Genomic DNA, 144179 nt, shown 5'->3' on the forward strand with positions numbered 1-144179 from the left:
CCTACTCATAAGCTCATACATGATGTCCCAACAAGGTGGAACGCCACTTATGATATGTTGGAGTGGCCGGCAGCTATATACTCTGCATTGACCCACAGGACCCTGAAGACAAATGTCAAATACATCATCACCCTGTCTGATGATGATGTGAGTGACAGAGGAGGTCTTCTCTGCTGAGCACTGAAACTTCACCATCTGTGTCAATGATTCTGCCACTGAAGTGTGGAAGGAAGAACCATCACTCGAGATGTCAAGATTGCCATTAGAGAGGACCTGAATCCCAGATACACTTCACCCCCGACTCTACAAGACTACTTTCCCAGATCTACTGCCCTCCCCACTGAGATTGTGAGCAGTCAGGGCACTGAAGACTGTGATGAGGTAAATAAAAATAATATTATTTAAAAATGATATAGCTAAATCTGGCAGCACGTTGGCAGAGGGGTTAGAGCGTCTGCCTCACAATACGCAGGTCCTGGGTTCAATCCTGTGCTCGGGATTTTTCTGTGTGGAGTGTGCATGTTCTCTGCGTGGGTTCCATCTTTTCGTTTGACTAAATAAGCGTTTATCACTTGCAACTTTTCAAAACAGTGCTTTTGTAATGAGAAACAGTTAAATAATTCCCATCACATTTAATAAATAGATGGCAATGTGTCAAAAACTGGAACATAAGTGCCCTATAATAAAGGAGGTGGTCGGATCTCTGGGTGAGGTGGCTCGCTGCAGTCAGCCAAATTTTAGAAACGGTCTGCATTAGTTTATTACAATAAATAAATCGATTATCGATTATTGATGTTTACTAATTGATTTTATAATTTTTCCTTGTCCGAAGTGCGATGCATCTAAACATTGATTATTTACCCCAACTATAGTGTATATACTAGTGATAGTATGGGTTTAATGGGCACAGGAACAATAAGTAAATAGATTAGAAATGGGTGGGGTCTTTGAAAGACTCTTCACTTATGAGCTCGGGTCATCAACGAGACAGCACAAGATGACGGTTGACAAGGTTCTGTATGGATTACTATTTTACAGTGTGTGTGTATGTAGTGGCACAAGGTGTGTGTGATGCCCCTGTGCTGTAGTCCTTAGAGATGCGCGGTTTGCGATCACAACCGCGGAGTCCGCGGATAAACCGCGGGTCGGGCGGGTGACATGACGAAAATATAGATTTTAAATAGATTCGTGCGGGTGGCGGTTGAACCAATTCGGAAATATATATTGTAATAATTCCAGGAATGTAGGCTCATAAAACTTCTTTGTTTGTCTTGTCTTCATGGCACAAGCTGTAATACAACCACACAACAGCTCTCATGTCTCTAACACTTTCCCGGGACAACGCAAACTCTCACTTCCTGTCGATAACGTCACTTCCCTATCGCTCCCGGAAGTCCCGCCCCCCAGCCAAAGTCATTGGCTAACACCCCGTAGCCAGCCGCTACATTATACATCGTTAAATGTTATGTCAAAGAGGTTCATTTAGCCTATGGACGTGTATTTATAAATGGTTGATTTATATAGGGCTTCACGGTGGCAGAGGGGTTAGTGCGTCTGCCTCACAATACGAAGGTCCTGCAGTCCTGGGTTCAAATCCAGGCTCGGGATCTTTCTGTGTGGAGTTTGCATGTTCTCCCCGTGAATGCGTGGGTTCCCTCCGGGTACTCCGGCTTCCTCCCACTTCCAAAGACATGCACCTGTGGATAGGTTGATTGGCAACACTAAATTGGCCCTAGTGTGTGAATGTGAGTGTGAATGTTGTCCGTCTATCTGTGTTGGCCCTGCGATGAGGTGGCGACTTGTCCAGGGTGTACCCCGCCTTCCGCCCGATTGTAGCTGAGATAGGCGCCAGCGCCCCCCACGACCCCGAAAGGGAATAAGCGGTAGAAAATGGATGGATGGATGATTTATATAGGCTAGTAGGTAAAGTGTTGTACCTGACAACTCTTGATGGTACAAGCCATAAAACACGTCACAGACAACGTCACGCTAACATCACGTGACACCTCTGATGAAGGCTGCAGAAACAAGGTAGCCCAAACTTGTCAGGTACAACACTTTACCTTACTAGCCTATAGAAATCAACCATTTATAAATAGTTAAATGTTGTTACCCACATACGAAAAACGAGCAGCACTCTTTGAAACAGTATGTGGGCATACTTTTATTTTGAAGTGTCTCGTTTGGTCTGTCGACGAATGTAAGGAAGCTGCTTCCGAGTGTGGCCAACGAGGTATTTGTCATTTGTTGGTATTTTACTTGGTAAAATGTTTGATCCACATGCTGTACATGTTATTATTTTTACGTTTGTAACCTGGTTTATTTATTACAGTTTTCACGGTGAATTTGAAGGGAAAGTAAGCCTTCAAATAAATCAGTTCAAGAAAGCCATTGTGTCTGTGCTATTTGGAGGGAGTTACACTTTCTAACCTCACTAATGCCTTGCATCGTCTATATTAGATATATAACAACGGGCGGGTGGCGGGTTGGTGTGGCTTTGATGAAATGTTGGTTCGGGTGGGTGGCGGGTGGATGACGACTTGTGATGCGGTTTCGGGTGATACAATTGCCTATCCGCGCATCTCTAGTAGTCCTACAATTTGAACATGGTTGCTTGCTACATTCTTCTTCTGCTTGCTACACTCTGGTTTAAACCGTTCTTGTAGCGGTAAAAAAGACCAGCAAAGTGCTTATGTCTCCTCCTGCTGGTACATAGCCTCCACACTACAACGGACTCCTGCAGTCCCTCCTCATAGCCACACAAGAAAACTGGAATCTTAACATTCCAAACTGCAAAGGATCTCGGAGCAGCAGGGGGCCCCAGAAGTGAGGCGTGCAGGACCACTGCACGTCAGCTAACCACTGCCCCATCTATGGGTTAATTAGAACAACTCGCCCCCGCTTTCTTGTGGGTATCCTTTAGACTGGAAAAGGCTGAGGGAGCAAAACCCTGGCAAGGACTCCATTAGGCAGTCCAATGGGACTAACATACTTCTGGAAACTCCTGCAGTTGAACTGACACCAAATGTATTGGTTCTCCATTATTTTGGATCATCCCAGGGAGGAAGAGAGGGAAGCCTTGTTGCCTGGGTAACACAGGGTTTCCATAGACACTGCCCAGGCTTCTTGTGCCTTGGAGAGGAAACTCCAGCTATGCTGTGCAGGTGAAGACACAAAATGGGAGGTCAACAGTTACCGTTTCTACGCCCTTTCTCGATTGGCATGGTTGGCACGAGGGGTTGCTTCTGACAATGCTTCTACTCATTGGACATCTACAACCCTTGTAGGGGTTTGAAATTAAGATGCGGTTTATGTAAAAAAAGTAAAAAATATTGAATTTGCAAGTGTTTTCAAATGAGAAGGAAATAGATCATCTAGTGTAGGGTAAAAGATTACCGATTTAGGAGCAAAATTTCCAAAAAATAGTTGAGAGTTAAAATGTATTAGGATTTTCAAAGTGAAAATGTGTAAATCTGGTCCACTGGTCTGTGATCGATTGCTTTTGTTTCCGCCCACATACTAAAGAGAATGCTTGGTTTACTCATTCCACTGAAGCTCTCCGTGAGGAAACACATCACTTTTGTGGTTATTGCTCCCCATTTTAGGGGCCTAACACTTTGGCGCCAAAGCTGAGATTACTGTTCAAATGTACCTTACCAGCAAAATCCCCACACTCCAACCCAGGTACACTGCGGTAAGGAAGGTGTTGCTTTTCGAGTAAAGCTGGAAGCTAGTGGTCGCGTCACCCGAAGCCACTCAGAGATCATCAATGACTGTGAAGATCATCCACTATAGTTGACTTCTGCATAGTAAATGTTCCTCCTCGTACTGCTGCTAAGACGACATTGCTGGAAGAACTACAGGAAGAGGTGGTAGAAGGGTTATACACATATGAGAATTTATTGAAAATATGCAAACTCTTTAAAAAAATCAAGTGAACAATGGAAACATGTTAAAGGGAAAACTTGCATGTCACTGTTGACCCATATTTTGAAATACCTTGAGAGGTATGAGGTGGCAGAATTAAGAAACAATGGTGTATCATATTTCTTACTGCTCACAAAAACTGTGACAGACATGACAAAAAAAACACTGCTAAGTGAACATCGTAAAAGCACATAGAGCAGGGGCCGGCAACCCAAAATGTTGAAAGAGCCATATTGGACCAAAAATACAAAAACAAATTAGTTTGGAGCCGCAAAAAGTGATATAAATTGTATTATGAGGACTTAAAGGAAACTAAATGAGCTCAAATATAGCTACAAATGAGGAATAATGATGCAATATGTACATATAGCTAGCCTAAATAGCATGTTAGCATCCATTAGCTTGCAGTCATGCAGTGACCGAATATGTCTGATTAGCACTCCACACAAGTCAATAACATCAACAAAGCTCACCTTTGTGCATTCATGCACAACGTTAAAAGTTCGGTGGACAAAGTGAGACAGAAAAAGAAGTGGCATAAAACACGTCTTAGAAAGTCGGAGAAAGTTATACATGTGAACAATCTAGGGTGAGTTTACCAACCGCACAATTAGTCGGACAAAACGGCCCTTGCCAAATACTCGAATCAGTGAAGCATGTTTAATATAAACAGTGTGCTTTATAACAATTATGGAGGTTTGTGTCATTTTTGTCCTCCTACTGAAACCATATACAAACAAAAAATATGTTTTTTCCCCTCATCTTTTTCCATTTTTCATATATTTTTGAAAAAGCTCCAGAAAGCCACAAGGGCGCCGCTAAAGAGCCGCATGCGGCTCCAGAACCGCGGGTTGCCGACCCCCGACATAGAGATACAGAGGAAGAGGGACGTGAAAACCCCAAATGTCAAATAGAGCAGGTTGCTAAGACTTGCTCTACTGTTTATGATACTTTGCACCAGTGTTAATTTTGACAGCAAAATTTGATTTAGTTTTAGTCATAGTCTTTTGACTAAAATGTAATTTAGTTTTAGTCATAATTTAGTTATTTAAATTGTTTTAGTTTTAGTCTAGTTTTAGTTGACGAAATATCATAAGATCGGGTCCGGTCCGATGACCATGGATGAAGTACTGGCTGTCCAGAGTCGAGACCCAGGATGGACCGCTCGTCGGGACCCAGGATGGACCGCTTGCCTGTGTATCGGTTGGGGACATCTCTACGCTGCTTATCCGCCTCCGCTTGGGATGGTTTCCTGTGGACGGAACTCTCGCTGCTGTCTTGGATCCGCTTTGAACTGAACTCTCGCGGCTGCGTTGGAGCCACGATGGATTGAACTTTCACAGTATCATGTTAGACCCGCTCGACATCCATTGCTTTCGGTCCCCTAGAGGGGGGGGTTGCCCACATTTGAGGTCCTCTCCAAGGTTTCTCATAGTCAGCATTGTCACTGGTGTCCCACTGAATGTGAATTCTCCCTGCCCACTGGGTGTAAGTTTTCCTTGCCCAGTTGTGGGTTCTTCCGAGGATGTCGTAGTCGTAAAGGTTTGTTCAGTCCTTTGAGACATTTGTGATTTAGGGCTGTATAAATAAACATTGATTGATTGATTGATTGAAGATTATAGTCGACAAAAACTACAGTAGATTTAGTCGACTAAAGGGTAATATGTAAACTTTCCCTTCAATTTCTGAAAGTCAAAGCAAAAGAGCGGAAAAATCACCGATACAAGTCGTATTTTGATGAAAATCATGTCTCAAATTTAGTTTTTCACGAGTAAGCCGTGTAATAAACGGGATAACGTTGAGTGAGTTGTATGTTGTGGAAAATGCTTACCTGTGTGTGGATTTCGGGGTGATTCGACTGTAAATTTCGCTTCAAGTTTGTTGTGCTTTTCCCCGTAATCCTCGCGCTGCATTTCTTACACTGCGTCTTGTTATCTTTGACGTCAAATATAATATTTCCCCATATGTCCTCTCTCCTCTTCCTCCCCGGCGTTGACATGTTGTCTTCTGCGTAACTTCCTTACCACGTCGCTCTGATTGGTTCTCTTCCCAACTCCTCCCGCCTCTTTCTAACGAAATGAGTTCCGATTGGATCTCGCCTCTGGCAGACATTTTCGTCTCGTTTTTATCCGTTGACGAATATGTCAATACACCTCGTCATCGTCTTAGTCCACATAAATTATTTTTTATATAGTTATTGTTTCGTTTTAGTCAGAAAATAAAGGTCGTTGACGATAACTATGACGAACATTTTTCGTCAACAAAATTAACACTGCTTTGCACCACCCACAAAAGTTGTTAGTCCTAAAAATACCATGCAGCCATAACCAAGCCCATACTGACGCAAATCTCTCTAAATTTCTGGCGAAATAGGCGAACAAGGCCAAAAAGAAAAACTGAAACTCTCCAGTTTAGCTCATCAAATTGAGAGTGGAAGAAACAGAATTTATCCTAAAATCGAAAATGTAGACGTTGTAATCAGGGCAAGAGTCATAGTCAGGGCTTAAGTATGACCCCACCGTAGTACAGTGTATGTGTTTCTACACCATACTTACATGCAGCCTCTCTTGTGTGACACTGAGACCTCAGATGAGCTTCTGTTAGAGATTAAAGGTTGCTAGTGGTAATGAGGTAGAAGGGGAAAAACAAAAAGAGGTTTGGTGCGCCACCACAAGCTGCAAATGTCAGTGTAATTCAATTTGAAGAAGTGTAATAGGAAAGAAGCAAAAATACAGGGACTCCCTGAGTTGTTACCAGAGTTAGCTGAACTTAAAACAGGGGTTGCTTCTCTTAAAGGCTTACTGAAATCCACTACTACCGACCACGCAGTCTGATAGTTTATATATCAATGATGAAATATTAACATTGCAACACATGCCAATACGGCCGGTTTAGTTTACTAAATTGCAATTTTAAATTTCCCGCGGAGTTTCTTGTTGAAAACGTCGCGGAATGATGACGCCTGAAGTCACAGACTGTCAGGAAATATTAGCGCAGCGCTATTTGCGGCTAAAAGTCGTCTTTTTTCATCGCGCAATTAAACACTATTCTGGACATCCGTGTTGCTGAATCTTTTGCAATTTGTTCAATTAATAATGGAAGAGTCAAAGTAGAAAGATGGAGTTGGGAAGCTTTAGCCTTTAGCCACACAAACACACAGTGATTCCTTGTTTAAAATTCCCCGGAGGTGAAACTTTATTATGGATCAGAGCGGTCAAGCGAACATGGATCACGACTACATGTCAACCGGCAGGTTTCGGTGAGAAAATTGTGTTGAAAAGTCGCCGCTTACCGAAGATCTGTGAAGTTTGCGTCATCCTTGTATCTGCCGTCGACTTCCCTCAGACACTGGCCTCGAGACACCCGTGGACACACCCCTCCGACTATCAGGTACTATTTAATCTCACTAAAACACTAGCAACACAATAGAAAGATAAGGGATTTCCCAGAATTATCCTAGTAAATGTGTCTAAAAACATCTGAATCAGTCCCAATGCAATCGCCTTTTTTTTCTTTAAACTACATTTTTTTTTCTTTTTTTTTCTAGTCCTTCGCTATCAATATCAACATCCACAAATCTTTCATCCTCGCTCAAATTAATGGGGAAATTGTCGTTTTCTCGGTCCGAATAGCTCTTGCTGCTGGAGGTTCCCATTATAAAAAATGTGAGGACGTGAGGAGCCCTCACACGGGTGACGTCATCGTCTGCGACTTCCGGTAAAGACAAGGCTTTTTTTATCAGCACCAAAAGTTGCAAACTTTATCGTTGATGTTCTCTACTAAATCCTTTCAGCAAAAATATGGCAATATCGCGAAATGATCAAATATGACACATAGAATGGACCTGCTATCCCCGTTTAAATAAGAACATCTCATTTCAGTAGGCCTTTAAAGGTCTCAGTGCAGATAAGGAAGGCACTACAACGACCTATGTTTCACCCTCAGCCTTATGCCTCAGTTCTGGGTAGGATGTCAGATAAGGACTCCAATTCCACTGTCGCACCACAGCAGTACTGTAACCACTATAGTCAGATCCAAGTACCTACCCTCGTACAGTACCCGTATTCTAACCACCCTGGTCCGGTCCTGAGGAAATGTTTTGCTTGCCAAGAAGCAGAAGCAAATGAAGGCGGTATGCACTGCTATAGATGTGGAAGCAAAACACAGAGGACTAAAATCATTAAGAGAGGCTCCGTTAATCATGAAGTGGTTACCACAGAGGGTAGAATGTTAACCATGAGCAGGAAATGTGGAAATTGTGGCTGGACAGGTTCACTGAAGAAAAAAAAATGATGCTCATCTTGTTAAGAGAATGCGAGATACAACTTTGGGCTGAACATCACTGCATAAGTGTAACAGCAGTGTCACAATTGTCACAATCTTCAAGCCTTATGGGACACAGGCGGTCAAGTCTCAGTCATTGGTGAACCCCGGAAAGACGGTTATCTACCAATTGCAACCCTGTTTCAGAAATCTTAAACTCTGCTGGTTTAAGATTGACTGCGGCAAATGTCACTGACATGCCGTACATTGAAAGCATTGAAACAACATTGTGCTGACATTTACCAAAAAGAAGAACTGTTATACATGTGACTTTTGCAACATTTCTGCCGTGTACGATTTGAGTGAGCGCATCCAGATTTCATGAGTGTGGAATACAATTGTGTGTATCAGAGGTGTGCCCACATTCAACCAGCCACGGAACACACCACGCAATTTAAACCAATTCAGAAACAACGTACAGCTGAGGTTCGTGAAAGAGAGACGCCAAGACCCGCCTTACGTTGTTTATGATTGGTTCAAAAGGGAACATAATCACAATTTCAGAAGGGTTAAAACCAATAAAAATCAGTTTCCAGTGGCTTTTTTTATTTTTTGAAAGTTTTTTTTTAAATTTTACTCATCACGCAATACCCCGAAAAACTGCTTCAAAGTGCCTGATTTTCATCATCGTTATATCCACCCGTCCACTTTCCTGTGACGTCACTACGTGATGTCAATACAAACAAACATGGCGGATAGCACGGAAAGATATAGCGACATTAGCTCGGATTCAGACTCGGATTTCAGTGGATTAAGCAATTCACAGATTACGCATGTATTAAAACGGATGGTTGGAGTGTGGAGGCAGATGGCGAAAACGAAATTGAAGAAGAAACTGAAGCTATTGAGCCATATTGCGACAGACAGTGGCAACGAGGACGAATTCGGCGATCGCCTTCTAACCAACGATTGCATCTTTTGACGACTGGTGCAACTTAAACCAGTCGATTGGTAAGTGTTTGTTTGGCATCAAATGTGGGTGGAGGGAAAGGCTGGATGAAAATATAAATAAATAAATAAATGGGTTGTACTTGTATAGCGCTTTTCTACCTTCAAGGTACTCAAAGCGCTTTGACACTACTTCCACATTTACCCATTCACACACACATGGAGGGAGCTGCCATGCAAGGCGCCAACCAGCACCCATCAGGAGCAAGGGTGAAGTGTCTTGCTCAGGACACAACGGACGTGACGAGGTTGGTACTAGATGGGATTTGAACCAGGGACCCTCGGGTTGCGCACGGCCACTCTCCCACTGTGCCACGCCGTCCCCTACAAATAAGGCATAATGATGCAATATGTACATACAGCTAGCCTAAATAGCATGTTAGCATTGATTAGCTTGCAGTCCTGCCGTGCGCAAATATGTTAGATTAGCACATAAGTCAATAACATCAACAAAACTCACCTTTGGAATTTCGTTGACTTTATCGTTGGAAATGCATCTGCTTTGAGTGTCGCAGGATATCAACACATCTCTGTCGTAGCATCGCTATCGTCGGTAGCGATGCTACGACAGAACAGAACAAACGAGGGACTTTCGCGTCTTTCGACCTCTGGTGCAACTTGAATCCGTCGATTGGTATGTGTTTGTTGGGCATTAAATGTGGGTGGAGGGAAAGGCTGGATGCAAATATAGCTACAAATGAGGCATAATGATGCAATATGTACATACAGCTATCTTAAATAGCATGTTAGCATCGATTAGCCGGGTGCGGCACCGCTGCGGCCCACTGCACTCCTCACCTCCCAGGGGGCGATCAAAGGTGATGGGTCAAATGCAGAGGACACATTTCACCACACCTAGTGTGTGTGTGACAATCATTGGTACTTTAACTTTAACAAGGGGGGAAGAGCAAAGCCAGGGATTTTTGGAGATTAGCAAAAGACTGATTTTCATGGGAACCAAGTTGATGGATAAACACTTTATCGCAAATAAACCAATAAAGAGGTAGATCCTGACAGACTAACTGACTGGACAGCAAAGCCCAAAGTTGTAAAACTCCCCTCAAATTGCTATAAGAACTAAGAGATTATGACTATCTGGGTTCTTGTCTCTCACACAATCCAACATTAATGCCTGATGAATTGTTTTGACAACAACCCAGAGAGCCTCTGTAAGTATACGTCTACGTGTTAATGCCAATAAATGTGACAGATAGAATATGGAATAGAGTGTCTGACAACTTTCTTCTCCCTCTGATCAAAAACCAACGCGCGGCGAGTTGAAGGAGTCCGGTCAAACAGGCGCTGCAAAGAGGAATGGGGAAAACTGCCTAAAGATATAACTCATAATTTACAACAACACTGATTTTGATACATTATTATTTTTGGAACAATAACAGTTTTTTCCTCCCAAAACCATCATTATCGCTCCTCGCCGAAAAATTAACAAACTCAGAAAGCTGATTTTTTTAATTCATTTTATTCTACTTTAAATGCTTCAAATCCTTCAAGAGCTCCAGACCTATCCATTGATAATAAGTTTTTTGTATGTTTTAGTCTATTTTTTTATGTTTGAGTCTCATTTTGTTAAAAATAATAATTATTTTATTACGAGAAAACACAAAATATGCAATATTTTCCAAAAATGTTCAAAGTGCTATATTTAAGATTAGATTTCTGCATAAAGCAACACGGTAAGACAACTCCTGGGCTCGGGGTATTTCTGTGCTGAGTTGGCATGTTCTCCTTAGGACTGCTTGGATTTTCTCGGGTTTCTCCGGCTTCCTCCCACCACCAAAGACACACACTTGGGAATAGGCTGATGGCCAACACCAAATTGTCCGTAGTGTGTGAATGTGAGTGTGAATGTTGTCTATCTAGGTTGGCCATGCCATGAGGTGGGGACTTGTCCAGGGTGTACCCCGCCTTGCGCCCGAGTGCAGCTGGGACCCCAAGAGGGACAAGCGGTAGAAAATGGACGAACGCATGGAAGTTATCAGCACCTATTTTTGCTGAAACTAAATGTTTGTTTTAACGTAAACAACATTGCAGACTCCATGCATTTCACCATATAACCTGTTATGATTGTAAATAATGTAAATAATTCAATGTATATACTCTGATGATTAACTTGTGTGATGACTGTATTATGCTGATAGTATATATTTGTATCATGAATTGATTAACGTGGACCCCAAATTAATGAGAAACATTATCACCAGACCTATGTAAGCGTCAATATATACCTTGATGTTGCAGAAAAAAGACCATATATTTTTTAACCGATTTCCGAACTCTATATGGGTGAATTTTGGCGAATTAAACGCCTTTCTATTATTTGCTCTCGGAGGAATGACATCAAAACGTGACGTCACCTAAGTAGTCAACGCCATTTTCTCAAACACATTACACACACAAGTCAAATCAGCTCTGTTATTTTCCACTTTTTTCTACTGTTTTCCGTACCTTGGAGACATCATGCCTCGTCGGTGTGTTGTCGGAGGGTGTAACAACACGATCAGGGACAGATTCAAGCTGATTTACGTAGAATGTGCATCGATTAGCACGGCATGCTAATGGATGCTAACATATTATTTAGGCTAGCTGTATGTACATATTGCATCGTTATGCCTCATTTCTAGCTATATTTGCATCTAGCCTTTCCCTCCATCCACATTTAATGCCAAACAAACACCAATCGACGGATTTAAGTTGCTCCAGTGTCAAGAGATGCGAAAGTCCCTCGTTTGGTCGGCACATTTCACCGGCGATGCTACGACAGACATGGCACACAGATGAATGGATACCCTGCTACACTCAAAGCAGATGCAATTCCAACCAACGATAAAGTCAACGAAATCACAAAGGTGAGTTTTGTTGATGTTATTGACTTATGTGCTAATCAGACATATTAGGTCACGGCATGACTGCCAGCTAATCGATGCTAACATGTTATTTAGGCTAGCTGTATGTACATTTGTAGCTGTATTTGCATCTAGCCTTTCCCTCCACCCACATTTAATGCCAAACAAACACTTACCAATCGACTGATTTAAGTTGCTCCAGTGTCAGTGCGAAAGTCCCGATCGTTTGGTCTGCACATTTTACCGGCGATGCTAGGGCAGATATGGCCGAATAGCGTCAATAGCTATTCGCTCAATAGCTTCAGTTTCTTCTTTAATTTCGTTTTCGCTATCTGCCTCCATACTCCAACCATCCGTTTCAATACATGCGCAATCTGTTGAATTGCTTAAGCCGCTGAAATCCGAATCTGAATCCGAGCGAATGTCCTTATATCTTGCTGTGGTATCCGCCATGTTTTTTGTATTGGCATCACTGGATGACGTCAAGGGAAATGGATGGTGGCTTCGCAGATTGCGAAAATCAGGCACTTTAAAGCCTTTTTTCGGGATATTCCGGGACGGGTAAAATTTTGAAAAAAACTTTGAAAAATAAAATAAGCCACTGGGAACTGATTTTTATTGGTTTTAACCCTTTTGAAATTGTGATAATGTTCCCCTTTAAACAAGTTGAAAAACGTATTCAGGTGTTACCATTTAGTGGTCGATTGTACGGAATATGTACTGTACTGTGCAATCTACTAGTAAAAGTTTCAATCAATCAATCAAGTAACCTATGGGTTTAGTGGTGCCATTGCACACATATACACTGACAATGGACACAAAATGTATTCAAAACCACATTTACAAACCATGATCATTGTTCATTGGATTTAAGTCGTTTTTTGGAAGATTTTTCAATTTGAATGAGCAACGACGCAAAAACACTAAATAAACTAATAATATTTCTCTCGCATTAATTAGTGGTTGAGAAGTGTAATTACGCCCACAATGATGTTTCCTTGTATTTCGAAGGGCGAGGCTTAGATCCATTCAGTATATGCATTATATAACATGTCAGATTTACAGTATGTTGAAAAATATGTGGTAGTCAATGGGCGCCCAAAATGGGCAAACGTGTTAAGTGTACAGCAAATGAATATCCCCTATTTGGAATCACTTTGCAAAACGTGCCATGAATCTATTTCAAAGATATACTTGTTTAAAACTATGTGGCCAAATGTCAGCCCTCTATTCTGTAAATTTAACTGATTTGTCAAATATGGGACAAAAATGCAGAAAATGTCTGTTTCTGGTAAAGGGTGACTCAAGGGCTGATGTTGTCAGACATGTCTGAAGTAAATAAACCTTACTGTCAGTTATACAGTAGGTTCTTCTCACATTTGTACCAATTCCTCTTACCTGAGAATTTAACTCGGTACTCAACATTACCAATTTATGGTATTTTTGTTTGTGTTTATGTATTAATAAATGTTAATTTGTTCAATAATAAAATCCCATATTTAAATCTAACATTTAGCTGAGCTGATAATGGGCCCTTTTCCACCACAGGAACTTTTCCTGGTAAATAATGTTCCCTCTGCGTTTGCACCAAAAACTAGCCGGGTAGATTTAGTTCTCCAAGAAATATTTTGAGTTCTTGTGTTCCTGTGCTGTCGAGCACTGACTGATTGAACACAGTTTTGGAAGTTCCTAGTGAAGTGAAGTGAATTATATTTATATAGCGCTTTTCTCTAGTGACTCAAAGCGCTTTACGTAGTGAAACCCAATATCTAAGTTACATTTAAACCAGTGTGGGTGGCATTGGGAGCAGGTGGGTAAAGTGTCTTGCCCAAGGACACAACAGCAGTGACTAAGATGGCGGAAGCGGGAATTGAACCTGCAACCCTCAAGTTGCTGGCACAGCCGCTCTACCAACCAAAGGTGTTGTTTTCAAACACAATGACCGCTTTTTTTTGCTTAAACAAGACAACTTGTTTATCTAAATTGTTGTGTATTTATATTTCAACAAACAACGGAGGGAAAGAAGAACGGAAGAAACTTTCAACTTGCAGGAACTTTTGTGGGCCATCTGTGTGCTGAACGCTGATAAATGATAAATGGGTTGTACTTGTATAGCGCTTTTCTACCTTCAAGGTACTCAAAGCGCTTTGACATTACTTCCACATTTACCCATTCACACACACATTCACACACTGATGGAGGGGCTGATGCCTTGCTATGCTGTTCATTTTGTCCACGTAAGTTTTTGTCATTCATGCCATAGCACAGGTGTTTTGTTTCATGTTTATAGTTTATAGCCTTTGTGCTAGTCTTTTGTTTCATAGCCCAAGTTTTGTACCTCCATTGTGAGCGCTTTTTGTTTGTTCCTGTTTTTAGTTTTTGATTAAGTGGGGAGAGTGGCCGTGCGCAACCAGAGGGTCACTGGTTCAAATCCCACCTAGAACCAACCTCGTCACGTCCGTTGTGTCCTGAGCAAGACACTTCACCCTTGCTCCTGATGGGTGCTGATTGGCGCCTTGCATCGCAGCTCCCTCAATGGAACTATCTTGCAGTGTTTTTACTCAGTTGTAGTCTTTAAAACAGTTTGAACTGCAGTTTAATGCTCTTTATTATTTTTCACAAACTTAATTTTAATACGCAGAACTATGAGAAGTGGACGGACTCTTTCCTGACTTAAACAAGTTGAAAAACGTATTCAGGTTATACCATTTAGTGGTCAATTGTATGGAATATGTACTGTACAATCTACTAATAAAAGTTTCAATCAATCAATCAATTCAATCGGACTTTCAAGCGTCAAGGCAAACTGTTCAATCTGGGACACTGACCACGTTGTTTAAGGATAAATGTGACAGAGGAGGCAGTAAACGATTGAAATAAAAAAGTAAATCACATCAAATATTAACAATTTACTTTGGTACATGTTGTAAAAGTAGTCAATGACATGCCATCCGTGTAATTATTGGCCTCAACCCGTGTGAACCAAATGCTAATGCTAACATGCTAACACTAAATCCGTTCTCAGGGAATTCAATCGATCGCAACTGGACTGTTTGGTTTGTCTTAGATATTTCGCCTCTCACCCAAGTAGGCTTCATCAGTTCATGCTCCTAGACTTAGATTGGTCAGATTTGGTGCCAAAACCTCAAATATTTATACTCCCTTACCAGCAAGGTGTGCCTGGGCAAGGATGGTTTCGCCATACTGGACAGGGAGGACGGATGGTACGAAAGAGGAGTGAGGAAAGCCAACTATGTCAAGGTTAAAAAAACCCTCGCTGAACAGAGGTCTGCGACACCACCTGTATCCCACATACAACACTGTCCTTTTGACCATTCCTGTAAATTATTGTTTTATTTACTTACACTTTGGTAAAATGAATATGACCTATTGTTATCTCTTTGTTTCACATGGTATCACAAGGTAACCTACTCAGTGGCCTAGTGGTTAGAGTGTCCGCCCTGAGATCGGTAGGTTTTGAGTTCAAATTCTGGCCGAGTCATACCAAAGACTATAAAAACACTTGGAATTGGGGGTTAAATCACCAAAAATTATTACCGGGCGTGGCACCGCTGCTGCCCGCTGCTCCCCTCACCTCCCAGGGGGTGATCAAGGGTGATGGGTCAAATGCAGGGAATAATTTCACCACACCAAGAGTGTGTGTGACAATCATTGGTACTTTAACTTATCAGTGAAACAACATACTTACTGTAGAACTCATTAATACGTCATCAGCCTGATTTGTATAAACTACCCTGAACTGTGAAATGCAGCGGAAACCCAAACAACACACTTCTACTTTTCCAGAAACTGCACTGTTTTTGAGGGGAATTTTGCTTGTATTTCACAAATCTTTCGAGAGTCAAAACACAAGTCTTGTTAATGCTTTCTTTGTCACAAGGTGTTGGTGATGAACTCCAAGATGCAGCGAAGGCAGGCTTGGTGGAGGAAAATATAATTTAATGTCCAAAACTGTAAGGCAAAACACAAACCAAGAACCAGGAAAACAGGAGACAGTAAACAGAAACAAGAATGGGGAACCAGGGAAAAAGCTCACAAGCGACGAGGAACCAGGGAGACAGGTAGCAGCGACAATGACAAGTCGTAATGACAATACTCCAGCACAGACTGGATGGCAAGGCAGGTTTGAATAGCAGCTGGCTGATTGGAACCAGGTGTGGCCAGGTGCCAATAAAGCCGCAGCTGAGGGGATACAGCACTCAGGGAGACAAGCAGGAAACAACCAAAATAAAAGCGCTGACATGAAAAAACACAGAGGAAAAACTAAAACATAACCAAACTGTCAGTGACAAACCTGACATTTTTACTTGTAAATAAACATAAATCGAAGTCAATTTACAATAGAGTAAATGGAACCATGACGAAATTCCGTCTTTAGCATTTATTCCGACGGTCATGAGGGCAGTTCTCCAGCTTTTGTCTCCCTCTCAAACGCCGGCCGAGTCATACCAAAGACCATAAAAATGGGACCTGTTACCTCCCTGCTTGGCACTCAGCATTAAGGGTTGGAATTGGGGGTTAAATCATCAAAAAATTATTCCCGGGCGCAGCACCGCTGCTGCTCACTGCTCCCCTCACCTCCCAGGGTGTGATCAAAGGTGATGGGTCAAATGCAGAGAATAATTTCGCCACATCTAGTATGTGTGTGACAATCATTGGTACTTTAACTTTAACTTTAACTCTCGTGTCTGTAAGTCTCCTACCCCGTCGTTAGTTCCAGGTGTGCTGCCAGTCGTCCAAGCCCACCTGTTGCTAATCAACCACCAGATTTAAACCCTGGATCTCCACTCAGCCGGTGCCAGTTTTATTTCGTTGCCTGCGGTAAAACCCAGCCTGAGCTCACTTACTCTGACCTTTGCCCTGAACGCTGTGTAATTCCATCCATCCATCCATCCATCCATTCCCTACCGCTTTGTCCCTTTCGGGGTCACGGGGAGTGCTGGTGCCTATCTCACCTGCATTTCGGGCGGAAGGTGGTGTACACCCTGGACGAGTCGCCACCTCGTCACAGGGCCAACACAGAAAGACAGACAACATTCACACTCACATTCACACAATAGGGACAATTTAGTGTTGCCAATCAACCTATCCCCAGGTGCAAGTTTTTGAAGGTGGGAGGAAGCCGGAGTACCAGGTGGGAACCCACGCAATCACGGGGAGAACATGCAAACTCTACATAGAAAGATCCCGAGCCCGGGATTGAACTAAGGACATTCGTATTGTGAGGCACATACACTAACCCCTGGTCCACCGTGCTGCCCCCTTTGTAATTCCTGTTTTTTTTATTTCCTCAGGTGGAGGACAGACTTTTGACCCGTTTTTTCCTGCAACTGATCTTTCGTTACTATTGATTTATTTTGTCCAGTGATTTTTGGTTATTAAATAGAGATTTTTTTACTGATCTGCATTTGGATTCTTTTTTTTTGAGGCCACAACACCGACCTTAGCTGCTGACGGAAGCATCATTTATATTTGATGTATAATTTCATAGCTGATGAGAATACATAAATATAAGTTAATACTGTACACATAATGTGATTAAAAAGGTATTTATTTGGGTTAATTCATGCAAGTTTATGTTAACTTTATTTTTTGTGCAGACCCATGTACCGTATTTTTCGGGGTGTATAAGTCGCTCCGTAGTATAAGTCGCAACTGCCGAAAATGCATAATAAAGAAGGGAAAAAACATATATAAGTCACACTGGAGTATAGGTCACATTTTTGGGGGGAAATTTATTTGATAAAACCCAACACCAAGAATAGACACTTGAAAGGCAATTTAAAATAAATAAAGAATAGTGAACAACAGGCTGAATAAGTGTACGTTATATGACGCATAAATAACCAACTGAGAAGGTGCCTGGTATGTTAACGTAACATATTATGGGAAGAGTCATTCAAATAACTATAACATTTAGAACATGCTACACGTTTACCAAACAATCTGTCACTCCTAATTGCTAAATCCTATGAAATCTTATACGTCTAGTCTCTTACGTGAATGAGCTAAATAATATTATTTGATATTTTACGGTAATGTGGTAATGATTTCACACAGAAGTCGCTCCTGAGTATAAGTCGCACCCCCGGCCAAACAATGAAAAAAACTGCGAAAAATACGGTAAATTGAGAGGGGAATATATTTTTTGTTCCGGTTTGGTCACTTCGTTAGGGGGACAATTACTTATTAATAACGTGACGGCATAAGGAAGCAACATGAGACGACAAGTGTTTGATGTGGAAGACGTTAAAGGAGTCTCCGATTGTATATAAACTTTATTCACTTGGAATTTATGAGGCCAATAATTATTTCTGATATGTATGTGGAATCAGTGTTTTTTTTGGGATGTCAGACTAATTGTAAGCTCTGTTTGTTTATTTTATTAGTTCTGATGGCATTATATTTGAGATCGTTAATAACTTGAAGAAGAACTGGCTGTAATACTGTAACTGTCTGAGAGAAAAACGAATGACTTGAGCCTCCATTAAGACCTTGGCAGGAGTAACACCGACCATAAAACCCAATACATAATCATCCCAAAAACACCAAAAATATACATTTTGTGGCTGACTCATACTTTTATCATACGCGCTAACACAAAGGACCTACATTTAGTTTCACATTGACCACAGAGAGGCGACTTCCTTATGCTGCTGTGGTGAGCTGTTTTCTCGCCTCGGACCTTGTCAAAGTTAATTCTAGATTATAAATAATACCTCTCACTTTTTAACAGTAAAATTATGTGGACTTAAACCGAGAAGGTGGTAAACTATATATATATATATATATATATATATATATATATATATATATATATATATATATATATATATATATATATATATATATATATATACATGTACATGTATATGTACATACATATACACCATCTATATCAAGGGTCTCAAACACGCGGCCCGCGGGCCAATTACGGCTCGCGAGACGTTATTTTGCGGCCCGCACCTTAATGTGAAAATTTAATGTTGGTGCGGCCCGCGAGTTTTATGTGAATGCCGCTTTACAGCGTCATATTTGTATACCCTCGATTTTTCCGGGAGATTTACAATTTTCCGTGCCCCTCCAGGGCACTGATAATATACCACTGCCCCCTATTGTAGCCCAGAAGAGTTAGGGCTGCAATGGATTCTGGGTATGTGTTCTGTAATGTTTATGTTGTGTTACGGTGCGGATGTTCTCCCAAAATGTGTTTGTCAATCTTGTTTGGTGTGGGTTCACAGTGTGGCGCATATTTGTAACAGTGTTAAAGTTGTTTATACGGCCAACCTCAGTGTGACCGGTATGGCTGTTGACCAAGTATGTCTTGCAGTCACTTCGGTGGATCTGCAGAAGCCTCATAAAATATGTGACTGGGCCGGCACACTGTTTGTATGGTGGAAAAGCGGACCAGACGGCAGATTGTAGAGGACGCTAAAGGCAGTGCCATCACGACACGCCCTTAATATTGTTTTCCGGGTGAGAACCGGGAGAATGATTGCCCCGGGAGATTGTCGGGAGAGGCACAGATTTTCGAGTGTTTCCTGGAAAAATCGCGAGAGTTGGCAAGTATGTTGTTAAGGCGGGAAAGCCATTCAAAGAAGGGGAATTCATTAAAAAGTGCATGTTAGATTTTTTTCAGAAATGTTTTCTTGCGGCCCAGCCTCACCCAGTTTCTGCATCCAGTGGCCACCAGGTCAACTGAGTTTGAGACCCCTGGTCTATATAAAACGTTGATAGAAGTGTTACGATGTTTTTCAAACGCTTTATAGGCAGAATAGAGAGACTTTTGCTGGCATTTTATTTACTAGTTAGAATGCATAAAAAACAGAAAAAACATATGTGTGCTTGTTTTACATAAGGATTAAGCTGCTCACACGGTCACTAAGGTGGGCACTATGTTGGACACATCAACTTAATGTGTATTATATTTATCCATGACAATATTTTTGTTGTAAATTGTGAGGTGTGTGTGTTACAATCATGGTTGTTTTTACAAATGATGACAAATGTGAACGGGCTTCACGGTGGCAGAGGGGTTAGTGCGTCTGCCTCACAATACGAAGTTCCTGCAGTCCTGGGTTCAAATCCAGGCTCGGGATCTTTCTGTGTGGAGTTTGCATGTTCTCCCCGTGAATGCGTGGGTTCCCTGCGGGTACTCCGGCTTCCTCCCACTTCCAAAGACATGCACCTGGGGATAGGTTGATTGGCAACACTAAATCGACCCTAGTGTGTGAATGTGAGTGTGAATGTTGTCTGTCTATCTGTGTTGGCCCTGCGATGAGGTGGCGACTTGTCCAGGGTGTACCCCGCCTTCCGCCCGATTGTAGCTGAGATAGGCGCCAGCGCCCCCCGCGACCCCAAAAAGGGAATAAGCGGTAGAAAATGGATGGATGGATGGATGGACAAATGTGAACAAGCGCATGTATTGTCTTTGTGTGATGATGTAAATGAGGTGTGGTTGTATTGTATATTAAGTATGTGTCCATGAAAGGGCATTTTATTTTAATTTGATTACATGATACGGTATGATTTTATTGTCATAATTTTATTGCATGATTTTTGATCTGCTTCCTGAGGGGGGGGGGGCAGTGCTAGTAGCGTGTCAGCGGGACAAGCAGACCTCCTTCCACTGAGATTGCTGCCTGCCTTGCTGCTGGCTCCGCCCACGCCAACAGACGAGCCGTCTGCCTTGCCGCTGGCTCCTCCCACGCCGACAGATGAGCCACCTGCACCACGGCTAGCTGCACCACAGGTTGCTCTTGTAGTTAGTCACAGCCAGTCATAGTCTTGGTTATAGTCATTGTCATAGTCCCAGTTCTGGTCCAAGTGATAGTCATAGTCATAGTCCTAGCCCTAGTCCTAGTCCAAGTCCTAGTCGTAGTCACAGTCCAAGTCATAGTCTTAGTCTTGGTCCTAGTCTTAGTCTTAGTCCTAGTCACTGTCCAAGTCCAAGTCCAAGTCCAAGTCCTAGTCTTAGTCTTAGTCTTAGTCTTAATCTTAGTCCTAGTCACAGTCTTAGTCCTAATCATAGTTTGAGTCCAAGTGTTAGTCCAAGTCTGTGTCATAGTCCTAGACCAGGTCTGGATCCCACTCCAGCACCTGCTCCTCGGCTGACACCAGCTTCCACTCCAAGTTTGGAGCCCACACTGGCACCTGCTCCAAGTCTGGAGCCAACCCTGGCACCTGCTCCAGGGCTGGAGCCCACACCGGCACCTGCTCCAAGGCTGGAGCCCACGCGGGCACCTGCTCCAAGGCTGGGGCCCACACCAGCAGCTGCTTCCACGGCGCCGACGTGCCCACCTCCTCGCGTTCGGCGGGCTGCACAACGGTGCCCAGGTCTTCCTCCTCGCCGGGCGCTTCCTCCTCCACGTTTGCCATGGGTGTGGCCTGTACAAGGTCTCCCCCCAAGACTTTTGCGGCAGCGGCGTTCCATCTCCCGCCGCCACCTGACTTGTCCTCGGTGGATTCGGGGACACGCGACCGGGCGACCCTCCACCATGTCCTCCCTCCGCCCTCCCTTCGTGTCTTTCTTGTTGTGTGGGTGGGGTTCAAGCTACAGTTTTGTGGGACATCTGGGTTCTGTCCCTTAGAGGGGGGGTACTGTTTTGTTGATCGTTTTGTACTCTTCCTGTTCTTAGTTTTTGCACTTCCTGTTTTATCTTGTTTCCGTGGTTTTTCATTTGTCACACCTGCTACTTGTTTTCCTACGCACACCTGTTGGTAATTGTTTTCTTCTGTATTTAAGCCTGCCTTCTCCTTTTGTTTGGTCTTGGTCCGTTGTTTGCTACTCGCAAAAGTCACGTTTGTTTTTTTCACTCTGTGCTAAGTTTGTCGATGTATATACTATTGCTAAATCCCGTCTTAGCTTCGCGTGCGCTCGGCACGTTACTGTTGGACTTCTGGACTCCCTGCTAAGTTAGCATTAGCTTCCCGTGCGTAGGCACGCGCTTTATTTTGTCTTTTGTATCAGTGTTCTTTTTATTTTTATATATTTTATATATTAAATTAATTCTTAACTGCTACTCCTGCTTGTCTGGTCCTCATGCATCCGGGGGTGACACAACACGCGCACACGATGCGTTCCAGACGTGACCCTTTGTTGACATAGACAACCGCCACATTACCCAGAGGTAGTCCCAGGTCTCAGCTGAATGCGGCGTCATGTGCAAATAAGGTAGTGAAATATCGCAATTTCTGATTTTTAGTGAATCGATACATGGTTGTACGTACGGAATTATGTCAGTGCTTATAAAAGTACCGAAGTAACCAAAATACCGTACAATGAAGTATTCTTATAAGGGACATGAATTCGTAAAAGTATTTGAAATTGTGGTTAATTTTTATCATACATCGGTGTCCTTATTTATGAACTTTATGAACTTAACCAATTATTCTATAGTAATATTAACTTTAGCATGTTGCCATCCAGTTTTACACCACTGAAAAGTGATTCCACAAAAATACACATATTGTTAAAATAATATATACATTCATCTGGAGGATTATTATTGTTTTTTTGCAAATGTACAATAAGTTTTTTTTTTATGGATTTCAGTAGTATTAAAACACCCTAAGAAAAAGTAACGCAAAAAAATATTGTCACGTTTACAAGGAAAAGTCCAAATATCAAAGGAATAACATTGGGGGAGAACATCATTTTACAGTAATTAAGTCGTTATATTGCTACATGATGCTATAATGTAGAAAGTAGAGAATGAAGTCATCATTTTTAAAGTGCAAAAGAATGCAAATGTTTTAAAAAAGAAATTAAGTAAAAAAAAAAAAAATCCTGATACAGTAAAATAGTATTTTTTTTACTATAAAGTTATATTAATATTGAATAAAAAATACAGTATGGCCTTATTCCAAAAGAAGTAAGTGTAGTGTTGGGAGAAAATATGTCATAATTTTACAAGACTAAAACCAAATTATTGCTCCAAAAAATATTAAGATTACAAAAACAAAGATGTAATTTTATGTGAACATTTTTTGTAATTTTACTAACAGTTTTGCTGCATAAAAACTCTTGTGTAAGGGGACTTCTTTTCAAACAAGATTGTTTGCTTTACAAGAATCCAATATTGCTTAAGTATGACTTATGATACATTACAACACAAAACAAACAAACATAACTTGTATAGATAAGATTTAAAGCCAAACATTCCCTATTTGGGTGGGTGCAGTAAGAAAAAGAAAGAAAAAGAAAAGGCACAGTCAAAATGAAAGTTATGCAGGATGCCCACCACAGGAAGCAGGTGAAAAGCATTTACAGTAACGGAGCATCTATTATTTTATTTAGTAGTGATCACTGTACAATATGTAGTTGATCCAGATTTATTGCATTTGAAAATATAGATTGGTTATTATCACTGTGTCAAAAAGAAAGGTTATAGCATCTTAAAAAAAAAGTCGAGCATCTTAGATATTTATTTTTGGAACACTGAGCACAACTCTTACATAAAACGAAAAAAAAAAAAGTAAATGCCATCCTTTAAACAGGTGTTGGCATCAGAAGGAAAGAGAAATTAAAAGTTTCTATTTCCACTTTCAGTATGTGTGGATCAATGAAGTTAGATGAGGTTCATTGCTCATGAGGCGCTGACACACAAACCCAAAACCATTGAAGTTGGCCCGATGTGTAATTTGTAATGAAAAAGAGAATACAATGATTTACAGAACCTTTTCAACTTATATTCAATTGAATAGACTGCAAAGACAGGATATTTAATGTTCAAACTGAGAAACTTTTTTTTTTTTGTTGCAAATAATCATTAATTTACAATTTAATGGCAGCAACACATTGCAAAAAAGTTGGCGCAGTGGTACTACTGGCTTGTACGGCGTCCAATGGCTGCTAAAAATTGTGAGTTCAAATATTTTATTTCTTGAATTTTTCTCCTTTAATATGTTTTTAGCTATTTTAATTTTGACAGTACTTTATAAGATATGTTTTAACTGCTGATGCGGGTTTATTGACTTTTAAATGCGCTAGAAAATAACCCGTTTTGTACACTGTTCAATAGACAATTCATTGAAGATTGGCAAAAGAGATCATCTCAGGCTTTGTAGCTTGTAGTTTGGAAATTTACTCTTCGAACTTAAAGCTGTGAAGGAAGATGGGTATCCGCGTGAATTATAATACTTGGTTACAGCAAAAGGAATAAACCCTATTGTGGAGAAGTTGCCCTTCCATTCATAGGAAAAATGGATGATATTTGAGTCAAAATACAAGGAACCACCAACATGTATGGTTTCCATCATTCTCAGTCCTCTTTTCAGTTTGTCATCAGAAAGGGCAAAGCAAGAAATTATTTTAGCTTTAACGTGTTCAGTTCCACTGTGTTAACGCCACAAAGGGAAAGGACTGGGAACTTCAGCGACAGAAACCCAGTTTCAGTCTACAAAACTAATGTGTTAGAGAGACTGGTAGTGCGGAGATCCAAGCAGAAGACATGAACACACACTACGTCCAATATATAAGAAAACAAACCCACTTAAACGCTGTGGAGAGCCGTGCATTTCTCACCCAGGCCTTCTGTGATGTCCTACTTAGTCCGACTTCCCCTCTCAAAATACCGTAATTTATGTCACCACATGGACAAAGCTGGAGATACTATACAGAAACACACGTGTGTCACAGTCCCTGCAGTGTCTTGTGTGTCTATGTGTTGTCTGTCTGGGTGTAGTTGAATCTCTCTTGTCTGCTTTTGGGTCCGCCAGCTTGTTAAATCGTGACAGAACAATCTGGCCAGAAGGGACACAGCAGACTTGGAAAGGGTCAAGGAGGTCATCAAAAACCAAAGTCAGCGTCTGGGAGATCACCAACAACTCTTTCAGACCCATGTGAAAGACGTATCCAAGATTACCACTAAACTTGAGACCCTCTGTGCTGCTCCAAGACAGGCTCCACCAGCAGAACCACTTCGAGCCGATGGCACCGCCACTCCCCCAACACCAGTTGTCCCAGCAGTTGAGACTCATCTTCCACCTCCTGCAAAATATTCTGGCAACCCCAACACCTGCCGTGAGTTCCTCACCCAAGTTCATCTCACCTTTAAAGCTCAGCCAACCTGCTTTGTCCATGAGGCAGCCAAGATAGCTTTCATTGCCAGCCTTCTTGAGGGGCCTCCACTCAGTTACTTCAACACCCTGCATGAGCAGTATTCCCCCACAGCTCAGTCCTTTGCTCTCTTCGCTGCTGAGCTCAAGCGGATTTATGATCACCCCATTCATGGACAACAGGCCGGTCAGCAGCTGTTGAGACTATGCCAAGGTCGGCGTTCTGTGGGAGAGTTCGCCAGCGAGTTTCATTCCTCGGTCGTGGAGTCTGGTTGGAATGACCAGGTGCTGCTCACCGCCTTCCAGAGTGGGCTCAACCGGACCATTGTCAGGGAGATCGCTGTTAGGCAGGAGCTTGATTCCTTACATGAGGCTATTAACACCGCCATCAAGATTGTGGACTAAATAGCCCAGTGGCAAGGCGAGATTGTTCCCTCCGTGTCGACTGCCCCTTTTTCTGACCGTGATTTTCTGCCACATTAACCCAGACTACGGTGGCAGAGGGGTTAGTGCGTCTGCCTCACAATACGAAGGTCCTGCAGTCCTGGGTTCAAATCCAGGCTCGGGATCTTTCTGTGTGGAGTTTGCATGTTCTCCCCGTGAATGCGTGGGTTCCCTCCGGGTACTCCGGCTTCCTCCCACCTCCAAAGACATGCACCTGGGGATAGGTTGATTGGCAACACTAATTGGCCCTAGTGTGTGAATGTGAGTGTGAATGTTGTCTGTCTATCTGTGTTGGCCCTGCGATGAGGTGGCGACTTGTCCAGGGTGTACCCCGCCTTCCGCCCGATTGTAGCTGAGATAGGCGCCAGCGCCCCCCGCGACCCCGAAAGGGAATAAGCGGTAGAAAATGGATGGATGGATTAACCCAGACGTCCTGTTCCCTTAGCCCTGCCTTCCGAGTCCCCAGGGGAGGAGCCCATGCAATTAGGGCAGACCCGTCTCTCCCACACGAGCGCCTCCGGCGGTTTAGGTCAGGAGTGTGCTTCTACTGTGGACAACCCGGTCATCTTCGTGCCTCCTGCCCCATTCGACCAAAAGAGGAGGCTCGCCAGTAGAAGTAGGGGTTCTGGTGAGCCAAACAGTCTCTTCCCCTGAATCCCGGGATCGCATGCAATTCTCCGCCACTCTTCAGTGGTACTCTCATTCCGTGCCGTTGCTCGCCCTGGTTGACTCAGAGGCAGATGAGAATTTCATCGACTGTTGTTTCCCAGGCAGGCATCTCTCCTCTGAAAGTCAACGCCCTCCATGGTAGCCTTCTCGCTCGAGTATCCCATCGCACCGTGCTAGTTCCCCTCATTGTGTGTGGTAATCATCATGAGCACATCCAATTCCACGTCATATCCTCACCTCTTGCACCCATCGTCCTTGGACAACCTTGGCTATGGCTCCACAACCCACATATTGACTGGACTGCAGGTAAGGAGGTGAGCGGGAGCTCCTACTGCCTCTCTACATGCCTGCGCTCTGCTCGTTCTCCGTCAGAGGCCGCCAGTTCCCCTGTCATTTTCGAGCCTCCTGATCTCTCGAGAGTTCCTGCTGTTTACCGTGATCTCGGGGAGGTATTCAGCAAACAGCGTGCTCTGTCACTTCAACTGCACCGGCCCAATGATTGTGCTGTCAACCTGATTTCTGGGGCGCCGTTGCCGGCTAGTCGACTATACAACCTGTAACGTCCTGAGAGAGAGAGCATGGAGAGGTATATTCAGGAATCCCTGGCAGCTGGCATTACCTGTCCCTCCTCCTCCCCGTTGGGTGCGGGATTCTTCTTTGCCGGTAAGAAGGATGGATCACTCTGCCCCTGCATTGATTATCGAGGATTAAAGGACATTACTATCAAGAACAAATATCAATTTCCGTTGATTGCATCTCCTTTTGAGCCCCTTTAGGGAGCTACTATTTTCTCCAAGCTAGATCTACGAAATGCATATCAATTGATCCGTATCAGAGTCGGATGAGTGTAAAACTGCATTTAAGACCCCACTGGGACATTTTGAGTATCTTGTCATGCCCTTTGGGTTAACTAATTCACCAGCGGTATTTCAAGCTCTTGTTAACCGCTGTGTTTGTTTACTTAGATGACATCCTAATCTTCTCTCGCAACAAGGAGGCGCATGTTGAGCATGTCAGGCAGGCGTTTCAATGTCTCCTGGAGAACAGGCTCTACTGCAAAGCTGAAAAGTGTGAGTTCCTTGTCACCGCTACATCATTACTAGGGCTGATAATTGGAATTGGCCAGGTGAAAGCATACCCTGCGAAGCTGCGCGCAGTGGAGGAATGGCCTCAGACTACTACTTTGAAAGAGCTGCAGCTATTTCTGGGTTTCGCCAACTTTTGCCGCAGTTTCATCAGAAATTACAGCCAGGTAACTGCACCCCTCACCAAGCTGACTTCCACATCCATTCATCCATGGGGCGGCATGGCGCAATTGGGAGAGTGTCCGTGCGCAACCCGAGGGTCACTGGTTCAATCCCCACCTAGTACAAACCTCGTCACGTCCGTTGTGTCCTGAGCAAGACCTTTCACCCTTGCTCCTGATGGGTGCATTTTAGCGCCTTGCATGGTAGCTCCCTCCATCAGTGTGTGAATGTGTGTGTGAATGGGTGAATGCGGAAGTAGTGTCAAAGTGCTTTGAGTACCTTGCAGGTAGAAAAGTGCTATACAAGTACAACCCATTTACCATTTACCATTCACTTAGTTTGGACTGCAGAGGCTGGAGCTGCTTTCAGAGAATTGAAGAAATGTTTCATCACGACCCCGGTCTTCATTCATCCAGATCCTTCTCGACAGTTTATTGTGGAGGATGACGCCTCAGACTCCGGGGTGGTGGCCGTCCTGTTCCAGCGCTCAGCCGATGACCAAAAACGTAATCCCTGTGCTTTCTTCTCCTACCGCCAAGAACCTGCTGAGTGGACTTATGACGTGGGAAATCGGGAACTGCTCGCTGTCAAGCTCGCCCTGGAGGAGTGGAGGCACTGGCTGGAGGGGCAGAACACCCGTTCATCGTATGGACAGATCACAAGAACCTTGCCTACATTCAATCGGCCAAGCGCCTCAACTCCCGTGAAGCCCAGTGGGCGCTGTTCTTTGGTAGGTTCCGGTTCACCTTACCGTACCATCCAGGTTCTTGAAACAATAAACCAGATGCCCTCTCACGCCAGTACTCTCCTGAAATGTATTTCAGTCCTGGCCCTATCTTTCCCTCTTCCTGTGTGGTGGCTGGGGTGACATGGGAGATCGAATCGCTGGTTCGTAGTGCTCAGCAGACTCAAGCAGACCAAGGTAATGTCCCAGCTAACAGACTTTTTGTACCTGATTCTGTCCGCTTTGATGTCCTTCTTTGGGCCCACACATCTCACTTTGCATGCCACCCCGGAATCAACCGCAGCCTGTCCCTCCTTAAGCGGCACTTCTGGTGGCCTACCATTAACGCAGACACTCGGGCCTTTGTATCGGCCTGCACTGTGTGCGCGCATGCAAAATCTTGTCACCATCCGCCAGCAGGTCTCCTCCTTCCCTTGCCGGTTCCTGGGCGCCCATGGTCCCACATTGCTTTGGACTTGGTGACGGGGCTCACTGAGTCTCAAGGCAATACAGTAATACTCACCATCGTGGACAGATTTTCCAAAGCAGTGCATTTTGTGGCTCTCCCTAAACTACCCTGAGCCCTTGAAACTGCTGACCTCATGGTGAACCATGTGTTCCGGCTCCATGGCATACCTCTGGACATCGTTTCGGACTGGGGACCCCAATTCATCTCCCAGGTATGGAAGGCTTTCTGTCATGCCCTTGGAGACACCATAAGCTTGTCATCTGGTTACCATCCACAGACTAACGGGCAAACCTGAAAGCTGCCCTCAGGTGTGTTGCTGCTAAGAATCCCTCCACCTTGAGCACCCACCTTGCGTGGTTCGAATATTCCCACAATTCCCTGTCCTTCGCTGCCACGGATGTGTCACCGTTTAAAAGTTCTCTGGGTTACCAACCACCACTGTTTCCAGCTAAAGAGGCCGACATCGCTGTTCTGTCTGTCCAGAGTCACCTGCGGCGTTATCGGAAGGTGTGGGGGGATGCGCATGATGCCCTGCTCAGCTCAGTGGACAGAAACCTGTGTTGTTACACAGTAGTGCACTACTGTGTAACAACAACCACAGGCACTTCAATAACATCCCCTGAAGAGCAGGAAAAACTGTGAAACAGGCTGGTAGGGATGAAATAGCCTCTGTGTTTTTTCTTGACCTACAGAAACGCATATTCTGCTCTACCCCGGTATAACGGATAAATCCCAGAAAATATATATATATATATATATATATGAAATAAACAATACAACATTTTTAGAAATATGCCATCATAGAGGGTTCAATGATTACATGTGTACAAGTTCTGTCATCATCAGATGTTCTTTACAGCAGGGTGGGTCCGGTGGTACTGCATGTTATCACTTTCTTTTTCAGTGCTTGCTTATTGAGTCAGGCACCCTACCTTTAATAAATGTAAAAGTATTGCTGTGTATGGTTAAACATTAGGTGAACTCTAAACACAGGATATTCTACAATAGGAGTTCTTCTTAACCTCAGGGACCAACTTTTCCCAGTAAAATATTAACACTAAATTAGTCATCTTACAGTCGACTTTAAATGTATTCAATAATTACATCTAACATACTCATAGTTTAACATAATAAATATTGTCAGATGATATAAAAGCATGTGTTAATCACATAGATCAAGGATTAAGTCAGGCTGATTAAAAAAATATATATTTATCAAATATACTGCGAAAGAAGAAACTCTTAAAAACTGATGATAAACTAATTTGCATAAAAGTGTGTTTTGCTAAAATAAACACATTCTAAATAAATTGATAATGAGTATGTTTCTTAAATATACTGTCAAAAAAATGAAAGTGAAAATGAAAATAAGGTTTCCCTACTTAAGTTGTAATTTTTGTACCTCAGAAATTTTTCTATGACTATATTTCCAATGGGAAAGCACAGTGGAACATGGGTTGTTACGTGTGACTCACAATACGAAGGTCCTGGGTTCGATCCTGGGCTCGGAATCTTTTTGTGTGGAGTGTGCATGTTCCCCCCGTAACTGTGTGGGTTCCCTCTGGGTACTCCGGCTTCCTCCCACTTCCAAAGACATGCACCTGGGGATAGGTTGATTGGCAACACTAAATTGGCCCTAGTGTGTGAATGTGAGTGTGAATGTTGTCTGTCTATCTGTGTTGGCCCTGCGATGAGGTGGCGACTTGTCCAGGGTGTACCCCGCCTTCCGCCCGAATGCAGCTGGGTTAGACTCTAGCACCCGCCACCCCCCCATAAGGGACAAGCGGTAGAGAATGGATACATGGATGGATGTGTACAATGCAGGCCAAAGTGGCCCAAGTAAAAAAAAAAAATACATCGTATTTTTTCCCGCTGACTGCAAGTCAAATGTGATTTTCATACCAATGATGTCGCTTGCATGCGCAGTGCGATAAAGTGAAAACAAAGGAAGTGGCCAGCGGGAGAAAGTTGCTCCTACTACAAAATAAAATATAAGTTGCCACACCTTAAAGATGAGTGTTTATTTGTATTTATTTTGAAGATGAGTGTTTTTTGTGTTTTTTTGTGAAAATAAATGAAAGAAACATATATTATGAATATAGTGTAATATATTTGGGAGGGTTCTAATCTTTTAATGGCTGTTAAGTAGAGGAGACACGGACATCAGCGTGGATCTACGGGAACTTTATTTTCTAACTCACATGTAAGCAAATGGACCTCCGCGTCAAATCCAGTCCTTCAACAATCGCTGTTTCTTTGGCATCAAAATACGTGTTATTATATTTGTCATGACTTGGACTATGGTGTGGTTTGTTTTCCCGAGGTGCAAAGTGACTGGATCGGACACAATGTGAAGGTAACGACATATTTTAATCTTAACTCAAAAAAAGGAACAAACAAAAGGCGCTCACAGAAGAGGTACAAAAACTTGGCTATGAAACTAAACTATTACTACAACATAAACTATGGACATAAAACAAAACTTGCAAACTATAGCATGAATAACAAAACTTACGGGGACCGAGAAAAGAGCATGGATCATCAGCATGGAGCAGTGGTGTGTAGAGGATGATGTCGCCAGGCTGACTGCCTGGCAACTACAGGCTTGAATAGTGCTGTGGTGCTTGAAAACAGGTGTGTGAGTTCAAATGAATCAGGTGTGTGAGTCGTGAGGACAGGTGAACTGATTGATAGGCATGGAAACAAAACAATGGAGTGAAAAAACAGGAACTAATGGAGTCTTGAAGTAATCTAACACAACTAAACAAAACAGGATCACAAAGACATGACAATATTACATATAGCCTATTATTTGTTCAATATTGACGGGTGATACAAATTACCCATTGACACTACACACCAAATCTAAAAATGTTTTGCCCTCAAGTGACGCATATCTGATCATTTTTGCCAGTTTACATGCTCCAAAGTGCTTCAAATCTGATCTTTTGGCCTCAGATTCAGACCACATCAGGATGTAATCCTGAATCCGATTGTAATCTGAATTTGTCAAATGTGACTTCAGTCCAAATTTAATGCGACCTGAACGCGACCCATATGTGACTTTTTTGTCAGCCTCGGGCGAGATATGTCACTCGGGTACGTGTGGAAAGACCCAGTCACCAGCAGATATTTATATTTTTATATTTGACACATCCGGTTTCAGTTTGTATTTAAGCAGACCAAATTTTCGGTGCATCACTTGTCAATATTTCCTGAATAATGCTCAGTGGCCTGGTGGTTAGAGTGTCCGCCCTGAGATCAGTAGGTCGTGAGTTCAAACCTTTGCCAAGTCATACCAAAGACTATAAAAATGGGACCCATTACCTCCCTGCTTGGCACTCAGTATCAAGGGTTGGAATTAGCGGTTAAATCACCAAAAATTATTCCCGAGTATGGCCACCGCTGCTGCTCACTGCTCCCCTCACCTCCCAGGGGGTGATCAAGGGGATGGGTCAAATGCAGAGGACAAATTTCACCACACCTAGTGCGTGTGTGACTATCATTGGTACTTTAACTGTAATACAAAGAATTGCTATTGTGACATCTAGTGGACACATTTAGAACAGCAGTTTCTTTCATTCAAAAATTGCAGGTAAATATTTATACTTGGCAAACTCATCCTGCGGGCCGGATAAAACATGTCAGGGGCCTGATCTGGCCCTCGGGCCATACGTTTGACACCCCTGACCTTGTAGTAGGCTAAAGAAACAATTAATCATTTATCACAACATCCTGTTTCAGTTTCTATTTAAGACAACCACGTTTTCAGTGCATCACTTGTCAATAGTGAAAAGACTATATAAATGGGACTTATTACCTCCCTGCTTGGCACTCAGTATCAAGGGTTGGAATTAGGGGTTAAATCACCCAAAATTATTCCCGAGCGTGGCCACCGCTGCTGCTCACTGCTCCCCTCACCTCCCAAGGGTTGGAACAAAGGGATGGGTTACATGCATAAGATAATTTCACCGCACCTAGTGTGTGTGTATGACAGTCATTGGCACTTTACTTTTTACCCGCTCAGTGGCCTTGTGGTTACAGTATCCGCCCTGACATCGGTAGGTCGTGAGTTCAAACCCCGGCCGAGTCATCCCAAAGAGAATAAAAATGGGACCCATTGGCACTGCTTGGCACTCAGCATCAAGGGTTGGAATTGGGGATAAATCACCAAAAGTGATTCCCGAGCGTGGCCACCGCTGCTGCTCACTGCCCCCCTCACATTCCAGGGAGTGGAACAAGGGAATGCAGAGGACAAATTTCACCACACCTTGAGTGTGTGTGCGTGACTGTCAGTGGTACTTTAAAGACCTACTGAAACCCACTACTACCCACCAAGCAGTCTGATAGTTTATATATCAATGATGAAATATTAACATTGCAACACATGCCAATACGGACTTTTTAGTTTACTAAATTGCAATTTTAAATTTCCCGGGAGTTTTTTCTTGAAAACGTCGCGTAATGATGACGTATACGCGTGACGTCACAGGCTGTTAGGAAACATGAGCGCTGCACACACACACACAGCTAAAAGTCGTCTGCTTTAACGGCATAATTACACAGTATTTTGCAGATCTGTGTTGCTGAATCCTTTGCAGTTTGTTCAATTAATAATGGAGAAGTCACAGTAGAAAGATGGAGTTGGGAAGCTTTAGCCTTTAGCCACACAAACACATGGTGATTCCTTGTTTAAAATTCCCGGAGGTAAAACTTTACTATAGATCACAGCGAACATGTCAACCAGCAGGTTTCGGTGAGAAAATTGTGGTAAAAAGTCGCTTATTACCGGATATCAGCTGAGCTTGTGCCGCCCATAAAGCTGCCGTCAACTCCCCTGAGACACTGGCGGTCACCACACCTGTGGCCGCACCCCTTCGACTATCAGGTACTGTTAAATTCACTAAAACACTAGCAACACAATAGAAAGATAAGGGATTTCCCAGAATTATCCTAGTAAATGTCTCTAAAAACATCAGAGTCCGTCCCAATGCAATTGCGTTTTTTTGGGGGGTTTTTCTAGTCCGTCGCTATCAATATGCTCGAACACAAATCTTTCATCCTTGCTCAAATTAATGGGGAAATTGTCGTTTTCTCGGTCTGAATAGCTGTTTTGTGGAGGGCTCCCATTAAAATCAATGTGAATATGTGAGGAGCCCCCACACTTGCGACGTCATCGTCTGCGACTTCCGGTAAAGGCAGGGCTTTTCTCTTAGCACCGAAAGTTGCGAACTTTATCGTGGATGTTCTCTACTAAATCCTTTCAGCAAAAATATGGCAATATCGCGAAATGATCAAGTATGACACATAGAATGGACCTGCTATCCCCGTTTAAATAAGAAAATCTAATTTCAGTAGGCCTTTAAGTCTATTGAAACACAGTGTTACTGTTCAAACTGTGTGTAAATAAATATCCTTGTTAAATAAAACATCCACCTTGTTTTTACTGAATATTTAGGCATACTACGCTACTGTATTTTAATGTCGGTGATAACGGTGGCACTTGGAGAGCCAAGTGGTCCACCGGTGTGGATGATATGATTGTCTATAATGAATCATGCAATAATTACGGTCGTTGTGGAATTGGCGCGGGGATTATGAGGATGGTTGGAGGTCACAAACATGTTTTTGTGAGGAAGAATGGATGACTGGGAGAGAAAGGAGAGCTTGTGTTTGTGACAACGTGGTGGAAAAGGACCGGTCCAACTTGTCTCCAATTCATTTAAGGTTCGACTAAAACGTCCATATCCAAAGGCAGTGACGTCAACGCCATCCGTGGGGTTGAGTTATTTTGAAAGTGAAAGCGACCGTTTCCGGTTCTCGAGCCCCTCCTCGCCTCGGTGGAATGCCAGCGAAGTGCGCCCTCCCCCCTCCCCCTCCCTCACAATGGTACGGCCGGCTGCTATAAAAGAGCCTCGCCATCGAGGCGCACGTCATCTTTTTCAAAAAGCGTCTCGTTAAGATTCACCGGCTGCTGCCAAAAGGTAAATAAAAGCAACAACAACAACAACAACAACAACAAAAGATGGAAACACACGGCGTGACGAAGGCCAAGACCCTGGACGAACTCATTCAAATCCTGCATAAAATATTCGCGAGTGACCGCATCAACGTGGAGGAGGTGCAGGACGTCATGGAGGCGTACGACAGCAACGTGGACGACTGGAAGATGTATTCCAAGTTTGACAAACTAAGGTAAAAAAAAAAAAAAACGATTCGTATGTTAGGATAAGATAACGCACTTTTTTCTTTTTTTCTTTTTAAATAGTGATGCGTTTTGCACACTGGCTTTGACGTCATGGTGTCTGATTGTTGTGATTTTTTCCGCACGTAGCTTTGGAAACATGCAGCATAAATAAATACATTCGTCAAAACATTTATTATTGAAAAAAAAAGACAGAAAGAAAGAACGCATTAAAGTGCACGTTTGCATTTTCAAGAAGTTAAAGCGATTGTGCTGTTTTAAACGCCTTTTTTTTGCTAATAAGACTTATTACAATAAGATGCTGGGGAAAGTTGATGGTTTGCATGGAAACAGCCTTCCAACAAATGTAGACTTAATATTTTTTAATTATTCATGTCAATTGTTTTCACAAAAATACAATGACTTGTGGGATCATTGGGGCTTGTGCAGCCCTTTGAGACAGTTTGATTTGATTGATTTTAATTAAGACTAAATGAAGTTATCAAAAGTTGTGAGTTCTCCAAAATGAACCAAAAACAGTGACTTAAAATCATTTCAAAAGTATAATCGTACACGTATGAGTTGATGTGGAAGCTGATGGTTGTTCTGAAAAAAGCTTTTTAAAATGGAATAAAAAAAAAAAAGTGTCCATAGTTTTACATTGTTTATTTTTTTTAAATGATACATTTACTATTTCTGCGATGAGGTGGCGACTTGTCCAGGGGTGTACTCCGCCTTCCGCCTAAATGCAGTTGAGATAGGCTCCCGTGACCCCAAAAAGGGACAAGCTGTAGAAAATGGATGGAATTTACTATTTATTTTTGTATTGATGTATTTAAAAATGTTATATTACTATTCACACCTGTATGGATTTTACAACTGTGTGACATAAATTTGATTGAATTTAATTAAGACTAAATAAAGTTATTAAAAGTTGTGAATTCTCCAAAATAAAAAGTGCCTTAAAAAAATGTGTAAGTAATTGTCAAAATAATTTTACTTGAACAAGTTGACATAGACTATCTGTGTTGGCCCTGCGATGAGGGGCGACTTGTCCAGGGTGTACCCCGCCTTCCGCCCGATTGTAGCTGAGATAGGCGCCAGCGCCCCCCGCGACCCCGAAAGGGAATAAGCGGTAGAAAATGGATGGATGGACTTAAAATTATTTTTAGAGTATTTATTAAAATAATCTTACACAAACGAGTTGACGTAGAAGCCGATGGCGGGTCTGAAAAAAGCTTTTTAAAATGGAAAAAAAAAAAGTGTCATAGTTTTACATTGTTTTTTAAAAATGATACATATACTCAAATGCAGTTGAGATAGGCTCCCGTGACCCCAAAAAGGGAGAAGCTGTAGAAAATGGATGGATGGATGGAATTTACTATTTATTTTTGTATTGATGTATTTAAAAATGTTATTACTGCACACACCTACATGGATTTTACAACTGTGTGACACAAATTTGATTCAATTTAATTAAGACTAAATGAAGTTATCAAAAGTTGTGAAGTCTCCAAAATAAAAAGAGTGATTTAAAATTATTTTTAAAGTATTTTTATGAAATAATCTTACACGAACGAGTTGACGTAGAAGCTGATGGCAGTTCTGAAAAAAGCTTTTTAAAATGGAATAAAAAAAAAAAAGTCCATAGTTTTACATTGTTTATTTTTTTTTAAATGATACATTTACTATTTATTTTTGTATTGATGTATTTAAAAATGTTATATTACTACACACACCTGTATAGATTTTACAACTGTGTGACACAAATTGACTGATTGATAATGATTGATTTAAATAAAGACAAAATTAAGGTAGCAAAAGTTATGAATTCTCCAAAATAAAAAGAGTCACTTAAAATTATTTTTACAGTATTAATTAAAATAATCTTACACGAACGAATTGATATAGAAGCTGATGGTGGTTCTGAAAAAAGCTTTTTGAAAAGGAATTTAAAAAAAAAAGTGTCCATAGTTTTACATTGTTTATTTTATTTTCGATGATACATTTCCTATTTATTTTTTGATAGATGTATTTGAAAATGTTATATTACTACACACACCTGTATAGATTTTACACTGAAATACAAACTGTGTGACACAAATTGGCGTACAACTGTTGCATAATGTTGCCTTTTTTCAGTGTATCCTATTCACAAAATATCCAAAAACAATTATCAACCTAAAATTACTTTTTTTTAAAAGTTGTTTATATACCATCAGCTTCCATTTGAGTGAGATGTTTGCGTTTTAAGCCTATAACCAGGCGACTTTGTTGTTTAACGTTATAAACTGACGTGACCTATATTCTGGTGGACACGTGTTCTACAGCAAATGTGAGTGTTTTGATTGTCAATGGAGGCAGGGAGAAGCGGGGCGGGGTGGGGGGTCAGGAGGTCTAGTGAACCAATCAACATTTAGGAAAGAACACACACCCGCTCATGTGCAGAGGTTGGTTCACTGGTGGCGTCATGATCACCCGGGAGTTGCAGCAGCTGCTTCCAAAATATTTGGAGATTGACAAAATGCAAGGAGGGGTCACATTAGCTGTATTTGTTCCCCCCCCCCCCCCCCCCCACCTCCCCAAGTCTATGAACCAGCTTAGATCTGGGTGTCACCGCAATGTCGTTCTGTGATCATCTCTAGCTGTCTCACGAATCAATAATAGCTTCCGATTTAAGCTCCAAATCAAAAGTGACAGTACGCTTAAATGTGTGGTTGTTTTGCAGATACACAAGGAACTTGGTTGACGAAGGCAACGGAAAGTTCAACCTGATCCTCTTATGTTGGGGGGAAGGCCATGGCAGGTAAGACAACGTTTAACAAGCACCTTTTATCGGGGACAAAAACAATACGCTGGCTAACCACAGGTCACCGGGATAATTATTTAACGGTGATGAAAGAAAAGTATTTTCTTTTAATATTGCTCCACTGAAAAAATACTCCTGCTTTTGGTGTTTTCACTTGGTAATGTGACAGCATTTTATAGGAAAATTGTTGAATTATCAACTTTATATTAGTTGTATTACTTATTCATTTGGGCATAATAACTAGTATATCTATAAATCAAATAAATATAGTGATATTTTTATTTATTTATGATTAACAGAGGCATCACAATAATTAGTTAATTTAATAATTAAAGGCTTATGAACAAATAAGGCAGAATGGAGTGCACTACTTGCAACGACCAGCAGAGGTGCTGTTTATTCAGTCTAAACTTGTTTGGGGTTCGGCGACATGACAAGCTTTTCGCTGCAGCTCTCAATTTTTAATGTATATATATATATATATATATATATATATATATATATATATATATATATATATATATATATATATATATATATATATATATATATATATATATATATATATATATATATATATATATATATATATATATGTATATATATATATATATATGTATGTATGTATGTATGTGTGTGTATATGTATGTATGTATGTGTGTGTGTATATGTATGTATATATGTATGTATGTATATATGTATATATGTATATGTATATATATATGTATATTACATTACACACACTACAGGCCAAAGGTTTGGACACGCCTTTTCATTCAATGCTTTTTCTTTATTTTCACGACTAGATTGTCACTGAAGGCATCAAAACTATGAATGAACACATGTGGAGTTATGTACTTAAAAAAACCCCAGGTAAAATAACTGAAAAAAATGTTTTATATTCTAGTTTCTTCGAAATAGCCATTCTTCGCACTGATTACTTTTTTGCACACACTTGGCATTCTCTCGATGAGCTTCAAGAGGTAGTTGCCTAAAATGGTTTTCATTTCACAGGTGTTATGGTTTTGATCCCTTCAGTGACAATCTACAATGTAAAGGTCATGGAAATAAAGTGTGTGTGTGTGTATATATATATATATATATATATATATATATATGTATATATGTATATATATATATATATATATATATATATATATATATATATATATATATATATATATATATATATATATATATATATATATATATATATATATATATATATATATATATATATATATATATATATATATATATACACGTGTGTGTATATATATGTATATTTGTGCGTCTATATATATATATATACATATGTATGTTTGTGTATATATATTAGGAGTGTGGGGAAAAAATCGATTTGAATACAAATCGCGATTCTCACGTTGTGCGATTCAGAATCTATTCTCATTTAAAAAAATAAATAAATAAACATTTTTTAGCAATCCAACAAAACAATACACAGCAATACCATAACAATGCAATCCAATTCCAAAACCAAACCTGACCCAGCAACACTCAGAACTGCAATAAACAGAGCAATTGAGAGGAGACACAAACACTACACAGAACAAACCAAAAGTAGTGAAAAGAAAATGAATATTATCAACAGTATCAATATTAGATATGATTTCAGCATAGCAGTGATTAAAAATCCCTCATTGACATTATCATTAGACATTTATAAGAAATTAAAAAAAAAGAACAATAGTGTCACAGTGGCTTACACTTGCATCGCATCTCTTAAGCTTGACAACACACTGTGTCCAATTATTTCACAAAGATAAAATAAGTCATATTTTTGGTTCGTTTAATAGTTAAAACAAATTTGCATTATTGCAATCAGTTGATTAAACATTGTCCTTTACAATTATTACGAAAGCTTTTTACAAAAAAAATCTACAACTCTGCTAGCATGTCAGCAGACTGGTGTAGATCTTGCTGAAATCCTATGTATTGAATGAATACAGAATTCTTTTGAATCGTGAAAATATCGTTTTTGAATCGAGAATCGTGTTGAATCGAAAAAATCGATATATAATCGAATCGCGACCACAAGAATCGATATTGAATCGAATCATGGGACACCCAAATATTCACAGCCCTAGTGTGTGTGTGTGTGTGTATATATATATATATATATATAATAGAAAATTTGAGGTTTTCAAAAACTGAAAGCCATAATCAAGATTAGAGATTAGAACAAATGAAGACTTTCTATAGGTATTTCACGTTGCACGTGATGAGTTTATATCACATATTACCGTAGTTTTACATCTGTAGTTGAATTGCTGACATAAATGAACTTTTGCTTGATGTTTTGAGTTTCACCTGTAAATACCGTATTTCCTTGAATTGCCGCAAGACATATAGCATGCGCCTGCCCTGAATTACTGCCGGGTCAAACTTGCTTCCCAAAATGATTAGCGCATGCTTAGTATTACCACCTGGTCAAACTTGTGACACTTCCCCTGTCATCATTTTCAAAATGGAATAGGGTGATTTCAATACGGGTGATTTGAAATCGCGTAAAGGGAAGAAGATTAAGAGCTATTCAGTAGGATTTAATGTCCAAGCTTACATTACAGTCAAATTTTTACTGCATACCTTTGGTAAGTGCCGGAGTGAGAAGAGGTTTTAAAATAATTAGCCCATGCTTACTTTTACCGCATGCCTTTGGTAAGCGCAGGAGTGAGAAGAGGTTTTAAATTAATTAGCGCCCCGGCGGCAATTCAAGGAAATACGGTACTACCAAAACTTGAATGGCCCTCACTAATTGGTCTCAGTTTACGTTCATCTACAGCCAACTCTTGCATTGCCTTTACTTCATTTTCCTTACTACTATACATTATGTACAAAATGTAAGCCGTTTTTGTGTGCAGACAATCTGCTCGGTGGAGATTATTAGACGGCGTGTAGTGCTCTCTGCAAATATTTGCGACTCCTTCACTCAGTCGAATACACCACTTTTTCAAGATATAATGATTATACAGTATGATACAGATTGGTGTGTAATTAAAGGCTACTGACACACTGTGCACGCCCTGTGTGCTGTGACCACTTTGCAGTAGTATCCACGACCACTCAGACTCCCACTGCTTCATGAAGATGCTGCAGGGCGAGCTCAAGGAGACTCTCTTCGACTGGCCCAAAGAGGAGGGAGGCCAGATGACCGAGAGGTCACACAAGATCCTGAAGGAGAACACGGTGGCCTATATAAATGGTAAGAAGAAAGCGGTTTTGGTGGAGCGTCTGCTTTTTTACCACGGGGAGTTGATAGAAAACCAACCTTCACTCGGGAAAATGGATGTCCGCAACTTTTTGAAGTTTTGTCAACTGTCACCATTGTTTGTGTTTTAGACTCCATTGGCCTGCATCGTGTGGAGAATGTCAGCCACACCGAGGGCTCGGTCAGTTTGCACCTTTACAGCCCCCCCTTCCAGACGTGTCAGGTCTTTGACCAGCGCACCAGCCACAAGACCACAGCTCAAATGACCTTCTGGAGCAAATTTGGAGAGAGGACTCCATTTGTAAGTCACTCTATATCATTGTGCACTTGTACAATACACTCATGATATTCTCGTGATGGGTATAATAAGTACTAGCAGCACATATTTGGTTACTTACATTCACAGCCTAAGAGCAAAAAAAAAATATCAACAAAAACAATGATCGATCATATTAGTCAAGTAAAAAGAGAACTGGGAAAAATTAGACCCTGCCTTCATGCATAAAAAGAATGACGGTGCACGGATAGATCATTATAATTATTGTTTTTTATTATTTTAAAAAGTCAGAAGCATGCTCTGCAAGACTCCCTGTACTGTAGAAAAAAAATATATATATGTATATATTTATGTGTATGTATATATATATATATATATATATATATATATATATATATATATACAGTATATATATATATATATATATATATATATATATATATATATATACAGTATATCTATCTATCTATCTATCTATCTATCTATCTATCTATCTATCTATCTATCTATCTATCTATCTATCTATCTATCTATCTATCTATCTATCTATCTATCTATCTATCTATCTATCTATCTATCTATATATATCTATCTATCTATCTATCTATCTATCTATATATCTATATATATATCAATCAATCAATCAATCAATGTTTACTTATATAGCCCTAAATCACTAGTGTCTCAAAGGGCTGCACAAACCACCACGACATCCTCGGTAGGAAAACTCACACCCAGTGGGACATTGGTGACAATAATGACCCAGTGGGACGTCGGTGACAATGATGACTATGAGAACCTTAGAGAGGAGGAAAGCAATGGATGTCGAGCGGATCCAACATCCATCCAGTTTCTACCGCTTATTCCCTTTTCAGGGTCGCGGGGGCGCTGGCGCCTATCATGATACTGTGAAAGTTCAATCCACAATGGATACAACACAGACATATATATATATATATATATATATATACACACACACACACACAAGTATGTATGTGTGTATATGTATAATATATATATACACACAGTATGTTTATATATGTGTGTGTATATTTATGTATGTGTATTTATTTTTTTATTTTTTTTAATACATCTTTAAGCCCAACAATAAAGCCTGCCTGACTGACTATAGTCCTCCCAAGTTTTCCAGCCTCTCAGTAAAATGCCAACAATACAACAAATAAATTGTATGTGTTAATATTTATATTGCATTGATATATTGTAAATTTAATATGTCATTATCTCAATGTAGTCTACAGGAGTAGTCCCCAACCACTGGGCCGCAGAATAATTTTTTATTGATTTGTATTTTTTTTTTTTTTTTGTATTTTTTTATTTATTAAATCAACATAAAAACACAAGATACATTTACAATTAGTGCACCAACCCAAAAAAACTCCCTTTTTCATGACAAAAACCTCCCTTTTTCATGACAAAAAAATTAATGAAAATAAAATCACCCCCCACCCCCCGCCGGGCCGCGGGACAAATTATCAAGCGTTGACCGGTTCGCAGCTACAAAAAGGTTGGGGACCACTGGTCTACAGGACTCAATATATCATGACCTAAATTGCAATAATCAAACATTGATGAAAATTTTTTTTTTATAATTATATTGCCTGGATATGTTATGAACAGTGGATTTCCAACTTATAAGCAAAGACAAATGCTGGCAAGAAATAGAATGGAAACAAATAAGCACATTGAATTATTATATTCAAGTAAAATACTTATTTTGTATTCCATAATAAAATATTTAGCAATTTTTGCTATATTTTTCTTGGTTTGACTCTTTATTTATCTTTCTTTTTAAATAAATTAAAGCCACACAAACTTGCACTTATTTAAGTATTTTACCGGTCAACCTACTGTACTGCTCTCTCTAAATTGTTTCCTCAAGTTGCAGGAAACCGGCATTTTTACAAGGTGTCTTTTTATAGAACACAGCTTTAACAGCATTCAAAGCTGCACCTTATTCATTAAACCCATTTATATTTTAAATGGCATTCCCACAGGAGTGTTGCTTGAAGGCTAAAAAGTATGTGCTCGCAAGAGATATATTTAAAGGGAAACATTATCACAAAACCTATGCAAGCGTCAATATATACCTTGATGTTGCAGAAAAAAGACCATGTATTTTTTTTAACCGATTTCCAAACTCTAAATGGGTGAATTTTGGCAAATTAAACGCCTTTCTGTTTATCGGTCTTTTAGCAATGATGTCAGAACGTGACGTCACCGAGGTAATACACCCGCCATTTTCATTTTCACATTACAAACACCGGGTCTCAGCTCTGTTATTTTACGTTTTTTCGACTATTTTTTGGAACCTTGGAGACATCATGCCTCGTCGGTGTGTTGTCGGAGGGTGTAACAACACTAACAGGGAGGGATTCAAGTTGCCCATTGAATTTGCCAGAGTGTCTGCACATTTTACCGGCGATGCTAAGACAGACATGGCACAGAGATGTATGGATAACCCGCAGATGCATCTGCAACGATTAAGTCAACAAAATCACAAAGGTGAGTTTTGTTGATGTTGTTGACTTATGTGCTAATCAGACATATTTGGTCACGGCATGACTGCCAGCTAATCGATGCTAACATGCTATTTACGCTAGCTGTATGTACATTTGAAACTACATACCCACATTTAATGCGAAACAAACACTTACCAATCAACGGATTTAAGTTGCTCCAGTGTCACAAGATGCGAAAGTCCTGATCGTTTGGTCTGCACATTTTACCGGCGATGCTAATAAGGCAGCCATGCTATGGGCCACTTCATTAGGTACACCCATGCTATGGCCGAATAGTGTCAATAGCTAATTGATCAATAGCTTCAATTTCTTCTCCAATTTCGTTTTTGCTATCTGCCTCCATACTCCGACCATCTGTTTCAATAAATAAATAAATAAATGGGTTGTACTTGTATAGCGCTTTTCTACCTTCAAGGTACTCAAAGCGCTTTGACACTACTTCCACATTTACCCATTCACACACACATTCACACACTGATGGAGGGAGCTGCCATGCAAGGCGCCAACCAGCACCCATCAGGAGCAAGGGTGAAGTGAACACAACGGACGTGACGAGGTTGGTACTAGGTGGGATTTGAACCAGGGCCCCACGGGTTGCGCACGGCCACTCTGCCACTGCGCCACGCCGTCCCAATACATGCGTAATCTGTTGAATCGCTTAAACCGCTGAAATCCGAGTCTGAATCCGAGCTAATGTCGCTATATCTTGCTGTGGTAACCGCCATGTTGTTTGTATTGGCAGCCCTGTATGACGTCACCGGGAAATGGACAGTCGCATCGCAAATAGCGAAAATCAAAAACTTTAAAGCTTTTTTTAGGGATATTCCGGGAGGTATAAAATTTTGAAAAAAACTTCGAAAAATAAAACAAGCCACTGTGAACTGATTTTTATTGTTTTTAACCCTTTTGAAATTGTGATAATGTTCCCCTTTAAAATAAAATTTAAAAAATGTTCAATGGCCGTCCACCATGAGACAGAGAGACAACAGCTCTGCCTGAAATCCACAAGCTGTTAAAGAATATACGACCACAACATTGTGGAGTTAGTGCTTGGATTGCAACACCAAACAAGATAAGATAGCGGCAAAACAAGGCATTACATAATGAACACACCTTGCTTTCTCAAAGTGTAATTTTACAAGATGATTTATTATGCAATTATCATTTATAATAGTTGTTTTCATCACCTAACTGTTGTTTCCTTTTATCCTAGACCACAACAGCAACGAAGGAGAACAACTAATGCTGTCCAGCAGAGATTCCGTAGTTTTGCTTATAAAAGGCTTTATTTTTTTTTTCTCCTGTTTTTAAAGATTTTTATTAGTTGTTTTTTAAGAAACTGCTGGTGACGACGCAAAATTGTTGAAAAATCAGAGGCTCCTTATAAGTTCAAAAGGACATCCTGCTGATTAGGATGGCTTTATTATAGCTGCTAGGCAATAAGGAGCTGCACAGCATGACTCTGCATTCGTTCTTGCCCGGGCAGAACCATGCCAGAGCTGTACAATTTCGCTGAGAAAACATTGCCTTTTTCCGGAGTCTGTTCCTTCTTTAATGATATGTTCCATAAACGGATAGATTGCTATCCAAATTTCCCTCGCAGTTGATGACTTTTTTACTAGGTGTAAATCTATGTCACTCAGAATTGTCTTTATCTGTTCTATATGTAGCTAAATTCACATACTGAATGAGTCTTATTGAAGAAAGTAGCACTGAAAGTGACCGCTTTATTTCCTTTAAGAAGAAATGTGATGACAATGAACAATAAACATGATTATTTGTTCACAGAACGTAACGCTGTGTGGTCTTTATTATGTTTGAATGCGATGGTGTAAACCATGACCTTGGTCTTGAAATTGGTGTGCGGACAGTAGAAAACTCACAATATCATGTGTTGTAATTCATGATGGTGTCCCTCAAGGCTCTATCCCAGAGCCAATCGCTTATTACAGTGGAATCCGTTCATGTCGACACTCCTTGCCCGACGTTTCCACTTGATGTAACAACACCTCCATTGCGACGGACTCTGTTCTCTTTTTCATTCAAGTCCAAAGGGTTTGTTCCACTTAACTTGACTCTCGCCAGATCCTTGTAGTTCGCTGAGCTCCACACAAGGATCTGGGACATTTCAATAGGAGATGTATATCAGAAGGCAGGGCCTTGTAAAAAAAATTGAATTAAAAAAATTAGATGTGCACTACAAAAACTGAAATCTAAGTGAGATTGAATATCTCAAATAAGGGTGATATTTGCTTATTTTTTGTCTGATAAGATCATTCTTCTTACTAAGCAGACTTTATGTTAGAGTGTTTTACTTGTTTTAAGGGTTTTGATCCTAAATGACCTCAGTAAGATATTACAGCTTGTAGCTGAGATTTTATGACAAATATTGAGTAAAACATGCTTGAAACTAGAATACCAACTGTTGCAAAGCTGTGTCATCAACACTCACAAGTATAAAATTTATTTTTTAAAGTAATTTCTTACTTCAAGCATAAAAAAAAAAAAATTATGAGGCCAAGCGCATATCATTATGTCAAGATAATAGCACTTGCGTTTACCTAATTTAAGAATGTTTTCAACATATTGAGCAAAAAGGTCTTTTTTTTCTCCCAAGAAAAGTGCACTTGTTATTAGTGAGAATATACTTATTTTAAGGTGTTTTTGGGTTCATTGACGTTAGCTAATTTTACTTGTTTTGGAAAGTCTTGACAAGCCAAATTTTCTTGTTCTATTGGCAGATAATGTTGCTTAGTTCAAATAAAATACACCCCATTTATTTTTTTTCTTGTTTTTAAAGGCCTACTGAAACCCACTACTACTGACCACGCAGTCTGATAGTTTATATATCAATGATGAAATATTAACATTGCAACACATGCCAATACGGCAGGTTTAGTTTACTAAATTACAATTTTAAATTTCCCGCAGAGTTTCTTGTTGGAAACGTTGCGTACGCGTGACGTCACGGACTGTAGAGAACAAATTAGCGCAGCACCATTTGCGGCTAAAAGTCGTCTCTTTTCATCGCGCAATTAAACAGTATTCTGGACATCTGTGTTGCTGAATCTTTTGCAAATTGTTCAATTAATAATGGAGAAGTCAAAGTAGACAGATGGCGTTGGCAAGCTTTAGCCTTTAGCCACACAAACACACGGTGTTTCCGTGTTTAAAATTCCCGGAGGTGAAGCTTTACTATGGATCAGAGCGGTCAAGCGAACATGGTTCCCGACCACTTGTCAATCGGCACGTTTCGGTGAGAAAATTGTGGTAAAAAGTCGCTTCTTACCGGATATCAGCTGAGCTTACGCCGTCCATGCAGCTGCCGTCGACTTCCCACAGAGACTGGCGTCAAGACACCCGTGGACACACCCCTCCGACTATCAGGTACTATTAAATTCACTACAACACTAGCAACACAATAGAAAGATAAGGGATTTCCCAGAATTATCCTAGTAGATGTGTCTAAAAACATCTGAATCCATCCCAATGCAATCGCCTTTTTTTTTTTTCTAGTCCTTCGCTATCAATATCATCATCCACAAATCTTTCATCTTCGCTCAAATTAATGGGGACATTGTCGTTTTCTCGGTCCAAATAGCTCTTGCTGCTGGAGGATCCCATTATAAACAATGTCAGGACTTGAGGAGCCCTCACCCTTGTGACGTCATCGTGTACGACTTCCGGTAAAGGCAAGGCTTTTTTATCAGCACCAAAAGTTGCGAACTTTATCGTCGATGTTCTCTACTAAATCCTTTCAGCAAAAATATGGCAATATCGCGAAATGATCAAGTATGACACATAGAATGGACCTGCTATCCCCGTTTAAATAAGAAAATCTCATTTCAGTAGGCCTTTAAACCCTGACTTTTTGCAGTGTGATTGGATAAACCACTTGTCCGCTATCTTGAATGACGTGCTACTTCAACCACTCGCATCGAAATCAACCCGCGACGCTTGGAAATCCAAAACAGAACAGCCGACACATTGGATAACGACAGAGTGAAAAGTAAGAAAAGTAAGAAAACTTAGCAAACGATCGATGTCGTTTGTGCAAAGAAAACATGCAAATAAAAGGCTTCATTGGGAACAGCAAAAAAATATTTCACAAAGTCGCCAACGAAAAAAGGTTCTGCACTCGTCCCATTTCCTTCACCACTTGTGGAGGGATTTGGTAACTCAAGCTCTTTCCAAACCTGGTCGGAAGAAGTGCCATAACATCCATGCCACCAATAAATGCCTTCAGAACAGTTCTCTGTTCATCTTTTAAAGAATTAATATTTGATAGATTCGAGAAAAAAGTTGCAATTGAAACAATATCAGCACACTGCGTTTGTTTGAATCAAACAGTCGCTTCGGCGCTACGCCACATCTATAAAATCCCGGCTGGCGATCCTGATTGGTTCATAATTTTTTGCTATTTTGAATGTGTTTGCATTGCACTCGGTCCCAGATCCTTGTGTGGAGCTCAGCGAACTACAAGGATCTGGCGAGAGTCAGGTTACTGTTCCACCGCCTGCTGGGGAACATCACTGACATCCCGTTGAGGTTCGGCATTCCAGCGCTAAATATCCATCCATCCCTCCATGTTCTTCCGCTTATCCGAGGTCAGGTCGCGGGGGCAGCAGCCTAAGCAGGGAAGCGCAGACTTCCCTCTCCCCAGCCACTTCATCCAGCTCTTCCCGAGGAGTTCACATTGAGAAAAACCCAGCATACTGGCACAATGTTCTTTAAATATTGCCAAATAAAACCAGGAAAATGTTACAATTTTTTAAAAATTTTTTATAAAGTGCACCATTGTCAAGCACAAAAGCGATAATTTTTCTTGGGGGAATTTCAAACCTGGCTACTATCTAACGCGTTTATTCTATTTCTCCAAAAATTTGTGAAAGAATGGGTCGCTCCCAGTGATATCCAGCGTGGAACTGTCATAGGATGCTAACTGTGCAACAAATCCAGTCGTGAAATTTACTCGCTGCTAAATATTCCAAAGTCAACTTTATCATAAGAAAAGTGAAGAGTTTGGGAACGACAGTGAGTCAGCCACCTGGTGGCAGGCCACGTAAACTGACAGAGAGGGGTCAGCAGATTCTGAAACGCAAAGTGCAAAGACTTTTCTGCACAGTCAGTTGCTACAGAGCTCCAAACTTCATGTGACCTTCCAATTAGCCCACGTACAGTACGCAGAGAGCTTCATGAATGGGTTTCCATGGCCTTGCAGCTGCATCTAAGCCATACATCACCTAGTCCAATGTAAAGCGTCGAATGCAGTGGTGCAAAGCACGTTGCCACTGGACTCTCGAGCAGTGGAGACGCCTTCTCTGGACTGATGAATCACACTTTTCTATCTGGCAGTCTGATGGACCAATCTGGGTTTGGAGGTTGCCAGGAGAACGGTAGATTTCGAACTGCATTGTGCCGAGTGTGAAATTTGGTGGAGGAGGAATTATGGTGTGGGGTTGGTTTTTCAGGAGTTGGGCCTGGCCCCTTAGTTCCAGTGAAAGGAACTTTGAATGCTCCAGGATACCAAAACATTTTGGACAATTCCATGGGATGGCACTTCAAGTTCATATGTGAGTAAAGGCAGGTGGCCAAATACTTTTGGCAATATAGTGTATGTCTGTAAAAATTCTATTCATCAGGTTACTGTGCTCTCAGGGCATTAAATCCATTGCACCTGAACTGTTCGGATTGCCTTAGAAGACGTTTGGTCTCTCATCCAACCAGTGCATGCTCACACTCCTAAAGAGGAACTGCACTTTTTTTTGGAAATTTGCTTTTTGTTCACAATCATTATAAAAGACATGACGACGGAAGTTTTTTTTTAAATGCATTCTAAGTAGTAAATGAATGCAATCAAGAGCCGTTCAATTCTTCCTATAGAGCCTTAAAAAAACACCCCCGTTAGGGTTTTATATACATGATGTAAGTATATATGTAATGTAGTAATGGCATATTTATAATAATATTTAATATTTATGTATTTTGATAATTTTAAGCATACATGGAGCATTAATTTAAAAAATGTTTGCTTTATTTTTTATTTTTTAATCATCACTGATTTCGGCTCACTGCAGACTTTTTGAGGTCCGAAACGACCGTCAGAGCGTCCAAACTGATTATTTTCCCAGCCATCTATTTTTCAGGTGAGAAGCATTATATATGATCTACAATAAACTTGCAGGGAGCAGCAGACCACTCGATGATGTAAACGTGATCACTGCGCCGCTCTAAATAGTTGGTCTGCGTTAGCGTTAATAATAATAATACTTGGTTAAAGGCCTACTGAAATGAGATTTTCTTATTCAAACGGGGATAGCAGGTCCATTCTATGTGTCATACTTGATCATTTGGCGATATTGCCATATTTTTGCTGAAAGGATTTAGTAGAGAACATCCACGATAAAGTTCGCAACTGGAGAAAAGCCCTGCCTCTACCGGAAGTTGCAGACGATGACGTCACATGTTGATGGCTCCTCATATATTCACATTGATTTTAATGGGAGCCTCCAACAAAAACAGCTATTCAGACCGAGAAAACGACAATTTCCCCATTAATTTGAGCGAGGATGAAAGATTCGTGTTTGAGGATATTGATAGCGACGGACTAGAAAAAAAAAAAAAGTTTAAAAAAAACGTGATTGCAATCGCGTTGCATTGAGACGGATTCATATGTTTTTAGAAACATTTACTAGAATAATTCTGGGAAATCCCTTATCTTTCTATTGTGTTGCTAGTGTTTTAGTGAGTTTAACAGTACCTGATAGTCGGAGGTGTACGTCGACGGCCGGGTGTTGACGTGCAGTGTCTCGAGGAAGTCGACGGCAGCTTTATGATATCCGGTAAGAAGTGACTTTTTAACCACAATTTTCTCACCGAAACCTGCTGGTTGACATGTACTCGGGATCCATGTCCGCTGTGATCCATTTTAAAGTTTCACCTCCGTGAATATTAAACAAGGAATTACTGTGTGTTTGTGTGGCTAAAGGCTAAAGCTTCCCAACTCCGTCTTTCTACTGTGACTTCTCCAATATTAATTGAACAAATTACAAAAGAATCAGCAACACAGATCTCCAAAATACTGTGTAATTATGCCGTTAAAGCAGACGACTTTTAGCTGTGTGTGTGTGTGCAGCGCTCATATTCATAACAGCCCGCGACGTCACGCGTATACGTCATCATTACGCGACGTTTTCAAGAAAAAAGTCTCGGGAAATTTAAAATTGCACTTTAGTAAACTAAAAAACATGTGTTGCAATGTTAATATTTCATCATTGATATATAAACTATCAGACTGCGTGGTGGGTAGTAGTGGCTTTCAGTAGGCCTTTAATATTCAAGTCGCAATATGTAAATTGAGTGTTATTTATCGGATTTTACGGGCGAATTAGTGAAGTGAAGTGAATTATATTTATATAGGGCTTTAAAAAGTAACCCAATATCTAATTTTTACATTTAAACCTGTGTGGGTAGCACTGGGAGCAGGTGGGTACAGTGTCTTGCCCAAGGACACAACGGCAGTGACAAGGATGGCGGAAGCGGGGATCGAACCTGCAACCCTCAAGTTGCTGGCACGGCCGCTCGACCAACCGAGCTATACCGCCCCTAAATAGTGGAGCGCTCATTGGCTCCGCTGTAAGCTGACCTTTATTCACGTTTATTTCACATTTAAAATGCATTTTAAAAAATCAATTTCATAAAGATAGTGAATGATAGGCAAATATTTTTTTAAAAATGCAGTTCCCCTTTAAATGGGTCAGATCTGAGCACTTGGGGCCAGATACAAAGTACTATGCTTTACAGGAGGTGACTGTTCCACATAGAAGGGTTTTGCTCTATTGTCATGCAAAAACGACAGCTGTAAAGAGATCTCGCAAGCACAACAGACATGGAAACTCCCTCGTTAGCATCGCAGTATTGTGGCGCCAAAAAACTGTTCAGGATGCCAAGATGAGAGATCTCCGCCAGCACAAATCAGCCATTAGGATGGAACCGCACTTGTTAGCGTTCAATTCAATTGTATCAATAGTCAATGGGGCACCTGAAACAAAAAAGGCCTATAGTACGTCTGGTTGTTATTTGTTGGAGGCTAAAATATTGACTCTTTAGGTTGAAAGTGCAAAATCCAGGTCGAAGTTGACATAGTTGGCTTCCAACCCTTTCAAACCATCAGTCATGTCCAGAATCTGCACCTTCTTGTTTGTCTGGTCTCTGAGATGCACCAGCCACTGTCTCAGGGTGTTGGTACTGGAATACTATGTTGGTAAACATTATTCTGAGTTTCTCAGATACACCAAATTCTAACATATGTTATTGTAGACTGACAATATGTCCTCTTTTCCCCGGATATCTCCTCTTTTGCGGGACTGTCCGGGGTGTCCGGGCGGGGTTTCTTAAATGCCTCAAATGTCCGGCGTTTTGTGTCAAGGTTGCATGTAACTTCAATGTACGTCCAGGGTTAAGTAGGGGTTAAAAACAAAATAAATTGTGAAGGTGTGCGCACGCAACAACATTCGTGAGGGAGGGGCTGAGGCAGAGACAGAGAAAGCGGGAGAGCTAGGTTGTAAAAGGTCGATTGACAATCAAGGCATACTTGATCAACAGCCATACAGGTCACACTGAGGGTGGCCGTATAAACAACTTTAACACTAATACAAATATGCGCCACACTGTGAACCCACACCAAACAAGCATGACAAACACATTTCGGAAGAAGATCCGCACCGTAACGCAACATAAACACAACAGAACCAATACCCAGAAACCCTTGCAACACAAACTCTTCCGGGATGCTGCAATAACGTTCTCACAAGTGAAAGTTTTTTTTTTTTTTTTTTACCACTGAGTTAATGTGCTTATTGAAAGCTTCTACTTGCTTCTGATTTCAACCTACTGTATTTCCTTGAATTGCCGCAGGGCATATAGTATGCGCCTGCCTTGAATTACTGCCGGGTCGAACTCGCTTCGCAAAATAATTAGCGAATGCTTAGTGTTACCGCCTGGTCAAACTTGTGACGTCACGAGTGACACTTCCCCTGTCATTATTTTCAAAATGGAGGAGGCAGATTTCAATACCAGTAATTTGAAATCGCGTAAAGGGAAGAAAATTAAGAGCTATTCAGTAGGATTTAAGGTCCAAGCTTACATCACACTTAAATTTTTTACTGCATGCCTTTGGTAAGCGCAAGAGTGAGAAGAGGTTTTAAATTAATTTGCGCCCCGGCGGATACAAGGAAATACGGTATGTGTGATCCACATAGCTGTACCAATGACTTCATGCTTGAGGGGTATACACTATATTGCCAAAAGTATTTGGCCACCCATCCAAATGATGAGAATCAGGTGCCCTAATCATATAAAATCAAGCACTTAGGCATGGAGACCGTTTCTACAAAAATGTGTGAAAAAATGGGCCGCTCTCAGTGATTTTCAGCGTGAAACTGTCATAGGATGCCACCCGTGCAACAAATCCAGTCTGAAATTTCCTTGCTTTTAAATATTCAAGAACCAACTATATTATAGGAAAAGTAAAAAGTTTAGGAACAACAGCAACTCAGCCACCAAGTTGTAGGCCACGTAAACTGACAGAGAGGGGTCAGCGAATGCTGAAGTGCAAAGTGCAAAGAATTTCTGCACAGTCAGTTGCTACAGAGCTCCAAACTTCATGTCACCTTCCAATTAGCCCACATACAGTAAGCAGAGACCTTCATGGTTTCCATGGCCGATCAGCTGAATCTAAGCCATACATCACCAAGTCCAATGCAAAGCGTGGGATGCAGTGGTATAAAGCACATTGCCACTAGACTCGAGAGCAGTGGAGACGCCTTGTCTGGACTGATGAGTCACGCTTTTCCATCTGGCAGTCTGATGGACCAGTCTGGGTTTGGAGGTTGCCAGGAGAACGGTACATATCGGACTGCATTGTGCCAAGTGTGAAATTTGGTGGAGGAGGAATTATGGTGTGGGGTTAGTTTTTCAGGAGTTGGGCTTGGCCCCTTAGTTCCAGTGAAAGGAACTTTGAATGCTCCAGGATACCAAAACATTTTGGAGAATACCATGGGATGGCACTGCAAGTTCATATGTGAGTCAAGGCAGGTGGCCAAATACTTTTGGCAATATAGTGTAGATGAACCCATAGCCCAACTGTGTTTTTGTCTGTAAAATGTTCCCATGAATTTAAAGTATGTAGTATTATAACTACATTCCAATTGTTCTTGGTTTAGTGTGGATCTATCCTTTTTGGGTGTGATCAAGTCATTGTTACAACACAAGAGAAACAACACAAGCAAGAATGCAGACCTCAGAGGCCACTGTGTTCATGCAAGGTGTCATGGTCCAGGTCTTGCAGGACCATGTCATATTCTGGTTTTGTTTCTGTTTTATTATCATCCTGTGTTGTATTCGAGGTCTTTGGTTCCCGGTGGCACTTCCTGTTTGGCTTCTGTTGTCATGGTTTCTCATTTAGTGTCACCTGTGTCTTGTTTGTCGTCACGCACTTGATTTGATTAGTTATTTCCTTATTTAAGACCGCCCTTGTTTGTCATTCGTTCTCGGACTGTAGTTTGCTACACCCAACCAGTGACATCGCTCTTCCCGCATTGTGGTAACTATCTTTTTTCACCCTATTATCTTCAATGCTATTTTGTTTGTTTACTTGTCCCTAGTTTACATACTAGCGCTTTCTGTTCATTCTAGCTTCCACGCTAGTTCTGTTTGTTTTGTCTTTAGTGCATATGTGCCAGTATTTCTGTTATTAGTTTGTTTTTGTAGTTAGGAATAAATCATCATTCCTACCTTAACGCTGTGTTCCATCTCCGCTGCACCACGAGAACGCAAACACGCACCCCGATGCCAGCCAAACCTCACAGTATAGTCCGAGCCAGTAGACGTTCTCTAGCAGATGAAATAGAGGCTTTTGATTTGCATACGGGGCAGATAGTCCAAGCGATGCAGACAGGAACTTTTTGCCAAGCGCCAGAGTGGATCTGGGAGCCCGAACGTCTTCAGGCTTTACCCGACGCCTCTCGGCTCGCTGCGGTCCCGGTCCGCACGCATCAGCGAAAGCGGAAGTCATGGAGGAAGACTTCACCTCGCGATAGTGACGCGTCAGCCCCGCCATCCCTCTTTCACGGACACAGCCACCTCCAACCCGTCCAAGATTCTTCTCCCATGTCTGGTAACTCTTTTTTTGTGTTCCTCATCTCACTCCTCAGGCTGGCCTGGTAGTCTCAGGTGCTGCACCCGTGACGTCAGCCCTCTGACGTCCCCTAAACAGAGTGGAGATGAAGATTTTTTTTTTTGACCATTCACTCCCTTAGTCGTCCACAGGGGACGTGAATAGCTCCCTTACACTCCTTAAATACATTTGTTTTCAATCACAGTATAAGTCATTATTTTTTTAAACCCCTCCACCTGTGACTTGGCCCCCTTCCCCAGTGACTTTTCCTCCCACCCCGTCTACCTCTGTCTGTTCCTCCCCCCACCCACCCCTAGAGGTAGTTGTAGACCGTGGAGAGAGCGTCTGGCATCCACTTGTGGAGGGGGGTGCTCATGCTGGCGGCGTTCAGCCAAGCCTCTTCCTCCACCGGTCTTTCGTCCCGTCAGACCGCAACCTCCTGTGCGTCCTCCTCCACCGGTATTCCGGCTAGCACCTACTAGGCCGCCTCCAACGGTATTCCGGCTAACACCTCCTAGGCCGCCTCCACCGGTATTCCGGCTAGCACCTCCTAGGCCGCCTCCACCGGCACCACGGCTAGCTGTAGCTAGTTCTAGTCCCAGTTCTAGCCCCAGTTCTAGCCCAACTCACAGTCGCATTCCTAGTCCAAGCCATAGTCACAGTGTGAGTCCTGGTCCTGGTCCTAGTCATAGTCTTGTTCATAGTCTTAGTCCTTGTCCTCGTCCTAGCCATAGTTCGAGTCCTGGTCCTTGTCCTAGTCTTAGTCATATTCCCGGTCTTAGTCATAGTCTTAGTCCTAGTCACAGTCGTAGTCCTTGTCATAGTTTGAGTCCAAGTCTTAGTCCGAGTCCATGTCATACTTCTAGTCCAGGTCTGGATTCTACTCCAGCACCTGACTTCATGCTGGATCCCACTCCAGCACAGGACTTCATGCTGGATCCCACTCCAGCACAGGACTTTGTGCTGGATCCCACTCCAGCACCTGTTCTTCGGCTCAGACCAGTGCCGGCTCCTCGGCTGAGACCAGTGCCTGCTCCTCGGCTGACGCTCAAAGCTCCAGCGCTGGCTTCGCCTGCTGTTCCAGCACCTGTCTCCCCGGCAACGACGACGCCATCTGCTTGGGCTACAGCACCCGCACCGTCTTCGCCTGCTGCACTTGGTGCTGCTTTGGCTGCAGAACCTGCACCTTCCTCGTCTGCAGCTTCCAAGTCTGCCAGGACGACGGCGCCGAAGCGCCCACCTCCATGTCAGCCACGGGTGTGGCCTTGTCCTGGTCGTCCTCCTCATTGGGCGCTTCCTCCTCCACGTCGGCCACGGATGTGGCCGTGCCCAGGTCGTCCTCATCGCCGGGCGCTTCCTCCTCCACGTCGGCTACGAGGTCGCCCTCCTCGTCGGGCGCTTCTTCCTCCACGTCGGCCATGATGTGGCCGTACCCAGGTCGTCATCCTCGCCGGGCGTCTCCTCTTCCAAATCGGCCACGGGTGTGGCCTCTACGAGGTCGCCCTCCAAGACTTTTAAGGCAGTGGCGCTCCATCCGCCGCCGCCACCTGGCTTGTCCTCGGTGGATTCAGGGACACGCGGCCTGGCGACCCTCCACTGTGTCCTCCCTCCCCCCTCCCTTCATGTTTGGACTTTTTTGTGTGGGGGGGTTCATACTGGGACTTTTGGGACATCTGGGATCTGTCCCTTAGGGGGAGACTTATGTTGTGGTCCAGGTCTTGGACCATGTCATATTCTGGTTTTGTTTCTGTTTTGTCCTGTGTTGTATTCGATGTCTTTGGTTCCCGGTGGCACTTCCTGTTTGGTTTCTGTTGTCATGGTTACTCATTTAGTGTCACCTGTTTCTTGTTTGTTGTCACGAACCTGATTTGATTAATTATCTCCTTACTTAAGACCGCCCTTGTTTGTCATTCGTTCTCGGACTGTAGTTTGCTACACACAACAAGTGACATCGCTCTTCCCGCATTGTGGTAACTATCTTTTTTCACCCTTTTAGCTTCCATGCTATTTTGTTTGTTTACTTGTCCCTAGTTTACATACTAGCGCTTTCTGTTCATTCTAGCTTCCACGCTAGGTATATTTGTTTTGTCTGTAGTGCCTTGTGCAAGTGTTTTTTGTTCGTAGCTTGATTTGTAATATTAATAAATCATTATCCTTACCCTCACGCTGTGTTCCATCCACCGCTGCACCCACGAGAGAACAACTTTTCACCACGATGCCAGCCAAACGTCACACAATGATTAATAACACTGGGTGGTAAAATTCGGCATACTAATAACGTTAATGGAGGAGAACACAGTAGTGCCCTTCAAAATAGCCACTCTTTGCTCTGATTACTGCCTTGCACACTCTTACATTTCTCTCGAATGAGCTTCAAGCACACCTGTGAAGTCCACCATTTCAGGTGACTCCTTCTTGAAGCTCATCGAGATAATGCCAAGAGAATGCAAAAAAGTAATCAGAGCAAAGGGTGGCTATTTTGAAGAAACTAGAATATAAAACAAGTTTTCAGTTATTTCACTTTTTTTTGTTAAGTACATAACTAACTCCACATGTGTTCATTCATAGTTTTGATGCCTCCAGTGACAATCTAAATAAAGAAAACGCTTGAAATGAGGTTTGTCCATGCTTTTGGCCTGTACTGTATGTCATATGTGTCTGTATTTTTGAGAAGTGTAAGCAACCTGTTATGGTAGTTTGTTGTGTCTCAAAAAATAAACTTCTATTGTTTCCCAATGAGGGGTAGCAGGGTGATACAGGGGTTAGTGCATGTGCCTCACAATATGAAGGTTCAATCCCGGGCTCGGGATCTTTCTGTGTGGAGTTTGCATGTTCTCCCCGTGACTGCGTGGGTTCCCTCCGGGTACTCCGGCTTCATCTCACCTCCAAAGACATGCACCTGGGTATAGGTTGATTGTCCTTTTTTGAGGTGGTGACTTGTCAAGGTGTACCCCACTTTCTGCCCAAATGCAGCAGAGATAGGCTCCAGCACCCCCCGCGATCCCAAAAAGGGACAAGCGGTGGTAAATGGATGGATGGATGTTTCCCAATGAAGCATCGATTTACTGCGCCACAGGATGCTAATAAGCAGTAAATACATAAAACATATACAGTAAAAAAAAAAAGATAAGCCCTATCTGTTGAGTATCTTCTTGCAGAGGACTATAAAGTTGTAATTATTATATTGATAAGTCTATCAAAGAGATCAGCGTGTCATTTATAGTAGCGCATTTTGAAAAAAAATCCACACAGAACAGACGGTTTTTAAATGCTACTGAGTGTTAAAAAGACAATAATCAAGTTTAATTATTTGGAGAATCAAATTTTAACATTGCAGTAGTAATATCGTAACATTAGGACAATACAGACAGTATAATTTACCTAATCTAATAATAACTATTTCTGTAAGATTACAGCTTTAAACCGTGGAGGCTAACATGCTTTTTTCTCAATATTTTCAAAATATATATATATTTTTAGAAATATATGTATTTTTTCTTCATACACTATATTTCCAAAAGTATTTAACCACCCATTCAAATGATGAAAATTCGGTGTCCTAATCACTTGGCCCGGTGTATAAACTCAAGCACTTAGGCAAACATTTGTGAAAGAATGGGCCGCGCTCAGTGATTTCCAGCGTGGAACTGTCATAGGATGCCACCTGTGCAACAAATCCAGTCGTGAAATTTCCTTGCTCTTAAATATTCCAAAGTCAACTTTATTATAAGAAAAGTGAAGAGTTTGGGAACAACAGCAACTCAGCCACCAAGTGGTAGGCCACGTAAACTGACAGAAAGGGGTCAGTGGATGCTGAAACGCAAAGTGCAAAGACTTTTCTGCACAGTCAGTTGCTACAGAGCTCCAAACTTTATGTGACCTTCCAATTAGCCCACGTACAGTACGCAGAGAGCTTCATGGAATGGGTTTCCAGGGCCGAGCAGCTGTCTCTAAGTCATACATCACCTAGTCCAGTGCAAAGTGGTGTAAAGCACGTCGTCACTGGACTCTAGAGCAGTGGAGACACCTTCTCTGGAGGGATGAATCATGCTTTTATATCTGGCAACCTAAAGGAGAAGTCTGGGTTTACAGGTTGCCAGGAGAACGCTACATTTCGGACTGCTTTGTGCCGAGTGTGAAATTTGGTGGAGGAGGAATTATGATGTGGGGTTGGTTTTTCAGGAGTTGGGCTTGGCCCCTTAGTTCTTTGAATGCTCCAGGATACCAAAACATTTTGGAGAATACCATGGGATGGCACTTCAAGTTCATATGTGAGTCAAGGCAGGTGGCCAAATACTTTTGGCAATATAGTGTGTAATATGTTGACTAGTTTTGTAACATCATACTTTTATGGTAACATATTTGCAATATACAACTTTTTCAGAGTAATACAACTTTCAATTCTTTTTTGTCATTCACCAACTTTTTTCTTGCACTTTACTCCCCTGACAACTTTTTTTTTTTCATGGTATTAACATTTTTCCTGTATCCCTACATGTTTTCATACTATTAAAAAAGCAATTAACATTTTTCCTATAACATACAACTTTTTCTGAAATTATTTTTTTTTCTTCTCACAGTATATTAACATGTTTTGTAATTTTTTACTATTTCATGGTCTATTCATTGTGGCCATTGTAAAATGCAAAGCCACACGTCCACATAATTACCAAATACTCATAGTGAAAGAAAACTCCTACATCTTTATATGTGTTCCTAAATTGACATTAATGACAACACACATGAACAGTTAAAGGCTAGACAAGGACACGAGTCCATATCGGGGACCTGGGTCTCGGTGGATGAACTCTTGGTTAAACTGTATGCAGACGTCAAGGCATGTCGTCATCACTTGCAAAAAAAAAGCACGCTGTGTGACATGAAAGGAATGAGTTAAATAAACGTGTGTGCTAGACAAACTGAACTGTGTGCTGACCAGGAATGGCAGTTATGTAATAGTTCAAGTCAATGCACTGATTAAGCACTCATTTCCAAGAGGAAATGTTTTATATCATGTCTTAAACTGCAACAAAACCTTATCACCAAATGACGATAAGACCTTCTAGAACGGTGGTTTGTCATTTTATTGTTACATAACAATGTAGTTAGTACGACCCTATTTTTTTCACCTTTTGTCTGTAGCTGATAGTCTCGTTTGTTCGTGCTTCTCTAGCATTCTGTCCAAGCTTTGCCTTGTCTCTTGCTTGAAAATCTTGATCCTGAATTCCCTTGTTGATATTTTGAGTTGTCTTTTTCTCCTCCTCCGCAGAGTGATTTTGGTTATTTAATTTTGCAGCCGAAGTGGTGAGTTCCTTTTCCTCAATATTTTGAGTGACACCTTGTGTTAACCTTTTTTTAGATAAGATACAGTGTAGAACAGGGGTCTCAAACTCAATTCACCTGGGGGCCACTGGATGCAGAGTCTGGGTGAGGCTGGGCCGCAAGAAAATAAAATATTGCAGCGTCCCGGAAGAGTTAGTGCTGCAAGGGGTTCTGGATATTTGTTCTGTTGTGTTACGGTGCGGATGTTCTCCTAAAATGAGTTTGCAATTTTTGTTTGGTGTGGGTTTAATAATGAATGAGGGAAAAACGGAAATTTTAGTTTTTGGTCCGGCCCTCACTGACTTGGGACCATTGCAAAATGATGTGGGTCCCAAAGTCACTAGCCTTGGCGTCACTATAGACAGCGATTTTAAACCAGACAAACAAGTCAATAGCGTTTTAAAATCGTGTTTTTATCACCTTCATCTTTTAGTAAAGGTTAAACCGCTTTTATCTTTTAACCTTTTTGAACAAGTCGTGCATGCTTTTATTTCAAGTCGCCTGGACTACTGGAATGCACTTTATGCTGGCATTAGCCAAAAAGCTCTCTACCTGTTGCAGTTAGTCTAGAACGCGGCAGCACGACTTTTAACAGGGGCCAGGAAACACCAGCATACAACCCCAATTCTTCAGAGTTTGCACTGGCTCCCTGTTCATTTTAGAATTGATTTTAAAACATTGCTGTTTATTTTTAAATCTTTACATGGACTGGCACCTCAGTATATCTCGGACCTCATCCAAATTTATATTCCTGCGCGCGCTCTGAGGTCCGAGAGCCAGTTCCAGCTCATGGTGCCCAAAACCAGACTTAAGACCAGGGAGACAGGGCCTCCTCTGTGGTCGGCCCTAAGCTCTGAAACACTCTGCCCCTCCATGTTCAAACTGCTTCCACAGTGGAGTGTTTTAAGTCTCGTCTTAAGACCCACTTTTATTCTTTGGCTTTTAACACTACGTGAGTTGTGTGGTCCTCTGTCCTCTGTTGTCCTCTGTGTTTTTTATACACTTTGATTTCTATTTTACTGTTTTAATTGATTTTACCCTTTAAAATAGTTTTTAATCATATTTGTTTTTAAAATTGTTTTTTATATATTGGTTTTATATTTATAAATAATAAATGGGTTGTACTTGTATAGCGCTTTTCTACCTTCAAGGTACTCAAAGCGCTTTGACACTACTTCCACATTTACCCATTCACACACTGATGGAGGGAGCTGCCATGCAAGGCGCCAACCAGCACCCATCAGGAGCAAGGGTGAAGTGTCTTGCTCAGGACACAACGTACGTGACGAGGTTGGTACTAGGTGGGATTTGAACCAGGGACCCTCGGGTTGCGCACGGCCACTCTCCCACTGCGCCACGCCATTTATTTATTTTTTGTTTTTATTCAGTCATTAGTGGAGCATAATAATATTGTTTTTAACATGGCTGTGCAGCACTTTGGAAACGTTATTGTTGTTTAAATGTGGTATATAAATAAAGTGGATTGGATTGGATTGGTTCACAGTGTGGCGCATATTTGTAACAGTGTTAAAGTTGTTTATATGGCCACCCTCATTGTGACCTGTGTGGCTGTTGACCAAGTATGCCTTGCATTCACTTGTGTGTGTGTAAAAGCCGAAGATATTATGTGACTGGGCCGGCATGAAAAGGCAGTGCCTTTAAAGTTTATTGGCGCTCTGTACTTCTCCCTACGGCCCTGTACCACTCCGTACAGCGACGTTTTGAAAAGTCATACATTTTACTTTTTAAAACTGATACCGATAATTTCCAATATTACATTTTAAAGCATTTATCGGCCAATAATATCGGCAGTCCGATATTATCAGACATCTCTACAAATAACGGTTTGCATTGGTCCAGGTTATCGGGGACTGTTATTACTGACTGACAGGTGTTGCAGTGTGACTGCAGCCAGGCACGTAAGAAAACCCTTGTCTCCATGGCAACATCTCTGTCGCTTCCACTCATTTGCCGCTTTTCCACTAACGCAGGGGTAGGCAACCCAGAATGTTGAAAGAGCCATTTTGGAGCCAAATAACACAACGCTGTCAAGCGCCGATCATATAAAACTCGCGGGCCACACTAACATGAGACTTTCATATTAAGGTGGGGGCCGCAAAATACCGTCTCGCGGGCCTGAATTGGCCCACCGGCCGCGTGTCTGAGACCCCTGGTGTAGAAGTTTTATAGCCATTGTTTCTTCCTCTTTTTGGAGCGTTTTTTTGTTTACAATGAATTTCATAGATTATATCCTGCACCAAGTTTAGTTCGTTATTGTTTTTGTGTTTCCTCCTTTCAGAGTGATTTCCGTTGTTCCTTTTTGTGGAACCTTTTTTCGCCGACTAGTCAGGTTATAGCATATGTTGATTTTCCCTGACTCTGGAGGTGAAAAGAAACTTTCAAAATAAAAGCCTGCCATATTGTTCCCTATTCTGCATCTGAGTCCCATTTTTGACCAAACCTGACATAAATAATATCCAAATCTAATTCCAGGATCATTGTTATTTATGTCGTTTTACTCCTTTTACTTAAATGTATTAGCATCATGTGGTTTATTCTGTACATGTTTAGCATCATCTACAAAGATACATCCATCCATCCATCCATCCATTTTCTACCGCTTATTCCCTTTCGGGGTGGCGGGGGGCGCTGGCGCCTATCTCAGCTACAATCGGGCGGAAGGCAGGGTACAAAGAATTGCTATTGCGACATCCAGTGGACACATCTAGAACATCAGTTTCTTTCATTCAAGAATTTCAGCTCAATTTTATACTTGCAAACATCCCACGGGTCGGATAAAACCTGGATCCGGCCGGCGGGCCATATGTTTGACACCCCTAATCTACATTTACTACATTTCTATGCACTAAATTTGTCAGATTTTTCAATTAGTTAGTTTTTTTTGCATTTTCACACCTATGTGTGAAGTCCAAGTGTCCATGCACACTCTGAAATGTGACTATTAGTCATACTCCATGTGCCTCATATATACTGAGGGGCACCTATTTCATTTTAGAATGGAAACTGAATTACTTTTCCTGTTGACCTATGACGTCACGTTAGGATTTGTGGATCCTTACAACTTGTATCAGTGATTTCCGCTGTTGTATCGGCACAAAGTACAAATATTACGTCTCAAATGGCTATGTCGATGTTAAATAGCAAACATCATCAAAAAATTATCTTGGACTGAGCTAAGAACATGACACTTCTACCAAGAATGCATCGGGGGCGAATGCAAAGAAAGGCGGCGGAAGAGAATTTAGAAATTTTCGGATGAAAATCACGGAAACACAACGTTCGAACGTCTCAAAGTTCATTCAAAAGGCTCTGGATTGATGGAAGTACCGTATTTTCCAGACCATAGGGCGCACCGGATTATAAGGCGCATTAAAACTTCTTAAGGCTCAAGCTGTTTGTTTAGATGCCTTTTTCGTATTTCTCTTTGCTATTTGGGCTTATTGGACCCTAATTAGAATAAAAACTAAAAATCATCTTTTTGTGTACTTAGTCCATAAGTACACAAACGTGTACTTCATGTTTAGTGACATGCTAATTCGTATTTTTACACTTTTTTTTCCCAAATTACATTGTATTGTATTTTTCGGACTATAAGTGGCTCCGGAGTATATGTCGCACCGGGCGAAAATGCATAATAAAGAAGGGAAAAACATATATACGTCGCACTGGAGTATAAGTCGCATTTTTGGGGGAAATTTGTTTGATAAAATCCAACACCAAGAATAGACATTTGAAAGGCAATTTAAAATAAATAAAGAAGAGTGAACAACGGGTTGAATAAGTGTACGTTATATGACGCATAAATAACCAACGGAGAACGTGCCTGGTATGTGAATGTAACATATTATGGTAAGAGTCATTCAAATAACTATAACATATAGAACATGCTATACGTTTACCAAACAATCTGTCACTCCTTATCGATAAATCCCATGAAATCTAATTCCTCGATGTCGCTTCTAAAAAAACTCTGCCAACTCCAAAGGTATGCGCCGCTTCCTCCTTTCATTTTCTGTTGCATATTTCACTACGTCCAGCTTGTAATCTGCAGTACATGATTTCCTTTTCAGTCCAATTTTTGTTCAGCCCTTCTCGGTTTTTATAAGTTACCGCCAACGATGAAATGATCCATTTCAATAGCTACAGCAGTAGCATATAGCATATAGCAGTTAGCATTCCATGACCCACAATGCACTTCTGCCATGACCCTCCCCCGCTAAATTCTTATTGGTTGACGTGTGTGTGACGATTGCTGACATTTTCTTGGTTTCTTCTGCGAATGAGATAAATAATATTTTATATTTTATGGTAATGTGTTAATAATTTCACACATAAGTCGCTCGGGAGTATATGTCGCACTATGAAAAAAAACTACGACGTATAGTCCGAAAAATACAGTATGTTATACTCTTCTGACACCACTAGATAGCAGTATAAGTGTCCATATTTCGCATAAGACCAAAATTCAGTAGTGTACACAATTTTGGAAATAAGAGCTAAAAGGGGCTGTCCACGCATGTGACCACTAAGGCCTTTAGAGGTGTTAAAGCGGTCATATTAGAATTGTATTTCTAAATGGAATACACTTTCTTGTGGTCTACATAACATGTAATGGTGGTTCTTTGGTCAAAATGTTGCATAGATTATGCCGGTCTTACCGGTATTTACGTGGCTCACCTTCAACAGCGTCTTCTCCCAGTCATCTTTAGTTGTAGTGGTGTAGCGTGCAAGGACGGGAGTGGAAGAAGTATCAAAAGATGGAGCTAACTGTTTTAATGACATTCAGACTTTACTTCAATCAATAACGGAGCACCAACTCCTCATCTGGTAACAACAACAAAGGAAATGTGTCCCGTGAAAAACCGTCCAAACAGAACTCTCTTTTGATTGATTGATTTAAACTTTTATTAGTAGATTGCACAGTACAGTACATATTCCGTACAATTTACCAATAAATGGTAATTTTAAGTCGGGGTCCACGTTGATCAATTCATGGTAAACTCTAATAACTAAAGTTCCGTGGGTGAATTATGTAGACTCACTACACCGGTAGATTTTAGCGCTTCCGTAGCGAGTCGACTGAAACACTGCAAAAAGTCAGTGTTCAAAAACAAGAAAAAAAAATACAAAAAATAGGGGTATTTTATTTTAACTAAGCAAAATTATCTGCCAATAGAACAAGAAAATTCGGTTTGTCAAGACTTTCCAAAACAAGTAAAATTAGCTAACCTCAATGAACCCAAAAATACCTTAAAATAAGTATATTTTCATTTATAAGTGCACTTTTTTTGGTAGAAAAAAAGATACCTCTTTACTCAATATGTTGAAAAATATTTTTTAATTAAGTAAATGCTATTGCCATTATCTTAATGATATGCGCTCACTCTCATGATTTTTTTCTTCATGCTTGAAGTACGAAATTATTACTTTAAAAAAGTAGTTTTATACTTGTGAGTGTTGATGACACAGCTTTGCATCAGTTAATATTCTGGTTTCAAGCATGTTTTACTCAATATAGGTCACAAAATCTCAGCTACAAGCTGTAATATCTTACTGAGATAATTTAGGACCAAAACCCTTAAAACAAGTAAAACACTCAGACATAAAATCTGCTTAGTGAGAAGAAGTATCTTATCAGACAGAAAATAAGCAAATATCACCCATATTTGAGATATTTTATTTTAATTAGATTTCAGTTTTTGCAGTGCAGATATAAGTAAGAACTTCACGCTACTTTGTATTAGAAATGGAAACACCGGAGGATTAATGTCCCATAACAAGAGGATAGAGAAAAACAAGAAGCTTATAGACAACGACGTCGGCACGGACTACAAAGGCGGATGCGCGCACATTTTCAGGACTATGCAGATCCCAAATACACATCAGCAGGTACCGAAGGTAAGAAAAGTTGGTTTTGCATAATATTGCAAAACAAAACGCCCGATAAAATTTCTGCTAATAGGTGCCATTTTGCGGTCATTATACACACCATAGTAATACTCGTATGTTGAAGGGTACGACTGATTACTGTAGCCGTAACGCGCCGACAGTCCACCAGGCATTGCGGCTTCATAGCTTTTTGAGCGCAATGTGGAATGTTCTATATTCTCAATGGAACATTTCAAGTTTGGTGTTGTCTACAGGCGTCATATTGCAATCGACACATATTTCTTATGTGTGACTGCCATCTGCTGGTCACACTTGTCATTAAACCGTGTACCAAATAAAATAGCTTCAAGGTTGGTAAGCACAACCAAAATGTTTCCGTACATTAGGCGCACCGGGTTATAAAGCACACTGTCGATTTTTGAAAAAATGAAAGGATTTTAAGTGCGCCTTATAGTCGGAAAAATACGGTTGCTTTAAATCCGTAGGAAAAAAACATTCATGCCCCGACTGATATCCAGAGGAATGTTGCTATTGTTCTGGACAAGTTAATCAGGTTGGAAAAAAAACATTCATGCCCCGACTGATATCCAGAGGAATATTGCTATTGTTCTGGACAAGTTAATCAGGTTGGAGTGCACAAATGATGTGTGAAGAGGGTTGTGTGCGGTTTATTATTCGCCTTTAATATACCTGCTTCATTATCTTTCATCTCATTCGTATTTTGTTCCGGCGTCCGAATTAGCATTTTACATGTACCTTCTTAAATAAATCTGTTTCTTTTATTCCACTATCGATGCACTTCAAAATGTTCTGTTCTTTTGATTTGTGAAGCAAATAAACAGTCCCTTACTCATTACAATTCCATCCATCCATTTTTTACCGCTTGTCTCTTTTGGGGTCGCTGGAGCCTATCACAGCTGCATTTGGGCGGAAGGGGGTGTACACCCTGGACAAGTCGCCACCTCATCGCAGACTCATTACAATTGTTGTTATTTTTTTATCAAATCGTATCCGCTTCCGGGTTGTATCCTACACATTGAGACGGGCGCATGCGCAATACGTAAGGTCCCCCGCGGCCGCACACACCCACTCCAGAGCTCTGGCTTCCAAACGCATAATCCAAGCGTGACAGTCCGACTTTTCAAAAACCGAATGCGATCGGGTTAAGGTGTTTCCATTTTGCTCATAAGAGGCTTATTTACAGCCAAACCATTTGAGAAAATGGACTAATTTAGTGCATTTTCTAACCTCTTAAGGCCCAAGCTGTTTTTTTACATGCTTTTTTATTTATCTTTGCTATTTGGGCTTATTGGACCCTAAATAGAATAAAAACTACTAATCAACTTTTGATATGATGTACTTAGTCCATAAGTACACAAACGTGTACTTCATGTTTAGTGACATGCGAATTCTTATTTTTAAACTTTTTTTCCAAAATCCATTGTATGTTATACTCTTCTGACATCACCAGATGGCAGTATAAGTGTCCACGTAAGTGGCCATAAGACCCCAATTCAGCAGTGTACACAATTTTGGAAATAAGAACTAAAAGGTGCTGTCCACGCATGCCGCCACTAAGCCTTTAGTTAAATAAGAAATATTTTGATAATATTTTTCTTTTTTACAGTTGCATGAGGGCAAGGCTGCACATATTCTGCTCAAAATTAATACTTTAAGAATTTTTTTTTTTAAATAACAAATATTTTAATAATATGAATGTGAAAAAAGGAAGGACACCAAAACAAATTAATTAAATTAGTTTTAATCTCCCCCCCCCCCCTTATTTTTCTAACTGCTTTAAAATCCTGAAATGATGTAGATGAATAAACGATATGTCTGTTTTTTTTTTTTTTTGTCTAACTGTGCAAGATACACACATTCTCACTGTACTGATCCTGCAGCCATGTGTAGAACTGTCAGTTAGCATTTCCTTCTTAAAAGTGCAAGATGGTGATGAGTGTTGATATATCGCATTGCGTGTCGTAAATAGTTATATTTGCATTTTCTCTTCCCTAAATTATGGGTGTTTTGATAATCAGCATGTGTTTTTGCATATTAATGAAGAGACGCAAAATAGATTGCACACCTTATTCCGCTCACTTAAACGGGAACTGCATTTTTGGGGAATTTCGCCTATCGTTCACTATAATCATGAAAGACATGACAACGAATGGATGTTTTTTTTAATGTATTCCAAATATTTAAAAAAATCTAAATAAAAGTCCGCATATAAAGAACCAATGGGGGCTACACTATTTTGCCCATAAAATCCAATAAATAACCATTCAAAGACTGACAATAATGCTCCATTTATTTTTTGTGATTTGAATATTAACCAAGTATTAGGGATATTGTTATTATAAGTGCTAACGCAGACAAACTATTTATAGCGGTGCCGTGATCCCTTCCATGAATGTTTACATCACCAAGTGGTCTACTCCCTGTAAGTTTATTCTAGATCATAAATGGCACATTTCACCTCAACAGAAGAAGTCTGAGTAGGTATTCTGACAAGTTGGTAGACTTTGACAACCATTTAGGACCCGAAAAGGGCCAGGACGACACAAAAAGACGCTTGGTCCCCCCACCCCGTTTCTTTGTGAGGATTATGAGACATGCCTCACCTAAATGAGAATATATAGACATCCCAGCAGCTGGCATCCTATTGACAGCAGACCTTGTACAGTAAGTGATGTTTGGTTATGTTTGTTGGCTCTCATGAAGTCTGCAGTGAGTAGAAATCAGTGATGAGGAAAAATAACAAAAAACAAACATGATGCATTTTTTTAATTAATGCGTCGCATAAGCTTAAAATGAGCAAAATACATCAATATTAAATGTTATTGTAAATGTGCCTGTCACTACATTACATATATACTTACATCTTGTATATAAAACCTCAATGGAGGTGTCTGTCATGTTGTTTTAAGGGCTTTGTATGCAGAATTGTGTGGCTCCCATAGGCTCCATTGTAAGCAGACTTTTGATCACATGTATTTAATATGTAGAATGTAAAAAATATACAAATAATAACATACATTACGTTTCTCATGATTGTGAAAAATAGGCACAAAAAAAAAGGTGCAGTTCCCCTTTAAGAGACGCCATCCACTTTGCACACGTTTAGTAGATCAGCTTTGCATGTGCTATTCAGTTTGCACGCGTTTTAGTACATGCAAACCTTAAGTAAATCAGGCCCTAAATGACATTTACTATGGTAACTTTTATTTTGTTATTATTACTATTATTACAGCGGTATATTTTAAGTTGAAAGAACATTTTCCGAAGTAAATCTTTAAATTCAAACCATCAAATCATCGATCCAGCTCAGTGAGCATTTTAACATTAAAATCTACAAGTGTTTTACTTTTTCTTCTTAGTTATTTTTTTCTCAAGGAAAAATGCGATGATAACCACAGAGAGGTAAATGAACCCTAATAAAAAAAAAGGGTCTTGGCTGCTTGGTACAATATGAGCAAAAATATTTCATAAATATCAAGTATACACCAACAAAAAAACACCAAGCTCAAAATGAAAGTGATTATGTCCCTCGAAGCCTGAGTAGTTTTAGTAATCAGTGGTTCACTTCTTTTTATGCTTTTACTCTAGTTATGGTTGAAACAACCAATTACTACAAGACACTAAGCTGATTCGCGGCTGCGTTTAAAAAATTATGTTAAAACAGCAATTGCTTTAAATATTAAACAGATGTTACTAGCCAGTGTTGTTTCTTTAGCAGCCATATTGTACTGAGCAGCCCAGACAGATGCTTTCGTGTTCAGTTCAGTTTATTTCCAACATGCATATGATACCATGTAATGCATCACATATTTCCAGTTGTTTCATTACATAAGAACCAAAAAGGAGTATGAAGAAGCAGAGCTTATTTACTCCTACCCCTTTTCATATCGTAGCGATTTTATCCCATTTCCTTGCTCTCTCTTTATAACAGAACAGTGAATAAATAAATAAATAAAAAATAATATTCCGTAGTCAGTAAACACATTTTCATACCAAAATAATCATCTAAAAAAAAAAAAAAATAGGTTCAAGACGTTCATCATAATTGTTCTTCTTTGTACTTGTTCATCATGCACACAGCTACTCCCCCTCCGTTTTTTTCGGTTCTGTTGATATAATTTAATTCATATCCTTGCAATAACTTTCATTTTCAATGTAATGGTTAGCTGTTCTGCAATTTCCAAAATTGCCATTAATGTACATGTATGTTAATTGTAATGTAGTGTAGAATAATTGTACGCCAGACTTTTACTACTTAAAACTGGTTTAATTTCTGAAATATTGTTTTTTAAACAATAAACATTAAAACTAATGAAGAGTTTAAAAACAAAATTAGTTTTTGACCCACATTATATTGTTAAAAAAAAGGCATTCCAGAGCTTTTAACTTATTGTGTTTTGTGTCACTAATTTTTACAGTCTTCTCGGGAAGAGCTAGACAAAGTGGCTGGGGAGAGGGAAGTCTGGGCTTCCCTGCTTAGGCTGCTGCCCCCGCGACCCGACCTTGGATAAGCGGAATATGATGGATGGATGGATGTTCAAATAAAAACTGTTAAAAGGACCTCAACTGGAGTCTTTATTGGCAACTTTGTAGTGACACTGACACATGTTGACAGTTGCTTCTAAAGGGGTAATATAATGTTTGTTTTTCCTTTAAAACACCGTACTTGTGGTCAGGGCAGAAACCAGGATTTGACAAATATTGAGGTCAAAAATCAGGAGCAACACAATGGACAATCCACGTTTTGAATTACTCTGCATAAATTTAGAGTATTAAACAATTTAAAAATGTTTAAAAGCTTTATGTCATTTTAACTCCGACATGGATTTGAAACCATTGTGAAACCACTTTGTACTTAAAATCCTAGTCACGTGCGCCGCCAGAGCCATCGGAAGACAGCGGGAGAAATGCGTCTTCATATTCTAATCCGTGACAAGAGCATGACGTGGTCAGGAATATGTTTGATATGAAGTGCTTTGTCATTCAATAATCTAAATTTGACATTCACTTCATCACACAAAACGGCCCTCACCAATCCAATGATCAGCCAGTAAGGTCACTGGAAGTTTATTTTCTTTCCTTGAGTTCTCCCTTTTCTAGTTTATTTAGTTCTTTTGTGACCTGTGTGACCTCCAGATCTCATGTCTTCATGGCGACCTGGGGTCCAGTCATTGTGGATTCTAGGCAGTTGTCCAAGGTGGGAGGAACCTAAAACTCTCCTCTAAACAACCTACTACGCATCCCTGGCATGTACTTCCCCTGGTAGGGCTGAGTCAGTCATTCCAAACTTCCATCGGACATTCCTTTCCCCACCTGGGCTCAACAGCGACATGTGGAATTCGTCCTTGGAGACGGGGGCTACTACTACTGGCAGCTCCGCGGAAGTCAAAAGGCGAGACGCCTCCAATTCAGACTCTGTGGCAGTCTAGAGGCAGGACGCCTCCTTTTCCCGCTCTGCAGCAGTCAAAAGCCGGCACGCTTCAAATTCAGACTCCGCCCCAGTCAAGAGGTGGGAAGCCTCCTGGCAGAACACCTCCTGTTCCTGTTACGGCTGCGAGCCAGGCCAAAACCTTGTCGACGTCGATTCCACCGGTTTCTTTTGCAGCTATGCACATGGCTAGCATTAGCTGCAGGTGCCTTACTCCAGTCTCTCCTTTATCAAGTACCCTTGGCAGTTCCTATACCGCTTGTCCTGCCTTCTCGGCTGGCCCCGCAGGGTTTCTGTCATCTCCACTGACCTTGCTGGCCCCCTGACTTCTCTAGAAGATTCCCTCCCGTTTGTGGGAGGCCAAGTCACAATATCTTGAAATGTTTGACCTTTTTCTTGTTTTTGAACTTTAGCACTTCTGGAATCCGTCCTTTGGGGGAGGGTACTGTCATGATTTTTTTCCTGTTGCCCTGCATTTTGTGCTTGTTTGTGTCATTGGTTGCACCTGTGTCTTGCCCGAGCTCTGGTTTCCTCCAATTTGCGTACTCCTTCCTCTTGTGCCCAGTCCAGGTGTTCTGAGTTCTGTTTACTGTCTCTTTGTCCAATCGTCATATGCCCAGTGTTGGATAATTTGGATTAAACGTTTTGACAGCAATGTAGAGTTCCTTACACATTGTCTCCCTGCTTTTTAGTCCACCTCACCTTGCCAGTACATCCTAGACCGTGACAGTGATAACAATAATGCTGCTAATAGCTAACTGGCAACTTGCGTGCAAATCGCTAGCTGGCAGCATGTGAATAGCTATGAATATAAATGGATACAAAAATTTAATTATTCATGTTATTATTTTAAAACATTTCAAACTACACTACAGTGTCTTGGATCAATGTTAATTAATGTGCATTTAAAGACAATTCAACGTTTACCCATGATGATTTTCGTCTTTTCTGACTGAAATGTTGTTATAATGTTGAATACTTGTATTACAATTACAAAGTTTCAAATCCTAAGGTTCATACATTTGTGCGTGAGCTTGTAAGTCGTCTTAGATGCCTCTTCCTGCTTTGTTTTGCAGTTTTTAAGATTGGCTACGTTATGACATCACAAATAAGGTTAACATTATTTAAAGCCATCGGACAGAGGGGGATCCCCTGCCCCTCATAAATTGTCTTACCACTTGCTCTGATATTCATAAAATAAATACTTATGTGTTCTTTATGACATTTTACACAGGACTGCTTTGTCAACATTGACCAGTACTAAATTGGAGGAGCTGCTAAACTCCGACACCAAAAGACAGCGTCATTGTAACATTTTTACTTGATTTGATGGACCATAATTAGGGTAAGATGAAGTAATATTTTCATCTAATTGTAGCACGTGCATAATAACACCAATGTGTGACATACAGTGACATAAATGCTCATAAAAGCAGCTATTTTAATGCAGCTCTTGTATCGAACAGAGTGTGCAGATGTACTTAACGCTGTGACCGGGTGAATCTATATATTTTAATGAAGTTTATTTTTAGCAAGAACGTTCGTCTTTAAGATATAGTTTTAACAGGGTACATTTTTATAAGACACATTAACAAACTTTTGAAGAGGGTGGAGCATGGTTCTATTTGCTATTCGGGAATGCCACCACAACGGACAACTTGCAGACAACATACGCATAAATGGGATCCCATAAGAAAAATTTAGACCAAAGCATATCCAACACATTATCCAGAACATGTTAATACACTTTAAATGGAGATTAAAATCTTCATAAGTCTGTAGAAAAATTGCAAGGAGATATAAAAAACATGTAAAAAATGTAATCAACCAAAAATTGTACTACCTACTGCATGGTCTGCATACCCTCTGGGTGTTGCAGACCATGTGTTGAACACCTCTGATTTAGAGTATTAAATTAACACATGAACAACAACATGCAAACTCTAGAAAGAGCTGTCCAAACGCAGATTTGAAACACCCCCCCATCTCCTGGCTGTGCAGGTTAAAGTAAACGTTCCAAAAATATCTTATTTTGTCAAATTCTCAAAAGATTAAAATGAAGAAGTGCTACCAAAAGCTATTTTGTGTTATAAATATTCACCATCCGAGCGCCCTTGCAGAGCCACCTGAGACCTGATCTCCTTCAGAATGTCCCTCCCAGCACTGGCCTTCCCCTCTGACCCGGACCGCGGTATGACCACCAACCTCCGCGAGCCCGCCAAAGACGCCTGGTCACTTACAATGTCTCTCATGAGGTCGCCTGCACCCCATCGGCCAAGGGATGCGCTGCCATGAGACACGTTACTCTGATGGGAACCGCTATGGCTGCTGTTCGGGCGACTCTCTGGAGTTTCATGGAGGGATTTCTGGCTAGCGAAGCTGCATTCCGAAACAGAGTCGTACTTGGTTTCGGGTTTAGAAAACCGAGGTGTGTCCCGTTCTCCCATGGCAATAAACTGCACCTGCGCTCCAACAGGTAGTTGGAAAGTCCTGTCGAGAGGGCCATCTTGATGCACGGAACCTCTGACTGAGGATGGAGATTTAGGCGTGGTGATGTCAGCGCCCAGGGTCTAAACAGTGGAGGGAAATGTATTTAGACAAACTATGATCTATAGTCAATCACTAACAAGACGTTGATTGGGCTTGACTGAGTAAAAATATGTTAAAAAGGATGCAATTGTGTCAATCAGCATGAAAATCAACACAGGTACAAAATGACACATGAAATAACACAGATTAATTTAGTTTAATGTTCAACTTTGGTCATTTCCATCCCAGTAAACACTTTTGCACTATTGTTCCAAAGGCTGATCTAACTTTTATTACATGAAAATCGATTGGTATATTATTCTAATAAGCAATGGCTCTAAATCACATTGAAATAAATTCTAGAACCTTTAGAACAAAGCTATTCAATTAAATTGAATTCGGAGCCACAACTCCAGAAAGCTGGGGACCGGACTTCTCCCTTAGCTATTATTCCTATTTTGTATATTCCAGACAACCAGCATCCTCGATAGTAGACAATTGATTTTGGTCTTTTATTTTGTCAGTAACCGGAGCGCTTTGCTATTTTCAGGGACCATATGCAAAAAAAAACTAGTGAAAGTTAATTTCAATGTCAACTAATATTTTTAAGAATCTGCTGGCAAAATGTGAGTCTCTCACAGGTTGTTTTTTTTAATCCCTTGCGGACCACCAGTTTAACAGCTGAAATGATTAAAAAGAGAGGACCTAAAATAAAATAATGTGGAAGACTACTAGTATAACTAAATAAGTTGAACAAATGACTACTGACTCCATTTGAAGTAAATAAGTAAAGTAACACCTTAGTTACATAAATCATATAATAAAACAAAATCTTAACTGCCAATAAGGACAACTTAAAGGGGTGCCCTGAGGAATGACTCAGTTATGTAAATCACAGATTTGGAGCCCAGTGTTTGTTAGCAAGGTTGAAATGTCAATGCTGCCAATGTGTTTCCTCTGGAACAACAGGAGCACTCAAATGTTTTAGGAATTTGTTGCAAAAATGTTTCTCTTACAAGTTTTGAACAAAACTTGAGAGCCGATATGGTGCCGTATTTGGCACCCGAACTGCCAATTGAATAGATCTGCTTTAGAAACCACTGTATATTCTATTTTGACTGCTTATCAATGACTGGTCTGACTAGGTACAGTATATATTACTGTAAATTAAGAAAATAAGTATTTGAACACCCTGCTATTTTGCAAGTTCTCCAACTTAGAAATCATGGAGGGGTCTGAAATGTTCACGGTAGGTGCATGTTTACTGTATGAGAGATAACCTAAAAATCAAAATCAAAAAATCACAATCTATATATTTTTTTAAATGTATTCGTTTGATACAGCTCAAAATAAGTCTTTGAACACCTGTTTTTCAGCTAGAATTCTGACCCTCAAAGACCTGTAAGTCCGCCTTTAAAAGTCCTCCGCCACTCCACTGTATTATCCTGAATCAGATGCACCTGTGTGAGGTCGTTAGCTGCATAAAGACATCTGTCACCCCATACAATCAGTAAGACCCAAACATTCAGCATGGCTAAGAGCAAAGAGCTGTCCAAAGACACCAGAGACAAAATTGTACAACTCCACAAGGATGGAAAGGGCTACGGAGAAATTGCCAAGCAGCTTGGTGAAAAAAGGTCCACTGTTGGAGCAATCATTAGAAAATGGAAGAAGATAAACATGGTGGTCAATCTCAATCGGAGTGGAGCCCCATGCAAGATATCACCTTGTGGGGTCTCAATGATGCTAAGAAAGGTGAGGAATCAGCCCAGGACTACACAACAGGACTTGGTCAATGACCTGAAAAGAGCTGAGACCACTGTTTCCATGGTCACTGTTGGTAATACACTATGACGTCATGGTTTTAAATCATGCATGGCACGGAAGGTTCCCCTGCGTAAACCAGCCCATGTTAAGGCCCGTCTTAAGTTTGCCAATGACCATTTGGATGATCCAGAAGAGTTATGGGAGAAAGTTTTGTAGACAGATCAGACCAAAATTTACCTTTTTGGTCATAATTCCACTATGCATGTTTGGAGGAAGAAGGATGATGCGTACCATCCCAAGAACACCATCCCTACTGTGAAGCATGGGGATGGTAGCATCATGCTTTGGGGGTGTTTTTCTGCTCATGGGACAGGATGACTGTACTGTATTAAGGAGAGGATGACTGCAGCCATGCATTGTGAGATTTTTGCCAAAAACCTCCTTCCCTCAGTCTGATCATTGAAGAAGAGTCGTGGCTGGATCTTCCAACATGACAATGACCCAAAGCACACAGCCAGGAAAACCAAAACCAAGAAGTGGCTTCGTAAGAACCATATCAAAATTCTGGAGTGGCCTAGCCAGTCTCCAGACATAAATCCAATTGAAAATCTTTGGAGGAAGTTCAAAGTCTGTGTTACTCAACGACAGCCCAGAAACCTGACTGATCTAGAGATGATCTGTGTGGAGGAGTGGGCCAAAATCCCTCCTGCAGTCTGTGCAAACCTGGTGAAGAACTACAGGAAACGTTTGACCTCTGTAATTGCAAACAAAGGCTACTCTACCAAATATTAATGTTGGTGTTCAAATACTTATTTTCAGCTTTATCACACAAATAAATTGATAAAATCATAGATTGTGATTTCTGGATTTTTTTCTTTTTAGGTTATCTCTCATACAGTGCACATGCACCTACCGTGAAATTTTCAGACCTCTCCATGATTTCTAAGTGGGAGAACTTGCAAAATAGCAGGGGGTTCAAATACTTATTTTCTTCACTGTATATATTTGTGTATATCCTAGACTAAACTAGACTAAAGCTATGTTTGAATAAAACAATGCAAAACAATGAAAATGCTTACAAAAATAGAACGATGTCCACTGGATGCTGCTCTATCTAGGTGGGTGACATGTCCAAGCGGAGTAGAGAGCTGCGGTCTCCCCAAGAGCGGGAAATCTGACGTGTCGATGTCAGCCATTGATGCAAGCTGACCGAGGCTAAAAGAAAAAATACAAGGGGGGTTATAGAATAGAATAGATCTTTATTCTCATTGTACATTGTACAATGAAATTGTAAGCAAAAACTAATTTAGTGCAAATTCATAATAACACATAAAAACATAAGAACATGGATAAATAGATAAAAAATACATAAAAATACCAAGCAGACAACTCACATAAACAGTAATTATTGTCTTGTGTTCAGCGACACTATTGTGCTTGGGTAAAAAGTGTTCTTAAATCTGTTTGTCCGGCATTTTATTGTCCTGTATATCCTGCCCAAGGGCAGCCGTTCAAAAAGTTTATGTCCAGGGTGATATGGGTCCCTTATGATATTTTGGGCCTTTTTGAGGTACCTGGCACTATCATATGTAAACTTTTTTTAACAGCTCCTGCAGTGAATCACCCAATAGGATAAAATGACTTGCATACAGTAAAGAGCGTAAAGATCATTTATTCAGAATGACACAAATGCACTACTGCAGTGTTTCTTAATGATAGGGCCCATTGTTGGGCCGCCAAAACATATCTGTTTCTCAGCTGTGGTCCGTAACTTGTATTCAGTTGTTATATACCATTCTACCACAAAAATGACAATCTCGAACAAAATAAAGTCATAGAGAAGTTTATTAAGCGCAAAAAGTATGACATAAGTGGTGAAACTGTATTTTCATTTGCACTTCAATTTTATTTGAATTTTAAGAAACAGATATATTATTACTATTATTTAATTAGTTGTTAATTGCTTGCTGTAGATTACCGAGTCTTCATTTGTTTTGCAACATAATGAGGCACCAATAGCTACTTATTTTTTTCGGTCTGGTTACTACCATTAAGTTGGCCATTGTGTGTTTGTCTGCTAGTCTAAGCCACATATTCGATCTACACAGTCATTGCAAGTAGAGAAGTACATAAAAAAAGATGGTATTGGGACTAAAAAGCTTAATATTTTTGATGAAGTATACTTTTGTGTAAACGTTTGTGTCGTAGTTTACTGTCAAAATAAGTATACTGTTTGTGTTTCAGCTATGGGAAGCTGAGCGAAGGGCAACATTGTTATTTACTATGTCAATTAGCGGTGGGAAAAATATCATCAATATGACAATATATCATGATACTTTTTTTGTAACGATGTATCGATTTCTAAAAATAATACAAAATTAATGTATTCTTATATTTTTTAAGGAATAGTTTGTTACTGAAAAGAAGACAAATGCACCTTCATAAGGCAAAATGTCTTAATGTACGGGGTTAGTGGTGAGCAAAGCAGTAAAAGAAGTCAACAGTTAAGAAGCAGAGCGATTTAATTTTTGTAAATTACATTTGATTCACTTTCTGTACATTTGCAATAATGGAAATAGATCATTTGAATAACTGTTTAATTTTTGTTTTTTTACTTAGTTTGTCCAAATAATTGTTACTGTTAGGGTACATGCATAAACTTGTATTGTAAGCTGCATTCTAAATGTCAGTGAACTAAGGAGAATATCACAATATATCGCCATATCACACAATGTATCACATTGTGAAGTCCTTGCCAATACACAGCCCTATTGATAAAAAAATTTAAAAAGGTAAGTCAAAAACAAAATTGGCCATTGTGATTCCTTATGAAATAATACAGTTGATGCAATGTTTCAGAATTCCAAAAATCAAAAGCAAAAGGATGTGTGTGAGGGTATGTTTTCTAGTTCAAAGCTTCACTCATTTTCAATGGCTTAGGGTTAGGGTTACATTTGAGAGTGTTAAAAATACAAGATAGGTATGATTGGTATTTTGTTAGACTGAAACAGGTTTAAAGTGGAACGGCACTTTCTTGGGAGATGTTGCCTATCAATCACAATCCTTATGTGAGACAAGCACATCCATTTTTTCTTATTTTTAATGCATTCTTACTCATAAATAAACTCGAGCAAAAGTCAGCTAACAATGGAGCCAAAAGGTGTTGATGTATTACAGTTATTGCTGGGTTGCATTTACAGGACCTAGAGTGACTTCCGGGTTGTAGGCGATAGTTTAGAGTCCCATTAGGTTACTGTTTATTTACCTGCATCACTGCAGATTTGGGTGTATTTTAAAAATTTTAGAGGGAAATAAATAAGCGATCATGAATACATATTTAAAATGGGGTGGAGTGGATTTATAAACTCTTGGGAAAAATATTTTTTTAAGATTTAAACTATTCATCATCATCAAGATGTTACTGCTTGCATCCTTTGGCACTAACAAGAATTTAGATAAGAAAAGAGAGGAGGCACATCATGCTTTTACATCTGGAGAAGTCCACAAATAAAGCATTAAACCGTGAAAAACAATGTTGGATTTATTTGTGTATCAACAACTTATTTGATTGACAAAAGAGCCGTGCTGCTGTAATTATGACGGTATTGAGAAAAAGTATAAGTTTGTTTGCAATTGATTTCCTGCTACAAATATTAGTCTCATCTACAATTCATGTCTTCAGTTGTTTTTATGGTGTGAAGTTCATATGTTTGCTTGCGATATCAAGATTCAATATATGCTGTTGAGCCTACAAGAGATTTACTAATCTAGTTTATCAATACTATGAAGTATATTTTCTTAAAGCTATCAAAAAACACCAAAGATGCAATAGTGTGGTCATCCATGTCAAATAAAGCACTTAAGGCTTTCTTGCAAAACAATTACTAAACTTTTAGTTTCTGTTAGGAAAATCGACAATGAAAAGACGGTCGATTGGACCAACAATCACAATATTTACTACTAGGACTTAATATGGCATTAGTTTATTTGCACAAAGAGGTCATATTTAGGCATAGCAACCACAAAACAACACAAACTAATGCCTTTTGTCCTTTCTTTACGTTTAGTTCTGCTCTCAAAACCTACTACTATAAAAAAGAATAAACTTGATTGCATACCAGAAAGCTTCTCAAACAAATCAAATGTTCAAAAAAACATTTTACCGCGTGATCGCTGCAGAAACGGGCATGGTCCCATTGTATTCCACAAGATGATGAAAGTGATACTTTTACAAGTCACTTCCTTCGACGCACTTTCCTTTTATTCCTGACTTTATTATCTTTATGGACTCTATAAAAGCTACTCCTAACTCTCAATTTGAACAACTGGAACACCCAAGAACAGAACAGCAATACGGCATTTTTTGCTAAAACTCTACACTCACTCTCACTTCTTTTAACGCTATGCTCTAGCTGGATGACCATCGTATGTATTAAGCTGCAAACAAACGTACAAACACACGTGACATCATATGCAACCCATCAATAAAACACTCAGAAAAAAAACAAAAAAAAACATCCATTAACATTTTATGTACACACTGGGTGCATTGATGTAATGTATTAACATGCACATTCCTAATAATATGTCATATTTTTCCATTTTGAGGCATTTCATTTTTAAAGACGCATCCCAGTGATCAATTTTTTCCTTCAAAAACACTACTACTCATGGCAGACTTTGCGAAAGCCATCAGCAATTACTTCAGGACAATTGATAATCCAGAACTCTAGATTTTTAAGCCTAAATATACAAAGGATGACCTACACGTATTTGAAACAATGTGCTAAACAGATTCAGATTTAGTGAAACACACAAACATTATGTAGCAATATTGCTAAATGCTAAACAAGAAATAAACTACGAACATAATAAAACAAGAGCTTACTGTACAATGTCTGCTCTCAATGGGATGCAGACTGATGGGATGATCATATTGTCCCATTTGGATCTTCCCACGTTTAAAAAAAAAAAAGTGACTACAGACAAGTGTTTTTTCGTGTCTCTATCGACATCTCTGTGTCTAACTTGAATGTCAAAGTTGACCAACTTCTCGGTTTTTGACAACAACCTACTATACGAGTGAGAGGCATGATTTAAAATCTAGAAATAACTTTCACCAACTCAGAGGCAATGCAGCAGCAGTAACTCAGTAGGTCAATACAGCAGCTGTATAAGTAGTTTGTCTTCAGCACTTTGTAATAACAATATTGCTACTACCTGGTTAAAATTTAGGTCTAGAGATGAAAATTAAGTATTATTGGCAGTTATTTGATGTGTTTTTAGAGGGCTTAATGCCAATAACAAACTCCCATTAGCTGCATATTTAGCCACCTTATACTTGCCATATTTTACGAATGAGACTGCATAAAGAAAAACACATAATGTTGTCTTACATAGGGATTGTGAATGATAGGCAAAAGTGCAGTTCCCCTTTAAACACTGCAAATCAATTTCAAATACAAAATAAAAATTGGCAAAATAAAAACCCCACTAAAAAGTGATGCTTTGCTTTACCAGTAAGTCAATGGTGCTTAAGTATGAACTATGGTATTTGAAAAGGTAAATAAAACAACCAAAATAAACATTTACAAACATAAAAACTATAAATAATTCCTAATGTGGGCACAGTAAAAAAAAAGATACAGTCAAAATTAAACTTAAAAAGGTTACAGGAGGCCCAGGACAGGAAGGAAATGCAAAGCATAACAGAGCTTCTAATCTACCGGTATATGCTTAATTCAGGAGTGTTTCTTAGGATTTTTTTGCAGTAGTAAAATTGTACTTTAATTGTTTTTAATCAGTGTCAAAATAAAATGTGAGCATCTTAAAGAAGACCTATGATAGTATTCATCCTGTCTGACTTGTAAGTTTTGTTACAAAGATTGATGCATTTAGGTGTGAGCTTGCTTGCTTGCTTGTTTTAAAGGCCTCTGAACGCTGTCTTGCCGTCATGTTATAAATTTGACTATAGATAAGACTGTGGAGAAAGATTCACGCAAAGTGTAAACAAAGGCATATATAATACACACAGACGAGTGTTTCTTGTTTGTCTGGCCGCCAAAAAATATATCTGTTTCTCAGCTGTGGTCTGTGTAAGCCGCACCTGTACTCATTTGTAATACACTTTTCCACCACTTGTGACAGTAATGACTATATCAAACAGAAGTAGTCTGGAGCTGAAGTAATGGAGATGTTTCTTAAGCGCAAAAAATATGACTAGAGTGCCTATCCATCCATTTTCTACCGCTTATTCCCTTTGGGGTTTCGGGGGGCGCTGGTGCCTATCTCAGCTAGAATCGGGCGGAAGGCGGGGTACACCCCGGACAAGTCGCCACCTCATCGCAGGGCCAACACAGATAGACAGACAACATTCACACTCACATTCACACATGACTGAAGTGGCGAAGCTGTATTTTAATTTGTACTTTATTTATTCTAAAACAACATTTATGTATGTAAATGTATTTTCAGTCAGTGATTTATACTTATACAGTACTTATTTTTTCTAACCAGCCTAACCTAAGCTCAAGGTTTATTTGTTAAATAAACAATAACCTTTGTGATTAACGCATGCTTTCATATTAATTGAGGTTTATCCTGTTAAACTTTAAAGGCCTACTGAAACCACTACTACCGACCACGCAGTCTGATAGTTTATATATCAATGATGAAATCCTAACATTGCAACACATGCCAATACGGCCTTTTTAGTTTATTAAATTGCAATTTTAAATTTTGCGCGGAGTATCCTGTTGAAAAGTCAGTATGATAAGACGCGTGCGCGTGAGGTCTCGGATTGTAGCGGACATTTTCTTCCAGCCCGATCCCAGTTATAACTCGTCTGCTTTAATCTCATAATTAAACAGTATTCTGGACATCTGTGTTGCTGAATCTTTTGCAATTTGTTCAATTAATAATGGAGACGTCAAAGAAGTAAGATGTAGGTGGGAAGCGGTGTATTGCGGCTGCCTTTAGCAACACAAACACAGCCCGTGTTTCCTTGTTTACATTCCCCAAGGTGAAGCTTTACTATGGAACAGAGCGGTCCAGCGAACATGGTTCTCTACCACATGTCAACCGGCAGGTTTCGGTGAGAAAATTGTGGTAATAAGTCGGCTCTTACCGTAGACATGAGCGAAGCTTGCGTTGTTCCTCGTGCACCTGTCAAAGAGGCAGCTGCGACTCTCTTGCCTCCTCCGCACACACCCGTGGCCACACCCCTCCGGCTTTCAGGTACGACTATATAATCTCACTAAATCACTAGTAACACAATAAGCAGATGAGGGATTTTCCAGAATTATCCTAGTAAACGTGTATAATAACATCTGAATCGCTCCCACTGCCCTCTTTTTTTTTTCTAGTCCTTCACTCTCACTATCCTCATCCACGAATCTTTCATTCTCGCTCAAATTAATGGGGAAATCGTCGGTTACTCGGTCCGAATCGCTCTCACTGCTGGTGGCCATGATTGTAAACAATGTGAGGATGTGAGGAGCTCTACAACCCGTGACCTTACGCGCACATCGTCTGCTACTTCCAGTACAGGCAAGGCTTTTTTATTAGCGACCAAAAGTTGCGAACTCTATCGTCGATGTTCTCTACTAAATCCTTTCAGCAAAAATATGGCAATATCGCAAAATGATCAAGTATGACACATAGAATGGACCTGCTATCCCTGTTTAAATAAGAAAATCTCATTTCAGTATGCCTTTAAGTTGATTAGATAAAGTTATCTAATTTGATTAAAATCAAAAGTCAGATTACTAATTCAGTGTTAATATTTGAGTGGGACCAGGCGTCCTCTGTAGTGGAAAAGTTGGGCCCCAAGGTCAAAAAGGTTGAGAACCTTTTATCTAGACCACAAGGAAGTGTGTTAAATTTGGATTATAGTTCCTTTTTAAATGTATCTTCACAGAACTCTGAGCAGTAAGCAAAAGCTATTCTTGTAATTCAAGTTCAGATAAACCCTCCTTTCAAGAGGTTCAGCATCAGAATGAAAGTGAAACCTCAAGCCTCTACTTTCACTTTCATTATGTGGTGCCCTAATAATATCAAGTAAGCAACAAATAACAAGGGAAGTAAATGAATGTTTCACCCCAGACTTTCTGGCGCAGATTCCATTTTAAGCACAGCACAGGAATGAAGTGCAGTTATTTTAAACATTTGGCCAGTGTACAATTATAATGCACTAGAATTTGCCACTGGTCTTTGCGTTTATAACGGTTGTTTTTAATTGAATTTGAAACTTTTAGAAAAACACCTCAAATGCCTCGAGTCCCTCACACAATATCAATTCATCAATCCACACCAACCGCACATCTAAACATGTGACATCAGACATGATAAAAAACAATCACCCACTGACCAACATCATTGGCCTGTGGGGAAAAACCAAGATGACAAAAATAATGCAGAGCAGGATAAGTAAGAACAAGGGTTAAACAAAATTCAGTATTGTCTATTTTGTCCAGTACGAGGTAATGCAAATTTTTCCCATCAAGTTAGAAATTAAAAAGGAGTCAGTAAGTCAGAATATTAAAAAAGCTGTATCAAAAAAATCTATATTTGCAAAAATGTCAATGCTAAATTATGATAAAAAAAATATGCTAAATGTTAATTGTTGTGGTTGTATTAAATACTACACAACTGCATTGTGCTATACTGAGAGCTGTTTCTAATCATGACACTTGTGACGCTTAATAAGGTAATCAAAAACAACATCAGACTCTGACCATTCCCATTACTTGGAAGTTGGTTTTTACATTTCTGCATACTATGGACATCCCTGAAGTAATTTTAGATTGTTCAAACAGTTTTAAAAGTAGCGGCGGGCAAGACCCCAAAGAGAACTGAGGGTAAGGAAATGACAGCTTTTTTTAAACTACCCACCCAGCGTCCTTGATGAGATCCAGGAAAGCGTGGAACTTGCTGAATGAGCGCTCAATGCTCTCAAGAACGTCCTCGTTTTCAAGCGTGCTGTGTTCTGAACCCGTGGCTGAGAGTGCCTCCGACAGGGTACGATTGTTGTCGCGAAGACGAGCATTCTCCAGCTCAAACTGAATAAAAGTAAGTCATACTATTTAGTGCCTTTTTGTACACCTACAAGATAACTTATGTGAACATTAAGTGGAATATTGAATGGTAAAAATGCTATATTGATGACAGGAGATAATGAAACTGCTTCAAATAATTAGTAAATAAGTATATTGAATCAATGTACTACTATTTGGCAAAAATACACAGAAATGGCATGTAATTTTATTAAATAGCATTTTTTGATTGCATTCAAAAAATATGTAAAATCAAAGGAAAATAAAATTCATAAAACAAAACATTTATATTGTAAGTTTAAATGTTCTCTATTTAATCTAAAGTCAAGGATTAACAAAGAGCAATATTATCATTACCTCCCTGAGACCTGATTCAGCTTTAAGTCTCGCCCTGCGCTCCTCTCCTAACCTCAAACGACATTCCTGTAGTGCCATCTGCAGGACAAGCATAAGAAAACAAACTTTAATAATACAGATGGGGCATATGTTATGAACATGAAAAAAAAATGTTCTGTAGCATATTTTATAGCCTTTTTATGCTCACCCAAAACTCTATTTACTTTCACCATAGGAATTAAAAAGCAAATAATTTTGCCTTTAAACATTACTTAAGTTAGCTGAGCAGAGTTGTTATCTTTATTTTTCTCAATCTACATGTCTGCCGCTTAAAGGGGAACTGCACTTTTTTTAAATTTTGCCTATGTTCACAATCGACAGGCGGATCGGTGCGGCGTCTTCAGTAATGCGGACGCTGTATCGATCCGTTGGGGTGAAAATGGAGCTGAGCTGGAAGGCAATTCTCTCAATTCAGCAGTCGATCTACGTTCCCATCCTCACCTACGGTCATGAGCTTTGGGTTGTGACCGAAAGCGACAAGATCACAGGTACAAGCGGCCAAAATGAGTTTCCTCCGCTGGACGGAGTGGAGTGGCTGGGGAGAGGAAAGTCTGGGCTTCCCTGCTTAGGCTGCTGCCTCCGCGACCCGACCTCGGATAAGCGGAAGAATATGGATGGATGGATGTTCACAATCATTATGAGAAAAGAACAGTTATTTTTTGGGGGGGATTTTAAAGGGGATAAAAGACACTTGGAAGATTTGCCTAATGGGATTCATTGTTGTAGCCTTCAAAGCCCTCTACACAAACTTTAAAACCCTTCATAAACGTTTTATATACACACTGTAAGTCAATATATAATGAAGTAACAGACACGTTAATAACAATATGTGATATGAACAATATTTACCATATATTGGTCATCTTAATCATTGCCGGAACAAATTATTTGCCGCATTTATTTGTATTTCCATAGCAGCGCATGTCAGACTTCTGGCCACAACACTTTCCGGATACAAACACGAGAGTGTGTTCTAATCATGGCAGATTTGGTAACAAACTTTTTGAATCTGAATTCATGGAGGATGAACTACTGCTTCTAGAAGCCAGTATGAAGGAAGAGTGAAACGTTGGAATAGACGGAAAATGAGAGAGTGAGGTGAAAGTGACTTCAAGCTGCAAAATGTGGAACTTGAAGCCAAGCTATTTCAACGTAAATGGAGTGCTTACCCATAATTAACTGGAAAAAACGTCCTGGCCAGCTGGACCAAAGAGACAACTGTCCATCGAGTCTGTCACACTTTATTGTTATCATGATACATGTAGTACGTCATGGGTGTATCATGACAGCGAGTGAGTACACAGCGAGCCAGACAGCTCTGTATATAAACAAAACATGAAATGTGGGCTAATACTTTACAGATTCTGTAATATAATTATTCATGTTGTTCAATCAGTCAATCAATACAGACTCCTCAGTGTTCGCTCTTACAATAACAATGTCGCTACAGTTTGATTTTTATACAGGTTACATAAGGTAAATAATGGATTGTTGACGGTTTTTAAATGCATTTTTAAAATTATTTAGTGGCAGAATTGATTGCTCCCGTTAGCTGCATTTCTAGCCAACAACAATGAGTCAATTTTGATATGTTAAAAAGCGGGAAAAAACCCAAAAACTTTGTCTTCTTGTCTCCTATAAGGATTGTGAACGTTGGGCAAAATTTAAAAAAAAAGTGGAATTCCCCTTTACTCCTTGCACTTTGAAAAGGAAAATTAGGGCTCACCTGCATTCGCTCCATCCGCCTTGCAAGGATGCTGTCCTGGAGGTTATGATGAGATGGCCTTTGGTCCCCATGCACAAATGCTTCACCCTCTTCTTCAATGCCGCCAACCTCCTCATCTTCTGAATCAGACTCAAACGTAACTTTCATGTTGGACCCGGCCTTATGGAGCCAAAGAAATACAGAGGTTGCAGGCTTTTACTATTACTGACAAGATGAATTAAAAAAATATACAATTATCTCCTTACTTGGCCTAGATGATGTTGCTCACTCTCGGTGACAGGAACTACAGGAGGAAAACCTCTGCAACATTAAAAAAACAACTAGTGAGCTTTGGTGGATTAAGTAAAGCGTTCCACATTCCTCACCTCTGGCGCCCAGCACGGGCTGCAGAATGACGAGGTACATTTCTGCTGCTTGAGGTGGACATTTCATATTGTGCAGCAATTGAGCCCTTGTCCCCAAGAGAGGCCTTTTTCTCAGGAGCTGCTGCACAAAACGCAGCAGATACTTTTAAAGGTCATTCTTAAGGAGCAATGGTGCATTTTTACTGCTAAACAACTACACAAAATGTAGACAAATTTACTGCGTTGACCCTAAATATGAAACCATAACAATATTTTCCTCCTGAAAACTATAAATAAGAGTACTACAAGTGTCAAATTCCAGGTCAGGGGCCCATATTGTTTTGTGGCTTGCGAAAGGTTGAAAATAATTTGCCTCAATAAAGATAGATAGATAGATAGATAGATAGATGGATAGATAGATAGATAGATAGATAGATAGATAGATAGATAGATAGATAGATAGATAGATAGATAGATAGATAGATAGATAGATAGATAGATAGATAGATAGATAGATGGATAGATAGATAGACGGATAGACGGATAGACGGATAGACAGATAGACGGATAGACAGATAGACAGATAGATGGATAGTACTTTATTGATTCCTTCAGGAGAGTTCCCTCAGGAAAATTAAAAGCAATCGATGTTTCAATTGTGGTAGGAAAATGCATGTACTGCGTGCAATTGCTTGTCTTTCAACTTTAACATTATCTGATCATGCAACAAACATATACTGTATTCCAAAGTTGTTTTTGTTACAAAAAATAAATAATTAAATGTCTGCTTGTCACCCTGTTTTATTATTTCAGAGCAAGTTATCCATTCCAACTATTTTATACACAAAAAATATATAAAATCAAATGCATAGGCATATTTGTAATACCACCATGATGCGATTATAGAATTAATATTGATATACATATTTACTGTTTTAAGTGGCCCTCTGAGGGCAGCCATTAGCGCAATGTGGCTCACAATGTAAAGGACTTTGACACTCCTGGCACTATATTCAGGCTGTAGAGATTAAAACATGAAAAACTAACAGCTAGCGCCACACGACCAAAGAAGTTGACAAACAGAGGAGTTATTATGTCCGCTAATTTTAGGATAATTCATCAATGAAGCAGAAATATCAAAAAACTGTTCGGGATCTAAGAAATAGGATTAATTACAGGATCAAAACTATTTAAAATTATACTTCTGTCATTCTGTGTTTGAGCGCTTCACATGCATGAGGAAATTGGCAAGTTTAACATGTTAACATGTAACACTGCACCTGTACGCTCTGCAGCCGCTTGGGAGAGCACTCGTCTCTTGGAAGCAGAAGCTTTCAGTGGCTCTTTGGTGGCAGGTGTGATCCAACCGTACTGCACACACACACACACACATGACCTTGAATACTTGAATATGGTATTTTATTTGTATTTAACCAGCCACAGCCACAGCCACTCACCTCTCGTGACTGTGTGTCAGCTCTCATTAGCACTTTCTCTATTATAGTTTTGATTAGAGCGTTGTCTGAAAAGGTGAGACAAAAATATTGAAAGTTAACATGCTTGGATCACTTATGTAGACTCCGTGGTGTAGTGCTACGCTAAATAACTACAACCATCCAATTGCACGGCACCAAAATGTATAACACATGACGTTTTCATATTTTCCTCAAGACACAGCTAGTGTGTTTTAGTGGTTCTGAGTCTTGTAGAAGTTCCAATATGTGTAAATGGCGTGATGTATGCTAGTAAATAGTACAAATGAGGGAATAGTGTGTATGCTTCCTACCGACTAAAGGGTTGTTACGGATGTCCAGTACACAAAGAGCAGCATTTGTCTTCAAGGCTTCTAGCAGATGGCTGGCTCCTCGATTGGAGAGACCGCATTTCTGCATGTCCACAGCTGATGGGCACACACCCCAAAAAAGAATAAAAGACCTTAAGTAAAACACACAAATTCATATTTGGTTTGCCATTATGATACTTCAACTTGCAAACCTTTGAGCCAGAGGTCTTCAGCCAGTTCACGTGCCAGCTTAACAGCACCTTGGTCCCCAATCAATGTGTTACAGTTCAAGGTGAGGCGACGGAGACCTCCCATCCCCCCAAATTTTGGCTGCTGATACCTTAAGGACTGCTCCCAAGCTGAGCCATGTCTCTGTATTCCCTGATGCTGGACACAGGAAAAAAAATGGCTTTGTTACAGTGGTCATGTTGTGCAAATGTAACCACATGTTGCCAAGCATGTCTGAAGAAAAAAAACACACATCATATTATGTAGTATGCTCACCAGGAATATGGATTCAACAACATGTTTATTTTTATGGTTAATGTTTTCATACATTGGTGAACTTTTTTAGCAATAAAACTTTATTTTATACTGTTATCAACCTCAGCATGTAGCAATCAATTTTACACCACTTAAAATGATATCCACAATAATAAACATATCGTTAAATTATTACATTAATTAAAACTTGAGTATTATTGTTTTTTAGCAAACGGACAATTCATTTTCATGAATTTCTTGGATTTGCGTAGTATATAGCCTTACAAAAAGCAAAGCAAAACAAAACATACGAGGAAAAGTCTACATTTTAGGAGGGAGAAAAAAATATTTTTTACAATAATGAAATGGTTATACTGCTACAAAAGGTGTAATTTAGAAAGTATGGAATAGAATTATGAATCTGATTTTACAAGATCAAAAAGTGTAAAATGTTTTCAAAAAAGGTATTACAAGTGAAAAAAATTACCAGAAGAAAGTAGCAATTTTATGAGGAAAATATTTCATTAGTTTACAGGAATAAAGGCACAATAATATTGGTACCCAAAAAATACAATTAGAATACGGTCGGAATTAGATTTTTGACACAATTTTGCGGCACCCAGGGACTCCTCGCAACAGGGACCCCACGAGAAATTAAGCACTTTCAACTACAAAAAAGCACTAATGATTCAATTAAAGAAACTTCATACTACAAGTGTTCAAGAAAGAAGAGGAATTATGATGGACATGTTTAACCTTTTTAAAAAGAAAATAGATAATCTAATTAATCTTGGTGAAATTACTTAACTATTTATATGAACGATAATTATTGTGTACATTTTTATATATCTAATATTGATTCATCCACGGATGGACAGATGAATGGATTTTATATGTCTAATATTGATTCATGTGTTTAATATTTGTTTACTTACTTATTGTATGTTAATTTATTACTCATTTATTCACTCTTCTCTTACAAACCGAGAACACATCAATGGGATAAAACTGCTATGATATGAAAAGGGGCAGGATAAGCCCTGCTTCTGTAATGAAACTAGAAATATGTGATGCATTACATTGTAAATGTATTGTATGCATGTCCGAAATAAACTAAAACTAACTAACTCACACTTTATCAACGTTATGGTATGATCAACACGATGCTGCGGGGCAGAAAAAAGGTGTGTGTGTGTACAGTACGTGTGTGTGTCTTCATTGGTTATTTACCCACAAAAACAGGCTGTATCCCAGGTTCTACCATATTTTTTACATGTTTATCATGTTTGGCAAACTTCCCTCATCAATTTGGTATTAGATCAATATGCAAACTTAAATCATTGTAATCCAGTGTGAGTGACCGGAACAATCAACTGCTGTGTAAGATATAAGCATACGCACCACATGCACTCTCATAGCATGAGAGAACACATTGAGTTGGAATATACGTATATAATGGTACTTGCAAGTTAGCCAATAGAAGGAAACAAAGTTTTACTCTTGAAAAAGGAATTGTGAAATGTCACCTTAATGATGTTGGCCAAATGCTCAGCTCCACTCCATGTGATGTTGCATGCAGTGAAGTCAATATCTTTGATGTGTTTAGAGTATTTCACACTTTGGCAAACTACTGAAAGACATAAATACAGAATGTTACTATCAAAACATATAACATACAGTACAGTACATTAGAGATAACTTACCTTCCAAGCCCCCATCAGCGATTGGACAGTTTGCGAGAGAAATGGCTTCTAAGGAAGAACTTTTTGCCAAACCCTGAAGTAGAACATCACACTTTGTGAAAAACTAACCTTGGATAAATGTAGATCACAATTAACAGAAAATAATTCAAACTGCATTGATTTACCTTTGTTAAGTTTACAAGGTCTCTTTCCCTCAGTGGAAGTCCATTAAGTTTTAAAGTCTTCAGGCAGGGAGAGACAGACAGACACTCCTTCAAAGCCTTACACAACCTGAAAGTCATGTCCCTCGAGCGAACAGATGGGATCTTCTTTCTGAACACCGGCTTGTAGTACCTTCTGTCTGTGGTACATGATATCACTGATGTTTAGATGCAAAGCTATGTCAAGGAGATACAGTAAGTCACTGATTGCTTCATTTAACCTTACCTGCATCACCACAACCATAACTTGTCTGGTACGTGCTACTTATTGCAATGTGGCAAAGGTGCTTATTGATCGAGATTGATTCAAGAATGGGTGGCCAATCTACTAGTTTAACCCTGTCTCCGTTGAAGTCCAGTATGCCTTTATCCAAATGCATTTTGACTGCAGTGAGGGGAACAGATTTCTGTTGGGTGCAGGCAAAAGTGTAGTATTCCTTGAAGTCATAGGCACCCTGCCTCCTGATCTGGACACTCTCTTGGACCATTGCTAAATGAAGCACAACAAAAAAGTTGTTAAAATGTAAAAACATTTGACAAGCATTATACAAACGCAGGCACATGTAGCTTTGTCAATTGTTTTGAATTTAGGAACAAAAATGGCATTCTGTAGTGTAAATAACAGCGTTGGCGTTAACACACTTTTCCCGTCTTTCTACGCTTTGAAATCAGAAAGGACGCGAAATCCCGGATGTCCACACGTCTCTAGGACGCACGGTTTTTTATCGATTAATTTTTACCGATAATCGCTTTCTGTAGACATTTTTATTACCCTTGTTTTCCAGACTATTAAGTTGAGTTTACCCACCATTAATGCTTTTGAAGTATCGATAGGAGTGAAAATGGCCTTCAATTGAAGATGACAGGAAATGCAGTAATTTTGTATGTTCATATCCAATTTTTTTTAACATTTTGATTTAGGATATCCCTTGTACAATTAAATAAAGGGCATTCTTGGTCAACAGCCATGCATGTCACACTAAGCGTGGCCGTAAATACAACGCCAACACCGTCATTAATCTGTGCCATATTGTGAAACCATACTAAACAACAATGACAAACACATTTCGGGAGAATATTTGCACCGCAATACAACATAAACACAACAGAACAAATACCCAGAATTCCCTTCCTGTACCAACTCTTCCGGGACGCTACACCATTTTATTTGGTACTTGGTGTAATTATAAGTGTGACCAGTAGATGGCAGTCAAACATAAGAGACAAGTCTCAAGTAAACATTTTAACTGTCCCATTGGCAATATAGAACATTACACACAAAGCACAAAAATCCATCAAAATGTTTTAGTAGTAAATATTATAGTGCCATTTCTAATATAAAGTAGTGTAAAGTTATTACTTACCGGTATATCTGTCAATAAACTTGCCATGAAAGCGCTAAAACATGTAGAGATGTCCGATAATGGCTTTTTTGCCAATATCTGATATTCCGATATTATCCAACTCCTAATTACCGATTCTGATATCAACCGATACCGATATATACAGTCGTGGAATTAACACATTATTATGCCTAATTTTGTTTTGATGCCCTGCTGGCTGCATTAAACAATGTAACAAGGTTTTCCAAAATAAATCAACTTAAGTTATGGAAAAAAAATGCCAACATGGCACTGCCATATTTATTATTGAAGTCACAAGGTAATTTTTTTTTTTTAACATGCCTCAAAACAGCAGCTTTGAATTTGGGATATGCTCTCCCTGAGAGAGCATGAGTAGGTTGAGGTGGGCGGGGTTGGGGGGGATGGCGGTGTTGAGGTGGGGGCGTAGTGGGGGGTGTATATTGTAGCGTCCCGGAGGAGTTAGTGCTGCAAGGCGTTCTGGGTATTTGTTTTGTTGTGTTAAGTGGCGGATGTTCTCCCGAAATGTGTTTGTCATTCTTGTTTGGTGTGGGTTCACAGTGTGGCACATTTTTGTAACAGTGTTAAAGTTGTTTATACGGCCACCCTCAGTGTGACCTGTATAGCTGTTGACCAAGTATGTATTGCATTCGCCTGTGTGTGTGAAAAGCCGTAGATATTATGTGACTGGGCCGGCAGGCAATGGCAGTGCCTTTTAGGTTTACTGGTGCTCTGAACTTCTCCCCACGTCCGTGTACACAGTGGCGTTTTAAAAAGTAATACATTTTCCTTATAGAAACAGATACCGATAATTTCCGATATTACATTTTAAATCATTTATCGTCTGATAATATCGGCAGTCCGATATTATCGGACATCTCTATTAGTGAGTTTACATTATTCACGTTTATGACAGGGCTTCATGATGGAAGAGGGGTTAGTGCGTCTGCCTCACAATACGAAGGTCCTGAGTAGTCCTGGGTTCAATCCCATGCTCGGGATCTTTCTGTGTGGAGTTTACATGTTCTCCCCGTGAATGCGTGGGTTCCCTCCGAGTACTCCGGCTTCCTACCACCTCCAAAGACATGCACCTGGGGATAGGTTGATTGGCAACACTAAATTGGCCCTAGTGTGTGAATGTGAGTGTGAATGTTGTCCGATCTATATGTGTTGGCCCTGCGATGAGGTGGCGACTTGTCCAGCGTGTACGGTGTACCCCGCCTTCCGCCCAATTGTAGCTGATAGGCACCAGCGCCCCCCGCAACCCCTAAGGGAATTAGCTGTAGAAAATGGATGGATGGATGGACGTTTATGACAACCTTTTTCCAAAACACAACATAGAATGTAAGATATAACAGGACCATGCATACATGTGTCATTTGTTTTCAAAAATGTACTGTTGGACCCCATTTTTATGACTTGATGGGGTCCCTAGGGCCCCATTTTGAAGATTCCTTGCGCCAACACTGAATAAGATAGTTAAAAATAGAATAGTTTGACACATGTACAGTTCAATAATTAAAATAATTTTAAATCTGACACTGTAAACAATGCAATTGGGCTGCCATCAACCCATTTCGTGACCTAATGATGATAATAATAAAACCAATGCTAAACTACTAGGCATATAAGCAAAAAATATTGTAAAAGTGTCAGTTCAGCCTTGCATGTTAGCCGAGTGCGAGCAATCTTCTTTATAAAAGCACTATCTCGTTAGCAACCTGTTGCTAACAACGAATGTCTGAAACCGTTAGATGCAACACATTGATGATGTGATATTTAAAGAGACTAAAATCTTTTTAGACATACCCGACCCTGCTGTGGAGATTCAATCGCCGTGGAAAAACTTTGTGGGTATTCGCAAATCAGTTTCAAATGGGTTTGTTTTTGTACACTTAAAAGAGTGATGCTTGTAGCAACAAGATAGACACGACCGGTCCACGCATGCGCAAAGGTTCTTCTTCTTCTCTAAAGTATTATGGCAGCTGGGATCCATATGTGTTGCATTACTGCCACCTTCAGCTTTATTTTTTAATGACATTACAGTTTCTCATTGAGTTTTGATTGATTGATTGATTGATTGAAACTTTTATTAGTAGATTACCCAATACAGTACAAATTCCGTACAATCGACCACTAAATGTTCATTTGTACGGGGTCCAGTATTATTCTATAAAAACATGTTATACTGTTTCTAATTCTCCACATTGTTCACACAGTCATGTAGGGTGTTTCCCAATTAAAAACAATTCATAATTTCCATCCATCCATCCATTTTCTACCGCTTATTCCCTTTTGGGGTCGCGGGGGGCGCTGGGGCCTATCTCAGCTACAATCGGGCGGATGGCGGGATACACCCTGTACAAGTCGCCACCTCATCGCAGACAATTCATAATTTATACTTTAAATAGCTATGCCCAATCCTAGTCCTGCTCATTATTACTTGGTGTTTTGCTATCTTGGAACATAACATAGGAACATAAAAAATAACTGCCTTCCTTCTTTATCATTTTCCCAAATTATTTGCCACTGCAGACTCGTCCTCTGTCAAAGTATATGTTTGCCTTTCCTCTTATAGGTGGTATAGCTCGGTTGGTGGAGTGGCCGTGCCAGCGACTTGAGGGTTCCAGGTTCGATCCCCGCTTCCGCCATCCTATCCACTGCCGTTGTGTCCTTGGGTAAGATACTTTACCCACCTGCTCCCAGTGCCACCCACACTGGTTTAAATGTGACTTAGATATATAAAAGCGCTTTGAATCATTAGAGAAACGCGCTATATGAATATAATTTGCTTCACTTCTTAGATAACTTAATGTTTACATCAATCTCATCTTTGTTGGTTGCTGTTTTTGCCAGCCTATCTGCTTTTTGGGGGGCGGTTTAGCAACTTGAGAGCTGCAGGTTCGATACCCGCTTCCGCCTTTGTAGTCACTGCCGTTGTGTCATTGGGAGAGACACTTTACCCACCTGCTCCCAGTGCCACCCACACTGGTTTAAATGTAACTTCGATATTTGGTTTCACTATGTAAAAGCGCTTTGAGTCACTAGAGAAAAGCGCTATATAAATATAATTCACTTCACCTTTCGCTTCCCAATATTCCCATATGAGCAGGTACAAATACTACTTTTTTTCCTTCTTTCATCATTCTGGAGTGGATAAATATCATCCATCCATCCATCCATCCATCTTCTTCCGCTTATCTGAGGTCGGGACGCGGGGGGCAACAGCCTAAGCAGGGAAGCCCAGACTTAACTCTCCCCAGCCACTTCGTCCAGCTCTTCCCGGGGGATCCGAGGCGTTCCCAGGCCAGCCGGGAGACATAGTCTTCCCAACGTGTCCTGGGTCTTCCCCGTGGCCTCCTACCGGTTGGACGTGCCCTAAACACCTCCCTAGGGAAGCGTTCGGGTGGCATCCTGACCAGGTGCCCGAACCACCTCATCTGGCTCCTCTCGATGTGAAGGAGCAGCGGATCTACTTTGAGTCCCTCCCGGATGGCAGAGCTTCTCACCCTATCTCTAAGGGAGAGCCCCGCCACACGGCGGAGGAAACTCATTTCGGCCGCTTGTACCCGTGATCTTATCCTTTCGGTCAGGACCCAAAGCTCATGACCATAGGGGAGGATGGGAACGTAGATCGACCGGTAAATTGAGAGCTTTGCCTTCCGGCTCAGCTCCTTCTTCACCACAACGGATCGGTACTACGTCCGCATTACTGAAGACGCCGCACCGATCCGCCTGTCGATCTCACGATCCACTCTTCCCTCACTCGTGAACAAGACTCCTAGGTACTTGAACTCCTCCACTTGGGGCAGGGTCTCCTCCCCAACCCGGAGATGGCATTCCACCCTTTTCCGGGCGAGAACCATGGACTCGGACTTGGAGGTGCTGATTCTCATTCCTGTCGCTTCACACTCGGCTGCGAACCGATCTAGCGAGAGCTGAAGATCCCGGTCAGATGGAGCCATCAGGACCACATCATCTGCAAAAAGCAAAGACCTAATCCCGCGGTCACCAAACCGGAACCCCTCAACGCCTTGACTGCGCCTAGAAATTCTGTTCATAAAAGTTATGAACAGAATCGGTGACAAAGGACAGCCTTGGCGGAGTCCAACCCTCACTGGAAATGTGTTCCACTTACTGCCGGCAATGTGGACCAAGCTCTGGCACTGATCGTACAGGGAGCGGACCGCCACAATAAGACAGTCCGATACCCCATACTCTCTGAGCACTCCCCACAGGACTTCCCGAGGGACACGGTCGAATGCCTTCTCCAAGTCCACAAAGCACATGTAGACTGGTTGGGCAAACTCCCATGCACCCTCAAGAACCCTGCCGAGAGTATAGAGCTGGTCCACAGTTCCACGACCAGGACGAAAACCACACTGTTCCTCCTGAATCCGAGGTTCGACTATCCGGCGTAGCCTCCTCTCCAGTACACCTGAATAAACCTTACTGGGAAGGCTGAGGAGTGTGATCCCACGATAGTTGGAACACACCCTCCGGTCCCCCTTCTTAAAGAGAGGAACCACCACCCCGGTCTGCCAATCCAGAGGTACCGCCCCCGATGTCCACGCGACGCTGCAGAGTCTTGTCAACCAAGACAGCCCCACAGCATCCAGAGCCTTACGGAACTCCGGACGGATCTCATCCACCCCTGGGGCCTTGCCACCGAGGAGCTTTTTAACTACCTCAGCGACCTCAGCCCCAGAAATAGGAGAGTCCACCACAGATTCCCCAGGCACTGCTTCCTCATAGGAAGACGTGTTGGTGGGATTGAGGAGGTCTTCGAAGTATTCCTTCCACCTATCCACAACATCCGCAGTTGAGGTCAGCAGAACACCATCCGCACCATACACGGTGTTGATAGTGCACTGCTTCCCCTTCCTGAGGCGGCGGACGGTGGTCCAGAATCGCTTCGAAGCCGTCCGGAAGTCGTTTTCCATGGCTTCCCCGAACTCCTCCCATGTCCGAGTTTTTGCCTCCGCGACAGCTGAAGCTGCACACCGCTTGGCCTGTCGGTACCTGTCCACTGCCTCCGGAGTCCTATGAGCCAAAAGGACCCGATAGGACTCCTTCTTCAGCTGGACGGCATCCCTCACCGCTGGTGTCCACCAAGGGGTTTTAGGATTGCCGCCCCGACAGGCACCAACTACCTTGCGGCCACAGCTCCGATCTGCCGCCTCGACAATAGAGGTGCGGAACATGGTCCACTCGGACTCAATGTCCAGCACCTCCCTCGTGACATGTTCAAAGTTCTTCCGGAGGTGAGAATTGAAACACTGCCAGACGTTCCCAGCAGACCCTCACAATGCGTTTGGGCCTCCCAGGTCTGTCCGGCATCCTCCCCCACCATCGCAGCCAACTCACCATCAGGTGGTGATCGGTAGAAAGCTCCGCCCCTCTCTTCACCCGAGTGTCCAAAACATAAGGCCGCAAATCCGATGACACAACTACAAAGTCGATCATGGAACTGCGGCCTAGGGTGTCCTGGTGCCAAGTGCACATATGGACACCCTTATGCTTGAACATGGTGTTTGGTATGGACAAACTGTGACGAGCACAAAAGTCCAATAACAAAAACACCACTCGGGTTCAAATCCGGGCGGCCATTCTTCCCAATCACGCCTCTCCAGGTTTCACTGTCGTTGCCAACGTGAGCGTTGAAGTCTCCCAGTAGGACAAGGGAATCACCCGGGGGTGCACTTTCCAGTACTCCCTCGAGTGTTCCCAAAAAGGGTGGGTACTCTTAACTGCTGCTTGGTGCGTAAGCACAAACAACAGTCAGGACCCGTCCCCCCACCCGAAGGCAGAGGGGGGTTACCCTTTCGTCCACCGGGTTGAACTCCAACGTACAGGCTTTGAGCCGGGGGGCAACAAGAATTGCCACCCCAGCCCGTCGCCTCTCACTGCCGGCAACCCCAGAGTGGAAGAGGGTCCAATCCCTCTCGAGAGAAGTGGTTCCAGAACCCTTTCTGTGCGTCGAAGTGAGTCCGACTATATCCAGCCGGAACTTCTCGACTTCGCGCACTAGCTCAGGCTCTTTCCCCCCCAGTGAGGTGACGTTCCACGTCCCAAGAACTAGCTTCTGTAGCCGAGGATCGGACCGCCAAGTGCCCTGCCTTTGGCTTCCGCCCAGCTCACATTGCACCCGACCTCTATGGCCCCTGCTATGGGTGGTGAGCCCATTGGAGGGGTGACCCACGTTGCCTCTTCAGGCTGTGCCCGGCCGGGCCCCATGGGAACAGGCCCGGCCACCAGGCGCTTGCCATCGTGCCCCACCTCCGGGCCTGGCTCCAGAGGGGGGCCCCGGTGACCCGCGTTCGGGCGAGGGAAATCTGGGTCCATGCTTTTTCTTCTTCATAAAGGTCTTCGAGCTGCTCTTTGTCTGATCCCTCACCTAGAACCTGTTTGCCTTGGGAGACCCTACCAGGGGGCTTTATGCCCCCGGACAACATAGCTCCTAGGATCATTGGGACACGCAAACTCCTCTACCACGATAAGGTGGCAGCTCAGAGATCATTATTCTCTGATGACCGCCAGTTTTGATATATGCGCGCCCATCTGTAGTTTAGACCAGTGGTTCTCAAATGGGGGTACTTAAAGGTATGTCAAGGGGTACGTGAGATTTTTTAAAAATATTCTAAAAATAGCAACAATTCAAAAATCCTTTATAAATATATTTATTGAATCATACTTCAACAAAATATGAATGTAAGTTCATAAACTCAAAAGATATGCAAGAATGCAATATTCAGTGTTGACAGCTAGATTTTTTGTGGACATGTTCCATAAATATTGATGTTAAAGATTTCTTTTTTTGAGAAGAAATGTTTAGAATTAAGTTCACGAATCCAAATGGATCTCTATTACAATCCCCAAAGAGGGCACTTTAAGTTGATGTTTACGTGTAGAAATCGTTATTTGTAATTGAATCACATGTCTATTTTTCAACAAGTTTTTAGGTATTTTTATATCTTTTTTTCCAATTAGTTCAAGAAACACCACTACAAATGGGCAATATTTTATAAAATTTAATAAATCAGAAACTGATGACATAATGCTGTATTACACTTCTTTATCTATTTTTTTCAACCAAAAATGCGTTGCTCTGATTAGGGGGTACTTGAATTTAAAAAAATGTGCACAGGGGGTACATCACTGGAAAAAAGGTTGAGAATCACTGGTTTAGACAACAAAATGCCCAAAATACGATTCGAAGAACAAATATGCTGTTATTGGTTGTATTACCTTACTCAGGGCACTATCCAAACCTCCAGTCTCATCAGAAGAAGTAAGCAGTGCATGGCTAACTTTTTAGTTTTTTAGCGACAGTGCGTGTTTAACAGTTAAAAGTTGCTCTGCTTGTGTGCAAACAAAAGTCCCGCTTCATCCACAAAAATTTGGATTTTCCGAAATAAATCTATTTAATGGCCAACTATTTATGGCAATGGAGGAAACAATTTAACCGTAATTAAGACCATCCATCCATCTTCTTCCGTTTATCCGAGGTCGGGTCGCGGGGGCAGCAGCCTAAGCAGGGAAGCCCAGACTTCCCTCTCCCCAGCCACTTCTTCCCGGGGGATCCCAGGCGTTCCCAGACCAGCCGGGAGACATAGTCTTCCCAACGTGTCCTGGGTCTTCCCCGTGGCCTCCTACCGGTTGGATGTGCCCTAAACACCTTCCTAGGGAGGCGTTCGGGTGGCATCCTGACCAGATGCCCGAGCCACCTCATCTGGCTCCTCTCGATGTGGAGGAGCAGCGACTTTACTTTGAGCTCCTCTCGGATGGCAGAGCTTCTCAACCTATCTCTAAGGGAGAGCCCCGCCACCCGGCGGAGGAAACTCATTTTGGCCGCTTGTACCCGTGATCTTATCCTTTCGGTCATGACCCAAACCTCATGACCATAGGTGAAGATGGTAACGTAGATCGACCGGTAAATTGAGAGCTTTGCCTTCCGGCTCAGCTCCTTCTTCACCACAACGGATCGGTACAACGTCCGCATTACTGAAGACGCCGCACCGATCCGCCTGTCGATCTCACGATCCACTCTTCCCCCACTCGTGAACAAGACTCCTAGGTACTTGAACTCCTCCACTTGGGGCAGGGTCTCCTCCCCAACCCGGAGATGGCACTCCACCCTTTTCAGGGCGAGAACCATGGACTCGGACTTGGAGGTGCTGATTCTCATTCCGGTGGCTTCACACTCGCTGCGAACCGATCCAGTGAGAGCTGAAGATCTCAGCCAGATGAAGCCATCAGGACCAAATCACCTGCAAAAAGCAGAGACCTAATCCCGCGGCCACCAAACCGGAACCCCTCAACGCCTTGACTCCGCCTAGAAATTCTGTCCATAAAAGTTATGAACAGAATCGGTGACAAAGGACAGCCTTGGTGGAGTCCAACCCTCACTGGAAACGTGTCCTACTTACTACCGGCTATGAGGACCAAGCTCTGACACTGATCATACAGGGAGCGGACCGCCACAATAAGACAGTCCGATACCCCATATTCTCTGAGCACTCCCCACAGGACTTCTCGAGAGACACGGTTGAATGCCTTCTCCAAGTCCACAAAACATATGTAGACTGGTTGGGTAAACTCCCATGCACCCTCAAGGACCCTGCCGAGTGTATAGAGCTGGTCCACAGTTCTACGACCAGGACGAAAACCACACTGTTCCTCCTGAATCCGAGGTTCGACTATCCGGCGTAGCCTCCTCTCCAGTACACCTGAAAAAACCTTACCAGGAAGGCTGAGGAGTGGGATCCCACGATAGTTGGAACACACCATCCGTTCTCCCTTCTTAAAGAGAGGGACCACCACCCCGGTCTGCCAATCCAGAGGTACCGCCCCCGATGTCCACGCGATGCTGCAGAGTCTTGTCAACCAAGAAAGCCCTACAGCATCCAGGGCTTTAAGGATCTCCAGGCGGGTCTCATCTACCCCGGGGCCTTCCCGCCGAGGAGCTTTTTAACCACCCCAGCAACCTCAGCCCCAGAAATGGGAGAGTCCACCACAGATTCCCCAGGCACTATTTCCTCGTAGGAAGACGTGTTGGTAGGATTGAGGAGGTCTTCGAAGTATTCCTTCCACCTATCCACAACTTCCGCAGTTGAGGTCAGCAGAACACCATCCGCACCATACACGGTGTTGACAGTGCACTGCTTCCCATTCCTCAGGTGGCGTATGGTGGTCCAGAATCGTTTCGAAGCTGCTCGGAAGTCGTTTTCCATGGCTGCCCCGAACTCCTCCAATGTCCGAGTTTTTGCCTCTGCGACCGCTAAAGCTGCACACCGCTTGGCTCGTCGGTACCCGTCCACTGCCTCTGGAGTCCTATGAGCCATAAGAACCCGATAGGACTCCTTCTTCAGCTTGACGGCATCCCTCACTGCTGGTGTCCACCAACGGTTCTGGGATTACCGCCACGACAGGCACCAACAACCTTGCGGCCACAGCTCCTATCAGCCGCCTCGACAATAGAGGTGCGGAACATGGTCCACTCGGACTCAATGACCCGCACCTCCCTCGTGACATGTTCAAAGTTCTTCCGGAGGTGGGAATTGAAACTCTCTCTGACAGGAGACTCTGCCAGACGTTCCCAGCAGACCCTCACAATGCGCTTGGGCCTGCCAGGTCTGTCCGGCATCCTCCCCCACCATCGCAGCCAACTCACCACCAGGTGTTGATCTGTAGAAAGCGCCGCCCCTCTCTTCACCCAAGTGTCCAAAACATGAGGCCGCAAATCCGATGACACAACTACAAAGTTGATCATGGAACCGCGGCCTTGGGTGTCCTGGTGCCAAGTGCATATATGGACACCCTTATGTTTGAACATGGTGTTTTTTATGGACAATCCGTGACGAGCACAAAAGTCCAATAACAAAACACCACTCGGGTTTAGATCAGGGCGGCCATTCTTCCCAATCACGCCTCTCAAGGTTTCACTGTCGTTGCTAATATGAGCGTTGAAGTCCCCCAGTAGGACAAGGGAATCACCCGGGGGAGCTTTTTCCAGTACTCCCTCGAGTGTACCCAAAAAGGGTGGGTACTCTGAACTGCTGTTTGGTGCGTAAGCACAAACAACAGGAGGGAAGCTACGGAGGGAAGCTACCCTCTATTCCATTGGGTTGAACTCCAACGTGCAGGCTTTGAACCGGGGGGGGAACGAGAATTTCCACCCCAGCCCGTTGCCCCTCACTGCCGGCAACACCAGAGTGGAAGAGAGTCCAGTCCCTCTCGAGAGAACTGGTACCAGAGCCCTTGCTGTGCGTCGAGGTGAGTCTGACTATATCCAGCCGGAACTTCTCTACCTCGCGCACTAGCTCAGGCTCCTTCACCCCCAGTGAGGTGACGTTCCACGTCCCAAGAGCTAGCTTATGTAGGCGAGGATCGAACCGCCAAGTGCCCTGCCTTCGGCTTCCGCCCAGCTCACAATGCGCCCGACCTCTATGGCCCCTCCTATGAGTGGTGAGCCCATTGGTGGGATGACCCAAGTTGCATCTTCGGGTGCTCGCCATCGTGCCCCAACTCCGGGCCTGGCTCCGGAGCTGGGCCCCGGTGACCATCTGCTCACGTTAGCATAGAAAGCGGCGCTTTTCTGACGTGTTCTCCCCTCAGCCCGGGCGCACGAACCTCATCCAGCATTCCATTGAGACTAGCCCTGGGGTTAGCCCTGGGGTTAGCCCGGCTACCCGAACACAAGCGCAAAGTTATTCGGGAGGGATTAAAAACAATGCTGGAATTGGGGGTAATAGAAGAATCCCACAGTGCATGGTGCAGCCCCATCGTTCTGGTAGGGAAGAAGGATATGTCTGTGCGGTTCTGTGTGGATTACCGCAAGGTGAATGAGGTGTCACGGTTTGACGCATACCCAATGCCTCGAGTCAATGAACTCCTGGATCGGCTGGGCACTGCTGTTTTTTTTACGACACTGGATTTAACAAAGGGTTACTGGCAGATTCCCTTATCACCAGAGTCCCAGGAAAAAACGGCCTTCTCCACTCCGGAAGGTTTATACCAGTTTGTGATGCTTCCGTTTGGCTTGTTGGGTGCGCCCGCCACGTTTCGGCGCCTTATGGACCGGGTGCTGTGCCCTCACGCGGCATATACAGCTGCCTGTCTGGACGATGTAATCATCCAGAGTGGCAGCTGCAATGAGCACATGCGGCGGGTGGGTGAAGTGTTGGAGTCCCTGAGGCGGGCGGGGCTCACCGACAACTCGGCAAAGTGCGCAGTTGGACGGAGGGAGGTACAGTATTTGGGGTACCACTTGGGAGGGGGACCGGAGCGACCCCCGGTTGACAAGACGGCGGCGATCGCGGCCTGTCCAACCCTCAAGATGAAAAAACAGGGTGAGGAAGTTTTTGGGACTGGCGGGCTACTACCGCAGGGTTAATCCCCGGTTCGCAGACCTGAACAGCCCACTGACGGACCTCACCCGAAAGGGTGTCCCAGAGCTGGTCCAGTGGACGGAGCAGTGCCAGCAGGTGTTTATGAAGGTAAAGAAAGCCCTCTGTGAGGAGCCCATTCTGCACATGCCTAACTTTACTATCTACTTCTGTTTGCAGGCGGCCGCGTCGGGCAGGGGACTGGAGGCGGTGCTGTCCCAGCGGGTGGAGGGCGTCGACTGCCCCCTATTATACATCAGCCGGAAGCTCTCGGACCGGGAGGCGAGGTACAGCACAGTGGAGAGGGAGTGCCCCGCCATCCGGTGGGCGGTCGGGGCCCTTCGGTACTACCTGCTGGGGCACGCCTTCAGCCTCTGCTCGGACCACAAACAACTCCAGTGGCTCCACCGCATGAGGGAAGCCAACGCGAGGATCACCAGGTGGTACCTCGCGTTGCAACCTTACAACTCCCAGGTGGTCCACTGGCCGGTACTCAAAGCGCTTTGACACTACTTCCACATTTACCCATTCACACACACATTCACACACTGATGGAGGCAGCTGCCATGCAAGGCGCTAACCAGCACCCATCAGGAGCAAGGGTGAAGTGTCTTGCTCAGGACACAACGGACGTGACAAGGTTGGTACTAGGTGGGAATTGAACCAGGGACCCTCGGGATGCGCACAGCCACTCTTCCACTGCACCACGCCGTCCCTAAAAGCAGCGAGAGGGAGCCCGGAAGCGAGAGGAAGCCCAGAGAGACTCAGGGAGACGAGAGGGACTCAGTAGAAAGTGCACGAAAATAAAAACTCTGTAAACGTCTGGTATTCAAGCCTTATCCTTCCTTGTCACCAAGATCCCGCAACCAGAATGTGGTACAATATATTTTTATCTTTTTTTTTTTTCACTCCTGTAGATTTTATTGGACTTAGAACATCATGACAAGTGGGGCTGTCACTTGTCACCTGAAGTGACATCAAACAACAGGAGATGCCAGTATTAGCTGCTCTTTGCCAATATGTTAATTCAACTTGGAAATTCTGATTAAAATCATGGTTTTCGCTGTTGAAAAACATTTTAACCATTTGACTGCTTGCTTTTCTCTTCTGGCCGGCTGATTTTGTCTTACAGGTTTCATCGTAAAAAAAAAATACATTAACATTTAAGAAGTTATTTTCATCAATAATATAATTTGATTTTTTTTCTTTCCAAGATGGCGCCGCTGTAGTGGCTGCTGTTGGCTGGAGCTCTGTGCTCTTGTGTCATCCTTTTGTGTTTCCCCCTTCTTGTCTTGTGTTTATATATATATATATATATATATATATATATATATATATATATATATATATATATATATATAAACACAAGAAAAGAAGGGGGAAACACAAAAGGATACATATATATAAATATATATATGTATATATATATATATATATATATATATATATATATATATATGTATATATATATATATATATATATTTTTTTTTTTTGCCTTTTGGTGCGGGACCCATGTTAAAGGTCTGGGCTTTCGTTAAGATTAGATTTTTTTTTTCCATTTACATCTGTGAGTTATAAGAAATGCAATTATTACAATGAAAATATTTCATAATTCTATGAATACATATGAAATTTAATCAATCATTCATGCTCAGTGGACTTGTGGTTAGAGTGGTGGGTCGTGAGTTCAAACCCCGATCTAGACATACCAAAGACTATAAAAATGGGACCCATTACCTCCTTGCTTGGCACTCAGCATCAAGGTTTGGAATTGGGGGTTGAATTAGCAAAATGATTCCCCAGCACGGCCACCGCAGCTGCTCACTGCTCCCCTCACCTCCCAGGGGGTGGAACAAAGGGTGGGTCAAATGCAGAGGGTAATTTCACCACACTTATTTGTACATTAAGTTTTACTTTTAACTTAAAAAATGGGACCCATTACCTCCTTGCTTGGCACTCAGCATCAAGGGTTGGAATTGTGTGTTAAATCACCAAAATCATTCCCGAGCGTGGCCACCACTGCTGCTTACTGCTCCCCTCACTTCCATGGGGGTGGAACAAGGGGATGGGTCAAATGCAGAGGGTCATTTCACAACACCTTGTGTGTGTGTGACACAATCATTGGTACTTTAACTTTCAACTTAAAAAATGGGGCCCATTGCCTTTGTGCTTGGCACTCAGCATTAAGGTTTGGAATTGGGGGTTAAATCACCAAAATTTTTCTCGAGCGTGGCCACCGCAGCTGCTCACTGGTCCCCTCACCTCCCAGGGGGTTGAACAAGGGTATGGGTCAAATGAAGAGGGTAATTTCACCACACTTATAGGTACATTAAGTTTAACTTTTAATTTAAAATGGGACCCATTACCTCCCTGCTTGGTACTCAGCATCAAGGGTTGGAATTGGGGGTTAAATCACCCAAATGATTCCCGAGTGCGGCCACCCCTGCTGCTCACTTCTCCCCTAACCTCCCCGGGTGTGGAACAAGGGAATGGGTCAAATACAGAGGGTAATTTCACCACACGTAGTGTGTGTGCGACAATCATTGGTACTTTAACTTTAACTTTCAACTTAAAAAATGGGACCCATTGCCTCCCAGCTTGGCACTCAGCATCAAGGTTTGGAATTGGGGGTTAAATCACCAAAATGATTCCCGAGCACAGCCACCGTTCCTGTTCACTGCTCCCCTCACCTCCCTGGGGGTGGAACAAGGGGATGGGTCAAATGCAGAGGGTAATTTAACCACACTTATTGGTACATTAAGTTTAACTTTTAATTTAAAAATGGGACCCATTACCTCCCTGCTTGGTACTCAACATCAAGGGTTGGAATTGGGGGTTAAATTACCAAATTGATTCCCGAGTGCGGCCACCCCTGCTGCTCACTTCTCCCCTCACCTCCCCGGGTATGGAACAAAGGAATGGATCAAATGCAGAGAGTAATTTCACCACACGTAGTGTGTGTGTGAGACAGTCATTGGTACTTTAACTTTAACTTTTAACTTAAAAAATTAAACCCATTACCTCCCTGCTTGGCACTCAGCATCAAGGGTTGGAATTGGGGCTTAAATCACCAAAATCATTCCAGAGCACGGCCACCGTTGCTGCTCACTTCTCCCCTCACCTCCCCGGGTGTGGAACAAGGGAATGGGTCAAATACAGAGGGTAATTTCACCACACATAGTGTGTGCGGTACTTTAACTTTAACTTTCAACTTAAAAAATGGGACCCATTGCCTCCCTGCTTGGCACTCAGCATCAAGGTTTGGAATTGGGGTTTAAATCACCAAAATTCTTCCCGAGCGTGGCCACCGCAGCTGTTCACTGCTCCCCTCACCTCCCAGGGGGTGGAACAAGGGGATGGGTCAAATGCAGAGGGTAATTTAACCACACTTATTGGTACATTAAGTTTAACTTTTAATTTAATAATGGGACCTATTACGTCCCTGCTTGGCACTCAGCATCAATGGTTGGAATTGGGGGTTAAATCACCAAAATGATTCCCGAGCACGGCCACTACCATGAATTGATTAACGTGGACCCCGACTTAAACAAGTTGAAAAACTTATTCGGGTGTTACCATTTAGTGGTCAATTGTACGGAATATGTACTGTACTGTGCAATCTACTAATAAAAGTAAAATCAATCAATCAAACTGCTGCTGCTCACTGCTACCCTCACTTCCCAGGTGTTGGAACAAGGGGATGGGTCAAATGCAGAGGGTAATTTCACCACACCTAGTGTGTGTGTGACAATCATTGGTATTTTAACTCCAGCTTAATTTTAGTGCTTGTAAACATGCTGAGTGTGTGTGGGATGGTTACTTTAGGGTTGAATGGGGCCCCTCTCCTGAAGAGTCTAATAATAACATATAAGCATTATTAAAGACCAAAACTGGGCCATAAATGACATCTGGTTTTGTGGCAGTGGTTAGATACGTCCGTCATAGTAGATATTATTTGGCAAAAGACAAGTACATGGGTCGAAATAGGCTTTTTACCTATGTATTTGAACGCACCAAGCCAACACCCTATTTTGCGGTCTCCACGCGGGCTATGTCGAACCCAATTGGCTTTTGGAAGTGTCAATCAAAAAAAAAAAAAAAACTTGCTTCCAGTAATCCCAACCCACGCTGGTATCCATAGGGAATGGGTTTGCGCTCTTCAGACAGCAGGACTCTGCAACCCATCACGTCATTAGAAATCACCTCTATAGACGTATTTACTCCCTGGATTACGCGATTCACCAGCGAAAGGCGACATTTTAACGGATTTGAGTCCACTCAAGGTAATTTAAGTGTCACTGTTTTCCTCTTAAAATGATGGTAAACAAGCATTTTGGGTGTGAGTTTCTGTTGGCTAGTTCTGTTTTTCCCTCCTCATCGTGCGCTTGCTGTACGCTGCTGACTCAAGCTCTTAAAGGTGGTTTAGGTGTTAATTGTAACACATTTCGATATCGTGCATCCACCAATGATACAGGCCGAATGTGGGACGTCTCGACTGCTTGCCACTTGCTAATGCTAATGCTAACGAAGAAATGCGTCGGTTGCCGTCGTGATGCAATGCGGACTGACTTGTTATAAAGGTGAAACATTTATTTTGACAGCTATATTTATAGATGACCCGACAGATTATTAAAAAAACACATGTCTTTAAGATTTAATTATTTTTTTTCTCCCATGATAATGTATTTAATAGTTACTTAATCTGATTAATTATAGAGTTGACTGTATACGCACTTAAAGTATCATTTAACATCACTTAAAGTCAAGGTAATGAAAAATATATATTTTTTTCTATCCAAAATGTTATCCACATTATTGTGGACCTGTTACTCCTTTTATGTTATTAATGTGCTATTTTAAAATGGAAGTGCAGAGGGTGCGTACATTTTTTATTTTTAAAGAAATATTGTCTAATGCAGTGGTTCTCAACCTTTTTTTAGTGATGTACCCCTGTCAACATTTTTTTAATTCAAGTACCCCCTAATCAGAGAAAAGCATTTTTGGTTGAAAAAATAGAGATAAAGAAGTAAAATACAGCACTATGTCATTAGTTTCTGATTTATTAAATTGTTTAACAGTGCAAAATATTGCTCATTTGCAGTGGTCTTTCTTGAACTATTTGGAAAAAAAGATATAAAAATAACTAAAAACTTGTTGAAAAATAAACAAGTGATTCAATTATAAATAAAGATTTCTACACATAGAAGTAATCATCAACTTAAAGTTCCCTCTTTGGGGATTGTAATAGAGATCCATCTGTATTCATGAACTTAATTCTAAACATTTCTTCACAAAAAAATAAATCTTTAACATCAATATTTATGGAACATGTCCACAAAAAATCTAGCTGTCAACACTGAATATTGCATTGTTGCATATCTTTTCAGTTTATGAACTTACATTCATATTTTGTTGAAGTATGATTCAATAAATATATTTATAAAGCATTTTTGAATTGTTGCTATTTTTAGAATATTTAGAACAATATTTAACATCAATATTTATGGAACATGTCCACAAAAAATCTAGCTGTCAACACTGAAAATCGCATTGTTGTATTTTTTCACAGTTTATAAACTTACATTCATATTGTGTTGAAGTATTATTCAATAAATATATTTATAAAGGATTTTTGAATTGTTGCTATTTTTAGAATATCTTTTTTTTTTTTTAAATCTCACGTACCCCTTGGCATACCTTCAAGTACCACCAGGGGTACGTGAGATTTTTTTTTAAATATTCTAAAAATAGCAACAATTCAAAAATCCAAAAAAATACATTTATTGAATAATACTTCAACAAAATATGAATGTAAGTTCATAAACTGAAAAGAAATACAACAATGCAATATTCAGTGTTGACAGCTAGATTTTTTTGTGGACATGTTCCATAAATATTGATGTTAAAGATTTAATTTTTTGTGAAGAAATGTTTAGAATTAAGTTCATGAATCCAGATGTATCTCAATTACAATCCTCAAAGAGGGAACTTTAAGTTGATGATTACTTCTATGTGTAGAAATCTTTATTTATAATTGAATCACTTGTTTATTTTTCAACAAGTTTTTAGTAATTTTTATATCTTTTTTTCCAAATAGTTCAAGAAAGACCACTACAAATGAGCAATATTTTGCACTGTTATACAATTTAATAAATCAGAAACTGATGACATAGTGCTGTATTTTACTTCTTTATCTCTTTTTTCAACCTAAAATGCTTTGCTCTGATTAGGGGGTACTCGAATTAAAAAAAATTTCACAAGGGGTACATCACTGAAAAAAGGTTGAGAACCACTGGTCTAATGCAGTGTTTTTCAACCACTTTGCCGCTCATCTGATCCAAACCTCTATTTAAAAAAAAATGTAACCAAAAAAATACTGCAAATAAATTGCTGCAAGATTAAAAACGCATGCAAAAGAAAAATGTTGCAAGTGGCGTGAGATACAGTCTGGTGTGCCGTGGGAGATAATGCAGTTTCACCTATTTGGGTTAAAAATATTTTTTGCAAACCAGTACTTCCATCCATCCATTTTCTACCGCTTGTCCCTTTTTTTGGGGCCGCGGGAGGTGCTGGAGCCTATCTCAGCTGCATTCGGGCGGAAGGCACTGTACACCCTGGACAAGTCGCTACCTCTTCGCAGCAAAACAGTAATTATAAGCTGCAAATAATGTGCCGTTATTAAGTGTCAGTGCTTTCTCGAGCTCGGCAGAGTAACCATGTTATACCATACCATGTCAGTAGGTGGAAGCCAGTAGCTAATTGCTTTGTAGCTATTGGGAACAAGTCTTGTGAGACAACGGTGGTTTGTCGTGATCACAATACGCAAACGACAGCGGGTAAAAAGGTATCTAATGCTTAAACCAAAAATAAACAAAAGCTGAGTGCCCCTAAGAAAAGGCATTAAAGCTTAGGGATGGCTATGTAGAACGAAACTAAAACTGAACTGGCTACAAAGTAAACAAAAACAGAATCCTGGACGACAGCAAAAACTTACGTGTGGAACAGAGACGGCATCCACAAAGTACATCCGTACATGACATGACAAGAATTTCCACGCAAAGAAAGATAGCAACAACTTAAATATTCTTGATTGCTAAAACAAAGCAGGTGCGGGGAATAGCCCTCAAAGGAAGAGATGAAACTGCAACAGGAAAATACCAAAAAACAGGAAAAGCCACCAAAATAGGAGCGCAGGACAATAACTAAAACACTATGCATGGGACCCCAACCAAAAAACTGTCACATCACACCGTGATGTGACAAGTCGCGACAGACTTTACGACAAGAGCTAAATTGATGCATAGTTGGTTATGGTTTAAATTTATATCCAACAATTGCGACAACGACTTTTTATTGTCTACTTAGTTTTATTTAATAATTACTTCTGCTGGTGGTGTGCCTCCAGAATCTTTCAAAGAAAAAAATGTGCCTTGGCTCAAAAAATGTTGAAAAACACTGCTCTCATGGTTACACAACCTGAGCTAATATTATAGTAATACTATAGTGGCCTTCTGCCCGATTGTAGCTGAGCTAGGCGCCAGCGCCCCCCGCGACCCCGAAAGGGAATAAGCGGTAGAAAATGGATGGATGGATACTATAGTGGCCTAAGGGGGAAAAAGCGCATCAACTTTTAAACACAGAGGGATCCAAAAGTCTATTTAAAACAACTGTAACCAAAAAATACTGCAAATAAAATTGCTGCAAGATCAGAAACGAATGCAAAAGAAAAATGCTGCAAATGCCTAACACATACCTTAAAGGGAATCTTGTCTATTGTTCACAATCATTATGAAAGAGATGACGATGGATATTTTTTATTTTGCATTCTAAATAATTAAGTAATTAAAGTTTGCTTCCAATGGAGGCCATGGAAGCTTAGCAATTTCACTTTTAAAGCCCTTATAAACCATCCAAACACCTCTGAGGTTTTATATACATTATGTAATTATATATGTAATGTAGAAATGGGCATATTTATAATAACATTTAATATTTATGTATTTTCATTATTTTAAGCATATGCGGCGCATTAATAAAAAAACAAAATATGATAACGTTTGCTTTTATTTTCCTTCATTCCTAAATATTCCTTACTGCAGACTTCATGGGAGCCAAAAAACGCATTAAAACATGACTTACTGTAGAATGTCTGTTGTCATTAGGATGCAGACTGCGCAGATGTTTATAAATTCCCATTTAGAAGAAGAATGACTCCTTATCCTCATGAAGAAAAGGGGTTGGAACAGCAATTGTATTTTCCTGTCTTTCCTGCCATTCCTGGGTCTATTCTGGCTGTCTAAAAGTGTACCAACATGTCGTAATACCTCCTCTGACTTATGTCCAGGTGAGATGCATGATTAATGATATATAACAAACTTCCAGGGAGTAAGGAATCGAAAAAGCAGCATACCGCTCAATAAAGTAAACATAGGGACACACGGTAGTGATCACAGCGCCGCTATGAATTGTTTGTCTGCGTTTGCGCTTATAATAACAATATCAATCATACTTCAATGGAGTTTTGTTGGCGGTTTTTGAATTGTTAGTTACTGAATTTTATGTGCGAAATAGAGTACATCCAATTGGCTCCACTGTAAGCAGACTTTTATTTACAAACCCCGATTCCATATGAGTTGGGAAATTGTGTTAGATGTAAATATAACCGGAATACAATGATTTGCAAATCCTTTTTCAACCCATATTCAATTGAATGCACTACAAAGACAAGATGTTTGATGTTCAAAGTCATAAACTTTTTTTTTTTTGCAAATAATAATTAACTTAGAATTTAATGGCTGTAACACGTGCCAAAGTAGTTGGGAAAGGGCATGTTCACCACTGTGTTACATCACCTTTTCTTTTAACAACACTCAATAAATGTTTGGGAACTGAGGAAACTAACTGTTGAAGCTTTGAAAGTGAAAATCTTTACTAATTCATGTTTTATGTAGAGGTTCAGTCGTTAAACAGTCCGAAGTCTTCGATGTCGTATTTTACGCTTTAAAATACGCCAGACATTTTCAATGGGAGACAGGTCTGGACTTCAGGCGGGCCAGGAAAGTACCCGCACTCTTTTTTTACGAAGCCACGCTGTTGTAACACTTGCTGAATGTGGCTTGGCATTGTCTTGCTGAAATAAGCAGGGGCGTCCATGAAAAAGACGGCGCTTTGATGGCAGCATATGTTGTTCCAAAACCTGTATGTACCTTTCAGCATTAATGGTGCTTTCACAGATGTGTAAGTTTCCCATGCCTTGGGCACTAATGCACCCTCATACCATCACAGATGCTGGCTTTTGAACTTTGCGTCAATAACAGTCTGGATGGTTCGCTTCCCCTTTGGTCCGGATGACACGATGTCGAATATTTCCAACACAATTTGAATTGTGGACTCGTCAGACCACAGAAGACTTCTCCACTTTGCATCAGTCCATTTTAGATGATCTCGGGCCCAGAGAAGCCGGCGGCGTTTCTGGAAAATGTCTTTCGCTTTGCAAAGTAGAGCTTTAACTTGCACTTACAGATGTAGCGACTAACTGTACTTAGTGACAGTGGTTTTCTGAAGTGTTCCTGAGCCCATTTGGTGATATCCTTTAGAGATTGATGTCGGATTTTGATACAATGCCGTCTTAGGGATCGAAGGTCACGGTCATTCAATGTTGGTTTCCGGCCATGCCGCTTACGTGGAGTGATTTCTCCGGATTCTCTGAACCTTTTGATGATATTATGGACCATAGATGTTGAAATCCCAGAATATTTTGCAATTGCACTTTGAGAAATGTTATTCTTGAACTGTTTGAATATTTGCTCATGCAGTTGTGGACAAAGGGGTGTACCTCGCTCCATCCTTTCTTGTGAAAGACTTAGCATTTTTTGGGAAGCTGTTTTTATACCCGAATCATGGCACCCACCTGTTCCCGATTAACCTGCATACCGGTGGGATGTTCCAAATAAGTGTTTGATGAGCATTCCCCAACTTTATCAGTATTTATTGCCACCTTTCCTAACTTCTTTGTCACGTGTTGCTGGCATCAAATTCTAAAGTTAATGATTATTTGCAACAAAAAAAAATGTTTATCAGTTTGAACATCAAATATGTTGTCTTTGTTGCATATTCAACTGAATATGGGTTGAAAGTGATTTGCAAATCATTGTATTCAGTTTATATTTACATCTAACACAATTTCCCAACTCATATGGAAACAGGGTTTGTACGTTTATTTACAAGTTAGAATGCATAAACATTCTACCTAGTAAATAAACGTAAATACAAGTCCCCTTACATTGCAGTCGATGGGAGGTCCTCTATTTTGCCAATAGAGCCCTTTAAAGGCAGAACGAAAGTTGGCTGACTTGAAGAGGCGAAACTTTAAATAAGCGGACATAGTTTCCGCACAGCCACCGAAAACGAGTGCACATGAGAGCGTTGGTGCGTGGGTGCTGAGATCTGTGTGGTGGCGAACAGCGGAATTTTTTATTTTTTATTAATGCACACATGTTAAAGATGCATTTTCAATGTTGACTTTGCATTTAGTAGAATAAATGATGAAGGTTTTTGCAATTTGGAAAAATTGTTGTTTAATTAAACTATTTTCCCTAAATACGCATTGAGGCTAAAAAGTGCGTTGTAGCCGATTTAATCTAACAAAATAATTGATAGTTCATGCTATTACAAAAATAATTGATAGCTGCCACCCTAACTGTCAGTGTTAGAGTGCAACCAAGTGTTTAACAAAGACGTAAAAAAACATTTTAAAGTCAACAAACTTTCTTCTGGGCATCTCGCTCATGTCTTTAAAGATATGGCAGAAGAACCTGAAGTATTTCTCCCATGCAGTTTTGTTCTGGGATGGTTGTGAGTGTTTTGGCATTTTTCTTTCTGATTTTGCAGCATTTATTATGTTTTGTATTTTTTAAAATTTGCAGCACTTTGTCAGTGCATTTGTATTGTGGTGTTTGTGCATTTTGTAATTTTATTTTTTTTAATCATTTCTGTGTTAGGAGCGTTTGAAAATTGCTGGGTGTTTGCCATTTGCTCACCAGCAAAAACATTAAATACACATGCAACATCTAATGAAAAAAGTGTATAAACATTGATTGAACTGTCTGAGTTTGCTGAGATTTTTAAAGAGACAGTTTGCAACCTTTATGGGGATACTTAGAGGGCGCTAACTTTCCAATGTGTTTTAAGCTTTATATTTCGCCCTCTTACGACTTTCAGAACGTAATGACTTAACTATATACGTACGTAACCTGTGCACGTGCATTAGCTTTGTGCTTTGTTAGTTAATGATAGCGATTTGGATAGCTAACTTTAGCTATCATTGAATCTACATTCTAGCATAACAACACGCCTGCAAAATGTTCGTTACTTCTCTGAGACTGCTTTTGTTTTTGTACACACTGCAAAAAGTCAGTCTTCAAAAACAAGACAAAAAAAGACAAAAATTAGGGGTATTTTTTATTAACTAAGCAAAATGATCCGCCGATAGAACAAGAAAATTTGGCTTGTCAAGACTTTCCAAAACAAGTAAAATTAGCTAACCTCAATGAACCCAAAACTAAAATAAGTATATTATCACTAATAACAACTTTACTACTATATGAGTACGTATTTTCTATTGTTTCATTGAAAATAAAACAGCAAAGTCCATTTTGGCACTCATCTGTTTTAATATGAGACACAATTGTGTCAAAGTCACAATTTTTTTTTTCATGCTTGAAATAAGAAATGATTACTTCAAAAAAGTAATTTTATACTTGTGACTGTGTTTATAACACAGCTTTGCAACAGTTGATATTGTAGTTTCAAGCATGTTTTACTCAATATAGGTCATAGAATCTCAGCAACGATCTGTAATGGCTTACTGAGATCATTTAGGACCAAAACCCTTAAAACAAGTAAAACACTAACATAAAATCTGCTTAGTGAGAATAATTATCTTATCAGACAGAAAATTAGCAAATATCACCCTTATTCGAAATATTTAATCTTACTTAGATTTCAGTTTTTGCAGTGCACGCTCTCTCTTGGGGACAAGACAGCAATGAGTGACAAGCCTGAAAGCCAAAATAATTCCTCGGGCCTGCGAACAATTTTTTTTTAAATGTATATACTAATTGTGAAAAATATAGACTCTTTCTTGTTACAATTTGTTAACTACAATTTTGAGCAAGTTCCAAATAGCCCGTTTAAAGTTTTATCATAATTTTTTCAGCCAGTAGTACACGTCATCAAACTTTACACCAAATACAGTGGTACTAGGGTTGTCCGGATACGTCCATACTTTTCGGTATTTCTCTAAATAAAGGGGACGACAAAAAAATTGCATTATTGGCTTTATTTTAACAAAAATATCACAATAAACATATGTTTTTATTATTGCAAGTTTGGCCTTAAATCAAATAGTGAACATAGAAGACAACTTGTCTTTTAGTAGTAAGTAAACAAACAAAGGCTCCTAATTTAGCTACTGACATATGCAGTAAGATATTGTGTCAGTTTCCATTATATTATTTTGTCAAAATTATTAAGGACAAGTGTTGGAAGATGAATTATTAATCTACTTGTTCATTTACTTTTAATATATACTTATGTTCTCTTAACATTTTCTATCTACACTTCTGTTAAAATGTAATAATCACTTATTCTTCTGTTGTTTGATACTTTACATTAGTTTTGGATGATACCACAAATTTAGGTATCAGTCCGATACCATGTAGTTACAGGATCATACAATGGTCATATTCAAAGTCCTCATGTTTCCAGGGACGTATTTCCTGAGTTTATAAACATAGTATACATTTTTTAAAAACGAAAGAAGATGTTGTGATGCCAAAAAACATCAATGTAATCATAGTAGTATCAACTAGATACGCTAAATGTACTTGGTATCATTACAGTGGATGTTAGGTGTATATCCACCAATGGGGTGGCGGACCAGTACTTTTCAGAGGCGGTATAGTACCGAATATGATTCATTAGTATCGGTGTCCTATACTAATACCGGTATACCGTACACCCCAAAGTAGTACTCAAACTTACGATCTCAATTATTTTCATGACCAAAATCGTAACTCAAAGTACCTGTATCTCAAATCAGCCCAGCCCATTGAAATGAATAAATATCAATTTAATCAATTTTTGTCCGTCCAAAAAGACATCCAATTTAACAACGCCCATACATGGTTTTTAAAAAGAAAAACAAACTTGTCGAAATATTGTTTGAAAAAGAATACTATAGCATTTGCTACAAAAAACTGCAGTAGTTTTATGAAATAATGTATTGATATTTTTCATCATTTTCCTTGAGCAGCAAACTGTTGTAGGTGTTTCCTATGAGCCCCTTCTCTGTCAGGTAACTATAGGAACTGTTATTGTTGATAATGTTGCACACGGACATCTCTGAGTGATGGACTGGAGGTCAGAGTTGAAAGCAGGCTGTAGCTTTGTAACAAAGGTAATGTTCAATTGTCCAATTTGTACAGTCAGAATTAGAGCGAACAAACTGAAACATGTCAATCACAGCATTGGTAGCTTTTCCGTATTGTCATGGATGAATATTTGTGCTTGGGATGTTTTTTGGCTACATGGCACATAAGGCAGTGCCATGTAGCCATGTGATGTGGACTGACGGTGCTGCGGTCGGGTTGACTCGCTGACTTAGCTAACTGTTAGGACATGTTTTTAATGGTTTGTCTGATTTGGTCGTCCGCATCTCCTCTTTCACACTGACTTTCGGGATTTAGGTGTTTTGTGGGCAGCATTGTGTCGCTATGTGGACAGTCACGACTTCAACAGTGGTGCTGGCGAGACTTTCAATTCAAATTATGCTCGCAATTTAAAACGTGACAAAAATCTTTGTTTCTCAAAATATTTTTTTTTTTTGTTCAGTTAAAAACATATTTGCTTATTAATAGTATTACATTTTACTCACACTTTTTCCTGCTTATTTTCCATCCATCCATCCATTTTCTACCGCTTATTCCCTTTGGGGTCGCGGAGGCCGCTGGTGCCTATTTCAGCTACAATCGGGCGGAAGGCGGCGTACACCCTGGACAAGTCGTCACCTCATTGCAGGGCCAACACAGATAGACAGACAACATTCACACTCACATTCACACACTAGGGCCAATTTAGGGTTGCCAATCAACCTATCCCTAGGTGCATGTCTTTGGAAGTGGGAGGAAGCCGGAGTACCCGGAGGGAACCCACGCATTCACGGGGAAAACATGCAAACTCCACACAGAAAGATCCCGAGCGCGGGATTGAACCCAGGACTACTCAGGACCTTCGTATTGTGAGGCAGACGCACTAACCCCTCTGCCACCGTGAAGCCCATGCTTATTTTCTTTCTCCTTAAAAATCCCCACTAGATAGCCTTTGTATAACAAATACGAATTTGACAAAATATGGTAGATTAGTTGATCGTTAAGAATTTTGATGATTGTGTGTAGAATTAATTGATGATTAGTGGGATCTTAATTGTAGTAATGATCATAATAGTAAATTAGATTAATATAGCACTTTTCTAGACACTCAAAGCGCTTTGCAGAGAACTCCACATTTACACTTTTGTTGGTGGTAAGCTACATTTGCAGCCACAGCTGCCCTGGGGTAGACTTACGTAAGTGCGGCTGCCAATTAGCGCCTATGGCCCCTTCAATTACCACCAAACATTCATTCACCTTAAACAACAATAGACAACAGAACATTCATTGTGACAAGGTGACCAAAAGCCTGATTTACTAAGATCCAAATGCTACGTGCTCAAAAGCATGTGCAATTCATGAAAAAAGCATGTACTATTAGCGGGTGTGTTGCATGCAATGTACTAACTTTGCACATGCTATTCAAAACCTCTGCAGAACGCCTTGTTAAATTGAGGTTATTGCGTGTCCTACGTAGCTTTCCTCATAGACACACTCAATCGTTTACTGCACATTCATGTTATCATGAATGTGCAGTAATAATGAATTATTACTGCACATCATGAATGTGCAGTAATAATGAATTATTACTGCACATCATGAATGTGCAGTAATAATGCAGTGTTTTGCTATCAAACAAGCAGCATACATGTACCACTTTTTATGGGCATTTTGGAAGCAGTCTAGTGTATCCACAATGAAACCCACATTTTTGTGCACTGCAGATGTGATCATGGCAAAGAGGCTTCACTTACTGTGCTCAAGACACAAAAAATTCATACTTTAAATAGTTTTTTATATATAGGAGATATGTTGATAATACACAGGGTAATTAAAAAATAATACGCCAAAATCATCCCGCATTTATTCAGTTCTCTAGCATTGTAAAAGACTGAATCAATGGTCATTTGATTTAGGAGTTATCCAAGTTTTTATGAGTTACATGCGCAATCAAATGCTATTGTCACGGTGAAGCTTGCTTTTAGAACAGAATTTGGCATTGTGTTCTAAAATTGCTAAAACGCATCAATTAAATTATTTGTAATCAGCCCCTTAACTCACCCATCTTTCAGATATAAAGTTATAAAATTATGTTGCTGTATAGACGATATGCCGAACATATTTTATTTCTGACAGACCATGCAAATATGTTGACACACGCAAACTCTGTTCCTTGTCTGTTTTTGCAAGCACGGCACGAGCATTAATCCTGCAGCCGTGTGTATAACTCTCAGTTTGCACATATGTTTCAGACGTTATGAATTTAAGGTCGAGATGTCTGATAATATTGGCCTGCTGATTTTATCGGCCGATAAATGCTTTAAAATGTAATATCAGAAATGATCCGTATCGGTTTCAAAAAGTAAAATGAATGACGTTTTAAAACGCCTGTGTACGGAGCGGTACATATCCGGTAAAACACGGACGTAGGGCATACTATCCAACCCCCCCGATTTTCCCGGGAGACTCCCGAATTTCAGTGCCCCTTCGAAAATCTCCCGGGGGAACCATTCTCCCGATATTTACCCGGACAACAATATTGGGGGCCTGCCTTAAAGGCACTGCCTTTGGCGTCCTCTACAACCTGTTGTCACATCTGCTTTTCCTCCATACAAACAGCGTGCCGGTCCAGTCACATAATATATGCGGCTTTTACATCCACATAAGTGAATGCAATGCATACTTGATCAACAACCATGCAGGTCACACCCAGGGTGGCCGTATAAACAACTTTAACACTGTTACAAATATGCGCCACACTGTGAACTCATACCAAACAAGAATGACAAACACATTTCGGGAGAACATCCGCACTGTAACACAACACACCAAATACCCAGAACCCTTTGCAGCACTAACTTTTCAGGACACTACAATGTACACCCCCGCTGCCACCAAACCCAGCCCCCCCAACCCCACCCACACCCCCCATTTCCCGAATTTGGAGGTCTCAAAGTTGGCAAGTATGCTCTAGTATACTCTGGACTGAAGCTGTGTGCCTTCATTGTTTTTGTAGCTGTTGTTTTGAGGCATGTTGAAAAAAATAAAAAAATAATGCACTTTGTGAAAGTCAAAGTATAGTATTTCCCATAGTTGTAATATATATTAGGATTATCTCATGGAGAGCATGTCCCAAATTCCAAGCTGTTTTAAGGCATGTTGAAAAAATAATGCACTTTGTGACTTCAATAATGATTATGGCAGTGCCATATTGGCATATTTTTCCATAACTGGACTTGAAGTTGTTCTCTTATTTTGGAAAACCTTGTTTTTGATTGATTGATTGATTGAAACTTGTATTAGTATATTGCACAGTACAGTACATAGTCCGTACAATTGACCACAAAATGGTAACACCCGAATAAGTTTTTCAACTTGTTTACCGATTGTTAATCAATTAATGGTAAAGTTACATTGTTTAATGCATCCAGCGGGCCATCACAACAAAATTAGGCAAAAAAATGTGTTAATTCCATGACTGTATATATCTGTATCGGTTGATATCGGAATCGGTAATTAAGAGTTGGACAATATCGGATATCGGCAAAAAAGCCATTATCGGACATCTCAAATTTAAAGGGAAATATTACCCCCAAAACTGTGATGAGTGCGGACGATTCATATTGCGCACATATACATATTATATATATATATATATATATATATATATATATATATATATATATATATATATATATATATACTTCTACTGAGGTAACATCCCGAACTGTTACCGGGAGGGCATTCCAGAGTACTGGAGCCCGAACGGAAATGACACATGATGAAAAAGTTTTTTATTATGTACAGGCTGGATGATTGTATTATTCTAGCAGTGTGAATCTAGTACTTATTCCTTTGTTATCATGTTACAAGCTGTTTTTTTTGCGTTGAATGAGCCGTCAGTAGGTTTACTTACTGCACTCTACTGTGTCTCAGTAATGGAAACTTCAAATTTAATGACCATTGCAGACATGGGCTCCTGTTACACCAAGAGCTAGTACCGGTATTTTCTTTCACCCCTTTGCACTGTTGTGCATCTGAGTGATGGGAAGGATATTTGTTATTTAAGTCATTAGAACATGACTCTTTTACTTGCTTCCTGTTGCTTCTGTATTTTTGTATGTGTAAATGCATAAAGGACGACAGGGAACTGGAAGGAAGGAAGGAAGGAAGGAAGGAAGGATTGAGTCCAACAGTTTCACACACTGGACTGAATGTCCTTTCTCTAGTGAGGTCAGAGCACTGGCATTTTTACACACGCACACAAACACTCAACTGTTAACTCCTTTTTTTTCTCTCTCTTAAGCATCCGGTCTCCCTGTAGTTCCCATTCAAAGGTCAGGATCATGATTGCGGCTCATGTTTCAGAATGTCAACACTTGTTAAAGCGAGCAAATAATTTTGACTTCTCTGACGTCTTCTTTTAATATCAATTTTCATGCTGATGGCGTGACTCACATCGAATGCATCTGAGGTTGTATAATTCAACTATCATTTTCGGAAACACAAGTTTGAGCCCCCATCAGGCGTACTTTACGGGTTTATTGAAAATTACGTTTTCTTTGACTTTTTGCTGGCACTTATTCCATGATAAGGAAGCAATTTCAACAAAGGCCATTGAGAAGAAGAATGTACACTGTAGTGTTGTCCTGACACCAATATTTTGGTACCGGAACTAAAAATGTTTTTCATTACTTTTCTAAATAAACGGGACCACAAAAAATGTAATTATTGGCTTTATTTGAACAAAAAAACTTACTGTACATTAAAGATATTTTTCTTATTGTAAGTTTGTCCTTAAATAAAATAATGAACATACTAGACAACTTGTCTTTTAGTTGGAAGTAAGCAGACAAAGGCTCCTAATTTAGCTGCTGACATATGCAGTAAGATATTGTGTCATTTATCATTCCATTATTTTGTCAAAAGTATTAAGTACAAGTGGTAGAAAATTAATTATTAACCTCTTTTTTCATTTACTGTTAATATCTGCTTACTTTCTGTTTCAACATGTTATATCTACATTTCTGTTAAAATGTAATAATCACTTATTCTTCTGTTAGATACTTTGCATTAGTTTTGTATGATACCATTAATTTGGGCATCAATCCGATACCAAGTCGTTACAGGATCAGAAATTCCTTCCTGGGAAACTGATCAAGGAGCTCTTTGTATTATTAGGTCCATCAGTGCTAAATATTATAAACTTATCACTTTCCTCGGGCACTGTTTCCCTAGCATTCAAAAAAGCGGTTATTCATCCTCTTCTTAAAAGACCTAACCTCGATCCTGACCTCATGGTAAACTACCGACCGGTGTCTCATCTTCCTTTTATTTCAAAAATCCTCGAAAAAATTGTTGCAGAGCAGTTAAATGAACACTTAGCGTCTAACAATCTAAGTGAAACCTTTCAATCCGGTTTCAGGGCAAATCACTCCATGGAGACAGCCCTCGCAAAAATGACTAATGATCTATTGCTAATGATGGATTCTTATGCGTCATCTATGTTGCTGCTCCTCAATCTTAGCGCTGCTTTCGATACCGTCGATCATAATATTTTATTAGAACGTATCAAAACAGGAATTGGTATGTCAGACTTAGCCCTGTCTTGGTTTAACTCTTATCTTACTAATAGGATGCAGTGTGTCTCCCATAACAATGTGACCTCGGACTACGTTAAGGTAACGTGTGGAGTTCCCCAGGGTTCGGTCCTTGGCCCTGCACTCTTCAGCATCTACATGCTGCCGCTAGGTGACATCATACGTAAATACGGTGTTACCTTTCACTGTTATGCTGATGAGACCCAACTCTACATGCCCCTAAAGCTGACCAACACGCCGGATTGTAGTCAGCTGGAGGCGTGTCTTAATGAAATTAAACAATGGATGTCCGCTAACTTTTTGCAACTCAACGCCCAAAAAACGGAAATGCTGATTATCGGTCCTGCTAGACACCGACCTCTATTTAATAATACAACTCTAACATTTGACAACCAAACAATTAAACAAGGCGACACGGTAAAGAATCTGGGTATTATCTTTGACCCAACTCTCTCCTTTGAGGCACACATTAAAAGCGTTACTAAAACAGCCTTCTTTCATCTCCGTAATATCGCTAAAATTCGCTCCATTCTGTCCACTAAAGACGCTGAGATCATTATCCATGCGTTTGTTACGTCTCACCTCGACTACTGTAACGTATTATTTTCGGGTCTCCCCATGTCTAGCATTAAAAGATTACAGTTGGTACAAAATGCGGCTGCTAGATTTTTGACAAGAACAAGAAAGTTTGATCACATTACTCCTGAACTGGCTCACCTGCACTGGCTTCCTGTGCGCTTAAGATGTGACTTTAAGGTTTTACTACTTACGTATAAAATACTACACGGTCTAGCTCCATCCTATCTTGCCGATTGTATTGTACTATATGTCCCGGCAAGAAATCTGCGTTCAAAGGACTCCGGCTTCTTAGTGATTCCCAAAGCCCAAAAAAAGTCTGCGGGCTATAGAGCTTTTTCATTTCGGGCTCCAGTACTCTGGAATGTTCGAGATGCCACCACAGTAGAAGCATTTAAGTCTCACCTTAAAACTCATTTGTATACTCTAGCCTTTAAATAGACTCCCTTTTTAGACCAGTTGATCTGCCGTTTCTTTTCTTTTTCTCCTATGTCCCACTCTCCCTTGTGGAGGGGGTCCGGTCCGATCCGGTGGCCATGTACTGCTTGCCTGTGTATCGGCTAGGGACATCTCTGCGCTGCTGATCCGCCTCCGCCTCCGCTTGGGATGGTTTCCTGCTGGCTCCGCTGTGAACGGGACTCTCGCTGCTGTGGTGGATCCGCTTTGGACTGGACTCTCGCGACTGTGTTGGATCCATTATGGATTGAACTTTCACAGTATCATGTTAGACCCGCTCGACATCCATTGCTTTCCTCCTCTCCAAGGTTCTCATAGTCATCATTTTCACCGACGTCCCACTGGGTGTGAGTTTTCCTTGCCCTTATGTGGGCCTACCGAGGATGTCGTAGTGGTTTATGCAGCCCTTTGAGACACTAGTGATTTAGGGCTATATAAGTAAACATTGATTGATTGATTGATTTTCAAAGTCCTCATGTGTTCAGGGACATATTTCCTGAGTTCATAAACATAATATACATTTAAAAAAAAAACACTTTTGAGACGCTAAAAAATATCTATTTACTCATAGAAGTATTGACTATATACGCTCCTGTAATGGTTCATTACAGTGGATGTTAGGTGTAGATCCACCAATGGCGTTTGTTCATATTGTAGAGTCCCGAAAGAGTTGGTGCTGGAGGGAATTTGTGGAATTTGTTATGTAGTGTTTATGTTGTGTTGCGGTCCAAATATTCTCCCAGAACGTGTTTGTCATTGTTGTTCAGTGTGGTTTTCTCTGTATTGCACATGAATATGACAGTGTTGGCGTTGTTCATACTCCCACTCTAAGTGTGACATGTATGGCTGTTGAGTAAGTATGCCATTCATTCACATGTGATTAATGTTCTCAAAGTTAAGTTGATCATTTCAATAGTCCATATTCGGATATGTTGAAATATTGTCTGGAAATTGTCAACTATAGGCACATTTTAATACATCCAGTACATTGACGCTAAGGTGTGTAGTAAAGCATGTATTGCAATCAAGTGTCCTATATGGTTGATGGTTGACATAAACATACTAGATTTGTCTCCATGGAGACAAGGAGCAGTGATTTGCAGCCGTTTGAGACACTTGTGATTTAGGGCTATACATGTAAACTTTGATTGATTGATTGATTGTGATGCAGTTAAAACATTAAAATAGATACAATACTAAGACTAAAACACGATCAGTGAAGCATAAGAAACATAAGTGGGTTTTGTAACAAATTTGTGTCTATTTTAAAAATAACTTGGTCAAAACATTTTAGTGTGTTTGTAAGTATTTCTTCATCACAATCACCGTGATAATTTCGGTATATATGTATAAAAACTAACATTTCTTTCTTTTCTTAGTTTATTTCGAACATGACATACATAAAACATTATACATCAGGTAATTTCATCAATTCTGTTTATGATGAGGTAAATGTATGTCTGGACTGTAAATATTATAGGGATGTCATGGTATGAACATTTCTTTTTTATCATTATTATCGCCATATTTTTAAATGTGCTAAACATTTTCCAAAACTACCCATACTGAAATCTTTCAACCAGGTTTTATTTGAAAAAAAACCCCACACATTCAAAATGATTTCCTTTGTAGAAAAAACAATATTGTAGATAAGCACTGTTTCAGGTACCTCAAGTAGACATTAAATGTGTTCTCAGGGCATTCAATCCATCGCAACTGGACTGTTAGGTTAGACTGGATCCGACCAATCTAAGTCAATGAGCATGAACTGGTGAAGCCAACTCGGATGGGAGACAAAACGTCTTTAAAGACAAACCAAACATCAATTGAATGTCCTGAGATGACAATGACCTGGATGATTGAGAACATTCATAGAAAAATTTAGTGTGTGCAATATAATCTAAGGAACAAAATAAAAACATGAATTAAAAAAAAAAAAAAAAAAAAAAGTAAGAATTTTGCAAGATGGCACTTGATGGGGCATAAGAAGGAACTGCAATTTTTGTCCGTATAGACAAAAATAGTGTTCATGTATGATATCTAGTCTTATACATAGGGCTGCACAATTATTCATTATGTTAGCTAAACAGTGTTTGGGTGGGGTGTGAATGCGGTGCCATTATGTAATCTGTAAAAAGCCATAGAAAAACATTATCAATATATTTAGAGACACATAATTTTGTTTTGTTCATTAGCAGTATCAACATCTGAGCTTTTTTTCATCTTTATCTCTGTTTTTACATTTTGTTAGACAGAGGTTTTTCTTTAAGTTATGTACATTGTGTACATTTAAATGTACTAAATGTATGTACATGCTGTATCGGGACAGATCCATGAAGAGTTTGAGCAGAAATTGTTGTATAGGAATGAACTAAACAGTAAAACATTAACAAAATTGCTTTTTAAATTAAAGGCCTACTGAAACCCACTACTACAGAGCACACAGTCTGATAGTTTATCTATCAATGATGAAATCTTAACATTGCAACACATGCCAACACGGCCTTTTTAGTTTACTAAATTGCAATTTTAAATTTCCCGCAAAGTATCCTGTTGAAAACGTCGGTATGATGACGCGTGCGCGTGACGTCTCGGGTTGTAGCGGACATTTTTTTCCAGCCCGATCCAAGCTATAAGTAGTCTGCTTTAATCGCATAATTACACAGTATTCTGGACATCTGTGTTGCTGAATCTTTTGCAATTTGTTCAATTAATAATGGAGAAGTCAAAGAAGAAAGATGGAGGTGGGAAGTGGCGTATTGCAGCTGCCTTTAGCAACTCAAACACAGCCGGTGTTTCCTTGTTTACATTACCGAAGGCAAAGCTTTACTATGGAACAGAGCGGTCAAGCGAACATGGTTCCCGACCACATGTCAACCGGCAGGTTTCGGTGAGAAAATTGTGGTAATAAGTCGGCTCTTACCGTAGACATGAGCGGAGCTTGCGTCCTCCTGCAGCTGCGGACTCTCTTATCTCCTCCCACCGGAGACACTGGCAGTCACCACACCCGTGGCCACACCCCTCTGACTTTCAGGTACCATATAATCTCACTAAAACACGAGTAACACAATAAGCATATTAGGGATTTTCCAGAATTATCCTAGTAAATGTGTCTAATAACATCTGAATCGCTCCCACTGCCCTCGCCTTTTTTTTTTCTAGTCCTTCACTCTCACTATCCTCATCCACGAATCTTTCATCCTCTCTCAAATTAATGGGGAAATCGTCGCTTTCTCGGTCCGAATCGCTCTCGCTGCTGGTAGCTATGATTGTAAACAATGTGAGGATGTGAGGAGCTCCACAACCCGTGACCTTACGCGCACATCGTCTGCTACTTCCGGTACAGGCAAGGCTTTTTTATTAGCGACTAAAAGTTTCGATTTTTATCGTCGATGTTCTCTACTAAATCTTTTCAGCAAAAATATGGCAATATCGCGAAATGATCAAGTATGACACATAGAATGGACCTGCTATCCGCGTTTAAATAAGAAAATCTCATTTCAGTAGGCCTTTAACAGCTTTGTGACATAAAAAAAACAACATCTTTGTGCCTCAGCGTGTTGATACTTCACAGCCTGCGTTAAATTTGAGCTAGTATAGATGCTGTTGGGACACTGACAGAGTTAACAGTTAATTAAAGGGTGTGTGAGTATCCCAGTAAACAAAGCAAAAAAAAGACTTCATCAACAAGCTGTGGCAAAGTTCATATTGCCTGCTGCATGTTTCCTCATGTAAATAACTCTCAGTCACTACAGGTGAGAGGACATTGTGTTGAGAAAATGAAAGCAACATCAAATATTTTTCTCCTCAGCTGTGTACTTTTAGGGTGGGACGAGGACTGGGCGATTTATCGAGTTTGTAAGATATGTCGATTAGGGCTGAGCATTATATCAATACACTCGATATATCTCGGGTTTGTGTCTGTGCGATTATAAAAAACGACTATATCGTGATATTCGAGTATACATTCTCACGCAGTTGCTTGTAGCTGCGGGCATGACACTGCATGCCTTTCCCACTCTTTCCTGTCTCTCCTTCTCACAGAGACTTGAACAATGGCACCTTCTTACACACGTCACGTGTGCAATGTCACACACTCCAAAGGAGCAGACAGTTAGCGACATAGTAACGTTAGCTGTGATGCTAACGGTGAGGTGCGGGTGTTTATACAAGACAGAGAATGTGCGAATCAGGTATGGAGGAAGAATTAATTGCCAAGAAAAACAGCACGGGATCCATCGTCCAGCGGTAGTTTGGTTTCAAGGGGGAATATGTTCAACATTTATGCGGCAAAAGCGTTGCTACAAAAAGTAGCAGAACTGCTAATGTAGCATCATTTGAAAAGTCACCCGCTAGAGAATGAGGAGTGCTTGAAACTCTGCATGTCAACATCTCCGGCCGATGCCAGATCAACACTGTATGAAAAAAAAAAGTCAACAACAAAAGGAGATAACGTCCGCAGGTACCTATTATGTAGCTCATTTTTATTTAACAGTATCTTGTGTGACATCATGCACAAAAGTGCACTTTATTTGTTTTTATCTATTGTATTGGCGTTCTGTACAAAAAGTGCACTTTAATTTAGTCTTGTTTTGATATGTCATCTTATTGACATAATTCAAAAAAAGTGTACTAGTTTTCAAATGTCTCTGACAATCTTGCACTTTCTGTTTTGGAAATGACATGAATGTTTGTGCCACTGCTTAATAACTGTTTAATAAATACAGTTTTGCTAAATTGACTTAGTTGTGATTTCCCTCTCTGCATGAAAGTTTAAAATGAGCATGTATTAATGCAGTATGAACAAGAATGTTTTGATGTAGACACATAGAATCATCATACTACTGTGATTATATGCATCAAGTGTTAATTCAAGGCTAAGGCAAAAATATCGAGATATATATCGGGTATCGTGACAAAGCCTAAAAATATTGAGATAATAATAAAAGGCCATATCACCCAACCCTAATTTCGATATATTTTCAAACAAGTTATGAATTTAAAAAATATCGTAATATCGAATTTATTTCACGTTAAAATTACCAAACGCCGCTTATTTGTTGTGTTCCTTGTTTCCCCCCGTTTCTCAATCCCTCCCAAAACTTTGTGGGCTACTAAACCCCTCTCCTTTCTCCTTCCAAGACCTGCTCACACATATAAAAACATCCATGATTGGTTGGTTATTTACTATGATGAGTCACAATTAATTAAGATTAGGGCAAAAACATTACGGACATGCCAATCAGAGTCAAGATTAGGCGGGTCATTGAACCAGGAAGGGAAATCACAGCAGACATCCCAAATAGACGACAAGAGAGTCAAACGGGCGAGTTATGTATTAAAAAAAATAGTGGAAGATGGCTGAGGAATTCTCTTCCTTAGATTAACGCATACAAATGTATGCGTCTGGCTTAGAGATGTCCGATAATGGCTTTTTTGCCGATATCCAATATTCCGATATTGTCCAACTCTTAATGACCGATTCCGATATCAACCGATACCGATATATACAGTCATGGAATTAACACATTATTATGGATAATTTTGTTGTGATGCTCTGCTGGATGCATTAAACAATGTAACAAGGTTTTACAAAATAAATCAGCTCAAGTTTTGGAAAATAATGACAACATGGCACTGCCATATTTATTATTGAAGTCACAAAGTACATAATTTTTTTAAACATGCCTCAAAACAGCAGCTTGGAATTTGGGACATGCTCTCCCTGAGAGAGCATGAGGAGGTTGAGGTGGGCGGGGTTTATGTGGGGGGTAGAGGGTTGCAGGGGGGTTTAAAAATTGTAGCGTCCCGGAGGAGTTAGTGCTGCAAGGGATTTGGGGGATATGTTCTGTTGTATTTATGTTGTGTTATGGTGCGGATGTTCTCTCGAAATGTGTTTGTCATTCTTGTTTGAGTTGTGTGTAACAGTGTGGCGCACATTTGTAACAGTGTTAAAGTTGTTTATACGGCCAACCTCAGTGTGACCTGAATGGCTGTTGACCAAGTATGCATACATTCACTTGTGTGCGTGAAAAGTCGTAGATATTATGTGATTGGGCCGGCACGCAATGGCAGTGCCTTTAAGGTTTACGGCGCTCTGTACTTCTCCCTACGTCCGTGTACCACTCCGTACAGCGGCGTTTTAAAAAGTCATACATTTTACTTTTTGAAACCGATATCGATAATTTCCGATATGACATTTTAAAGCATTTATCGGCTGATAATATCGGCAGTCCGATATTAGCGGACATCTCTAGTAGGGATGTCCCGATCCAGGTTTTGCACTTCCAATCCGATACTGATATTGTTTTTGCACTTCCGATCCGATACCAATACTGGCGGATACTGGCCTATCCGAGCATGTATTAAAGTTCAAAGTTATTTAGCCTACTTAGTTGTCAGATTCATGCTGAAAAGGATTTTATTACTCTTGATAACAACTAGCCAGCTGAATTAGGTGAGTTTGAATAATACACAATAGTTGGTATTCAAGGATAAACACAAAATATAAAAAATTATACATGACAAACAGAAATGGCATCATTAAACAGTAAAAAAGTGAACAGAATAAAGTGCAAATAATGCTGTAAACATTATTAAAAAAAGCAAAACACACAAACAACCTGAGTGGGATAAAATGTCTATAACTCAGCATCAATACTTGCTCTTGAACAAGTGTAAACTTACAAAAAAAAAAATATATTTACACATTCCTTTCAATTGTTTGCCCCAGTCAGGGGGGGGGCAAACAATTGAAGTCCAAGCCAAATGGGGAGATTCTTTCCAACAAAGACGAGCACTTCAAGATGCTCAGGTGTCAGCCTGCTCCTGTATTCATCTATGATGAGTGCTAAAAAGCCTCTCACTCGCACGAGTCATTCAAATGTCTTACAACTTTACCACCACGCTTGACTTTATTGTGGCATGTTTTGCACTCCACCTCTTCATCTTTTTCGTTCTGTAGGGTAAAATAATCCCACACAGCTGACATTTTTCTGGTAACTTTCAATTCACACGGCCGTCTGAACGGTTAGAACACAGCCTGTGGATGTTTGGAAGGTGTGCTGGAAAATGCGGAACGGAGTTTAGGGAGCAGCAGAAGGGTGAAATGTATTATTTAAATCGGTTCGTTGGAAAACGTGGACTGGAGTTGTTGTTTTTTTTTAAAACTGGATCTGGATCGGCATTTTCCTATGCCTTGCCGATACGCATTTTTTGGCAAATATCGGCGGCTGATCCGATCCAAATATCGGATCGGGACAACCCTAATCTCTAGTCTGGATAAAACATGAGTTGTTTACCATGTAAACCCAAATTAAAACTGTTTGTGAGTTGCCAAGCCGGGCATATTTCGCACGAGAAATGCTGCCAAAAATGTATGCCGAAGTGAGGAAGATCATAGCCGCACAGTTAAGTCAAGTCACTTACTTGGCGCTGACCAGAAGCGTACATGTGTGACAGTCCATTACATCGTCGACTGGGAATCAAAAAGTGCCTGCCTGCAAATGTATTTTTTTAAATCTGAGTTTGATGCTTTTTTTATTTTTTGCACAGCGATGTTATTTATTCTAGTTAGAAATAATATATTTCTCTTTTATTTATGTTATGTAATTCAGAGCTACTTAAACAGATTATTTTCTGTGCTGTTAATACCCATCTTGACTAACTGGGTTAATAAAAGTGCCACTGACTGTTGACAGTACAGTTTTCATGCAATTCAATTTCAGTGACTCTCGCTTAAAAATGAATACCTTTATATGAATACGTTCAGTGGAAAATATATCGAGATACATATGAATATCGAGTTTAAGTCAAAATATATAGAGATATACTTTTTCGTCCAGCCCTAGGTGGGACATATGCGTCCGTCTCCAATATTGTCCACACATCTCCCCATCAACTAGCAGTGCGCTCTTAAATGCACGCCGAGATTTTACGCTACTGAAGTGAGGCGAGGGAAATACAGTGAAACAAAGTTTTTGAGTCCGTTAACAAGGAGGGTAAATCGAGTGGAGAAAAATCCATGTAGTTGCATAGCGCCAAACGGCACCGGTGCGCATGCGACGACTTCGTTTCCAGGAAGTGAGCAGTGTTGCCTAACATGTTCAGTTCATTTATTTATTTAATTAATTAAAAAATCAGTCTTAATTAATGACGTTTTTTTCGAGAATTAAAAATGTAAATGGTATAGCTAACTGTCTAGAATCTTACCGCAGTTTATAATTATACCGTTTACCGTTACATCCCTAAAATTCTGTGATAAACAACTTTCACGATGGGCCTGATTTGTACATTAAAGGAATGTTTGTTTCAAAAGCTACAATGGAGGACAAGATGCAACTTTTTTGTCCTTGTTAGTGTTGCTGAAGCCTATCCCAGTTGTACTGTGTGATTATTTCCGACATGTACTATGTTTATTTTAGATTTTTATACAGTTTTTATACATAAGTGGTATTCACAGTTTGAGAAAAGTAATGAAGTATATGAAAAAAAACAATGCTGCAATTTTGGTACCTTTTATATGTAAGATGGGCAACAACTGTGTCTGGTAAGTAAGAATATCTTGTTAGTCAAAATAAATGTTTTTGACCTTGAGTTCTGGTTGTTTTTGCGGTTTAGAAACTGGTTTGTTATGCTTGTCCTGCTTGAAAAGGGGAGGCTGCACAAACAAGGCCTTTACACAGATTTGGGTTTCCAGAAATGATTGCATCACGGTACGGTCAGTGCTGCACTTTAAACATTTCAACAGACTTTTTCCATGGTTCTGAATGGTCACATACAATACTGCAAAGTATGTGCTGTTGAAACAAGGAAAAACACTTGTCCAAAACGGGAGCGCTGCTGGCATACAGATTAAGCTCAGACTCTGCTTTTAAGTGCCGACCACTTTCTTGTTGTTTGCCTCGTCTGTGGTCGCATTTATCGCTTCGGCCTTGCAAACAGTTATTGATTTGTGTGCCGGGGAGTTGGAGATATCAGTTTCTTGGCTGCACTTCTCGGAATCTGGGCATTGTCCAGCTTCCAATCACTGGACTTTCAGGTTACATCCAGTCCAGACAGATGTATTTTGTAGAGCTAAGGCTTGGAATCTCATATAGATATGCTGCTTTTTCCTAAACCCAACCTATTGGGAGTATTTTCAAATGAAATAAATCATAAATGTTCAGTCAAGGTATTATAAGAAAAAACAACAACCAGGTGTATGTTGCAATGATTCATCGGCAAGTACCTGCAGGTTATTTTGTCATGGAACTTTTGTAGTACTTGTCAAAGCTTGTCCAATTGAAAAGAGCAGCAGCTGTGTGACAGTTGAACGCAACAAATCCGAGAATTAGCAATACAAACATGCAGGTTCAGGGCGTTCCAGGCTTAAAATACTGTACGACAACATAGCCGCTGGTGCTTCTTCTCATCCATCATGTCGCCTTTATGGTCGACTGGATGTTACGGTTATTGTCCTTTTTGTCTTGTCTTGTTTTAATGCACCCATTTTTAACCTGAAGATGAAAATTTTAATTTTGTCGACATGGAAATAAATGGAGTCTTATGTAAACATGCAATTATGACCTTTTTGGTTAAAAATATTCCAAAACATTGTCATATGGAGGGTAGTGTTGTCCCGATACCAATATTTTGATAGCAGTACCAAAATTATTTCGATAATTTTCTAAATAAAGGGGACCACAAAAATTTGCATTATTGGCTTTATTTTGACAAAAAAATCTTCGGGTACATTAAACATATCTTTCTTATTGCAAGTTTGTCCTTAAATTAAATAGTGAACGTACAAGACAACTTGTCTTTTATTAGTAAGTGGGCAAACAAAGGCTCCTAATTTAGTCTGCTGACATATGCAGTAACATATTGTGTGATTTTTCATTTCCATCATTTTGTCAAAATTATTAAGGACAAGTGGTAGAAAATTAATTATTAATCTACTTGTATATTTACTTTTAATATCTGCTTATTTTCTCTTTTAACATGTGCTATCTACACTTCTGTTAAAATGTAATACTCACTTATTATTCTGTTGTTTGATACTTTACATTAGTTTTGGATGATACCACAAATTTGGGCATCAATCCGATACCAAGCCGTTACAGGATCATACGTTGGTCATATTCAACGTATTCATGTGTCCAGGGACATATTTCCTGAGTTTATAAACATAATATATATATATATAAAAAAAAAAGAAATAAGATTTTGTAATGCTAAAAAATATATATGTAATCATAGTAGTATCGACTCGATACGCTCCTGTACTTGGTATCAATACAGTGGATGTTAGGTGTAGATCCACCAATGGCGTTTGTTTACATTTTGATGCCGGTGAGCTACGGTGTGTAGTGAAACATGTTTAGCTATTCCTCGTCTTGCAGGGATGATACTTGTAAGAAACATACTTTATTTGTCACCATGGAGGCGAGGATTATTGATTTAGAAGTAGCTAAAACACTGCCGACTGCGGCTGGTCTTTAGCCATTGGCTAGCAAGATAGCCATGTCTTAAACCACTCTTCCAGGTAGGTGTTTCAGTGTTCTAACTTCACCTGTATCGTTACTTTTTAAGCCAAAATGCGTTCGTTCTCCCGTTTCTGTCTACGCACTTTGTCTGTTTGTAAGTAGTCTGTGATTATGCAATGCCGAACATGCTCGTCTGCTCGTAAACCAACAATGACACGACGTGACGACGACGGGGGGTAGGGGGGGGGGTGGATCGGTACTTTTCAGAGACTGTATAGTGCCGTATATGATTAATTTGTATCGCTGTTCTATACTAATACCGGTATACCGTACAACCCTAATGGAGTTTTTTTTTTTTTTAAGTTGGTGTCTTTGGATATGTTAGCTAAACGTGCTAATAAAATTTTAGTTCTCATAAATAAACTCGTACACCCAAACTAAGAGGACCCAATACAAGAGCTGTGCAAATGCACAAATAAATGCACATGGTCAGGTATTAACTTGAAGGTTTTGTGTACAGTATATTCAGTGTTTCTATCCATTCACTTTGTACCGCTTGTCCCTTTCGGGGTCGCGGGGGGTCGCTGGAGCCTGTCTCAGCTGCATTCGGGCGGTACACCCTGGACAAGACGCCACGTCATCACAAGGCCAGCACAAATAGACAGACAACATTAACAATCACATTCATTCACTAGGGCCAATTTAGTGTTGCCAATCAACCTATCCCAAGGTACATGTCTTTGGAGGTGGAAGGAAGCCGAAGTACCCGGAGGGAACCCACGCAGTCACGGGGAGAACATGCAAACCCCACACAGAAAGATACCAAGCGCAGGATCCAACCCAGGACCTACGTTTCCCGTACAATAATTTAGTGTGGCAGGCTGCAACACGATTAGATGACATACAGCAATAATAACATTTCAGTTTAGTTCAGTTTCGGTTTCAGTTTATTTCAAACATACATACGATACACTGTAATGCATCACACAATTCCAGTTGTTTCATTACAGCACGTCCGAAGGAGTAGAAAAAAACAGAGTTCATTTAATCCTACGCCTTTTTATACCATAACAATTGTATCCAGTTTCCTTGTTCTCTGTAACAGAACAGCGAACAAATAAATAATAAATAAATAATACACCATAGTAAGCAAACAAATATTAAATACATAGATAATCTTTGTCTCAATAAAAAAAAATGTAAACAGTGTTCAAGACGTTCATCATAATTCTTGTTCTGTGTACTTTGTGAACACTTATAGTTTGAACAGTCTCTTAGACTGAATCATATTGGTGCTTTGTTTGATTTCTTTGCTTAATCCATTCCATAAATGAATTCCACATACTGACAGGGTTTCCCACACATTCATTTATTTGTGGCGGCCCACCACGAAAGAATTACGGCCGCCACAAATAAAAAATTAGAAAATAAAATAAAATAAATAATAATAATAATGTTGTTTTTTTTTCGGCTTTTGACTCGTTCGACAGCTCATAAAAGCAATGGGACTCTGTCTTTGAATGGAGCTTGTAGTTACATATTATTTAAATATGTAAATATTATATAAATACGTACATAAAGTGTTGTAATTATATTCAAACTCCGCGTTCTTCTTGGTCATCGCCGCCGCTGCCTCCCCCCCGCCGCCCGACCACACCACCACAAATAGATGCTTGACCTATGAGAAACACTGTACTGATATGCTAAAGGTTTTAAGTGTTATACACGCATAAAAATATTTTAAATTAGATTTTCCTCTAAGGTTATATTTCTCCTCTTTTGTTGAGAAGAATTGTTGTACATTCTTGGGTAGCAGGTTATAGTTTGCTTTATACATCATTTAAGCTGTTTAAAGTCGTTGAATTTCAATAATTGCGATTTAATAAATAATATGTTCTCTATATCCAAAATTATGTATTATTCTAATTGATCTTTTATGTAACGCAGTTAGTGAATGAAGCGCACATTTGTAGTTCATTCCCAATATTTCTACACAATAACTCAGATATGGTCACACAAACGAGCATGTATTTGTGCATTTTAGATACTGACCGTAGAGTGGTCAATAATTTCATACACCAGTTTCAGGGTTTAATACTTGAGTATTTGCACAGCATTTGGAGGAATCTAGAAATTCACTTATTTTCAAATGCAAATGTTGACATGTAAGGACAAGACTCTTCTTTTGCTTTCTTTTACATTTATCCATTGAAAATATTATATTGCGCTCACTCATAGTCAAGCCCATTTTACATGCTGTTTTACACATTAAGGAACAAATACAAACATACAGGCAGTTTAAAATTTTTATTTTTATTATTATTTTTTATTTCTTTCTTTTTTTTATTCCAGTTTATTCACAATACCATACTACAAATTACCACATCACATTAATACAACATTATCCCCACAGAATCCATTAAAATTAGAGGCACATGCATTGTAGTAAAATAACGGGATAAAATGTCTTCTTGGTTTTACTTCAAACTGTTAATTGTGCTTTCCATACTCTCGCAGGGTCATTTCCTGTCAGCATGCCGCTGCTGTAGTGGAGAGGAACATCACCACCAGTCACTCACCATGCTTCAGTTACACACCAGCTGCAGGCCTGCCTGGCTCATCTGTTTTCTCCTTGGTCTTTCCGTGGTACACACTCAGGCCCAAAATGGTAGGAATCTGTACACCGCTTTTCATAACAATCCCACTTTTAATATCCACCGTGACCATGCGCAATGGGTTGAGGTTTGATAATGATAGTCTCTTTACCTGTTTCCCTTTAGTTCTGACTGCACCCGAACAGGTGAGCCTGTCATCCAACGTGACAACGCAGCAAATATCCATAGCATGGCTGGGAGGCGGCTCTACAATGTTTGACGTCATGATCCTCAGGACGGAACTCAACGAAAGCGTCTTCTATGTGAGTGTTATTCTTTTTTTTTTGTCATTTTTTGATGAGGGATAATTATTGCTTACTTAAATAATTACTTTTCTTTGACACACCCCTTTTTTAAGGTCCTGGAGCCTCATTTTAAGACTGTTGGTTTGAATGCAAAACATTGCGTAAGCACAAACGTCAGAATGTACAAAAAAAAAATATTAAAGCATGCTATGCACACTTGTATACGCTCTTCTCATTATAAATCAAACCTGCAGTGAATTGTATACAGAAGAGTTCCACCCTGGTGTTCTTCCACTTTTCCTCCCACAATCATCTATTTATGGTCATGGTAATTTGCTTATGAATATGGTGATGAGTTAAAAGGATAACAAGTTGGACTATTAATGAAAGAAGATGGACATAGTGACTTCAAAGAAAAACACAATGTTTTCAGATTAACACCGCATCCTGATAATTTGTTTTAGAAGTAAGTAATGTCATATTTAATTTTAAAAATGAATAAATAATGAGAGTTGAAATGTCAACATTTAACCAATCGTAGTGCCAACTCCACCATGACTGAGAAATGTTGCTCAGATGAAGAAAAATAAGTTCATGTCTTTGCCTTGTTTGCCCAGTCTTAGTACAAATAATGTATTCATTATTTATATCTTTATTTTGTTAAGTAATGCAAAAAGTCACCATTACTAATATTTAAATGTTTGTGGGCAATATTTTTTTTAAACCGCTTTTTGTCTTACAGAAATATTTGAGTAGTAATAATAATATTAAAGATTGCATAGCGGTTGTATATATAGGGCATGGATGCGTGAGGTTTTAACATTAACACTCCAACCGTGTATTAAACCTCCAAGCTCTAAGGACCTGATTTACTAAGGGTTTGGGTGCACTAAAAAAAGTGCAAACCTTGATACCACACGCAAAGCTGATCTACTAAACGTGCAAAAAATGGATTGTATCTGTTAGATGAGCAGAAAAAGGTGTGCCATCCATTTAGCATTTTTGTCCTAATTAATATGCAAAATATATCCTAATCATCAAAACGCCCACAATACTGGGAGGAGACGATGCAAATACAATAATAAAGCTCGTGCATTGTTATTCATCAACACTGATCCCAGTTTTGCCAACAATATTTGGCGTTTTATGTAGCATGTGTCAGAAGGACGTGCAAACTGACAGTTCCAATGCTTGCGCTGCCCAGACAGACGATGAACAGACAGGAATGCTGTGTCCTATGTGTGTGTGTCCACATTTTGGTGGACTGTCAGGAATAAAAATATCAGACGTATCATCTATTCATCAGTTTACTTTTAAACAATGTATTGCTACTAATGACTTATGGGGCTGATTAAAATTAAATATTTATATTTGTTTTGGTGTCTTCTGGCCTTTTTTTGAATGTCGTCTTTATTTATTTATGATTTTTTTAAATTTAGAAAGTATATTGCTATAATAGGGCAGCACGGTGGGGAGGGGTTAGTGCGTCTGCCCCACAATACGAAGGTCCTGGGTTCGATCCTGCGCTCGGGATCTTTCTGTGTGGAGTTTGAATGTCCGCCCCGTGACTGCGTGGGTTCCCTCCAGGTACTCTGGCTGCCTCCCACTTCCAAAGACGTGCACCTGGGGATAGGTTGATTACTAAATGGGCCCTGGTGTGTGAATGTGAGTGTGAATGTTGTCTGTCTATCTGTGTTGGCTCTGTAATTAGGTGGCGATTTGTCCAGGGTGTACCTGCCTTCTGCCCGATTGTAGCTGAGATAAGCTCCAGCGCCCCCAGCGACCCCGAAGGGAATAAGCGGTAAAAAATGGATGGATGGATATTGCTATAATATACCTCTTACATGACAAGACGTCTTTCATTATGCATTATCTTGCGTTTTAGTCATTCCAGACGCACAAATGCACCGGTGATGCAATCCACAGCCTAGCGCACTGCATGTGAAAGTGAAAGAAAAATGTCAGAAAGTGTCAATGTGCATATCTTTCTGTTATCTACATTGCAAATCAGAAAATGTTTTAGGGATTATGGATGTGCTGCTGGTTCAATACATCACACACAGCTAGGAGCATGATCATATGAATGTGAAGAAAGTGATCTTCACTGTGCTAAAATCTCCGTATGCATGCAAAATCCTCATGTACGGTCAATAAGGTGGTCTGCACCACTTTTCAATTGCACGCGCATTGTTAGTAGACCACATGCAACACGACCACTCATAGAACATGCGTCCAGAGTCGGGACCCAGGATGGACCGCTTGCCTGTGTATCGGCTTTGGACATCCCTGCGCTGCTGATCCGCCTCCGCTTGGGATGGTTTCCTGCTGGCTCCGCTGTGAACGGGACTCTTGCTGCTGTGTTGGATCCGCTTTGGACTGGACTCTCGCGGCTGTGCTGGATCCATTATGGATTGAACTTTCACAGTATCATGTTAGACCCGCTCGACATCCATTGCTTTCGTCCTCTCCAAGGTTCTCATAGTCATTATTGTCACCGACGTCCCACTGGGTGTGAGTTTTCCTTGCCCTTATGTGGGCCTACCGAGGATGTCGTAGTGGTTTGTGTTGTGGTTTGTGCAGCCCTTTGAGACACTAGTGATTTAGGGCTATATAAGTAAACATTGATTGATTGATATTTTATATTTTTCATACACTGTCTAGCGCGTTGTTTAAATCTTTGGAAATCAAGCCCTTAATGTATTTAAAAAATATAAATATATCAATTTCCCAAATTCATAACATTTTTTTTAACTAAATAATATGCTGCAATCCATATTTGTTGGTCTTTAGTTTTTAAAAAATACTTTTCACACACACATCCAAAAATGCACCGCCCAAACTTTTAAAAAAATGCTCACATATGAACTAAAAAAAATGTTTTTCACGATTTTACAATAAAAAGCAATCTCATGATTTAAAACTAGTAAACATGTTGCTAAATATATTTTGAAACAGTTTTGGCTATAAAGTTAAAGACCCAACGATAGTCACACACACTAAGTGTGGTAAAATTATCCTCTGCGTTTGACCCAACCCCATGTTCACCCCCTTGGGAGGTGAGGGGAGCACTGAACAACAGTGGTCGCTGCGCTCAGGAATCATTTTGATGATTTAATACCCAATTCCAACCAAACAGGATCCCATTTTTATAGTCTTTGGTATGACTCGGCCATACTTTCAAGTCTCAGGGCGGACGCTCTAACCCAGTGGTTCTTAACCTGGGTTCGCTCGAACCCTAAGGGTTCGGTGAGTCGGCCCTTTGGGGTTCGGCGGAGCCTCCGCCGCGAAGGTCAAGACACACCCTACATATCGTGTAAATAAAAAATTCTCCCTATCGGCTTATTATGGTTACCCCCAAACGATGTTCCCTTTAATTTTCCGTATGTGTGAGCAAAAACAAAAGACCTTCCAGTCTCGGGGTGGACACTAACCACAGGGCCACTGAGCAGGTGCATAAAGTGCATAAAATGTACTCTCTTTGCGTTTTTTTTGCAGAATGTTGTTTTTTAATGACATGTTACCATTCTTCTGACAAGAAGAACCTCATAATTAATGTATATGTGCATATTACTTACTGTGAATAGGAGAAAGAGAGTGTGTTAAATATGGGTAATGTCCTTGGAATGCTCTTTTTAAATGGCATAGTGTAGAGCAGGGGTGTCAAACTGAAATACAGAGTGGGCCATAATTTAAAACTGAACAAAGCCGCTGGCCAAGGTCAAATAAATTAACCTTTTAATAGGGACCCAAACAAGTTTTGCATTGAATATTGAACAAGCAAGGCTTATATAACTTTATAGTGACATGCAAAATCAAGTTTTAAATAGTAATAATAATAATTAAAAAATATCAATGGAATATCAAATACATTTTTTATAAAAATGTAATGCCTCTTTTCTATTTGCCGCCTTCTGAGGTAAATATCAACATTAACTTTTTCCACAGGCTAATAAATTAGAAAATAAAATAACAATGAATAAATCAACCATTCAGGCCTTTTTACTGCTCAGTTTGCAACACACTGATCTAATTCTGATGTGCCCAGGCCAGATACCTGGCATCTTTTCTTGGATGCTAGTTCATTAATGTCGTGGCTCAAGCTTTGAGCTGGGGCAACCTGAGGTGGTTTGGTGGTATCGGGGCGTGTATATTGTAACATCCCGGAAGAGTTAGTTCTGCAATGAGTTCTGGGTATTTGTTCTGTTGTGTTTATGTTGTATTACGGTGCGTATGTTCTCCCAAAATGTGTTTGTCATTCTTGTTTGGTGTGCGTTCACAGTGTGGCGCATATTTGTAACAGTGTTAAAGTTGTTTATACGGCCACCCTCAATGTGACCTGTATGACATCAAGTATGCCTTGCATTCACTTGTGTGTGTGTGTGTAAAAGCCGTATATGTTATGGTATTTGGTCGGCACGCTGTTTCTATGTAGAAAAAGTGGACGTGATGAAAGGTTGTAGAGGATGCTAAAGACAGTGCCTTTAAGGCACGCCCCTAATATTGTCGTCCGGATGGAAATCAGGAGAAATTCAGGAGAACGGTTGCCCCCTGGAGATTTTCAGGAGGGGCACTGAAGTGTGGGAGTCTCCCGGTAAAATCGGGAAGGTTGGCAAGTATGAGTATTAGTGGTGAATGCGGTGTTACAGCGGCACAGACGCTGTTTAATTCCGGCGGGCCAGCTGTTATGTTAATTTGATATTGCCTCAAGGGCCAAATGAAATTACATGGCAGGCCAAATTTGGCCCGCGGGCCAGAATTTGACCCCCATGGTGTAGAGGGTTACATTTATTTGCTAAGAATGCGTTCTATCACTCTCATCTCCTTTGTTTTAGGACACGCTGCCTGTGACCATAAATCAGTCAACTGGTCGGTACGAGTGGAATTGGACCTCAGCAGAACCTCTGGAATGTACTTCATTGTCTGTCCAAATTCGCTCAAGAGAAGGGCAGACGACGAGTGAATGGAGCGACACGTATATTCTCCAAGGTCAAACTGCTGCTGTAAAATTATGTGTCCGCTGTGCTTGAATAAAACAACAAGTCTATTTATATCCCTGTGCTCTTAAATAATCTGCTTCCGTCTATTGTTTCCTTCTCTAGGAGAAGATCTGCCCACCAAAAGGATGTTCAAGATGTACCCAGTGGACAGAGCTGTGCTTGCAGGGGACAGCACCAGTTTTTGTTGCATTGTGGAAGAAGGGCGGGACTTTGGTCGCGTAACTTACGGCAACACAGTCGTGAACGTCACCCGGCTCAGTCGGCGAAGTTACGGCTTCACAGTGACCAACCAGTCGCCATCCAACAGTTCCAGGTCGGGGACCAATGTCGTCTGCTGGGACAACGTTGACCAGAATAAGATGTCTGGAACCGTGGTCTTTGTTGGATGTAAGATACCGGTTAAGAATACGGTGGTATCTTGATTTTCATTTAGTGTGCCCTGTGAGGGACAAGCGGTAGAAAATAGATAGATGGATGGATGATTCAGTTCTAAATCTGAAAATTTAAAGTGGACATTTTCACCAAAAATTGCTGAGTTTCATACACTGTCTTGCTTTTGGTTTGATTACAGAAAGTTTATGTGGGTTTTTTTTTTTTAATACGGCTGCGAAAAAAGCCCTCATACAGAGAAATAAAGTTGTAACATACTGGAATAGTCCGCCTTAAATTTGTATTTCCAGTGTGTCACTGAACACACCACACTACTACAGTAAAACTTATTGTAAAAAACATCAAGGTTAAAATGGCGCTTACCGGTTATCCGCTGTAGTTTTGTAAAGAGCAAAGGTTTTGGTCGTGGGTGTGATGGCCTCCGTTTTGGTCAACAAAGTCATGGGAGCACACATTCACTGTTGGTGTGATCTTGGATCTAAAAAGACTGCAGCGCTCTGATAGCGCTAAGTAGAAAGGTGGAGTTTGTGGGACTCTTTCCTACCTCCGCCTTCATAGCAGTCAAGACTAGTCAATAAAGGTAAAAGGGTTATTCGTCCTTTTTATGCATTTTGCCTTGTTTTACACGTGTACAACTAGAACTATTCTCTATAAAATATGTTTTGCATAAACATGTTTGGGTCTTTGAAATTAATTAGGTTGGATGTATTGTACCCCAAAAGAGGCAAGTGGTACGAATGGATGGATGGATGGATTTACCACGGGAAAAATTGTTAGTTTTCTTATGATTATGGACCCTTTGCAACCAAGGCCACCCAATGCACTGGCTTACTTGGGCTAAAGCCCAGGCACCCCACCCAAGTAGGAGCCCTCAATTTTGATGGTGAAATCCAATGATTGGTGTTCATATCTGTCAATCACAATCAGCTCAGTCTTGTTTAGCGATTGTGTACACTTTCTCTCTCTCTCTCTTTCTCTCTCTCTCTCTCTCTCTCTCTCTCTATCTCTATCTCCATTGTACTGTTATCGTACTCAAACATAGGC

General features: G+C 40.6%; 3 protein-coding genes and 1 long non-coding RNA gene across 7 annotated transcripts in view; 3 read left to right on the forward strand and 1 right to left on the reverse strand.

The window, feature by feature from the left end:
- Positions 1-34620: 34620 nt before the first annotated feature.
- Positions 34621-45521, forward strand: LOC133552377 (cysteine dioxygenase type 1-like). Its single transcript, XM_061899590.1, has 5 exons — positions 34621-34887; positions 37605-37682; positions 40754-40908; positions 41046-41215; positions 44945-45521. Exons 1-5 carry the CDS (start codon positions 34718-34720, stop codon positions 44972-44974), a joined length of 603 nt encoding a protein of 200 aa, XP_061755574.1. The 5' UTR covers positions 34621-34717; the 3' UTR covers positions 44975-45521.
- Positions 45522-69381: 23860 nt separating this feature from the next.
- Positions 69382-94897, reverse strand: cep78 (centrosomal protein 78). 4 transcript variants are annotated; one of them, XM_061899608.1, is made up of 17 exons: positions 94743-94897; positions 91799-92062; positions 91537-91712; positions 91373-91445; positions 91196-91299; positions 89399-89573; positions 89190-89303; positions 88861-88925; positions 88684-88774; positions 87425-87545; positions 87305-87359; positions 87060-87218; positions 85295-85372; positions 84777-84943; positions 76964-77099; positions 74051-74158; positions 73834-73967 (listed from the first exon to the last, which is right to left on the reverse strand). In XM_061899608.1, exons 2-17 carry the CDS (start codon positions 92058-92060, stop codon positions 73959-73961), a joined length of 1893 nt encoding a protein of 630 aa, XP_061755592.1. In that variant the 5' UTR covers positions 92061-92062; positions 94743-94897; the 3' UTR covers positions 73834-73958. The 4 variants fall into 4 exon arrangements, with proteins under 4 accessions (XP_061755586.1, XP_061755583.1, XP_061755579.1 ...); XM_061899602.1 differs by having other exon boundaries at positions 69382-74158; positions 91196-91296; XM_061899599.1 differs by having other exon boundaries at positions 69382-74158; positions 87425-87542.
- On the forward strand, positions 84730-105402 carry LOC133552414 (uncharacterized). The gene is made up of 3 exons (XR_009806714.1): positions 84730-84953; positions 95512-95611; positions 104501-105402. It is a non-coding gene; the product is annotated as an uncharacterized LOC133552414 (long non-coding RNA).
- A 3034-nt stretch (positions 105403-108436) lies between these two features.
- The window catches only part of lifra (LIF receptor subunit alpha a), a 55059-nt gene continuing 19316 nt past the window's right edge, over positions 108437-144179 (forward strand). The window contains exons 1-5 of the mRNA XM_061899617.1: positions 108437-108604; positions 137367-137517; positions 137630-137766; positions 142581-142734; positions 142848-143132. Of these exons, the coding sequence (XP_061755601.1) occupies positions 137430-137517; positions 137630-137766; positions 142581-142734; positions 142848-143132 (664 nt within the window). The 5' untranslated portion in view covers positions 108437-108604; positions 137367-137429. The remainder of the gene's footprint in view (positions 108605-137366; positions 137518-137629; positions 137767-142580; positions 142735-142847; positions 143133-144179) is intronic.

The sequence above is a fragment of the Nerophis ophidion genome, linkage group LG01, assembly GCF_033978795.1.
Source record: "Nerophis ophidion isolate RoL-2023_Sa linkage group LG01, RoL_Noph_v1.0, whole genome shotgun sequence".
In the NCBI taxonomy this organism is placed as follows: domain Eukaryota; kingdom Metazoa; phylum Chordata; class Actinopteri; order Syngnathiformes; family Syngnathidae; genus Nerophis; species Nerophis ophidion.

Coding starts and splice junctions, on each gene's coding strand:
- LOC133552377 (XM_061899590.1), top strand. CDS start 34,718: ATGGAAACACACGGCGTGACGAAGGCCAAGACCCTGGACGAACTCATT. Junction 34,888..37,604: donor TCCAAGTTTGACAAACTAAG/GTAAAAAAAAAA, acceptor GTTGTTTTGCAG/ATACACAAGGAACTTGGTTG. Junction 41,216..44,944: donor TTGGAGAGAGGACTCCATTT/GTAAGTCACTCT, acceptor CTTTTATCCTAG/ACCACAACAGCAACGAAGGA.
- cep78 (XM_061899595.1), bottom strand. CDS start 92,060: ATGGTCCAAGAGAGTGTCCAGATCAGGAGGCAGGGTGCCTATGACTTC. Junction 89,304..89,398: donor TGAAGACCTCTGGCTCAAAG/GTTTGCAAGTTG, acceptor TGTGCCCATCAG/CTGTGGACATGCAGAAATGC. Junction 84,944..85,294: donor CTGAATCAGGTCTCAGGGAG/GTAATGATAATA, acceptor ACTTTTATTCAG/TTTGAGCTGGAGAATGCTCG.